General features: G+C 36.4%; 1 protein-coding gene and 1 long non-coding RNA gene across 2 annotated transcripts; both read left to right on the top strand.

Annotated features, from left to right (window-relative positions):
• The first annotated feature begins 24,435 nt into the window (after positions 1–24,435).
• On the top strand, positions 24,436–91,154 carry hs6st1b (heparan sulfate 6-O-sulfotransferase 1b). The gene is made up of 2 exons (XM_048174283.1): positions 24,436–25,305; positions 89,038–91,154. Exons 1-2 carry the CDS (start codon positions 24,785–24,787, stop codon positions 89,738–89,740), a joined length of 1,224 nt encoding a protein of 407 aa, XP_048030240.1. The 5' UTR covers positions 24,436–24,784; the 3' UTR covers positions 89,741–91,154.
• Positions 91,155–118,391: 27,237 nt separating this feature from the next.
• Positions 118,392–119,964, top strand: LOC125258241. Its single transcript, XR_007182557.1, has 3 exons — positions 118,392–118,690; positions 119,090–119,249; positions 119,554–119,964. It is a non-coding gene; the product is annotated as an uncharacterized LOC125258241 (long non-coding RNA).
• Positions 119,965–144,179: the final 24,215 nt, after the last annotated feature.

Below are 144,179 nucleotides of genomic sequence, written 5' to 3'. Positions count from 1 at the left end.
CATTTGTTTTGAATCAGTGGTTTAGAGCGCCAAAATCACATGATTTCAGTAAACAAGGCTTCGTTATGTCAGTGTTTTGAAACTTCAGTAGTTCACGTGACTTTGGCAGTTTGATACGTGCTCTGAACCACTGATTCGAAGCTAATTATTCGTAAAGCTTCGAAGCTTTATGAAGCAGTGTTTTGAAATCGCCCATCACTAGGTATTGTTGAATAAAGTTGTTATTTTGTTATTTTTGGTGCACAAAAAGTATTCAGTGTAGTCACATGAACTGTTTTAAATACGTTTTTAGTAGCTTTCTGGGCATTGAAAAAGCTCCCTAATTTGTTTTCCGAAGATGAACGAAGGTCTTATGGTCACCTATTCTGGCAGGCCTACTTAATTAATTTTTTATTAATTTTTTTTTTTTTTTTTTTTAAATTAATTTACACAATCTTGTGCAAAAACAGATAATTATTGTTAAAGGATTAGTCCACTTTTAAATACACTTTTCCTGATAAATTATAAATTTACTCACCCCCATGTCATCCAAGATGTTCATGTCTTTCACTCTAAAAAATGCTGGGTTAAAACAACCCAAGTTGGGTTAAATATGGACAAACCCAGCAGGTTGGGTTAAAGGGCACCTATTATACCCTCTTTCACAAGATGTAATATAAGTCTCTGGTCTGGTCAAGTTTCAGCTTAAAAATACCCCACAAATTTGCCCCTATTTGGGGGTGAGCAAAAACATGCCTTTTACTACATTACTATATTGCTGGCTAAAAAAATAAATCCAAAATTGGTGGAAAAAATGGCTGGGTGAAAACAACCCAATCCCTGGGTTTGTCCATATTTAACCCAACATTTTTAAGGTGTTCTTTCGTCAGTCGAAAAGAAATGAAGGTTTTTGAGGAAAATATTCCAGGATTATTCTCCTTACAGTCGATTTCAATGGCTACCAACAGGTTGAAGGTCAAAATTACAGTTTCAGTGCAACTTCAAGGGCTTTAAACGATACCAGATGAGTAATAAGGGTCTTATCTAGCGAATCGATCGGTCATTTTCGAAAAAAATACAACCGTTTATGCTTTATAAACAAAATATCGCCTTGAACGTACTTTCCGCTTTCTTCCGCATTCTTCATAACGCTTATGCTGAATGTCCGACGCCTTCCCTATTCAAGTTACGGAAAAAAACGAAACTGGTGCCGCGTTCGTTCCGTAAGTAGAATAGGGAAGGCGTAGAACATTCAGCGTAAGCGTTATGAAGAATGCGGAAGCGGAAAGTACGTTTTGTTTATAAAGCATAAACGGTTGTATTTTTTTTCGAAAATGACCGATTGATTCGCTAGATAAGACCCTTATTACTCATCTGGTATCGTTTAAAGCCTTTGAAGCTGCACTGAAACTGTAATTTTGACCTTCAATCTCTTGGTAGCCATTGAAATCCACTGTAAGGAGAAAAATCTATGTTTTCCTCAAAAACCTTAATTTCTTTTCGACTGACGAAAGAAAGACATGAACATCTTTGATGACATGGGGGTGAGTAAATTTATCAGGAAAAGTGTTTTTTTAAAGTGGACTAATCCTTTAACTAAAATGAAAAACATTTCAAATTAATCAGAGCAAAATCTGATGACACACACACACACACAAAAAAATGCTTTTCACGACTACATTTATTTTTGCAGTTATTTTTCACCTCTTTTTCTCTGAATATATTTTGCTCTATGGCTTCTGATGTTATAAATAAGCCCAGCTATATTTTCTGAAGCCCCCGAAGCTATTATAATTGCTTTCCACTCATATAATTCCCTTCATTTCTTAATCAGAATAATTGCATATTATCCAGCACAGCTTTTACATTTCTTTTGTTCCTTTACACACTCTCATTCTCCTTATATTCTCATTAGTGTCTCACACAGTTTCTTTCTACAATACCACAGAAATGTAGCTTTAGCCCTGGAGGTAAACTACTGGTGCAGGAGTTTTTGACATAATCAGCACAATAAAATCTGCCTTGTTAAAGATGATGAAATTGAGTTTTCAGCCCAGATGGAGAGAGAATAGCACTGATTTCTGTGAAAGCCATGGCACTGCAGCACAGTATGATGAACTGATCTCCAGTAATGTTGCATAACAGCATCCTACAGTACAGTATATCATTCTCCCCCATATAACAAATTCCCTTAGTGTTGCTTCGATCCACTCCTCTCTATTCTTCTTTATTGGATTTATGTGGGTTTAATGTATGTTCTCAATATGCTGTCTGCAGTGCTTAAATAGCACTAGTTTATTCGAACATCCCAACCAGCCCGGTGCAGCAATATTGGCTCAACCAATTAAGTTTGGGGTGGAAAAGCTTTCTGTTTGACTGACCAATGGCAGACTGGGAGAATGTTCTGAAATCACTATCACTATTTCTGCAGTTCCGTTGTCTCAGATATTTCTCCTAAAAATTCCTTTGCCGAACTAATATAGAAACAAATTAGACATTTGCTGACATACAGTACGGCAAGAGAATATTAACCCTCATATGTTGTTCATTTCCAGTTTAAGTCAATATGGCCCCAAACATTTAGAGAGTGATTGTACGAAAAATATACATTTTTAATAATAAAAATGATATATATTTTTTTGTTTACTTCTCATCTTTATGTTTATGCTGTGTTTTGGGGAATATTAAGTACTTTTGTTACATATTTACTGTAAAATTCCTCAAATACACCATTAGCGTGCATATGAAAATATTACATTTTTATGAGAAAAAAACTTTAATGATGATCAAAATTAAATATGAGTTGTTTTTGGATATTGGTCTAGGTGTTAGAGGCAGAATTCTGCCATCTGCTGGTTAAAGAAAAATATGTAGTAAATACAGTTTTAGAAAAAAAAAAAGAAAAAAAAAGTGTAATTACCATATACATCCAGCAGAGGTCCATAGAGATCCATTCATTTTTCTGGATGTGGCTAACTCTTTTTGTTGTTGTTGTTGTTAGAGGTCTTTTGAAGTGTTTTGTTTTTGCAGTAATGCCACATAAATTTACAATAATGCCATACAAGTTGCCACTAAAAAACAAGACTTTATTGTAAGCACATATTATATATTTCAATAATCCAAATAAAAAAAAAAAATAAGGAAAAGTCCCTTGGGTCATATTGACCCCAAACACCCAATTAGAGTTAATAAAGACTACATTGACCAGATAAATTTGTCCTAGAATAATTTGATAAGAAATTTGCATTCATAATGAAATCTCATTATACTTTTGAGTATTTGGTCTCTTGGTAAATCTGAGCACGGTTTGACACATTTTTGAGAGATTTTTTCTGAAGCTCTATAGGAGATACATGTTAATACATTAGTATGATGTTTTTTGCAGAATATTGAACATGTTAAAAATGTTTCAAAATATGTATACTAACTAAAATGTATACATTTTAAATTCTATATTAGCAATACATTTTAGCCCTTTTTATATATCGAAATATGTTTAAAAATGTATCTTAATATATTTTTACCCTATGAGTTTTATCTGATTGCTGTCAAGTAGAAACAAATGAGACATTTATTAGATCTCATTTGTGATTCTCATTTGTGTTATTTTCCTACAGGTAATATAAAGCAAAAATGATATTATGACATAGACAGAAACTTAAAAGTGCCATCGAACGTTTTTTCACAAGATGTAATATAAGTCTAAGGTGTCCCCTGATTGTGTCTGTGAAGTTTCAGCTCAAAATACCCCATAGATTTTTTTAAATTAATTTTTTTAACTGCCTATTTTGGGGCATCATTAACTATGCACCGATTCATGCTGCGGCCCCTTTAAATGCTCGCGCTCCCCGCCCACGGAGTTCACGCTTGCCTTAAACAGTGCATAAACAAAGTTCACACAGCTAATATAACCCTCAAAATGGATCTTTACAAAGTGTTCGTCATGCATACTGCATGCATGCGACGGATTATGTGAGTATTGTATTTATTTTTAAATTTACATTTGATTCTGAATGAATTTGAGGCTGTGATCCGTGGCTAACGGCTAATGCTACGCTGTTAGAGAGATTTATAAAGAATGAAGTTGTGTTTGTGCATTGTACAGACTGCAAGTGTTTAAAAATAAAAATAGCAACGGCTCTTGTCTCCGTGAATACAGTAAGAAACAATGGTAACTTTAACCACATTTAACAGTACATTAGCAACATGCTAACGAAACATTTAGAAAGGCAATTTACAAATATCACAAAATATCATGTAATCATGGATCATGTCAGTCATTATTGCTCCATCTGCCATTTTTCGCTGTTGTCCTTGCTTGCTTACCTAGTCTGACGATTCAGCTGTGCACAGATCCAGACGTTAATACTGGCTGCCCTTGTGTAATGCCTTGAACATGGGCTGGCATATGCAAATATTGGGGGCGTACATATTAATGATCCCGACTGTTACGTAACAGTCGGTGTTATGTTGAGATTCGCCTGTTCTTCGGAGGTCTTTTAAACAAATGAGATTTATATAAGAAGGAGGAAACAGTGGAGTTTGAGACTCACTGTATGTCATTTCCATGTACTGAACTCTTGTTATTTAACTATGCCAATATAAATTCAATTTTTAATTCTAGGGCACCTTTAAGCAAAGATAATTTTTGCGGTGGAGTCCATTTGGTGTGATTCTAATGGAAGAGAAATGAAACACTTTACCTTTAAGAAATAATGTATAAGACAAACTCATGGCAAGTTGCTAAAGATTCTAATTCATCCTTTTATGAGCTCTATTTCTCCACTAGAATGCTCGCAGTGACGATTACTGGAGAGGAATGGCGGACTAAGAGAACAGATGGGAAGGAGTGATGAGAGCGAACTGTAGAATCGTACCCATCAATCCTGTGTGAACGCTCTCCAAGGACTCACATGTGGTTGGCTTCCGTCTGCCGTGTTTCCAAGTATAGGCCCTGAGAACACACACACACACTCTTGCACATACCCTCACCCCTGACTCATGGGTGGGCTGCAGCGGGGCCAGACGTACAGATGTGCACCGCCAGATGAGCATCTCTGTCCCACTTAATGCCTCTTCCTCTTTCGTCTTTTATTTCACTCCATCCCCCTCTTTGTCCCTTCTATTACCTTTCTCTCTCTCTCCTTTTATTTCTCAGCAGCTCTGGTCTGTACTATTCTTACATCGTAATCAGGAAACACTTCACTGCGGCCCCTTGAATGTAACATTTAATTAACCCTGCAATTATTGCATCTGGAGCTTATTAACATATCAAATGAGCAACCGCTGGGACGCAAAAAGAAACTGGGGCTCTCGGGAGGCATTGATTACCTTTTCAATGCACAGCTTGCTTCAGTATGACTCATTGTGTTTAAAGCAGCCCGTTCATTTTCCCCTGTGCTCGTTTTGTAAAATGTAAATGTGTTTTAGCACATTTTCTCAGCTCATTAGTTTGAGGTTCACGTCAGCAGCATGCAGAGATGCTGCGGTTGATGGAGTTGGTGGAGGTGATGCAAATCTTTCTGCAGGTTTGCTGTGTAGGGTGAATATATGAATACTTTTTTGTTTGTTTGTTGATTACGTTGAGGCTGATCGGCTCTGAGAGATGGTTCTCGGCTCATTGTGACTCTGTGGGAGGGACGTTTCTGTCTCTAACCTGTCACGCATACTCTGTGATCTGTTTGATCTGAGCTGTCAGGTGCTTGTCATTTCAGAGACTTCCATACTGTATCGCATGTAAAGAAGGCCAGCTCTCCAAACAAAGGTTTGACATCTGAGAGGGAGCAGCTCTGTAATTATGCTGCATGTTGTGATTTCACTTATGCATTTGTGATGTTGTAAGGCAAGCATCACTTCTACTATTTCTCATACTTCGGGTTGGGGGATTGTTCGTATATAATTAACTAAATCAAGGTGTTACTGCATGTTGATGGAGCACAAAATAGACACAAAGTAGAAAGATCATGCACCAATTATCCCAAATGTGATTGAATTTTAATCTAACAACAGGTGTTTATTATTTTAGTGGAGTATCTGCATTAAATGAAGTTCAAACTAACTTGCTTTGTTTAACCCTCTGGGGTCTGAGGGTATTTTGGGGCCCTGGAGAAGTTTTGACATGCCCTGACATTTCTGCTTTTTTCAGTTGCTTATAAACATATATATGGCAAAGGTGTCATTACACTGTATTCACCACGAACTAGGCGTTTATGCGTGGTTATTGAAAAAACAAAAGAATCAAGTCACTGAAATAAGGCTACAAAACTCATACTAAATATGTATCCACAAGACTTCTGAGTGTACTGAATGTTATAAAGTCAGAATTGTGAGTTATAAAGTCAAAATTGCATGAAATAAAGTCAGAATTGCGAGTTATAAAGTCAGAATTGTATGAAGTAAAGTCAGAATTGCGAGTTATAAAGTCAAAATTGCGTGAAATAAAGTCAGAATTGCGAGTTATAAAGTCAGAATTGTATGAAGTAAAGTCAGAATTGCGAGATATAAAGTCAAAATTGCGTGAAATAAAGTCAGAATTGCGAGTTATGAAGTCAGAATTGCGAGTTATGAAGTCAAAATTGCGTGAAATAAAGTCAGAATTGTACGAAGTAAAGTCAGAATTGCGAGTTATGAAGTCAAAATTGCGTGAAATAAAGTCAGAATTGCGAGTTATAAAGTCAAAATTGCGTGAAATAAAGTCAGAATTGCGAGTTATAAAGTCAGAATTGTATGAAGTAAAGTCAGAATTGCGAGATATAAAGTCAAAATTGCGTGAAATAAAGTCAGAATTGCGAGTTATAAAGTCAAAATTGCGTGAAATAAAGTCAGAATTGCGAGTTATGAAGTCAGAATTGCGAGTTATGAAGTCAAAATTGCGTGAAATAAAGTCAGAATTGTACGAAGTAAAGTCAGAATTGCGAGATATAAAGTCAAAATTCCGTGAAATAAAGTCAGAATTGCGAGTTATAAAGTCAAAATTGCGTGAAATAAAGTCAGAATTGCGAGTTATAAAGTCAAAATTGCGTGAAATAAAGTCAGAATTGCGTGAAATAAAGTCAGAATTGCGAGTTATAAAGTCAGAATTGTATGAAGTAAAGTCAGAATTGCGAGATATAAAGTCAAAATTGTGTGAAATAAAGTCAGAATTGCGAGTTACAAAGTCAGAATTGTATGAAGTAAAGTCAGAATTGCAAGCTATAAAGTAAATTATGCACTCTAAAAACTAATTCAGGGGACCTTTAGTCATTACTTAAATATATATATTGTTGTGAAATAAAAAAAATCAAGTTCTGAAATGCTGTTAGACTTTTTACTTATAATTGTTATTTTATTGAGCTTGGATGATACACAAAGTTAAGTTTTCAGTTAATCGAAAATGTATTTAATTTTAAGTTCTGTTAATGTAAAATACAATCTGATTACGTGTAAACGTGTTTCATTGTTTTGAGTTTTATGAACACTTCTTTTAATTTAGACAAACTTAAGTTAAGTGAAACTGGGCTGGGATTTATATTTCCCATCATGCTTTGCCCATGGCACTTGAAAGGGAGAGTAAATGCTAAAATTAAGTGCTATATAATGTTTTTTTGCACAAGATTAATGGTGAGGGAGATTTAGCAGTAATTAGTGTTTTGTTATGCTAATTTAGAAGAGTTTCTGTTAATGTGGGTTTTTGGAGATTTACCATCATGGTGACAAGCGGTGCTTGGTAAGTTCATGTTACTTATATGCGTTTTATTGTGTCCAAAAAGCGTCTTCACCTTACTTAAAACATTATGTTGGATCAACTTAAATAGTTGCATTCATGTTGACAATTATTAGGTTCATGTTACTTAGAAATGTGTTTTTATTGTGGCAAAACAACATCTTCACCTTACTTAAAACATTATGTTGGATCAACTCAAAATATTGCTTTGAATTAATGTAATTCTCCCAGTTGGCTTAAGTTAAAAATTCCAGTTGAAATTTTTTTTTGTTGAACCAATGTTTTATTTTTTAGAGTGTGTGAAATAGTCAGAATTGCGAGTTGTAAAGTCAGAATTGTGTGATATAAAGTCAATTATGCACTCTAAAAACTAATTCAGGGGACCTTTAGTCATTACTTAAATATATATATTGTTGTGAAATAAAAAAAATCAAGTTCTGAAATGCTGTTAGACTTGAATTAATGTAACACTTTGATGTAACACTTTGAATTAATGTAATTCTCCCAGTTGGCTTAAGTTAAAAATTCTAGTGGAAAACGTTTTTTTTTTTTTTTTTTGTTGAACCAATGTTTTATTTTTTAGAGTGTGTGAAATAAAGTCAGAATTGCGAGTTATAAAGTTAAAGTTGCGAGACAAACTCGCAGTTGCGTGTTATAATGTCCAATTGTGAGGGGGGAAAAGACATTTTTTCTCAGAATTGCAAGTTTGTATCATGCAATTCTGACTTTATAACTCACAATTGTGTTTATATCTCGCAATTCTAAGGAAAAAAGTCAGAACTGTAAGTTATAATGTCAGAACTACGTGATTAAAAACTTGAAATTCTGACTTTATAACATGCAATTCTGACTTTTTATCATGCAATTCTGACTTTATAACTCGCAATTGCGAGTTTAAATCTTTTAATTCTGAGAAAAAAACACTTTTAAAGCAATTGCCTTTTTTATTTTTTTCAATTGCGGAAACAAGCTTCCATATAAGAGACTTCATTCAATATATCACAAAAATCTTACTGACCCCAAACTTTTAAATGGTAATTTGGCAGTTTTAACTTTAACTCAGTATTTCTGTGTATTTCTTTGTTGCAACAGGACACTGAATTTCAAATGATCTATTCTTTTGAGTAACAGCATGTTTGTCTTTGACCTCCAGTGCTGTTCTTTGGATCCATGACTTAGCACAGATGGCTTTAATTGTGATTTTGCAGGCATGATGAATTCTGCCCATAGAAAGACAATAAGCACTTTGGCACACAATACTTTGTGTTTGTGGGTAGAGGAGCATATGGAGAGACTTGTAGGAGTGAAGTGGGGTACCAGGTGCTGGTCTACTGTGATCAAGTCTTTTGTTAACCAATGGAGAATAGACAGCCATTGGAGTCAAAGGTGTACCTTGATGAGCAGTTTTATCACAAGATTGCCTTGTCCTTGAGACAAAAAGAGAGGGAGAGAGAGTGAGGGGTGAAGAATGCAATTATTTCTGAGAGAGGGCACCTTTGGAGCCTGGTGAACATATGTGAGATCTCACATATGGAGAGAGGTCTGATTGGCCATGAGCTGAGCTGATGAGAAAACCTGCACAGGTGTGTTTCTACCAATCTCACAACCCTCAGGGGGTCAGAGACGAACTACAGTCGGTCATGAGGCACTTCACCATCTTTCCGCATGTTACACCAATAACATCTGGCTAGGAGCAAAAAAAAAAAAAAAGTATCTATCTATCTATCTATCTATCTATCTATCTATCTATCTATCTATCTATCTATCTATCTATCTATCTATCTATCTATCTATCTATCTATCTATCTATCTATCTATCTATCTATCTATCTATCTATCTGTGTTCACATCTTTCTAACAAGTTAAAAATGACAATTATATGAATATCATTGAATTTCAGTTCATTTTAATTCTGCTTCGTAACATGTTACATTCAAAACCATAATGCCATTCTACATCCTGTTTGCTACTGTATCTCAATTTGGAATTTGAAAGGCTTTCTAATTCAATTCTGAAGGGTGCACAACCCTGGTGTGCAGTTTGCTTATATCCATCCACCCTTGTGTTTCATTGTTTGTACAAACCGATAATCCTGTCCCAAGATCACCCCATTGATTGAGCCATAAACTCATTGGGCCAGCAATGTTTGAAAGCATCACTGCACAAGTACTTGAGCTTTTAGAGAAGTCAGCCCACAAAGGGCTTAGTTATAGTTGTTTATGCACATTAAACTGGAATAAGAGAAAGTATTTTACTACCAAAATTACACACAAAAAACCTGATTTAATAAGAGCCCAGAAGAAAAAATTGAACACTTTAGTGCTCTGCTGTCCGAAGCTTTTTTGACATTTCTCCTTTTGTGTCAGTGTTTGTAGGTGCATGTTATTTCATTATCTCTGAATGTGTGCTGTTTGAAGTTGTGATGGAAAGTATGAATTTAACAAGCCACCTTGTCTCTGGAAGGTGTGATTTTGTCTAATCTAATTTTGCTTTGCAGCTGCCTTGGTCTCTGACGTCAGCCCTTTGTGCTTCAAAGGCGAACTCACAGAAACTGTGTGACAGGGAAATATGGAAAGAGTTATTCTGCTACAAAGAATCTGTGGCCCCAAGCAAATTCATAATTTTCACACTGATACGCTGGAGCCAGTGTCTTTGCACTTAGTGCCTTTTATAGCTTTTTGAAATGTTCCAGCGCCGAGTCAGAGGAGACATTCGTTCTCATTTGTCACATTAAATGACCAAACTAATCATGCTGGGGAACATCATGGAACATTTGTAACCCTGCAATGGACAATAAAAGTATAAAAAAAAGAGAGTCTCTCATATTGGTAAGGCCCCGATATACTCACAGCAAAGTTCTTTTATGTTTTTCATTTAGGGGTAAAAAGAAGTTCGAAATACTGTATGTAACAGCGATATACTGTTAGCGAACATCCAAACGCCGCCCACACTGCTGAGAGCGGTGTTTAGATGAATATGCTTTTCTCTCAATAAAAAAATTTACTAAAATAGCAGCAGTGAGAAAACAGCAGTTAAAGGTACAGTATGTAAGAATTCTGTCCGCTAGAGGTCGCTATAAAAAACAAAGGTGTAGCTTGATGACGGCAAGTTTGAGCACGGAATCTTGGGACATGTGGTCTTCACCTCAACGGACGGTGCAAAAGAATAGGGATATGACTCGGGAAGAAATCATGTTCATGGATGCGATTATTAACGCTACTGTAGTATGAGGCAGAGCAGGACCGAGTGTCGTGGGAGCTGAATGAGGCCTCTGGAGCGATTATGCAACACACGCCGCAAGCAGCGGAACTTTTATTATGACACAGTCGCCGGCGCTGCTTCCGCTTTTCCGGTCATGAGTATGAGGTAATACAGCTCTGTTTATCATATTAGATACATTTGAGAGTGTTGAAAATGATGTTATAACGTTACTCTGTGCGTTCGCTCAGCGGCTGCTGTGAGACACTTGTTTAAGACATAACATATGATGCTGGATGGCATGTGTTGATAAATGGCATGCAATTAATTTTATGATGGAGAAAATTCTGTATTACTGTTACTAAAAATAAAGCTGCATTTGATTATGCTATGTTAGCTACTTCACAAAATAGTGTTTTTCTCTGAGGCATGGTAAAGCATGGTACTCGCAAAAAATCGAATTAATCGAGAAAATTCGATTTAAACAACAAGACTGAACGTGTTGAGCTATATAACAACAATTCGTTTTCTGTATAAATATATCAAAACAGTTGTTCTCTTGTCTATTAAAACTATTAAATATATAGATATATATATATTAAAGCGTCTTTGGTGTTTCCATGGTTTCTACAAAATAAAACCGGGAACCGAGGGTAACGCGGGTATGACGCAATTGACAGGCGACTCCTCACACGTCCCGGAGCCTTGGTTAAAATTGCGATTTTCTCACGATTTACAAATAGTTGGAAACATTTGGGATATTTTAAGTACTCAAAATCTTACATATTGCACCTTTAAGAAAGCATCTGATTATAGCGATGTGGATATGCAATTTGGCACTCCAGTCATGTTTATGCATATACCACTGTATATAATGTATACTTTATATTTGTATGCTTTAAAGCAAGCAGCTTTGCAGTATTAAACGTGAAAAAAGAGTGTCAGTGTCTCTTTCAATTAGAATTACAACATTTTCTACTATAAACAAGCTTTCCAGTGTGTTCATGTTTTTACTTGCGGACATTCAACATCGATGGACTGAACAGAAGAAATGAACCAGAGTCAAAGAATGCGGAGCCTCAGAGCGTGTACGAAGTTCGAAGGTTCGAACTTTTCTGGAAAGTTCACGTTTGGCAAATCATTTCAAACTTCCGAAACAAACTCCAAACACACTTCGTTTTTGCCTGATTTTGTTCAAAATGACGTCACACCAGTTCATTCTTCGAAGTATATTGGGCCTATATTCAACATCACTGAATGAAGTTGAACTTCAATAGTCTCAACTTCAATAGTCATTCAGGTGCAGTAATGTCATAGGTAGTCTGGGTGATCTTTATCATGACATGAGCCCATGAAATTACATCACACTTTTATTTGAAATTTAAAAAAAAAAAAAAAATCTAAATATAGTGTAATTGACTTGCAGTACTGGTCACTTTGGCAATACATTAAAAAAGGAACAACTAAATGTATAACAGCACTGAAAAAGGTGGGCAACACTTTACATGGTCTTTTTGTGACTTCTCTAAAGTTAAACACATTTCTGAAGACATGCACAACATCACAAAATCAGTAAAGGGCGCTGAATGTAACGGTAAAGGAAGTGTTTCCTGTTCTAAGAATCAGTAGATGTTCAGACTTCAGCTGAACTCAAGAGTGACATGCACTTATCTGCTTCTGTTTAAAATGAGCTGTCTGATGTGCCCTAATATGATATGAATATGATCTTCCACTGTTTTAATAAACAATACTGACTAATGAAACAAAACTCTTCCGTATTGAATTTAGTTCATGAAATAAAAGCTGATACTAAGTATTTATTAGCATCTTGGCATTATTAAAAGTCATAATTCACATGAACATTAAACAATGTAAAAGCAATAGCATTAGTTTAAAATTAATTTGATCTAAAAAATGCAAACCATCTGCATTACAAAGGGGCGTATTGATTACAAAACAGTACAAAAGTGAAGCACGCCAGTTTTTTTCCTTTCAATATGCTGTTTGCCTAGATTTTCCATAATGATCATCTCTTTGGGTTGGACTCTAAGATAACTGGTCAATTAGGAGAATAATTAAAGGCAGTTTAACTTGGAGTTGGGTACAGTGTCCTTGCTCATTATAGGAACTTGAACCACTTTCTTGCTTCAATGCTTTCAACCCCTAAAGGCAAATAACTGCAGTTAAAGCCAGGGACACTCAGACAGTGTTCTGAGCAAGGCCAAGTCAGACGTGATGAATTACACCAACAACGGCAATTGTCAGTCTTCTTACAAAAACATTGAATTATCTAAACTTACCCATCACTGGGGTTTAAACAGAACGTTCAAAAATGTATGAATGAGATTGTACGAATTAGCCCCGAATTCAGCAAAACGTAAAATACTTACAAATTGCCGTGAGATTGTGTTGCAGATGCTCACTGGGTTTCAATGAATTAAAGGTCCCGTTTTTCGTGTTTTTTTGAAGCTTTTTATTGTGTTTTTTACACGCGAAACATGAACACGTTATATTGCACACTATAGTGCAATATAACGTGTTCATGTTTCGCGTGTAAAAAAACAGTATTTTTTCACATAATTTACTTATCTGTATACCGCTGTTTCCACTGTCATAAAAACGGGCTGATGACTTCCTTGTTCTATGAAGTCCCTCCTTCAGAAATACGTAACGAGTTCTGATTGTGCCAGCGGTTCCTGTGTTGTGATTCGACAGCAGTTTAGTGCATCTTGCCCGGAAAGGTCACGCCTCTTACCATAACGTGGAGATGCACGCGCTCAGTGTTATTGTAAACATGTCTTTAATTTTACCCTATCAATTTGAGCCGGAATCAGACCCGGTGATTGGACTGCGGGATGAAAATAACAGCGTTTCGACGACATGGCGACAAACACACTCTACAAACGCAACTCTTGTGTATTCCTGTGGGCGGAGGTTAGTCAAAAAACTGTTTTAGTGACGTCATTAAAGAAGGAAGTAGAGGGATGTAGTCCAAACTGGCCGTTCGATGTAGGCGACTTCTGTTAAATAAAATATCTCGCTTGGCATTGAACTTTGAGCTTTAAAATTTTACAGATTTTATTTATACTCTAACAACAACATTACACACTAACTAAAGTTTGAAACATGGGATCACGAAGAACGGGACCTTTAAAAAATTACCTGTAGAATAGACATCCCCTGAACTACACCTACAGTAATAACTTTTTCATGTAGTATTATGGAATTTCTGCATTGAAAATGGTAGGGAAAAAGGAAATATCTCACTTTGCAGGAGTCCATATGAGCTCAAGTCACTAGACATCATTGTCTACAATGGAAACTCAATTAACAGCTATATTCTGGCTGTAGATTGAAGATGTGTATAGTTTGATAGTCATCATCTTTCAGGATACAGGCTGTATTCACAAATCAGGTTACTGTGTGGAATGACTTCCTATCGGTCATATGATCAGGGATAGTGCTTTTCTATCCATCCATCCATCCATCCATCCTCTAATGCGCTTGTCTTTTGTAGAATTGTGGCTATGATGAAAAATGTATGTAAAAATGATGCTTTATCCCTGTCACAAATGATTAAAGGTATGCAAAAATGTGAAAATACTTTCATTTATCCCAACTTAATATGCAGTCAACTATACATGAGCCACTTTATAGGTTAATATTGTTGAAAACTATAAACTTTGTGTCTTTGTGACACTATGAAAATTCCTATTTTGAGCAACCTGCAAGTCCTATCCACCTTTTTTATAAGCAATCAGTGAAAGTTTCAATCTTTGAAATACAATAATAAGCATTTTCAAAAACAGGGTATAGTGAGATGACATTATTGTAATCACCCTTCAACCATTAAACATTAAAAGGAAATTTAAAAGTGTAAAAGCATTATCAAATTACAACAGGCAGAACCAGATTTTACCAAATGCAACAAGTTCCTGGATCAACATCTTTGTTGATCCTGGAACAACATTCTAATAAACCAATCAGATTTGAGGTTTACAGTATATGTCAAGTTTAGGCTTACAACCAGGGTTAGGTGCTTCTATGAGTGTTATTCACCTGTCATTTCCCTCTGATTTTAGGGATAATCAGAACGTGCACTTACAACAGACCATGGATAAACCCTAAAGATTACTTAAGCAGCTATTTTACGAATATGTTAAATATCATTGTAGTAATATGTCTATAGTGTACATTGCTTTAACCAAAAATGTTCATTAATTGAAACATTGAATGAAAATATTTCAAAGTGATTTCTGTCATTTTTTCCTGCTTTAGAAACATTCCATAAACACTGCTAATAGGGATTAGATGTGAAAAGGGGAGACAATTACCATATGAAAACAAACCTGGTAAGAGAGATGAGGAAAAGAGAAAAGGAAAGAGACCTGATTATGCATCCCAGTGAATTATTCATGGGATATATCATAAATTAAATCGGGAGAGCAAACCACAAATGCACAGTATACAATGTCTTTTTTTTTCATATACTTTTACAATGGAATACAAAGGAAAAAAAGAAAAAAATGATCAGGAGGAAAAGAATGTAGTGACTGAAAAGGGATCTTGCCGTAGATATTCTTGTTATACCATGTCACATTAAAATACCAAGTGTTACGTTACTCTCCGGATGTCTGAAAATAGAACATGATGGAAATTTTGTGAACACATGGAAGTCCAAAAATGATGTCATCTGAGAATGCAAAATTTTATGCTGTTGTTTTGACGAATTGGAAATGCTGATATTTTTAAATGATTGACGTTACAAAAGTTGTTATCATGATTATTGCCAGTCTGATATGTTCAACCGTTGCAAATATTTTAGAACTGATATTCTGACCAATTTGACCATGGCAGTAATTTATTTATAGATTGCCATTGTCATCAACCAGTGGTCAACATCATTTCAAGACTCACCCACACTAAAGGATTTAGTTCTGTTTAGTAAAGTGAGCTATATGTTCACAAATTCCCTGTGAATACCATCCCGACAGGTCTAAAATATAACAGGCACTTATAATAGGCTTAAAATTGTGAATCAGGGTAAGACGAAGAAGACACGTTTTGGAAGAAGGATTAATGATGCTTTGAGTGTACCTTTAACTAAAATAACTAAAACTGAAATATAAAAATATACTATATAAAAATAACCAAATTTAAAGCTAATTCAAAATATATGTATATATAAACATAATAGCATCTCAATGATACTAAAATATCATTGCTTTCCTTATCACTGGCTGATGAATAGTGTATTCAGAAAACAATTTTGCAATTGCAATCTTTGTTGTAAGATATGTTTATTTTATTTTTGCAGTTCTATTTGGTGGTAAAAAAAATGCTGTCGTTTAAACATTAATGGGATTACAGTATATGCCTGCTGGTAAAAAAAATGTCATATTCTTCATATTCTTATGCATGATTTAGCAACATAAAACGCTGTGGTGGCACCGCTGTATGATATAATTTAATTTATTTGCTAATGGACTCTCTCGCATAGAAAAACATTGCTGATTGCTTCATTGAAGTGACGATAGAGAGAGTTCACCTTTGTATTATCAACAAATATGCCCGGGATCAAGCGATCCATTTCAGCTGAGCTGACATAAATGCAGAATTTTCCATGGATATGTAGTCAGGTGAACTGTACTGTGAGGCTGACACTAAAGGTGCGCTTAAAGCTCATATAATCATTAGTGTTTGAGCTAAAAGGGGTTAAGGTCAGGCTTCCTACTGAAATTTTAGACTGACAAATGGAGTAAATGACTATGGGGAAAATTGAAGGCAAAGCAGATTTTAATGGAACATCACTCAAAAACTGTACAGGGTCTATGTGGGTTTGTTCTCAGTCACGACAGCCACATTTAACATAATATAGGCTTACTTCTAAGCCTTATTGTCTCCGATAGTGTGTTCTGAAATGGAACATTTAAGACCTAAATATATTGCTTTACTTGCACTTAGGCTTAAATTCGAAAAATAAAGGCTTAAAGCCTCAGAGGTTCAAAAGCCTTCCTGTGTCACAAATCAACCTTGACTATCAATCACCGTCTCTGCTTTTAGATGTACTTTTAAAATAAAGCTTAAATGCCAGAACTATAAGATATAAGAACACGTCAGAGGTTTTTAAAAAAGGATCTGTTGATCTGTCAAATAAATAAATAAATAAACAAACAAACCTCTGAGGGTGCGTTCACACTTGTCATGTTTGGTTCGATTAAAACGAACCCTGGTGCGAATGCTCGGTTTGTGCGGTTCATTTGAACATATGTGAACGCTGCCATCCGAACCCTGGTGCGCACCAAACAAGCGGACAGAGACCGCTGAAAAGATGGGTCTAGGTCCGCTTCCAAACGAACAAAGGTGCGGTTCGAATGATATATGAACGCAACACGGACCAAAGACATGTAACCGAACCAAAAACAGGAAGACGAGACCCTAAAAAGGACAGAATCCTCACGCATGTCGGTTTTTCTTGTCATAGTCGCGAGTTTACCCATCACAGGCATCAGACGCGCGTCTCCACGCAGCAGATCGTTTGTGTGTGACGGATGGATTCCCGCCGGTGTTTTGACTACTTTACACATTTTATAAGCTCTTCACGAGTTCCCAGCTGTCCAAAATACCATCACATGCAGGCTACGCACACACAACTAGTGCATTTACCTCAGCACACAGCACTGTTTTGGATGTTCGGTAAGTTCCGTCTCAAAATAGGCAATACGTCATAAGATCTGACCAATCACGTTGTGAATGTATCCTTATGCCTTAAGGCTCGGTATCTTTTGGTTCGGTGATAAAATTGCCAATGTGAACGCTAACTGGACCAGGACTAAATGGTTTTTTTTTTTCTTCTTTGGTCCGGACCAAATGAACCAAACGAACCGAACTACAAGTGTGAACGCACCCTGAAATATAGGTCTACCTCTGGTAAATAGCCTACATATATATCGGTTGTGGACTAATACTTAGAGCAGGGCCGTGCACAGACCTTTTAAAGGGGCATGTGCTGAAACTGAAAAAGGGCACCCCCCCCCCCCCCCCCCATATATATATATATATATATATATATATATATATATATATATATATATATATATATATATATATATATATATATATATATAAACATATATAGGGTTTCAGGGCTTCTTTAAAAATAATTACAACAGCAATCTTCTGTGAGCCATGTGTTTGAAGATGTTTAATTAATGATTAAATGTTAATGAATTAAGTGCAGATAGCCATCATAAATCAAAGAAGAAATTCCTTAGAAATATATTTTACCTAGCTGACGAGGATCACTCAGTCGCTTTTTTATCAAACTCAAATGCAGTTAAAGGGATAGTTCACCCAAAAATGAACATTTCTGATTCTGAAAAGTCTGATCGCACTCTGACAGCGGCAGTGATGTCTGACACTCATTGAAGTATATGCGCGAGACATCACTTCCGTTGTCAGAGCGCGATCAGACATCACTAAAGGAGTCATGAACGGAGTTGGACATAGTGGTGTTTTAGAGGTAAAAAATGATATAAATACTGTTCGGTTTCTCACACAAACCGATCGTTTCGTGTCTTAGGACATTAATGTGTCGTCACGAGCCGCAGGGTTTAATTTGGGTTTGTCTAAGCAAGCTTTATTTACTCTTATAGATGAAGTTCCCATCCACTGCAATTATTTGACTGACAGACGGCAGCGGTTGGAGTTAAAAATCATCATTTGTGTTCTACTGAAGAAAAAATGTCACCTACATCTTGGATGCGCTGGGGGTAAGCAGATAAACATCAAATTTTCATTTTTGGGTGAACTATCCCTTTAAGCCGGGTTTTTGACCAGCGAATGTGCAAAATAAAAACGTTAAAACGATGGCATCACATTAGGCTACGTGCTACGTCATCATCAATAGGTTATGAGTGCTCAGTTTTTGGCCAAAATCTCAATTTATAAAAGATGTAATACTACTGTACTGTATGCACAGGCTATTTAAGGCTATTGGCTATGACTAACTTAGAAGGCAAATGTTAGCCCCCTCCCTCTCTCTCTGCCGCCGGTCTCAGGATTCAAATGCATAAAATATGAAACTTTATAGACATACCAATGTTTCTTTCGTAAAGACAACGTTGTAGCCTACTTATTCAAACAACAAGATATTCATTTACCGTTGCAAGACGTTCAGCTGCTCTGCTGTGGAATTTCAGTTCGATGCACTCAGGGGGCGGAGTTAAGAGGTTTGACTGACAGTTTGTGCGGATCCAAAAAGATTGTGTCACAAGCTCTTTTTAATACCTTTATTAGGCTAAATATATTTGTAAATCAGACAGACAGACGTAAAGGGTGACCAATACCATTGATTTGTTCAAGAAAATAAATAAAATAAAACACCTCCCAAAAAAAGGGCACTTCGGAGTGTAAGGACAAAAAGGGCATGTGCTCTGCACAGGTTGAGCCCTACCTGTGCAGGTTGAGCCCTACCTGTGCACGTGCCTGACTTAGAGAATTGGACTTATATATATATATGAGTGTAGGATGGGGGGCAGATGCTTTTGGATTGGAGGATTGAAATAAATAGAAACGTTTGCTAATTTAGTTATTATAGCGCAAAATGTCAAATATTAAAAGAGGGGTAAGATGTCCCTACTGGGGTAAGAAGCCCCCCCTCGATAAACTTTTACATAATGTATTTCTTATTAATATTTAATATATATCACATAGAGACTGTGTCTGTACCTCGAACTAGTAAATACAAAAAACTTCCGAAACCTTTTAAGGGTAAAAATTTAATTGATGTTCAAAAAATGAAAATCACAGATAAATCAGATAAACAAATGATAAAGCTTGGGTTACTGAATATTAGATCTATTTCTTCAAAAGCACTTATTGTAAATGAAATTATCACAGACAATAAACTAGACTTGCTGTGTTTGACAGAAACCTGGCTAAAACCAGACGATTACATTACTTTAAATGAATCTAGTCCTCAAGGTTATGATTATCGACACAATCCTCGACAGAAAGGCAAAGGGGGAGGTGTTGCTGTAATTTATAGTAATATATTCAGAATCATTCAAAAGAATTTCAAATATAATTCCTTTGAAGTGATGGTGCTTTATGTAACATTATGTAAGTTGACATTTGTGCTGGCTACTGTATACAGGCCACCAGGGCACCATACTGACTTTATCAAAGAATTTGCTGATTTTCTATCAGAGTTAGTACTGGCTGCGGATAAAGTCCTTGTTGTTGGTGATTTTAATATCCATGTAGATAATAATAAAGACGCATTTGGATTGGCATTTGCAGACATTTTAAACTCTATTGGAGTTAGACAACACGTGTCAGGACCCACTCATTGTCGTAATCATACCTTAGATCTAATACTGTCGCATGGAATTGATATTGATGCTGTTGAAATCCTACCGCAGAGCGATGATATATCAGATCATTATTTAGTCTCGTGTATAATACAATTAGCCAAGGCTTCAAAACCACCACCCAGCCATAAATATTGTAGAACCATCACGTCTACCACTAAAGATTGCTTTATAAATAATCTCCCCGAGCAGTTTCATCGCCTTAGTATACCTGACAACTTAGAAGAACTCGATGCTGCAACAGAAACTATTGGCTCTCTCTTTTCCAGCACATTAGATGCAGTCGCTCCTTTACGTCTAAAGAAGATTAAGGAAACTAATCCAACGCCGTGGTATGATGAGCACACTCGGGCTCTAAAACGAGCTGTTAGAAAAGCTGAACGTAGTTGGAAGAAAACAAAACTAGAAGTTTTTCGCCTTTCGTGGAAAGAAAAAATGATTGAGTACAGAACGGCTATAAGAAATGCTAGATCTACTTATTTTTCAAATCTCTTAATAGAAAACAAACATAATCCTAGGTATTTATTTGACACAGTGGCTAAATTAACTAGAAACAGAGATTCAACTGCTGACGTTTCCATAGAGCACAGCAGTAATGACTTTATGAACTTCTTTACTTGCAAGATTGATAATATTAGAGAGAAAATTAAAAACATGCAATCGTCTACAGTTTCGCTTCAGACAGTGCACTGTAGTGTCCCTGAGGTAAAACTAGAATAATTCGCCGCTATAGGAGAGGAAGAATTATCTAAACTTATCAAATCATCAAAATCAACGACATGTATGTTAGACCCAATGCCGACTAAACTACTGAAAGAAATGCTTCCAGAGGTCGTAGGTCCACTTCTTGATATAATTAATTCATCGTTAACACTAGGATACGTGCCAAAAACCTTTAAGCAGGCTATTATTAAACCTCTTATTAAAAAACCTCAACTAGATCCGAGAGATTTAGTAAATTACAGGCCAATCTCGAATCTACCTTTTCTGTCAAAGATACTAGAAAAGGCAGTTTCATCACAACTGTGTTCCTTTTTAGAAAGAAATGGAATCTGTGTGAGGATTTAGACCGTACCATAGTACTGAGACTGCTCTCGTTAGAGTTACAAACGATCTACTCTTATCATCCGATCGTGGCTGTATTTCTCTATTAGTGTTATTAGATCTCAGTGCTGCTTTTGACACTATCGATCACAACATTCTTTTAAAAAGACTTGAAAACTATATTGGCATTAGTGGAATTGCTTTGGCATGGTTCAAATCGTACTTATCTGACCGTTATCAGTCTGTAATAATTAATGAAGAGATGTCGTATCGATCACAGGTTCAGTATGGAGTACCACAAGGCTCAGTACTAGGACAGTTGCTTTTCACTCTGTACATGCTGCCCTTAGGAGAGATAATTAGGAAGCATGGTGTTAGTTTTCACTGCTACGCTGACGATACTCAGCTCTATATTTCCTCGCGCCCTGACGAAACCTACAAATTCACAAAACTAACAGAATGCATAGCTGACATTAAAAACTGGATGACAAGAAATTTCTTATTATTAAATTCAGAAAAAACTGATATCCTAATCTTTGGACCAAAAACTTCCTCACGAAAAAACCTTGAATACTCTCTAACACTTGACGGGTGCTCCATTAAATCTTCGTCCTCAGTTAGGAACTTGGGTGTGCTCTTCGATACCAATCTTTCATTTGAAAGTCATGTTTCTAGTATCTGTAAAACCGCCTTCTTCCATCTAAAAAATATATCTAAATTACGACATATGCTCTCAATGACAAATGCGGAACAGTTGGTTCATGCATTCATGACCTCAAGACTAGATTATTGTAACGCTCTACTGGGTGGTTGTTCTGCTCGGCTTTTAAACAGACTACAGTTGGTCCAAAATGCGGCAGCTAGAGTTCTTACTAGAACCAGAAAGTATGACCATATTAGCCCAGTTCTGTCAACATTACATTGGCTCCCTATTAAACATCGTATAGATTTTAAAATCTTGCTACTTACTTATAAAGCACTAAATGGTTTAGCTCCCCAGTACCTAAGTGAGCTCTTAATGCATTATAGTCCTTCACGTTTATTGCGATCTCAGAATTCAGGCCAGTTGATAATACCCAGAATATCAAAATCAACTGAAGGCGGCAGATCCTTTTCCTATTTAGCAATCTTCCTAGCATTGTTCGGGAAGCAGACACACTCTGTCAGTTTAAATCTAGACTAAAAACACATCTCTTTGCTCTTGCATACACATAACACATTATCAATACATTAACATTTTTCAAATCCGTTAAAGGATTGTTACGCTGCAATAATTAGGTCGGCCGGAACCGAGAACATTTCCTATAACACTAGATATACCTGTACATCAGAATAAGAATGGCATCTACGCTAATATCTGTCTCTCTGCTTATCCCGAGGTTTTCCGGGTGCTGGATCCAGGCCGTATCCAGATCAGATGGAGAACCTGTGTCTGGACCTGACTACAACGCAGCCCAGGAGACAATGGGCCTACAGATCCAGTTCTGGCTGCATAGATTTTTAAATCCCCGTATCCGCTTACAAATATATATATATAATCTATTTTTAATCTCTATAATAAAAATGTATAATTCAGATTTTGATCTCCATATCCATTTACATATATTATATATATCTTCCAAGGGGTTTTTTCCCTCCTAGGACTTTTTTCCCACGCTGGGTTTTCTCCTAGGGGGTTTTTTCCACCCCTGGGAGTCAGCCGACATTGGCTTAATGTAGCACCATCTTGTATATGTTACATATTACCACGCTTGTTTGTACAGCTTATTTTTAACCACTTCCCTTTTTTTCTGTGCTTCTAATATGTAAAGCTGCTTTGAAACAATTACCAATTGTAAAAGCGCTATATAAATAAATTTGACTTGACTTGACTTGACTATTTATATATTTTTTTAAAATGTCATTAATGCAAAATACTAAATAAACTGTTCTATTTAAAATTTTATTTTGACAATTTAGTTGATAATAATTGAATAACCGATGACAGACAAAGCAGAATCCCAGTAAAAGAGATTCATCTGAAAAGTAACATTATTCTGACTTATACAGGCATATGAATATTTACATGTTTAATTGCCCATATTTTATTTGAAGATATGTAATAGCAACACTATGAATGCAAATGTGATGATTTCACTCAACTAACGATAACACTTTACATGACAATAATGTTTCATTGGTTAACATTCTACTACTTTAGTTAACATGAACAAAGAATTAATAATTCTTCCGCATTTATTAATCTTAGTTCATGTAAAGTTCAACATTTTCTAATACATTGTTAAAATTAAAAGTTGTATTTGTTAACATTAGTTAATGCACCGTGAACATGCACTGTATTTTTTATACATGCTAATGAATTAGACCCCCAAGGGTCTAATTTTGTCTTTTTACTTTTAACTTTTACTCCACAAAGGTATATTTTGGACAGTATCCATATGTATGGAGGGATTTCAAAATATGCCATTATCAGCCCTCGTACTCCCCTGTGTCGCCCCCTATCAGTTCTGTGTGGATTCGCGGCACTAACTAAATCTCCTCAATTACTACAGGATTGATGTTTTGGTTCTCGTACGAATTTTCTTTGTGCTCAGTGCACTGGCATGAAGCGAATGACTTATTTTCAGTTCATCTGTGCACCATATATCATCAAATCGTTTATTATTAGAGTCGAATTATTAAGGAAAAAATGCTTATTAAAAGTGTTTAAAAAAAAAAAAAAAACAAAAAAAAAAAAAAACAAGAGGCTGCTTAGGGGGCCTGTGGAATTTTACACAGAAAACGTTTTAAAAGTTTTAAAGATATATATTGAATTGTCTCACTTCCATTAATAGTATGTTTAAAAATAAACGTAAAGATTGTATTTTTGCCTTTCTTATTATTTAATTCAATTACAGTAGGCCTATATTTTCTTTACACAGTGTAAAGTGGTCTTTACATAATGTGGAATCTTTATATTTTGAGAAGAGGGTCCCTCAAAAAAGGTATCATTATATTTGGGGATCCTTGGCATCAAAAATGAAACTGAGAACAAACATTATACTCCACAACCAAACACTTCGCCAAAAAAAAAAAAAAATGCAAACGGGAACTCCAAACGAAGCATTTAAGTCCGTTTCCTCATAGTTACTAGTGCGAGCTTGATGTGTGTGTGTTGGGGGGGAAGTGGGTGTCGCTGTGTAGAATAATTATACGAGACAAGGGAGGCATTTTCTGACTGGTGTCTTCACAGAGGACTGAACAACTCAAGGTCTGAGGACTGCTGTGATTTCACCTGCAATAAGGGTCCCGTGAACGGATTTGATCTGGATTTTCGACAGGTAGGACCGGTCGAAATGTGGATATAATGTATCCAAACATAGGCTACATTGTCTCGAGATCCTGAACTCTTGAGTGGACCTATGATGTTCTGTCTACGAAGAGACGCGAAGGGTGCAAGCCACCACAGAAGCACCGCGGACTGTTGTTGTCTGAGAAATGATAACAAATGAACGACACGGAAAGGAACATGGTTGAAAGGACCAGTAAATTTCTGTTGATCGTCGTCGGATCGGTCTTCTTCATGCTGATTTTGTACCAGTACGTGGCGCCCGGGGTGATAAACTTCGGCTCCCCGCACGGGTACCTTCTCGGCGAAGAGGACATGACCATTTTCCCCACTCCGGATCCGCACTACGTGAAAAAGTACTACTTCCCTATTAAAGATCTCGAGCGCAACATAGATTTTGAAATCAAAGGGGAAGACGTGATTGTGTTTCTCCACATCCAAAAGACCGGCGGGACCACCTTCGGGAGACACCTGGTCCAAAATGTTCGACTGGAGCTTCCGTGTGATTGTAGACCGGGCCAGAAGAAGTGTACTTGCTACCGTCCGAACCGAAAGGAGACCTGGCTGTTTTCTCGGTTCTCCACCGGCTGGAGTTGCGGCTTACATGCGGACTGGACCGAGCTCACCAACTGCGTCCCGGGAGTTCTCAACAAAAAAGAGAGCAAGTCGAAAAAAATGAGGTGAGTTTGTTTGTTTGACCCTGCAAGTGCTGAAAATCTCAAGGTTTTCAAAACATTAAATGTCGCGAGGAGTTTCTAGAGGAAGTCATAATGGTGAAAGTCACTGCGGGGGTTATCGTTCCCTGTAGAGATAACATTAAGGTTTTAAACTATTTGTCTGAGTAAAATCGCCTCCAGTCGTGCGTAAACAACAGACTTTCTGTATTAGTTCTCGCTCATAACAGTTCAAGTCGCTGTTTACCCAGTCAAGCTTAGGAAAATATACGTGAATCCGTCACGTTGTTACCGAAGTATTGTGCAATATCGCTTAATTTGTTTCATTTACTGCTTCGGGGCGGGATGGGGATCCCCCTTTTGTTTTACTGAAGTTATGCTGTAAGAGTTGAAAGGGACATTCCACGGCGTTTCCCTTTTGAAAAAGTGATTTTCAAGTAATTTTAGCAGACAAACAATATGATTTAGATGGCTAACTTTCATCTGTAGTAGTTCCTGGGACCTATATAACCTATGTATAATAATATTTTTCCATATTGGGATGAATTGCTGTGTCTTTGAAAAGGTTGATGGGAAATAGTTGCCAGCTTTGTAGTTAATCTAGCCATTATTGGTCATGTCTTCAAGGTAGTGGCACTACAATTCGTTTGTTAGAGAGATTTAATGTTGATGTTTGTGTCAATTTTTACTGTATGCATCATGTTAATAGGACTCAACTGTGGTTCCAACTCATGCAGGGCTTGAACCTACAGCCTTTCAGTTTATAGCTTGGAGTTTTTACCACTAAGCCATGTCACATCTACTTCTATTTCTCTAAGCTGACCACAAAATGAAGTGTTGTGTTTATTGTCACAATCACCAAAGCAGTTTCAGTTTATACAGAAGGAAGCTCTCCAGCTGTGTAACCAGTTAACTAGTCAGACGCACAATGGGGTTTGTTTTAGCAGGCCTGCAGAGAGAGCTGAAATAACATGCTGATATCTTGCTATTCGGGACAACTTAAAGACGTCTTTCGTGACTTATCTGTGCATTTCAAAATCTCTGGCGCTAAATGTGATAATGGATACAGTGACTCATGTTTCAGAGTTACTAAGAGCAAGGAAAAGTCATCCTAGCCTTTCACTTTCCCAGGTGGTTTTCTAAGGATTTTTTTGACTCTGCAGGGGAACTTTGTGGAAGCATTCCAGTGTACTTTTAGCAAATGGCCAGTTAAAGGGTTAGTTCACCCAAAAATGAAAATTCTGTCATTTATTGCTTACCCTCATGCAGTTTCACACCCGTAACAGATTCATTAATCTTCGGAACACATTAAGATATTTTTTGTTGAAATCCGATGGCTCCGTGAGGCCTCCATAGGGAGCATTGACACTTCCTCTCTCAAGATCCATTAATGAACTAAAAACATATTTAAATCAGTTCATGTGAGTACAGTTGTTCAATATTAATATTATAAAGCAACAAGAATATTTTTGGTGCACCAAAAAAACAATAAAATAACGACTTATATAGTGATGGCCGATTTCAAAACACTGCTTCATGAAGCTTTATGAATCAGTGTGTCGAATCAGCGGTTCGGAGTGCCAAAGTCACGTGATTTCAGCAGTTTGGCGGTTTGACACGCGATCCGAATCATGAATCGACACAGAAGAATCATAACGCTCCGAAGCTTCCTGAAGCAGTGTTTCGGCCATCACTAAATAAGAAATCGGCCATCACTAAATAAGTCGCTATTTTTTTACATTTTTTTTTTGGCGCACCAAAAATATTCTCGTCGCTTTATGATTCTAATATTGAACCACTGTACTCACATGAACTGATTTAAATATATTTTTAGTGCATTAATGGATCTTGAGAGAGGAAATGTCTTTGCTGGCTATGCAGGCCTCACTGAACCATCGGATTTCAACATATATATCTTAATTTGCGTTCCGAAGTTGAACGAAGGTCCTACTGGTGTGGAACGGCATGAGGATGAGTAATAAATGACATAATTTTTGGGTGAACTAACCCTTTAACCTCTTAAACATCTAATTGACATGATGTTAGAAACTTGCACTTTTCAGCAAAGACCTTCTAGATCCACAGGTATTGCAACCGTTGAACGGCCACATTCTATCAGCTGTAGGCTAGGCTGATGAAAATTGGGAATTTCATGGATGGTTATGTCCAATAACTGAAAGACAGTGTTTAAAAGCTGCCCCAACTAGCCTAATGGGTATCCCGCTGGCTGAGTGCATGCTTCACGCATGCCTTGATGCACAGGCCTAAGTGACTCACACTACCAAGAGAGCCATCAGTTGTTACTGGCTGATCTCAACGGCCGCACACCATCAGCCGCAGCTACACTTAAACAAGTAGAGCGCCGTTCACACTCCCCTGCTGTTGACGTGTTTTCAAGATGGAATCGCCGTGTGTTCAGTGACTACAAAGTGCTTTATAGTACACAATTCACTGGGTTTTGATATAGAGATAATGTGACCCTGTAAGGTTAAAGAGATGAAAATTCTGTCATTAATTACTCACCCTTATGTCGAACTTTGGAACACAAATGAAGATCTTTTTGATAAAATATGGGAGCTTTCTTTTCCTCCATAGACTGCTATGCAACTGACACTTTGCTTCAAAAAGTTCATAAAGAGATCATAAAACTAATCCATATGTATTAAGCGTTTTAGTCTAACTTTTCTGAAGAGACTCGATCGCTTTATATGATGAACATATTGAATTTAGGCTTTCATTCACTTATATAATCATTCATCAACTCACACATCAGTTGTGGTAAACTGAAGCTCAAGCATGAGAACCAATAAGGTTCATTCTCTTGTATATAAAAGCCTAAATTCAATCTGTTCATCATATAAAGTCTCTTCAGAAAATTTGGACTAAACCACTCAATTCATATGAATTAGGTTTATGATCTCTTTATGAACTTTTTGAAGCGTCAAAGTAATAGTTGCATAGCTGTCAATGGAGGGACAGAAATTTCAGATTTCATCAAAAAGATCTTCATTTGTGTTCCAAAGATGAACGAAAGTCTTACGGGTTTGGAGCAACATGAGAGTATTTAATTACAGAATTTTTGGGTCAACTAACGCTCTAGAAAAGTTTTACTGGGTTTTGTTTCATTATATTTGCCATCATCTAAAGCTCAATTGAAGTTAATCTTTAATGAACTTTATTTTTATAAAAACACTGTTAAGTGTAAACTTTAGAAAATCTCAAAATGAATATCAATCTCGCTGCTCTAATAGCCTATCTATCTGGCTGACTATTGATTCTACTAGTAGTTGAACCTCCTTTTAATGAGTTTTATGGTGGGGGCAGGAGCTCGTTAAGATTATCATAAACTCCACAGTAAAGGCTCATTATCTGCTCTTCCCCTGGGTAATGTCTCAGTGACACACACTTGTGTGTGTGTGTGTGTGTGTGTGTGTGTGTGTGTGTGTGTGTGTGAGTGAGTGTGTTTGTGCACCAATGAGAGAAGGAGAGCAATTTGACTCTCAACCAGAAATAGAATAAGGTTAGTTGCACTTGAGGAAAATGTAACTGATAGTTAGGATGGGGTCTGTGCACTACTGAATTAACACTGTATGCAGTTGCATGGAGAGGTGTTGTCTAATGACAGATCAAGAGGTTTAGCTTCATACTGACTCATTTGAATGGCTTTTGTTAGTGTCGATGCATTCTTTGTATATCTTGTGTTAGTAATACAGGATATGCACGTACAAGTTAGTTTAAGCATTACGGCTCCAGCAAACTCAGCAGATTTCACAATGTGTCTGTAAAGAACAAAACTGTTCATTTTCTGAGGAAAATGTAAGGTGAATGAGTGGCCACCACAATGCAAGGTTGGTGACAGGTAGTTTTGGATGGTTTCTAGGTGGTTTCTTATTAGTCCAAGTCAAAAGAGCCCGTCTGCTGGTCTCTATAACATTCTGGTTTGTGCTTGAATTTGCTTTTTTCCCCCATTTATTGGTCTGAAGGAAATTTGTAAGTCTGATCAAAGATGAATAGTCAGATTTTTGGGGTATTAATCATGTCAATAGCACAAACTGTGGTCATTGCTAAAGTATAATACTTAGCGTGTTGAAGAAGACTCTGTATTCTGCCCTGTGGTTAACCCGTCACCCACACACCGTGTTAGTTTTCACCTTAGCAAACAATTATTGACAGCTTTAAGTCCAATCTGTCTGTAGCCCTTGGCAACAGACTGTTTACATCGTCTGCATGTCATGAGAGTTGCTTATCTTAACTATAATTGTAGGAAACTGCTGTTAAAATGCAGGGACAGCATCCATAAACTTTACCATTATTAGATTATGTTGCAGTAATGTTATTTATTAATCTATATGTTACTTCAGTAGCACCACCTCTCTACTCTCTGGGCTGATGTGCAGTTCAAAGTGGAGATGTGATGAAACGCTGGCTGTCATAGATCTGGATCAGGCGGGATGGTGACATAGATTTAGACAGAGCTGCTTTTGTGCTAAATTTGGGTCTCGGGCTCCACTGGGAACTGTTCAGGGATATTATGTCTAGGTAAGGTCTCTTTGTAGCTTGAATGATTATAAGAGGATTTGTTCTGGACATAAATGCTGATAATCAGTACAGCAGATCTTCAGCCTGATTTTCCACCACAGCTATTATGAAACTAATGCGCAGCATGGGTTGATTATGAATTGCTTTGGAGTATTCATGGTGCATGGTGATGTTTCGGGATAAATATTTAGCCCACTAGAGTCAAATGGCTATTTCTGCCAGACTTTCACTGACTAATAGCTTTCAGTCAAGGATGCTATATAGTTACTAAACTGTTATAGTTTAGTAACTATTCAATATTAATAACTATTCTATGAACCTAAAATGAATAGTTTATATTTATTTATTAGCTTTTTTGGGGGTTATTTATTTATTGAAGTAAGTTTGGAGTAAGAGTTATATATATATACACACACACACACACTGTTTGGTTTTTATACTATTTTATGCTCACCAAGGCTTCATATATTTGATCTAAGATACAGTAAAAAATTACAAATTAAAATGACTGTTAGATTAAATTATGGATATTATGGAAATTATATCCGTTTTATTTTTTCCCAAATTCCGTTTTTTTCCGTTTAAATTTTTCTGGATTCCGTTTTTTTCTGTTTTATTTATTTTTTGACTCCATTTTAATGGTTAAATTAAATTTTACTAATCAAACTAATTTACCAACAATTTAATAAAAGTTTAACAAAAAAATTAAACAATTTTTAGGGCCCTATGATGAACGTTTTATTCTTTCTCCTCAAATTTTATTTTTACCAAATTCTGTTTTCTGGATTCCATTTTAATGGTTTAATTCCATTTTAATAATCAAAAAGCATGTCCAATTAATTGAATTCTTAAAAACAACAATATTTATTAATTTTTTTTTTTTTTCAGAAGTTCTGTTGTGTATTTAAATTTTTCTGGCAATCAAATGAACGCATACCATTTAATTTATCTTTTAATCATGAAATTAATTTTTTTTTTTGTCAAACAATGTGCTGCACAACAGAGCTTTACTGTTAAAATTAAAACATGGAAGAAACACTGAGATTATTGTTTAGAAATATATTTTAATAATTTATCGTTAAATTAATTTATCTAAATTCTACTGTACAACAGTAATATGTTTCTGTCAAGTTAAATCGAACTTTTATTTTGACGGTTTGCCGAGAGCTTTGAGTTTCTCTGTGTTTATGACGGTAGTTTTCTCAAACGAAGCGGTTAAATGCTGATGAAGTGACTTTCAGAGCAGCTCTGGAGATGAATTCGTCGTTCATATAGTGAGGCGACAGAGGATGAAAACACCGCGAGCGTCGCATGTGCTTCAGCATGCGTGCGCCCCCGTGTGAGTGTGTGTGAGGCGGCGTGAGGTAAATGAAACTGCGCTTCTGCATCATTCATTTCAGAATCACACAGGCATGCAGGATTCATGTTTAAAGGTCTTTTTACGGTTTAATATTCACAGACACTAGTCTATATCCAGATTTAATTTAAGTATACTGACCTGCTTTTAATTCATTCATCAAAAATTTGACAAATTCCGTGACATTCCGCGTTATATAGTAAATTCCGTTTTTATGAATGGATTCCACGATTCCGTCCGCGATTCCGTGATCGCGGAAATTATAGGGCCCTACTCGGCAATAAAGTCAGTTGATGTCTTGTAGAACAGAGTAGAAGTCTGGTACCAGGGGCAAAAGAATGACTCGAACACAGGATGTGCTGTTCAATCAAAAGTCAAAGTTTATTGAGCTTGCGGTAACTTGTATAGTAAGATATAGGTCGTTAAGCAAACTTAAAACAAAGGAAAACTAAATCCATGTATGGTCTCATCATCCATATCAAAGAAGCATTAAGGAGTGAATAACTAGGCATGAATTGAACAGTGTGGCTCTTATAGATGCAAACTCCTCACCTTTCGGTGAGAATTCACCTTTTTGACATGGTCATTTTCACCTATGAGATTCGCATAGATCCAGTGAGAAAGTGTGTTTTTTTGGTTTTTTTTGAGGACAGTCTTTGGACAGGGTCACGGTGAACGAAATCATGAGAATCATGCCTTCTCAGTTGTCCAAAAACAAAAAACAACCCCAGACCTCCTGGCTTAGCACCACGTGCAATGCTCCTGGGAAGAGTGCACGACGGATGAGTCATCTCTGTTATGTCTGCCCGCATGCCTTAACGTAAGAATCTCATAAAGTAGCGTTATGATAACCTTCATTTAATTGGCATAAGTATCAATATGTAAAACTTGGGACTGTTAATAAGCTTGACATGGCTGACTTGTTTTGATTTTAACGTTGTTAGTGTTTCTTCCACTGAATCGAACATACTTTTTATTCCAAATACAACTTGTATAAAGCTACTAACATTACCAACGAATACAACTTTAGTTGAGCTCTACTATACTATATTGTCATAACGTAATTGAACAGTTTGCTTTTACACTCACAAGACGTTCTGTGCAATTTCATAATGACAGGATTTGAAATGAATACCTGAAAATTGCTGGTAACAATCAGGTTATGTTTCACAAATTATGTACACTCATCTGGCTAAATTTATGTAATCTGTGCAGATTTAGCGTACATACTCAACTCATAAGTAAGTATGAATATTAAATATAGTCGAATTGAGCAGCACCTGCGCATTTCTGGCTTACTTCAACACTACCATCACTACGCAACAAATAAAGATGAGCTGGTTTGTTTGCTTTGAAGGGAATAGCGCAGACCCAAAAAACACAATAATGTGGGGTAAATAACCCCAGCGTAAAAAGAGAAGAACCACCTCGCTACAACGATCTACCATATTTTAGCAGACCTAGGTCAGATATAAACACTGATGTTGCAGCAGCAATTAAAATGAGTTAATGACCTTTTGAAACTAATGTTATGCTTCAAATTTAGTTTTTATTACATTATGCCAGTAGGTGGCGACCAGTGACTTTTAAAATGTACTTGATAGAGATTCGTTCAAAACAAGTCTGGACGAAACAAGTCTTGATTCATTCATTTCAATGATCAACGCTTCAAAAACATGTTGTAAATAGACATCTTTGATGCTCTTCCCTGAGCGCTTTCACAGATACACACAACTTGGTACCAAAGTCGGTACTTTTGACAACCTTAATACAAAGAGATATTTATGATATAATATAAAAGATTATTCCAAAAAATTGGGTACTGGTAAAACATAATATAATGAATTGTTTTGCAGTTTATATGCAAAAAATGTTGTAATGATGCTACCAGTTGGGCCAGACTGCTGATCATAACCAGCCAAGATTTAAAACGATGAGCAATTAGACCGAGGGGGTCAAGAAACCATAGGATCAAAGGTTATAAATAGACTCACAATGGGTGAATCCTCTTTGCCGCACTGGTGTAATCTTGAAGAAAGTGTGCGGACTGGTAATAATAGTGGTGCTGGCTGCAGGATGTGATTTACTGTGAGCCAGAGAGACAGGACAGCAGCCTGTGAGGGAACAGGCCAGCGGTAAGCCACTAACTACCTGTCCGCAGAGACAAATGAGGGCCAAATTCTCTCAGACTTTCCCCTACTCTTGTTTTTTTGTTGTGCTCATTGCTGTATCTACTCCTCTTTCTTTCCACTGCATAGCTTTCTCTCCCTGTTCTTCTCTGCGAACATGACTGAAATGTCTTCTTTAATGTAATACTGCACAATTATGACCATCTTCTTTTGTGTTGCTTGCGTAGTAAAATGATGCCTGCACTCTAGGGAAAAGTATATAAATTGTGGTTACCTGGCATGTGATTTTAATGCAGAAGTCTGGACCACTTTAAGGCATGGATTTCCTGTAGTAGGCATGAAACTGGATGAGCTCTGGATGAGCAGTGGTCTGTAGCGCGATGAGAAGCAGGAGGTTCATCTCTAAATTGAATCAGATGTTGTCAGGCTGTGATGGCTCACGGTTCAGTGAGAGCCACTCAGACACACTTTTGAGGTAATTGGAGGACTTTTCTGTTCAACCTCACTTGTTCTTTCGTTGATTTTTATCTTAAGATATACCGTACAGGTGTAGAGCTGATATTTTTCTGATGTTACACAGATATCACACTTTCAGACCCGCTTTTGGGCCTTATGGTCTTGAAGTTTCATGTTGAATTTTGAAGTCCACATTGGAGCTTATTCATTCCAACAACCAAACGGCTGACCCTCGAAAGCTGAGACTTTTGAAAATGCTGCAGAGCCCGTTTTAGTTTTGAAAAACATAATCGATGGCGCTCCATCAATTGCACATTGAATTGGCTGTGGTGCTTGCAAAGTTCAAAGACTTAGATGCTTGTAGGTTGCTCAGCATGGTCATTTGGTCAGGGGATGCACCTGAACTTTGGGACGTTAGCTGTGTCAGTAGCTGCACATTGTATGATAGCATAGCACACAGCCATGTCCCTATGAGCTGGGACAGCCTTAGTGTGTTAATCCAATCAGATCAGCGGGGGATTAGAGGCCGTTGTCTCTAAAGAAGACCATGGAGTTATGCTAATCTCTTTAGCGATGTGTACTGGGGCCAGAGCGTCTCTCATGAGATGGAGACAGACAAGTTGGTTTGTGTGTTGACATGGGGTAGTTTCAAACAAAAGAGAACATCCATAATGATGTAGCATGTTTTTTCACATTGAACAGAACTGTTGGTGTTGGTCAGCACTTGTTTTTTTTTTTTTATGCAAGTTGATTTTCTGATCATATTTTTCCCAAGCACATTTTACCAATTCCAAACCAATCAATCTTAATAACTACTATTAATTTTGTATTTAGTCATGAAGTTTAGTCAAGAATTAAGTGTGAAACCATCAGAAACCCTTTAGTCTTCAGCACCACCATTTTCCAGAACTTCAACCTACCTGGATTCTCCAGGAGTGCGAGGTGTCAGGATCTCAGAGACTTAGGTTAGGTAAAGAATCCTAAAAAATGCCCCCATTTAAGAATCATACTGAATTATAGTAAAATACAAGAAGACAGATTTTTTTTTTGTGAGATATAAACTTGTAATTGCGAGGAAAAAGTCAGAATTGCGTGATAGAAACGTACAATTCTGACTTTTTCTCGCAATTGCAAGTTTATATCTCAGAATTTATATCTTGCAATTGTGAATATCAAATCACAATTATGTAAACTTGCAATTGCGAGCAAAAAAAAGTCAGAATAGCGAGATAAAAAGTAAAAGTAAGTCGCAATTACCTTTCTTCCATTCTTCCATAGTCATAATGTATGATTAAGAGCTCATATTAAGAACTTATAGTTAAGTCATGGCAATAAACCTTTTAAAGACTTAGAGAGCAAGTATATTACTTTAAGGCGTAATCCCAGTCTTTTATTGCCATTGTTGTAAAATTGAAAATGTCCTGGAAAATTCCTGGAAAATGATTGCTGAAAAAGAGTGGGAACCCTGTCAAACACTAAATACCTCTTTGTGGGTCTTTAATGTGTCATAACAGACCACTGTAGCGTCAGTCAAGTGGGGACGTGAACCAATCATCTCTTCCTACTAGTAATATGCATGAATTAACATTAGAAGGTATGTTGTTTCAATCGCAGAAAGACATCAATACACACCATTTTTTTAAGTTTAAGTCCACCGATGTTAATTTATTAACCCTCCTGTCTGGTTGGTTTGTTGGACAAAATGGCTGATTCAGCATCATGATTCAATCAAACTCCCACCAAAGGGTAAATTGAACATGTTGAATCGGTGTGTTTTTTTTTTAGGACGTGGAATGTCTGAGAAGTGATGTACTGTAATCTGGTGGTTGTCTGCATTGGTCGACATTTATAGAAGTTGGTTCCTTTTTTAAAAAAAAAATATATACCGGAACCAAATTATTTTCTATTCAGATTCTTTTTAATGAATCAGAAACATACAGCACAACCAGTGTAGTTTGATTCCCAAACCAATGAACATAATGAGTCGGTTCTTTTCAGTGAATCAGAAACATACTGTGCAGCGAGTGTAATCTGATTTCTGAATGTATGAATCTTATGAGTCGGCTCATTTACAGTGCAACCAGTGTGGCCCAATTCTCAAACAAATGATTCATTTGTCATTCCTTTTGTTTATGTTTTGTTTTTTGTTTTTAAATGATCATTTGGCATTTTTTCCCCAATGTTTATTTCCGACAATCACTACGAAACCAAGAATTCCAAGAATCATTCCTGCAAGTGTTAAAAAACAGAATCAAATTGGAACCAGAGCCATTAAATTCTTTACAATTTCGATGCCTGCAGTGTTACTGAAAAGGCTTAATCAGGCCTCGGTTTGACTTGAAACTTGAAAGTCTTTTCTTAAATGTGAAACTCTTGTCTGTACCAAACCGAGCAACACTTTTATTTCTTATTCAGCATGAAAGTTGAAATTGATGCTTACAAATGCGTCACACTTTTAATGGCAAAAAGTCCTGCTCGAATACGCCTTGCGCTGCCTCAGTGACTAGATGACTGATGTTCACATCATATGCCGGGACTCAGTGCTGTATGAAATTGAATTCAGGGAAAGCGAAGACCGCAAGATGGGGATTTAGTAGCTGATCATTGTGTTCTTCTAGGGAGAGAAATGTTATCAGTTACTCCCTTTGGGAAAAGCAGGCTTAAACCGAAGCAAACATATACGGACTTAACCACACAGGAAGTACATGAAAACTCACCGGTCGACCTGTCAAATAAAAGTGATTAGAAGAGTTTCTCATGATCGTTGTTCCTGTCGTCCTCATTTAGCATCAAGGACATGAGGGGGATGAGGAATTGTTGTGTTGGAGCTTAATAACAGTTGTGCTTTTTCATTTTTGATTCAATCATTTTGCCATGAACTTTGATTTCCTAGGCCTCCTTTGTCTCGTTGTGTGAGATGTCTGCAGTTGAATGACATCTCACTTAGCACGTCTTCAGATCTATACCGGTGCGCTCAGGAAATGGGCCGTCCTGTCGTCTTGCACTAGATTGATGCTCTACAAGGGCAAATTACAAGGTAATGAGTGGTTTGCTGGAGACACTCTTTAATTATAGCCTGATGGTCGCGAGAGAGTCTGAAGGACAGCTATGGATTATTGTGTGCCTGTTTGTGTGTGTCTGGATGTCTCAAGTAGCAACTGGTCACCGTCTCGCACTTTCTCCTGTATTTTTAGTCGATTCCAAATCTGGAGGCCCATTTCAAGGCAGACTAATAATAGCCCAGAGGCCTATTATGACAATGACGTGCAATCTGTCTATTTCTACTGAACGGACGGCAGGGCGCAAGCAGACTGCAGAGATTCAGCTCATGCTAGCTGAGATACCCTCATTAAAACATGCTCTTAATAAAACATGTGAAAACGGGTGATGAAGGAGAGCAGTTTGTGCGGGAACGATGACAGAATCAAAGCTGTGACCAAATGGTGGTTCCCAGTGGGATTTCATTATCGAATTGTCAAGCACATGTCAACATATTTGCACATGCACACTTAGTGGTTTGTGTAGGAGTTTTTTTTTTCTTTCTTTCTTTTTTTGGCTACATTTAGACGTCATTGGTGACACTGGGCAGCACAAGCTGTGTTACTCATAATTGTGCTTGCACAGAATCTGTACACTTTTCCCCCCACATTTTGCTTCTTCAGTGAGAAGACGTAATATTGAGAGGAAACTGGGTTGTGCAAAGGATGTGTGCCTCAGTCAAACAAGTATCACTTATGAGCACCACTAGATTTCCTGATTCAATTTGATTCTGATTCACATTGTATTGCTATCCAATTCTGATTAATTTGGGTATATTTGAGTTATATATTTGGGTATAAGGAAGCTTGTTTCCGCCACTAAAAAAAAAAAAATAAAAAAGTTAATTGCGACTTTTTATCTCACAATTCTGACCTTTTTTTCCCCTCGCAATTGTGAGTTATAAAGTCAGAATTGTGAGAGATACAGTCAGAATTGCGTGATATAAAGTCGGAATTCTGATTTTTTTTTTTCTCAGAATTGCGTGACATAAACTCGCAGTTGTGTCTTATAAAGTCTCAGAATTTTTTTCCCAGACTTGTGAGTTTATAACATGCAATTAGGGGTAATGGAGTCAGAATTGTTAGATATAAACTGGCAATTCTGAGAAAAATATTCCCCCCCTCCTCACAATTGGACATTATAACACGCAATTGTGAGTTTATATCTTGCAATTCTGACTTTATAACTCACAATTCTGACTGATCACGCAATTCTGATTTTATAACTCGCAATTCTGACTTTATAACTCACAATTCTAACTTTATAACTCACAATTCTGACTTCATGTCATGCAATTCTGACTTTATAACTTGCAACTGTAAGTTTATATCTCGCAATTCTTAGAAAAAAGTAAGAATTATGAGATATAAACTCACAATTGTGAAGGGGAAAAAAGTCAGTTGACTGTTTTTATCTTAAAGGTGCCATCGAATGTTTTTTTACAAGATGTAATATAAGTCTAAGGTGTCCCCTGAATGTGTCTGTGAAGTTTCAGCTCAAAATTCCCCATAGATTTTTTTTAATTAATTTTTTTAACTGCCTATTTTGGGGCATCATTATGCACCGATTCATGCTGCGGCCCCTTTAAATCTTGTGCTCCCCGCCCACGGAGCTCGCGCTTGCCTTAAACAGCATAAACAGCATAAAGTTCACACAGCTAATATAACCCTCAAAATGGATCTTTACAAAGTGTTCGTCATGCAACATGTCTAATCGCGTAAGTATGCTTTTTATTTGGATGTTTACATTTGATTCTGAATGAGTTTGTTAGTATGCTCCGTGGCTAAAGCTAACATTACACACTGTTGGAGAGATTTATAAAGAATGAAGATGTGTTTATGAATTATACAGACTGCAAGTGTTTCAAAATGAAAATAGCGACGGCTCTCTTGTCTCCGTGAATACAGTAAGAAACGATGGTAACTTTAACCACATTTAACAGTACATTAGCATCATGCTAACGAAACGAAAGACAATTCACAAATATCACTAAAAATATCATGATATCATGGATCATGTCAGTTATTATTGCTCCATCTGCCATTTTTCGCTATTGTTCTTGCTTGCTTACCTAGTCTGATGATTCAGCTGTGCACATCCAGACGTTAATACTGGCTGCCCTTGTCTAATGCCTTGAACATGGGCTGGCATATGCAAATATTGGGGGCGTACACCCCGACTGTTACGTAACAGTCGGTGTTATGTTGAGATTCGCCTGTTCTTCGGAGGTCTTTTAAACAAATGAGATTTACACAAGAAGGAGGAAACAATGGAGTTTGAGACTCACTGTATGTCATTTCCATGTACTGAACTCTTGTTATTTAACTATGCCAGGATAAATTCAATTTTTAATTCTAGGGCACCTTTAACTACACCTATTAATTTTTTTTTTTGTCAGTTGAAATAAAAATAAGAAATAAGATAAAAATATAAATATGAGATGGAAAAACTTAGCAACATTTCTAATTTTCTTTTAAGTTGTTTAACTGTCTGAAATAAAATGTTTAAATACTAAAATTACAAAAACTAAATCTGAAATAAAAATGAACTAAAGTTAAATATAAATAAATAAATAAATAAAATCAAAACAACAAAAGCACATAACAAAATGACTAAAACTTAAAATGAGAACTGAAAAATAATTCAAAGAGTTTAATAAATACTATAACAGTATATAAATAGTACTGAAATAATTGACCAGTATATGTGTCACTAGTTCTGATTCACTAGTTCATTCAGGCCGACCAACTGAAGGAAGAGAGTGTTGTAAAGGTGGCGAGAAGAAGCAAGGGACCCCTTATGTTCAAGGTGTGGTGTCTCCAGTGGGGAAGAGCCAGGATAATGTGCTATGTAGGAGAAGAACAAGGTTGTCGCAGAGTTCCCGTATAGTTGTTATAGAGCAGCACGGTTGGCTCTGATTCATTGGATTCACTCTTTTGCAGACATTCACCTCCCACTGCCTCTAATACGCTCAGCCCGTCAACAACACGCATAGTAATATCAGGCTCCCTCCGGCTGCTTTCTGGCTTTACTGCAAGTCCTGGACACAGATCCCGCAACACTGCACCAGATTGATTCCTTTTGCATGCCGTAAATCTTCCCACACCTCTGATAATGCCCTGAGAACTGAGCCGGGAGAGATGCCTCTTCATTACCCCAACAGCGGGGCATCCGAACCAACCTGTGACACAACCGATTCTCAGCACAAACCGCATCTGTTATCCCCAAAGACGTTAAATAAAGAAAAAGAAAGGCCGAGCTTGTGGAAAACCAATCTTTTGGCTTGAATTTAAAGGGTTTGGGTATTTTTCCCCCCTTTGTTGTTGCTGAGCAGATGTCTTCAGCCAGTGAGAATTGGATTCTGTGAAATTTGGGCTGGCATTGTGTTATTAGACATCTGGATGCTGTTGCCTGATATTTGGCTGTGCAGCAGTTGAGGGCTTTAAACCAGCAAATATTTCGATCTTGAGCCTCTTGCTCCCACCGTTGAGAAAGCAGAAATGTCTAAACGCTAGAAGGAACTTGAGAGATTGATGGAGATGGAGCATATGCTGGAAAAACAAAAGCTTAAACTCGTATTTTGAAGGTTCCCACCTAGCGGGATTGGAAGGGAGGAAAAACCAACGCACACATCACTGGAGATATTATTACCCATTTGTGGTACTATTTATACCTCCGCTGGGTCTGCAGAGCACTGAGGGGAAGTGAGGTCATATATGTTGAGATTGCTGGAGGCTGGTTTACATTCTCCTGAACATGTTTTATTTATTAATACTATGATGGAGGTCAGTAACAGCCGCTTTTCTGCGCATATCCAGCATGGTGGAGGAGGCAGTGAGAGCACCGGAGTTGAGGGATGTGGGTGGGTTTTGGTTTATGTGCTTACCTGGACATGGATCAGAAAGGCAACAGGCCATACAGGCTTTCAGTGGTTTGGACCAGGGGTTAGGTTTGAGCTGTGAGAGCGTGCCCAGGGGTTGTTGTTGGTGTTGAAATTGAAGCGGGAAAAAGAGAGAGAGGAGGGAGAAAGAGATAAATCTAGCCATGTTGATGAAAAGATTTACATTGACCTCCAAAACTGTCTGTGAAGAGTAATTGTGGGAAAAGATTAATGGTCTGCTGCCTCCCTTCAAAATCACAAAAAGGGATTGGGTGCAAGACTGTCTGACTGTCTGTCTGTCTGTCTATCTGTCTATCAGTCATGGCAGAAACGTCAACGGGAAATCTTATATGCTATATGTGGTCGTGCTATATATATTTCATGTTTCAAATATAAACTTGGCAGGGGTTGAAAAAAGTCATTCATTGGAGAGTCATTCTATGGAGTTTTGCTTCGTGTCACAAACATAAATAAATTTAAAAGAACATCTGAAAGACCGGTAAATTACAAGACTGCGCACTGTACATCATACTCGAGGGATGATGGAATACCATGTCTTCTACTTCATCTTCTCCTCTGTTCTGCATTATTCAGCCGTTTTCAATTAGTAACTAAACATAGCATTGGGCCGCTGGTCTCCAAAGCAGCTAAAGGATTCAGTTTTTGCTTTATAATCTGTTCTTTTTAGAATAACAATCTCCAAATGATCATAGAGGAGATTATGAGCAAGTTTTACCTTAGGATGTAGATGTTAAAGGGATTGGGACCAAGAAATAAAAATCTGGGTCCCACTTTAAATTAGCTGGCCTTAACTACTATGTACATTTAAATTAATCATTTGATACAATGCAGTTATTGTGTACATACATGATGTTTTGTGTGATGATCATGTCATCATGTCATGATGATACATTGTACTTTATTTTTTTTGGTAACACTTTATTTTAGTGTCATTTTTACATATATTACATGTACTTACTATAGTAACAACAGTAAATTATGCATAATTACATGCAACTAACTCTCGTCCAAACCGATTTTCCAGGCTGATATGGCTAGGAACTATACTCTCATTCTGGCGTAATAATCAAGGAACTTTGCTGCCGTACCATGGGTGCAGCAGGCACAATGATATTACGCAGCGCTATGTAATATCATTGCACCTGCTGCACCCATGGGTATGGCAGCAAAGTTCCTTGATTATTACGAGTATAGTTCCTAGCCATATTGGCCTAGAAAAGCGCAACTTTTCATTTTCCGTCGGTCTTAGTACATGATGATACTACAGAAGAGTCAAGTTTTAAATAGGAAAAATATCAAAACTCTTTGGTCATTTTTGAGCGAGATGCTAACGGTCTAATAAGATTCAATGAACTATGCTAAGCTATGCTAAAAGTGGTACTGCCAGAGCCGGAGATCTCTGAATGGATTGAAAACGGAGTTGGAAAATTAGCCTATTTTCAAAAAAAAAGTGGAGTGTTCCTTTAAAATAAAGTGTAACCCTTTTTTTTTTTTAAATACCTGCATGCAATTACATCTTAAATTAATTTCTGTAATTACATTTATAATTACACCCTTAAACCTACCCATACCACCAAACTTGTCCCTAACCTTAACCGTATCCCACCTCAATAGCAGCAAATGTGTTTTGCAATACAATATGAACAAAGTAAATACATTGTACTTATTTTTTTGATGGAAGTACATAGTAGTTAAAGGTGCCCTCGAATGAAAAATTGAATTTATCTTGGCATAGTTAAATAACAAGAGTTCAGTACATGGAAATGACATGCAGTGAGTCTCAAACTCCATTGTTACCTCCTTCTTATATAAATCTCATTTGTTTAAAAGACCTCAGAAGAACAGGCGAATCTCAACATAACACCGACTGTTGTAACAGTCGGGGTGTACGCCCCCAATATTTGCATATGCCAGCCCACGTTTCCAACATTATAAAAGGCATTAGACAAGGGCAGCCAGTATTAACGTCTGGATGTGCACAACCAAATCATCAGACTAGGTAAGCAAGCAAGAACAATAGCGAAAAATGGCAGATGGAGCGATAATAACTGACATGATCCATGATATCATGATTATTTTTAATGATATTTGTAAACTGTCTTTCTAAATGTTTCATTAGCATGTTGCTAATGTACTGTTAAATGTGGTTAAAGTTACCATCGTTTCTTACTGTATTCACGGAGACAAGAGCCGTCGCTATTTTCATTTTTAAACACTTGCAGTCTGTATAATGCATAAACACAACTTCATTCTTTATAAATCTCTCCAACAGTGTAGCATTAGCTGTTAGCCACGGAGCACAATCAAACTCATGCAGAATCAGAAGTAAACAATATAACAGTATACAATACTCACATAATCCGACGCATGCATGCCGCATGCATGACGAACACTTTGTAAAGATCCATTTTGAGGGTTATATTAGCTGTGTAAACTTGGTTTATGCACTGTTCAACGCAAGCGCGAGCTCTGTGGGTGGATAGCAAGGGATTTAAAGGGGCCGCAGCATAAAATCGGCGCGTTTAGAATGATGCCCCAAAATAGGCAGTTAAAAAAATTAATTAAAAAAAATCTATGGGGTATTTTGAGCTGAAACTTCACAGACACATTCAGGGGACACCTTAGACTTATATTACATCTTTTAAAAACATAATCTAGGGCACCTTTAAGGCCACCTAATATAAAGTGGAAACAAAATCTGTCATTATTTACTCACCCTCACGTCATTCCAAAGCTGTATGACTGACTTTTCTCTTTAGAACACATTTTCTGGAGAATATTTTGGGCTCTTTTCTGTGTAATGAAAGTGAATCGGGACTGTCAAGCTCCAAAATGACCAAAAATGCACAAGAGTAGCTCATATGTCTTATGCACTATATTCCAAGATAGCTTTGTGTGAGAAACAGACTGAAATATAAATTATTGACTTCTTATTAACCCATGTGATTGGATCTCAAGAATCAGATCAGTCCGATTTGTTTACGAATCTTTCAAATTCTTGTTTTTTGTGCTCTGGATCAATTGTTTTTGCTGTCGATGTCTGAAAAGAATGCTCACAATGTCAAGGTTTTTCCTGTGAATAACGACTTAAATTTCAAAGCTATGACTCCAAAACACTTGTAATGTAGTGCTCAAGTTGTATTGTATTTTACTTGAGTTATTTATGTATTGTAAATAACTTTATAGTGTTTTTTGTCATTTTTGGGCTTGTCAGTCCCATTACCTTAAAGTGTGGCCAGGCTTTTTGTATAAAAAGGAAGTCATACACATTTGGAATGACATGAAGTTGAGTAAATGATGATGTAAGGCTCATTTTTGATGAACTATCCCTTTAAGCTTGAGGAAGAGTTGTTGTTTAGTGGTGTGTGTTTGTTTAAATTTCTTGGTGTGGCCCTGAGTGTGGGTTTTTAATATGTCTGGATTTTTATTGCCATTGGGAAGGATGGAGCTTTTGTGAACTACAGTCTAAATTGACAAGTAGATTAAATTTTTGGAATAGATGATGAAATGCCATTGCAATATTCATTTTTTCCTTTGTGCTGCCGATGGGTCAGGGCGCCCACCCACATATCCCGGTACTGCTTTACTTGAGAAAAAACTGTCACAGATTCGTCACCTCACAGCTGTTCCTCAGAGGAAGAGAGTTCCCATAAAATGACACATTTCTCTTCATGATCAAACCGCTATTGAAGTTGTTCCTCGGAACAAAATGAAAAGAAACTGAGGGAACAAACATTCCCAATACAATAATATCCAGTCTTCTTTTATTAAATGTTCTGAGCTGTTGTCCTGCGTTGCTATAATGAGTTTAAACTTGGGAACTTAATATATTTAGGCTGTGCAGGAATCTTGCAGTATGGAGGCTTGTGAAGTACGCTGGCCTGTTCGACGAGCATGATAATTGAATTGTTGGAAATGCAAATCCATTTCAATGGTATTCTGCAGACAATAACCACTGCAAGAAAAAGAAGACCCACCTGTGGAAGCTGTGAGCATGTGTGGGGAATTGTGGGTAATCATTGCTATATGCAAGCAGACAAAGACCCTTTGAATCTTTGCAAACTTTTCAGTCTTTTCTCTCTGAACTAAGAGAAGTTAAGACCTATCATGTCTGTCAATCTTTTCTCTCTTTTCTCTCATTCGCTCTTTCTTTTTCAATAGTTTTTTTTAGTAGGAATACATTGATATTGAAATTGAAAAGTCGACTTGGTGTTTTCATGTTATGACTGAGAACCCTTAAATGGCCGGTATTAAAATTCTAAGCAATTTTGTCTAAATAAATTAACAATAAAATACCACATGCCAAAATAAACTCTTTTAAGTGCTGCAAGTGAATTTAGGTTTCACAACAATATAATGTACAGTATGAAAATTAGGGCTGCAACGATTAATCGCAATTAATTGTTTGCAAAATAAAAGTCTGTGTTTACGTAATATATGTGTGTGTTCTCTGTGTAATAATTATGTATATATAAATACACACACATACAGGTATAAAGTTTAGAAATATGCATGTATTATAAATATATATGTTATATTAAATATAAACATAAATATTTTATATATAAATATAACATTTTTCTTAAATATATACAGTACAGTCCAAAAGTTTGGAACCACTAAGATTTTTAATGTTTTTAAAAGAAGTTTCGTCTGCTCACCAAGGCTACATTTATTTAATTAAAAATACAGTAAAAAACAGTAATATTGTGAAATATTATTACAATTTAAAATAACTGTGTACTATTTAAATATATTTGACAAAGTAATTTACTCCTGTGATGCAAAGCTGAATTTTCAGCATCGTTACTCCAGTCTTCAGTGTCACATGATCCTTCAGAAATCATTCTAATATGCTGATTTGCTGCTCAATAAACATTATGATTATTTTCAATGTTGAAAACTGTACTTTTTTTTTTTTCAGGATTACTTGATGAATAGAAAGATCAAAAGAACAGCATTTATCTGAAATACAAAGCTTCTGTAGCATTATACACTACCGTTCAAAAGTTTGGGGTCAGTAAGAATTTTTATTTTATTTTTTTTTGAAAAGAAATTAAAGAAATGAATACTTTTATTCAGCAAGGATGCATTAAATCAATCAAAAGTGGCAGTAAAGACATTTATAATGTTACAAAAGATTAGATTTCAGATAAACACTGTTCTTTTGAACTTTCTATTCATCAAATAATCCTGAAAAAAAATATTGTACACAAATATTTTGTACAATTGTACACATTAAATGTTTCTTGAGCAGCAGATAGAATGATTTCTGAAGGATCATGTGACACTGAAGACTGGAGTAATGATGCTGAAAATTCAGCTTTGCCATCACAGGAATAAATTACTTTGTGAAATATATTCAAATAGAAAACAGTTATTTTAAATTGTAATAATATTTCACAATATTACTGTTTTTTACTGTATTTTTAATTAAATAAATGTAGCCTTGGTGAGCAGACGAAACTTCTTTTAAAAACATTAAAAATCTTAGTGGTTCCAAACTTTTGGACTGTACTGTACATGAATGTGTGTGTATTTATATATACATAATTATTATACATAGAACACACACATATATATTACGTAAACACAGACCTTTGTTTTGCAAACGATTAATTAGGGCTGGACGATTATGGCCTAAAATCAAAACCTCGATTAATTGAACATTTTACCTCGATTACGATTAATGAACGATTATTTTATTTCTGATTTTTTTTTTTTTTTCTTTTTTTTTTTTTTGCCCTCATAGTTCACTGACAAGGTTTGTACTGTAAATAGCCTATGATTGACTATTAAGGTGGGATATTTTTTTTCCTGTTGAAAGAGTGATCTGACATCATAGCTTACTATCAGCAGTTATTTTATCTATGGTTTGTAACATTTCTTACAGGTTTCTGCTCGTTGTAAATCAGATAAAGATAAATTAGCACAGTACCAGTAGTGATTGCGTGTGTGAATTAGTCATACCGTCTCTCTATTTATTGTGAAGCTGTGGGTTGTAAATAGTTCCTTCAAAAGTAGAAAAAATAGATGCTATAACTTTTAAGTTTCTAAGCTATTTTAGTGATAAATCACAGGACAGCGCTGACAACAAGTTTCTGCGTTCCTCTGTGTGTGCGCGATCTTCACGTTTTGCGCAGCTGTTTGTATGAATGTTCGTGCCACATGCAGCTGCGCGGCATAGATGTATATATCTATGCGAGCGCGGTAGCTCGATATAATAATACACATCCGATCGTCTAATCGCTTGAATGTCCAAACCATAAAACAAATACAACTGACAAAGTTTAGTCAAGACGCAAGGCTCACCGCTCGCGCGCCATCACTATGTGTTGAACCAGCGTTCACCTCCGTGTTTTGCTTTTATGCACTTGGGTAAAGTTGGTTTTATATTCGCACATTCTGACATCCGTATTCAATAGCCTTGTTAATCACACTACATTGGACATTCAGTGGACATTCACAAGTAAATATGCCATTAAAACAATACTTGCCTATTTTGATCGACTGTGAAAAATGTTGTAAGTTGACAATCGTTGGTTGTCAATATCATGTCGCTGCTTAAAATTCGCAAACATTAATTTATTGCACATTTATTGGAAAGTCTGAATTCATCAGAAGTCTGAATGTGCGAATATAAAACCAACTTTACCGAAGTCTTTTATGCCACTGACTGGACTGGGCGGAGTCACGTGGCTACACACGCAGTTATGTTTTTAAGGGGGAAGTATTAACAGGATTAAAAAAACGAAATAACCGACATGGGACAATTACGTCGGTTAGAGGTTCTGAATTTCGGTTTCGATTAGTTTTCGATTAATCGTCCAGCCCTACGATTAATCGTGATTAATTGTTGCAGCCCTAATGAAAATGGATATTCATTTTGAGATTTGCAAGACACTGTAAAAAAAAAAAAAAATTCATGATTTGTTATTATAGATATCTTGGATAATTAATGTGGTATAGATAACAATAATAATATTTTGAGTTTCTGTTGATTAAATCAATCGCCTTCATTGTATTAACTCAAATTTTCAATGAGTTCAACTTTTCAATTTCAACTCAAAAATTCAATGAACTTAAAATGTTAAGGCAACCAGGTAACTTAATTTTTAAGTTAAACCAACAATTCTTTTTTACAGTGTAGCTTTAAAGTGGATAAATCTCACTATCCCTTTAAGTTAGCTCTTTGAATGTTTCACTTATAAGACTTGTTTGTATTTGTTCGAGCGAGGTTCTAGTCGGGCGAACACGAGTAAATCCAACCATCCATCATTCTCATCAGCCGAGCATGTCTTCACCTCACCAAGCCACCCGTTCCCCCTAAAACTCCTGAGTAGGTGCTTTGGAAAGTTTGTTCATTGAAAAAAGTGCTGAAGGTGATTTTCCTTTTGAAGCGCAGCAAACGTGGCTACGTACAGGCCTTTGCTGTATGATGACATGATTGAAAGCTGTAAACATGCAGGCTTTATAGAAGATCAAATGATACAAGTTGCTTATCCCTCCAGTGCACAGTGTTTTCCTTGGCTCAGCACTGGGGTTTGAATATGTTAGTAGGTGAAGTACATGTTGCAGGCCTCACACTTCAAAGACATTGGTTTATATCTCACACACTATTTCAGACTGTTTTAATGGCCACCGATGGAGGAAACTGGATGTGATTTATAGGATGTGAGTGAAAGAACTTGATTTACTCTGCTGCCTCTTACGTCATTTCGAAGGAACTCTGCTCCATCATCACTTTTTTTTTTTTTTTTTTCGCCAGTGTTGCATAGAGTTTGGCAGCCTTGTTGAAGCACGGTGACTGTGACCAGGGGATTTTTTTGTCATAGAGTGTTTGGATTTTTCCAAAGAATTATAATTGATGACGCAGCTCACCAGTAATAAAAAGTGCTGATCTCTGCCAGTGAAACAGGATTGCGACAGTGAGAATCATGTCTTTCTTGAGTAGCTGGGTTGACTTCATTTTTTTATGATACTACTGTGTGATATGTGAAGCTCGGTCTGTTTTTTTCTTTTACAAGTGCATTTAAAGCATCCATACATCCCCAACATGGCACAGTACTTTCCTTTTTAGTTATATGCTTGTCTCAAAGTGTTTACTCAACTGCTTAAAAATGTAATTGCCTTCAGTAACAAAATATTAAACCTAGGGATGCACAGTATATTGGTACCATAACAGTTATCAAACTTTAAAACATTAATTTAAAAACACTGTTAAATGTAATCTTTAGCAAATCTCAAAAATAATGTATATTTTTCATACTGTACATTTATAATTTTGTGATTGCTAAATTCATTTAAAAGGATTGATTTTAGCCTGAGGAAGGTCGATTGAATGAAATGATGCTCATTCAAATATATTTGTGATGATGCAAATGTGCACTCTAAAAATAGGAGGGTTTAAAACAACCCAATTGGCAACCCAGCGCTAGGTTAAATTTGGACAGTTGCACACTTTAACCTAACTTCTGCTCATATTGACTAAAAGCTGGGCTAATTTTGGTTATTGTGACACACTTAACGGGACACATGGGAGCATTTGAAAGCAAGCGTCTATCAGGATATATTAGGGATTCGCTGATAGACGCCTGCTTTCAAATGCTCCCGTGTGTATCTGTGTAAGCGCTCCATGTAGAGCATCAAAGATGTCTATTTACAACATGTTTTTGAAGCGTTGATCATTGTACCAGTCACATACATATCTATTGAGTGCATGAACACATTTGCCTATCAGAAGCGTTTAAGAATCCGCTCCAGTGTTGCCAGATGTACGATAATTATCGTATTTGTATGATAATTTTGACCTCTGTAAGATGCACGATCAATAATGGAAAAAAATCCCATAATGTATGATAATTTTAGAATTTTGTGACACTTCAAATGATGGTCGTTGTAATCATAGGACTTCTATACTAATTGATCTAGCTGTGGATCCTCTACACCATGATTATAAGTAGAACATGAACGTTGTGTTATTAGGCATGCCTTCAATATAATCTCACCTTAAGTCTTCTCAGCCAATCATGATGGAGAATGACTCTCTCTCTCTCACGAGCACAAGTTAACATTCCTGCCACGGCGCTTAGGCCAGTTGTTGTTTCCCACTAAGGTACTAGTACTAGTTATTGATATATTGTGGTAATTTGCAGGTTATGTCAAAAAGTTGTTGGTCTAGTTAAATACCTGTATTCTGTACATTTGGCTCATCAAGTCACCTTTTTTTGAGCTTCTGGTACGATACTTGGACATTTCCAATCTGGCAACACTGATCCGCTCAAAATGCTAGGGGGAAATGCTGGTATCACATTTTTTAAATTTTTAACTTGTTACCGAAGTCGGTACTTTTGACACTATTATTTTTAATTATTATTATACACTTTTTTGTTAATTATTTTCATGATTTATCACAACATTTTTTTGTTTTTTTTTGTTTTGTCAAATCAACTTAGATAATTAATGTGGTTCAGATAACATAATATTTTGAGTTTCTGTTGATTAAACCAATCGCCTTCATTGTATTAACTCAATTTTTTTTTTTTTTTTTTAATTGAAGGCTCTTACTTTTTAGAGTTAAACCAACAATTGTTTTTTACAGTGTACAAAGGATTTTTGTCTGTACAGTAATTATTTGATACAAGTGTATACAAAACTTCAGGCAGTTTTCCCCTCAGGCCAGGAGAGAATACAGTGTAAACCGGTTTGACAAACCAGCCATTGGTTTCTTTTCATTTTTAACCATTTCTACTGTTAGTGACACTTAACCCACCAGTGGGTTACACCCAGAACTACCCAACATGATCCAACAGGCAAAACCCAGCAGTCTGGGTAAAAACAAAAAAAAAATAACCAGGGAATTTTAGTGTGGTTATTCTGCTAGGACAAACACCTGTGCAAACTTTCAGAACTGACTTCATGGATCCACTAAAAATGACGTGTGTGTGTGTGTGTGTGTGTGTGTGTGTGTGTGTGTGTGTGTGTGTGTGTGTGCATTGTCTGTGTGTGTGTGTGTGTGTGTGTGTGTGTGTGTGTGTGTGTGTGTGTGTGTGTGTGTGTGTGTGTGTGTGTGCGTGTGCGTGTGTGTGCGTGGAGTTCATTACAGGATGCAGTGGTCTGGGTCCCTCTGTGCTAGTGAAACACGAGGTGATCTGTGATTTATTGTGTCAGTTATCACCTTCTGTATCCCAAGTAGCTGTTGCCCAGATGGTCTTGTCGTTAAGAGGTGTAAATTACACATTTAAAGGGAGTCATTTCAGAAATCTATATGCGCATACATGCCTTTTAAAATGAGATGTTCATCATGCTATTGCACACATCATGAATGAAATGTTCATAAAACTCTGACAAATAATATTTGGAGATGGTTGCAAAGCTTTTATTTGGCATTTTGTGCCATGTCACCAGGCATTTTGCTTATATTGGTCCTCTTAGTGAGTTTTGTTGTGTACATGCGCACAAAAGAGTTTGCACACACATATATGTGTGTGCTGATCCTAATGCTGGCAGCTGCATCCTGTCATCATTTACTAGGGTCAGCAAACCCTGTGAGTCTTTGAATGATGGCTTTAGCCTCCTTTAGCAGGTGTTTAATGGAAGAATGAGCCAAAGCCTCTTTTCCTTTTACCTTCAGTTTCATTAAACCCTCTGACCAGAGCTTTTAAAAGCAGCTGAGAATGGACTGAATAGAGCCAGAATCATATTTAAGCATCTTTTAGGGAAGAAATAGCCTTTCAAAGCATTGAGAGAGGGAAAACGGCTCATCTGGGATTCTTCCTAAAGGTTTTGGGTCAAATAGGATTTACAGAGGGTCCTTCTCAGGAAGAACATAAGACGTTTCTATTTGCCTGTTTTTGGCAAACTTGCTATGAAATGATTGTATAATATCATTTTAAAGGTGCCCTAGATTCAAAATTTGAATTTACCTTGGCATAGTTGAATAACAAGAGTTCAGTACATGGAAAAGACATCCATTGAGTTTCAAACTCCATTGCTTTCTCTTTCTTATGTAAATCTCATTTGTTTAAAAGACTTCCGGAAAACACGCGGATCTCAACATAACACCGACTGTTACGTAACAGTCGGGGTGTACGCCCCAATATTTGCACATGCCAGCCCATGTTCCCAACATTATGAAAGGCATTACACAAGGGCAGCCAGTAACGTCTGGATCTGCACAGGTGAATCAACAGACTAGGTAAGCAAGAACAACAGCGAAAATGGCAGATGGAGCAATAATAACTGACATGATCCATGATATCATGATATTTTAGTGATATTTGTAAATTGTCTTTCTAAATGTTTCGTTAGCATGTTGCTAATGTACTGTTAAATGAGGTTAAAGTTACCATCGTTTCTTACTGAATTCACGGAGACAAGAGCCGTCGCTATTTTCATTTTTAAACACTTGCAGTCTGTATAATTCATAAACACATCTTCATTCTTTATAAATCTCTCCAACAGTGTAGCATTAGTCGTTAGCCACGGAGCACAGCCTCAAACTCATTCAGAATCAAATATAAACATCAAAATAAATACTTTACTCACATAATTCGAAGCGTGCATACAGCATGCGTGACGAACATCTTGTAAAGATTCATTTGAGGGTTATATTAGCTGTGTGAACTTTGTAAATGTGCTGTAATATAATCGAGAGCTCATGTGGCAGGGAGCACGTGAATTAAAGGGGCGGCGCGCTGAAAAAATCAGTGCATAGTTAATGATGCCCCAAAATAGGCAGTTAAAAAAATTAATTTAAAAAAATCTATGGGGTATTTTGAGCTGAAACTTCACAGACACATTCAGGGGACACCTTAGACTTATATTACATCTTGTGAAAAAGCATTCTTGGGCACCTTTAATATAATATTATTGCAGCAATGTTGTTGTTTTGTGAAATTTGATTGTCCTCTATCCAGACTGTTTGGCTCTGAGAGAAGAGGTCAGAACAAACCAATGTCACCATTCACATGCTAACTACTATTCAGTTTCACCCAGTATTCCATACTAATGGATAGGATATCAATTATAGCTGTCATGTTAAGAAACATTAAGGGACAGGGTTATTTTGTAAACAATTAAAATTCAATGATGGCTGCAGGGTCTTCCACTGTTTGGAAATGGGCCTGTGAAAGACAGAAAGTCAATGGAAAGCACTTTACCATCATGTGGTCAATTAGTAGATACATGCTGAGTGATTTTTCCATTGGTCAAGGAATGCTAGTCACCTTTAATGGTTTGTTTACATTTGCCCCTTTAAGTTTTATAGGATTAAAAGCATGAAACAGCATTTACAATGCATTTGATACAAGTGATAAATTTACATTTTGGCAGATGCTTTTCATCCAAAGTAACTTAAAATGAAATCCGTTCATGGTGTGTATTTTTGTGCTTTCCTGTAATCAAACCCATGAGCCTGGCTTATGCTATTGTTTTCCAGGAAAAATATTGAAATATCCTTTAAAGCAATATACATTTATTTTAGGTTCAGAACTGTTTTTGTAGTCTATTCAGCTTGAAATATTGTAGGACTGGATTTGATTGGCTCATTTACTATAATATGTTTGATTGATAGTATATTTCTTTTAAGTGGTGGAGAAAATGACATTTAAAAAAACAAACTTTGTTCTTTAGAATAATGTGCATTGATGAATCATGCGCAACAAGACCAGGAACATTTATTTAGAAAGTCAATATCAGTTTGTTTTCTTGTTGTCCTGAAAAGCGTTTCTCTTTCTTCTTTGTTTTTGTTGCAGGGCCTGGCTTGGTTTAGCTGTGTCTTATTCTTGGTTTCTCTTAATTACATGCTCGTCATACGCCCCTAACTGTAAGGATGTAATTAACTAGAAAGCGTTTCAACGAGCAGCTGTTTGTGGTCTGTGGTGTGGGTTGGGTACGAAGCATGACAGCCGAGACTCTGGATTTAACAAATCACTGTGTCATGATCTGTAGCTGAACATTATGATAACGGTGGTTATGATGACATGATGTATGACATGGTGTTTTTTAAAGTCAGGCAGGGCTGACAGTGGCAGGTGGCACCATGGCCCAGAGAGACTCTTTTGTCCATTATTACGTTATTCCACTGGTTCTCTCTGTGAGTTCCTACATTAGTTGTTTTAGGGCCATCTGGATCCACTCACTCTTGTCTTCTATCTCTTTTTCTTCCGTTTAAAGGTCAGTGGTCAGCAGGAATCTGAACCTGCACGTGAGCTAGAGTGGTTACCGCCATTAACATTAGGCATAGAGGTCAAAGGTCAGACATGGGGTTAGTCCCTGTAGGGGGATAAAAGCAAAGATCTTATTTTATGGCATGCCACCCTCCTGTCAGAATTATCCCATTGCTTTTTTTCCAGACTGGACATCAAGCCTGATTGGCCGGAAGCAGAAGTATCTAGTTCACCATGGGTAGGGGTGGGAATCTTTAGGTACAAAATAATTTATTTGATTTTGGTTCAGTGACACAATTCCAAAGTGATTCTTGATGCATCTCAATTTTTCAGCAACACTGTATTTAAATCTTTGTCGAATTAAGACAAGTTCTTAATTCAAAAACAAAATTATTGTTATATAATATAATATATATTTGACGAATAAGGTTTTTAAAAGTGTAAAAAATTATTTTGAAGTTTCATTAAGTGTTAACAATGAGATTATGCAGTTTTTATAATCAATTAACACTGCTTTTGTCTTTTTTTTTTTCTTTTTTTTTTTTTTACAAGATGGACCAAATTTGTCACCAAAAAAGTAATTTGGTTTAACCAAAATTTCAGTTTTACCAAATGACACTTTTGGTTATACCGAATGATGATAGCTAGCTAGCAAAAGGACAATCAAACATTTTATATTGAGTACAAGTTTCATAAGGGTTATAAAAGTTTTATAGCGGTTGTACCGAATGACCTGATGTTTCGGGACTTGCGTATGAGCAAGTGAAAACATGAATTTTTCAAATAGTTAAGAGAGAGTTAGTTACTTTGCTTCACGACCATGTGGTCCTTTGCAGGTGTCTGAATGATGTCACATGATACTAATCACATGACTTGATCCAAAATGGTCCCTTTATATTGGTCACTCCGAATGACATCAATGAAATCCATTTTTCCGGATATTCTTTCTCATTACAAAACAACGACTTCACATAATTTTAACACTATTTTGCATATATTGTTGATATATGATGTTATAAAATCATGCCAGAATAAAATATCTTAAAATGTAATAAATGTAGATATTTTTTAATCACAAATGAAATGGCTGTATTGACCTTTAGACGGTTAAACGGTTAAAATCTTTAAAATACCTTTATATGTAGCAAAATATAATTTAAAAGCTTTTGGATTCAGTAAAAAAAATAAACTTTGTAAATCACTGGAGGGTTAAAAAATGGATTGACTCCTAAAGCTGTGATCTTTGTGTCCTTATGTGTGACTGTTAAAAAAACAGATTTTGGTTTCTACAAAGCAGAAATGTTTAGTTAGTTTGCTGGAGTTATTTGTAGAGATGCTTTTTTTTTTTTTTTTTTTTTTTTTTTTGTATTCAGCTTTTCTGAGATGAGCTTTGCCATTTAAAGCCCATTAGGTTGATTGATAGTGTCTGTGTTATGGTAAATGGCAGTGTTAGGTTGGTGCCCCTTTTCATAAACTCCGTTTTTAATCTAGCAGAAAGGTTCACGCATCTGTTCATTTTTCATCCTGGCTGCTGGCTGAGGTTCATCGTGGCTGGGAGCACCATATGGTTGAATTACCCAAAAGCCACTGGTTCATCACCTGTTTTTCTTTTTCTTAATATAAAAAAACAACACCGGTTGAGAGAGCTTGAGTGGGCAGAGAGGAAAAGGGCAGACTCACAGTCTTGTGAAAAACAACAGATACTGAGAATTCCTTCTCCGTCTGGCTGAATGTCATGCGGTTCACGAGGAATTCTAGGTGTGTTTGACTAACCCCAAAATGTGTCTGTCGCTTTTTTCCTGCTAATAACGGTGAACCCTGTCTATGTTGACATGTTACATATAGAATGCAAGTCTCAACTTCAGATGGCATCCTTACTGACTGTTAGCAAACCATTTGATGGGTTATATTCATATTGCACTGATATTAAAATTATGGTTCATATCATAGTCATAAAACAGTAATTATTTCCATGTTATGGCTGATTACTGATGAATGGCAGGTATTAAAATTCTTTATTATTTTATCTAAATAAATGAACAACTAAAATCTAACTAGTGTATTTTATGATTTTCCTTTATTTTTTTCCTTTATATCTTGTGTTTTTTCTTCGTTCTTTGTAGTTATTATTCTTATTATTCAATTTATGTAAGGCACACTAATTAACATATCAAAAAGAGCAAGATTTGAAATGGAATGGACTCAATTTAACAGATGTAAATATTTAAGAAATATTAGAGAGAATGCAAATTGTAATAAAAAATAAGTAAAATAATAATTATTATTTAATAATTGATAATAATATTAAAAATAATTATTTTATTTTATTTTAGCACCTTTAACGGTAGCATTAATAAGGCACTATTTTTATTATTATTGTTATATTATTTATTATATTATAATTTTATGACAAGCAGCAGGTAAACCTCTTTTTCACAATATGTCAAAGCATTACTACAGAAAATGCAATTTTCAATAAAATATTATTATTATTATTATTATTATTATTATTATTAATACATACATACATACATACATACATACATACATACATACATACATACATACATTAGTAATAATAATATATTAATAATAATAAAAATTAAAATAATAATCTTTATTTTAGCACCTTTAAAGGTAGCTTTCATAAAGTGCTATTTAAAATTATGATGATTATTGTTGTCATTTTATGGCAAGTAAAGGGGAAGGTAAACCTCTGATCAGATCTTCCTGTCTAAGTGGTTGTTTCTTGGACAGAATAACCTGCATTGTGAACTATGTAGGTGAAGTATGTCGATGCGAGACTAATAGGACTTTGATGAACTGGTGACGATGACAGTTAGACTCCATACTGCTGGTAATCCGAAGTTCATAGGTCTGTGCGTTTGATGTCCCTCAGTTCTCAGATTATCCCTGTGGATCCTGTTAGTGTGATGTTCACACTGCTAATCTGAGCCAGAAACATGCAGCACACATCTCATATTCAAATCCACACGGCCACCTGCTCATGAGATCACAGCTGCGATAGAGTGGAGGAAAAAAAGATTTCATTTGACCTCATCAGATGTTATTATTTTTCTGCAGCGCGCGTTAATCTTTCGCGTTTTCTCCTTTTGTCTGCGTCTCGCTGTTTATCTCCCAGATTCAAGAAGAAAAGATCTGAAATGAACCTGTCACTGTTTTGCAGCGTTTGCTTGTAAAAGGCACAGACTAGCTGATTTCACAAATTAGAAAGTGTACGGATCTTGCTCTACTTTTGTCTCTTTTTATCTCTGTAGAAAAGACCATCTTTCATTCCATTTACGTGCTGGTTTAGTGCTTGGTTTTATTCAAATCTTTTACCTTAAGATTGAGCAACAGTAAAAGTGCCTGTTTAAGACTAACTTCTCTCTATTTCTCTCTCTTTTTGTTTCCCATGCTGACCATCTCTGCATCTCTACTCAAGGTAAGGACATTTTGTTTTTCTTAGCTTCATTCTCTTTCATAGTGTGATATCTCTGTGCGAGGTATTTCAGGTATCTCTGATCGTGTTGCCAATAATGCCGCCTCATGGGATCCAGGGTCCTTCTGTGTCAGTGGTCCTGCCTTGAGACCATCTGGGTCTCTCGTTTACTGCCTGTGCATTTGTCTGTCATCAAAGACTAAGATTACCCAGCGCTCTTTGATATGGACGACTGCGGATGAACACGCACAGGGTTATACAAGCTCTGTTTTTTAGGCATTTCCTTTGTTTTTTCTTTAGATTTTTTTTTCCAAATCATTTTTATTTACTGTACCATTCAAAAGTTCAAAATATATTTTGAAATCTATAAAAACCTTTTAAGTAATCTTTTCAGTAAAGACAGAAAAAATTACATTGTAAACTTGCAAAAAAATTAAGGTAACCAGTTAAATCGAATTTTTTAAGTTAAGAAATTCAAGATTTATGTAAGCAGAACTGACAGATTTCAATTATGTATTCATACATTTTAACTGCTTAAGTTTTTTAGTAAATTAGTTCATAAATTTAACTTAAAATTTATCATCTTATCTCAACAAATATTTTTCCACTTGTCACCATGATGGTAACCCCCACCCCCCCACCCCCCAAAAAAACCCACACAACTGAAACTCTTCAAAATTTAGCTAGTTATAACTAGCTAATCCAGCAAATGCTAATTGGTAACACAATGCTTTAATAAAATTAGCATTGCATAGCAATTGCTGAAAGTGTACAGCAATATAAATTAGCATAACAAAGCATTAAATAATACTAAATCTCCCACTTAACATTAATCGTTCACAAAAAAACATTATATAACACTTAGTTCTCTTTCAAGTGCCAAGTCAATGTGGGAAATAGAAATCCCAGCCCAGTTTCAGGTCAATTTAAGTCAGATTACTTAAAATGTGTCAGTTTCGTGAACTCAAAAGAAAAAGAAATGTATAAATACTCATAAAATTTGATTTGATTGAACTAATTTGTTTAATTTGAGTTTGCCCTACTCAAACCAATTAATTATTGAGTATTAGGGTTTACAGTGTCGCTGTGGTGTTTCTGCATAGCCCCATTCACACAGTGAAATATAATTTGTCAAAAATTGTACGAATGCATAACTGTATATCACTGCCTGTGATTTTTGAACTAAAACATTTTTTGGGAAGGCTAGAAACTTTTTATATTTTAGTCATGGCAGCACTGGTGGTGAATTTAAGCTGTTGAAAGACTGCTTAGTTCAGAATATTTACTATTTTTTACAGTTTACTATTATTAGAGCAGATGATTTCATTGCATATCACGGTTGATCCAAGGGTACATCTGTCATTTGGATGGATATCTCCACCCAGCGCTTTAAACTCTTCTGTTGCATTCCAGCTTGCCCTTCCCTTTACAGTCCGCAAATGGTGGAGGATCGTGGAAGGGTTTGACTTACAGCAAAGGTTTCTGTTGCTATGCAAATGCGTATTTGGTTCATGCAAAACAAGCCATAAATAAACCAAAAAACAGTGGCCTGAAAGTTTGAGTTGCATCCAGTGAAGCTTGTAGGCTCCTGCTCTCCTCATTGGACAGTGCAGTTGTCTATCATTTTGGACGAGTGAAATAAGGTCTATTTGCTGTTTTCTGATTTCTTAAAACTTTCTTATGCAAGTAAAAGTTCTGCAAGCGAGGAGGTGCTCCTCTTAGAAGTGGACTTTATTCTTTTACACTCTCTTTCCTTTTCCTGAAATCAGTAAAGTTACACCAGAGTTACAACACCGTATCTCTACCAAGAGACAGTCTTTTCACTGAGGGATCAAAGCACCGGCACTTTTGTCTCAGGATCACAGAGGCTAAAGATGAGACTGAAAGATCGAAAGCGAGCGTTTGAGGAAAGAATTCAGGGGTTCCTCTTTACTTTTTGCTCAATTTTCAGCTATTCGTCCTTGTATCCGACTCGCCATCCGTGTGTCTCTCACACTCTCACTTTTGTTGTTTTGTTGCCTTTTTCTCTGCATGGAGATATGAAATCTGGTAATTGCAAAGTGTGAGGCTCTGTACCAGCTGTAACTTTTCACAAAATGAAAATTCTGTCATTATTTACTCACCCTCATGTTGTTCCAAACCCGTATTAGTTTCTTTCTACTGAAGAACACAAAATAATGACAAAATTCTGTCATTATTTACTCACCCTCATGTTCTTCCAAACCCATATTAGTTTCTTCTACAGAAAAACACAAAATAAGACAACTTGAAGTTACTGTTTTCATTATTTTTCCATGAAATTACAACGAACTGAAGCTTTAATGCTTCTAAAAGGATTCAAATGAATCATTCCGAATCATTTAAAAAAAAAAAAATCACGAATCTAACATTTCTTCTTCTCTCATGTACACTAAGGAGAGTTAGAGCAAATGTAAAGATTTTCAATGTGTAATGCTCAAGTTTTACTCACACAAAACACATATTGTTTCAGAAAAATTGGATTTTTTTTCTTTTATGATACTTTCACAGTGATTTTGGAGCTTGACAGCCCCAGTCCTTATTCACTTTCATTATATCAAAAAGAAAGACCAGGATATTTTCTTTTGTGAGAACGTCTTTTGTGTTCTACATAAGAAAGTCTAACGGATTTGGAGCAAAATAAGTGTGAGTAAATGATGAGAGAACTTTTATTTTTTAAGATATTTATTTGGGTGAACTATCCTTTTAAGGTTTGTGGGAATCAAACAAGGAATCTTACAAATCGGGCTTTTAATTTTTGTTATCTGACCATCTTTTGTCTCTTTTTGTTGTGCTATTTGAGTGGATATATTTGACTTATTTACTACATTACTATTTTTACACGACTGATTCAGAGAAATGATGTCTCCTGTGTTCTCAGAGAAGAATCAGGCTGCAGTAATGACATTTAGAGTACTGAGACTGATCCATGTATAGTGAGAGGGCTGCAGTGTCTATCATTTCTAAGCATTGAAGATGTACTTGTTTCTTACATTTCAGTCAGTTGACTCAATCCCAGGAAGGTGTTTACTCAGAGTGTTTTCTACTGGTGAAATAGCGTCTCTTTGATCAGATCATTGGCTTTCATAAGTACCATGTCCTTCTCGGAGGACTTGCTCTGTTTGTGTGGATACTTTTTTTCCCTCTGGTGACTTACCTTTTACTGTCAAGTTTTTTGAGTAGCCTGAAGAGAGCTGTCAGTCAAGATGATTGACACTGAGACTGCATTCGCACCATGCCTTTGTGTAGGGAGTTTTCCTTCTGTCCATTCATGTGTGCCATTATCCGTCCCTGCAGCCCATGGCACTAATAAGTCTGTCACGGCGGCCTGTGAAAAGTCACGTTCAGCTGTGTGTATGTGTGTATGACCCGAGGGAATGTGGCACCTCATTCCTCAAACGAGACAACAGAAGCACCGATCTTTGAAGCCTGCGGTGCTGCCGGAATTGAACCCTGTGTGACTCTGTGACCCCAGTATGGGAGGAAGCTCGTACACTTCGATCCTCCCACACAACTCAAGCAGAGGAACCTCCAATTCCCTCATGTGCTAACTGCTCATAAATGTTTAACATGCAGCATATGCCAAACACACACAATGCTGTCGTCCTGCCAAGTAGTAGTGAATGTATGAGAATGGTTAGGTTATTCGGTTATAAATAAACTTTTATAACTAAAAAATGAAACTTTCTATTCATCAAAGAGTTCTGACAAAAATTATCACAATTTCCACAAAAATATTAAAGGGTTAGTTCACCCAAAAAGGAAAATTCTGTCATTAATTACTCACCCTCATGTTGTTCCAAACCCATAAGAGTTTCATTCATCTTCGGAACACAAATTAAGATATTTTTTATGAAATCTGAGAGCTTTCTGTCCCTCCATTGACAGCTATGCAACTGACACTTTGACGCTTCAAAAAGTTCATAAAGAAATTGTAAAACTAATCCATAAGAATTGAGCGGTTTAGTCCAAATTTTCTGAAGAGACACAATCGCTTTATATGATGAACAGATTGAATTTAGGCTTTTATTCACCTATAAACATTGATCAGTTAACATAAACAGAAGCTCAACCGAACCTGCTTGATGCGCGAGAACAAACCTCTTCCGGAAGCGTGCTGTGTAACACACGAGAATGAACCTCGTTGGTTCTCGCACGTCAAGCAATCATGCTTGAGCTTCTGTTTACCACAACTGATGTGTGCGTTGATGAATGATTATGTGAATAAAAGTCTAAATTAAATCTGTTCATCATATAAAGTGATTGAGCCTCTTTAGAAAATTTGGACAAAACCACTCGATTCATACGAATTAGTTTTACGATCTCTTTATGAACTTTTTGAAGCTTCAGAGTTATTCAAATTAATTACAGAATTTTCATTTTTGGGTGAACTAACCCTTTAAGGCAGTACAACTGTTTTCAATATTGACAAATCAGCATATTATTATCATTTCTGAAAGATCATGTGACCCTGAAGACTTTCCAGATTTTCTATCACAGGAATAAATGGCCAAACGAGTGTCCAAACTTTACAGAACAGGACCTGTGCAGGACTCTAATATGTGTAAATGTGAATGAAAATTGAAAGCTGAACACAAAAATTCTTTTAAAACCACCTGTTATGTTTAATTGAAGAAAGTGACAGAAATGACAGTTTTAATTTGTGAGTGAACTATTTCTTTAATTAGTTTTGGCAACAATAAGCTCTTCTGTTTGGCGACAATCACTTGTTTTGCACGCAGCAGTGCAGAGCCTATTAGCTCAGGAGCATGACTGCGTCTGCACATCTGTCTCTGTTATTGTATCTCTGTTTTTGTCTCTCTGACTGTCATCTTTGCGTTTTATCATTCTCTCTCTCTCTCTCTCTCTCTCTCAAGGCCTGTTCACACCAATAAACTTACACAATATAACAAAAGTAAAGTGATCTTCCTCACCAAAACTAGTCCTGTGTAAATTCTCTGCCTTCTCTGAAAGTATTTGCATGTAGTTTAGCTTGTTTTGTTTTGCTCTATAGCTTTTAAAATCCCTTAAAACTGTAAAGTGGTTCACAGGGATGCACAGTTTAATTTTAAAATCCTGTGCTGAAGTTTCAAGCTTGGTGTGAACAGACCTCAGCGCTTTATCTCGCTTGCAAAAGTGTATGTTTGATGAGGAGGGTGTTCCCGCCAGCACAATAATTTGTTGACGTGCCTCGTGGGACTTGAAGAAAGTCGAGTTATGTGTGTGTGTGAGCATGATTGAAGGTGTTAATGCACCAGGGGCCTGTATATCAGCTCCAGGCCTGATTGGTGAGCTCTGTTAGTGGAGGTGATGGGCTGACATGAGGTGAGGGGTCTGACTGTGGCAGGATCTCCACCCCAGAGCTGCTCTGTGGCCCCAGCAAATGTTTTTCATTCTCAGCTGTCATCCGCTCCTCACAGACAGACTGGCACGCAGGGATCTAACCCGCCCAGAGCCCCGGAGCACGACATGCCGTAGTGCTCCAGCCCTGTTCACCCCGCCCTTCCGGGTCTTTAGAGACGGAAACAGAGCACAAGCTCCTGAGAAATTCACAAAGTATGCTTGTGAGCCGCCTCATAGACGCTGTACTCTTTTTAAACCGAATAAAGGAGTAAGACCACCCCTTTTTTTCTCTAATGGAGTTGCCGGGGTGGTGTGGTTCAGTCCCAGAATACAGCTCAAGAGGATTTAGGGATGAGTGCTGCATAATGACCTGTTCATTCTTTAATCATCTGATAAAGGAGAACGGCTCTCCCGATGTAAACACTGAATGCTTCCTGATACTCTCATTGAGACCAAATGACACACATGTGCTTATTCATATGGGTATCTAAACAGGGACTTCTATTGTTTTTAAATGAACTATTTCCTTGCCAGCTTTTTTGCAAAAAAGTTGCCACCATTTTTATTTTATTATTATTATTTTTTTAAGGCCTCTGCTTTAATTAAACAAAACCCATTTTATTCTAGCTTCATGCATTCTTTTTTTTTAATCAACACTTGAATGTGGGTAAGTTTGATGGGGGGAAAAAAGCAACATTTTAAACAAAAAGCTACAGAAGAGGATTAGGGCCAAGCAATAATAAAAAATAAAACCACCTCGAGATTAAAGTTGTTAAATTTCAAGAAAAAACTCGTAAAATTTCGAGAAAAAAGTCGAAATAAAATGTTGAGAATAAACTCATTAAATTATGAGAAAAAACTTGTTAAATTTCAAGAAAAAAGTTGAGATAAAATGTTGAGAATAAACTCATTAAATTACGAGAAAAAAGTTGTTAAATTGTGAGAACAAATTCGTAATTTAACGAATTTATTCTAGTAATTTAACGACTTTTTTCTCGTAATTTAACGAGTTTATTCTCAACATTTTATCTTGACTTTTCTCGAAATTTAACGACATTTTTCTCGTAATTTAACTAATTTATTCTCGTAATTTAACGACTTTTTTCTCATAATTTAACGAGTTTATTCTCAACATTTTATCTCGACTTTTTTCTCGAAATTTAACAACTTTTTTTCTTGTAATTTAACGAGTTTATTCTCAACATTTTATCTCAACTTTTTTCTTGAAATTTAATGTTTTTTTTCTCGTAATTTAATGTTTATTCTTAACATTTTATCTCAACCTTTTTTCTTGAAATGTAACGAGTTTTTTCTCGTAATTTAATGTTTATTCTCAACATTTTATCTCGACCTTTTTTCTCGAAATTCTAACAACTTTAATCTCAAGATGGTTTTATTTTTTTATTATTGCTTGGCCCTAATCCTCTTCCGTAAAAAGCTGATAAAATCAGAGACTTATTCAGAGACTATATACAGATCAGATTTAGGATGATGATCAAAACATAGATGGAGTAGATAACATCCATCAACACCCTCAAAGCTTGCACAGTCCTATAACTCGTCCTGGGTCAACATTTCATTTGATATCGTTAGGCAGTTTTGATTTTATATGCTGTTCAATTTGATGATCGCATTATTCTACATGTGCATAAGCAATACTTTTATCACTTGTTTCTGCTTCTTTTTCCTTCTGTGTTTTGATCCGGAGATTCTGTGCTCTTTCAGAAGATGCGTAATAGCACCCCCTACTGTATAACAGTGAAAACATGGATTGCTGGAAATTTCCGTCGATGGCGGGGAAGCGTTGTCATAAATGATGGAAAATTCTGTCAATGTCGGGAAATAGTTAAGCTAATTAGTTAAAATAATTACAACAGACTAAAGCTACTTCAAAAAATAAGCTTGATTGATTTGCTTGCTAAATTCATTTATTTTTTTATTATTATTTTTTAATTAGATTTATAAGAAAAAAAAACACTTATTCTTTTGAGGTCATTACCAAGAGAGGTTTTGTCAGATCTAGCTATAGCTCTGGGGATATCAGTGAGTATAAATAAATGTAAAAAATTACAAGATAATGTTTAATAATTAAAAAAAAAAAAAAATATTTAATATCCATCACTATTAGATATTTTGTTGTTTTTATTTATTTATGATACATTTTGTTTGTATTTTTCCTGCCTATTTTTATTTATATTTGAACAGATTTGTCAGATGTTTTCAGGTGTTATAATACTGTTCCCTGTGAGATTCAGCCACTATTCGTTTTTTTCTCATCTCATGGAGAGAAATTCAAGAGATTCGAGTTATTGTGCGATCACTGTGCGAGACTTTTCCAGATGTGCTTTACTTGGTCCACTATTGTGATCCCCCCCCACCCCTTCACATTTTCCTTCCTCTTCCTACACATACCTATAAATCAAAAAACATACAGTCTGAGAATAATTGGGTTGTTAAAGGCCAAGGCTATCTTTTAGAGGATTTCTATTGAATCATTTTCTGAAAGTAGTCCTACAAATGAACACAGGCGACTGTCAGATCAATAGAAATCATGTGGTTAATTGGACTATCTCTCACGTGTGCCAGATGGAGAATTTGTTTCTTCTATATGAACTTTCAGACGCATTTATTTAGCTGTCGAAATGTAAAAAAAGCAACATTTTACATACTAATATATATATATATATATATATATATATATATATATATATATATATATATATATATATATATATATATATATATATATATATATATATTAGGGCTGTCAAGCGATTTAAAATTTTTAATCTAATTAATTACACGATGTAGCGATTAATTAATCACACGTCAAATTTGGCTGAGAAATTAGCCCTGAAAGATAATTTAAAGTCATTATTGTGTTAAATGAATGTAGCATCAAATAAACATTACAAAAAGTAGCTTTAGAAAAAAATTTTTTATTTGATTCAACAGAAAGTATTACACATGAACTTTAAAGCTGCAATGACCATAAGGCCATGATGGTGAGTAAATGATGACAGAATTTTCATTTTTTGGGTGAACTATACCTTTAATGGGTTTTTTATTAATATGAAAATGTTTTTTTTTATTTTTATTTTTTATTTTTTTAATGAAATTATACTCTAAATAAGAAACTAAAACTGCCAGTAGGTGGCATTAAATGTCTTAATGAGTAAGTCCTCTTGAGTCAGTCATTCATTTGATTCGTTCAAACCTCCGATTCATTCAGGAATTAAGTAAATGGGTCTTTTTATGAATGGTTCATTGATTCATTGGATCACCCGATTGATTCTTTCAAAACACAAACCAACGTGAACAACGATTCAGTGGCCTATTCATAAAGAGAACCATTTACTTAATTCCTGAATGAATCAGATGTTTGAACGAATCGAATGAATGAATGAATGACTCAAGAGGATTGATTCATTGTTACTTTAACTGTTGTATAAAATCCATATCGCATTTGCCTGTTCATAATTTATGCGTTCATAATTTTAACACCTTACATTTGTCCATATCTAATTAATTAAATTAACTTGTTAAATCGACAACCCTAATATATATCCATTACATGAACTTTTGCCACAAATAAAATACCCCCAAAAAAAAAAAGTTAAAAACACTCTCAATGTAAAAAAAAAAAAAAATTATATACAATTATTTTGACCAGTTTGTTCTTTTTACATTCCCCTCTTTCCCCCATTGTTTCTTGTCATGTGTGTACTTCCACTATGAATAAATAAGCTGGAAAACTATGCTTTTTTTTAAATCATAAAGTGACACCGTTTTTTAAAACGCAGAAACCACGATCTTTATTAATATCCTCCATTCGCACCGTCTTTCTCACACACACAGGCGAGTCTAACATTAGCGAAGGGAGGTAATTGTGTCAGAGCCTTAGAGGGAGGTAAAATGGAATAATGAGACTCATTATCATACTAAAGAAGGAGAGAGATGGAAGACGGGAAGAAGATGAGAGAATGAAAGAGAGCCAGGGAAGGACGAGGAGGTGCTCCCATCAGTTTGTGAGCGAGAGCTTCTGTGCTCTTGTTAACGGAGTTTAGCTGAGGAGCAGTGTCAGTCTGGCTTTGCTGAATATTCTTTCTAACGCCGGCGAAATAAAACCACTTTTCCCTCTGCTCCGTCGCTTTGATCAGCCCGCTCCAGTCTTTTTCCACAATGGATGAATGGCAGGGAAATAAGACTAGTGGAGCGCGTTACTGCCGTGAAAATGATAGGTGAAGGGCAGTTTCCTCTCGCTCACTGGCAGGGCTGATCCGGTGACAGACTTTGAAGTTTAGAGCAGTCTCCTCTTCATGTTGACTCGGGGTGTATAGAAGCACTTCAGACTCGGATGTTTTTGTCTCTGCTCTGAAGTGGGCGAGATTACAGCGTTTGGACTTTTTTAATCCTCACCGAGCGTGAGATTAGAAACACCAGCACAATGGAGCAGGAAGTAGAGGAGGAGAGTTGTTCAAGGACAGGAGATGTTTGTGTCTTTGAGGCAAGTGCGACAGGCTTACTGAGATTTGACAGAGACTATGTTTTGCTGCATGATTCTTCAAAATCAGAAGCCTAGCTGTAATATCTCTCACGTTAAGAGAGGGTGAAGGGGAGAGAGAGATGAAAGAAAGCGAGTGGTATCGTTTGATATGATGCACAATGGTGCAATATTTTGTAAAGAAAGGAGTCTCCTTTTTTCTTTCTGTAGTCTCTTGTAAACCAGACTTTTGATTATTTGAATTATAAAAATAACCATTTTTAATAATTATACATCAATAATAATTAATAGGAATTGAGCACCAAATCAGCTGCTGAAAATTCAGCTTTGCCGTCACAGGAATAAATTACTTTTTAATATATATTTAAATATAAAATAGGCCTTTTAAATTGTAATAATATTTTACAGTATTATTGTTTTTACTGCATTTTTTGATCAAAATAAATGCACTTCTTTCAAAAACAATAAAAAAATGAAAAATAAAAATACTATTCAAATTTTTTCTCATGTTGTGTTGCTGGCCGTAAATGTAGTGAATCCATGATAAATCCTAAGTGCGCAAACTAAACTCACACTTATAAGTAAATGCAGTGAGTGGCGCTGTGGCGTGTGTAAACAAGATTGTATTTGATCACAGAATGCCTCTCTTACTAAATGATTTTACAAAATAAATCGGCATGTAAATATTGTCAGATGATTTATCATAATATCACCACCACAATGAGAAATCACATGAAATCCAAACATTGAACCATCATTATTGACCGTAATTATTTGTACCCCCGAGCGAGCCGAGAAGATAACTTGTCTGATAGCAAAATGATTTCGAGACATATGCTTCATCGAGGGAGGCTGGTTTAAGAACAGGAACTTCGCTGTAAAAAGAATTGTTGGTTTAACGTAAAAAAGTAAGTTACCTGGTTGCCTTAAAATTTTGAGTTCATTGAAATTAAAAATTTGAGTTAATACAATGAACACGATTGGTTTAATCAACAGAAACTCAAAATATTATGTTATCTGAACCACATTATGATATTATTGAAGTTGATTTGACAAAAGAAAAAATGTTGTGATAACGAATCATAAAAATTTGTGCAGTGTTCGCTTAACACACTCGGTTATCTTTGTTTCCCAGCAACATATGTGACGGCAGAGGTCATTTTCTCTGCACCCGGCCTTATTGTTATCAGGCCAATGTTCACCCGAGCATGTGAATATTCTTGTTTTTCTCAACATGAACGTGTGAAACAATATAAGCACGATAACCATATGCTCGAGAGTGTTTACGTACGATAATTGGCACAGTCTGCTTTATTAGCATTTTTTTTTTTTTTTCCATTTGCTCTGAGCTTAAATGCTTTTTTACTGTATATTTTTTGTTTACACACATTGTTTAATGTTTTCAACTAAAAGAAAACCTCAAGATATAATATAAATCGTTAAACTTCATATAAATAAACAAATAATCGAATATAAATTTTTTATGAGCACAAATATTTTTGACATTTTTAACATTAAGTTGTATTACATACTACGAATCAACATGAATGAACAATATTTTCAACAATATTTCTTAACAATAATTTTAAATTAACATTAAGCTAAATTAAAAAAATGCTGTGTTGACTCTAGAAAGTTGTGTTAGGCCTGCCAGTGACAATGGCTCTTCAGTTTTTCAGCCAGCACTTGCCATTTTTGTGTGCAGTGTGTGAAGAGAGTCATTGAACGGGTTGTGGATGCTCTGTGGGTGTGCTGTCTTAGGCTAAGATTATTTTTTTATGTTGGTGAGGGGGAAATTGCGTTATGATTTCAAGCAAGGCTCAGATTCACAGATGTTCGCACTCAAACCTGTGATCACCATGAATCATCACTGTATAAATTTGTATGTATGAGTGTCTAGCACTAGATTTCCTGTGACCTTTGTCAAAAGCAGAAATAGATAAAACTCAAAAAGCAGATGAACTTTTTAGCCATCTGATCGCTATTTAGTAGATTTGCTGGTAACTTTTTACTTTAGTGTTTTAGAAAGAAGTCTCTTAAGCTCACCAAAATACTGTAAAAAATATTGTGAGATATTATTAGAATTTGTGATGGCGAATTTTCAGCTGTCCTTTTTTTAAATATTCATTATTGCTATGTGACGTATATCGAATCGTGACATGAAGGGGTATCGTTACACCTTTGGTAACAAATAAAACCTTATTGTAAAGTCTATTATCAAACTTTTTTATTATTATTCTAGAAACTTATGGTTCTGACACTAGGGCTTGTTTAATTGTCAGAAAGGGTGATAAACACTAACACATTTGTTTATTATCATTTAAAGGGATGCTATTCGTGCTCTTGCGGTGTGCTCTTCTCTACCGCAGAGCCAATGAGAATATAATTTGATTACCTTTTATTGTGTGATGCCAAGAGCTCTTGCTGAAATCATGACTCAGTTTTAATAGTATCATTACTCTTTTATTTCATGGGAATGAGTCATTAGCTGTGCGATATATCTAGTGTCTTTGGCTTCATTATGTTTTGGCTTTTGTTGTTTATCTGTAATCGTTCATATGAAATCAGCAGAGCAGGTTTACTCTTTGTGTATAGCAGTAAATTTGGTTTACTTAGTATTTTCCACCAAACCTTTGATTACAGGGTGGGTGGCATGACCTAAATCTTCTTTCACGCTATGATGTTTTATATGTTGCATAACCGCAAAGCTGTCTATGTGAGAAATGACTATATTGTTTCTTTTTTAAATCATGCCATGAATGTATAAACAGAATAGCCATATTATTCAACCCTGTTTTTCAGCTCTAAATAATAGATTGAATGTATGCATTAAAAAGACAGTTACCTTCTCCTGTTTGACACTTTTATTGTATCGACGCTGTAACCAACAAAGAGCTGTGTGTCGTGATTTCGGATTCACTTTAAAACCCAGTGGCTGTTTTGATGGATCACAAGGAGGACCAAACACACTCCACATGTCATTTGCTTCTCCAAGGTGTTGTGATTTGAAGAAAACGCTGAGCAGGCCACGTGTCACCTGTCAGTTCACCTGAAAACCCGACAGGCTATCAAACCGGCTGAGGCAGAGACGGCGTGCACGGTGCCTACCCATACTGTGTGTTTGTGTATCGGTGCATGTCCGTGATGTTTCTTGAGTGCTTTGACGATATATCTTATCTCCGCTGAGTGGCTGCGGTCGTGTCTCGCCTGCGGGCCGCTAAGAGTGCCGAATTTCTGTTCTCCACTTCCAAGACATTTATGTGTGTTTGACCGCTGTCCTTGGTGCTGAACAACTGTCTGAACTGGAGTGCTTGAATGGTGCACTTGTACTCACACAGGTGGAAGTGAGGAACCTAACTAGTGTGTATGGTGATGTGATGCAGACGAAACTTGATCACATTGTTAATTGAGTCCACTTCCTCTCTTGGCCCCAAAACCTGCTGCTCTTCAATCACAAATTGCTAACATAATAGATATGGAGTGTGTCTCAATGTCCTCACCTCACCAAGTTTCCAAACTCATAGATTTATTTGTAGTGTTGTCAAAAGTACCGACATTGGTACCAAGTCGGTACTGAAATTTTAAAGGTGCCCTAGAACCAGTTTTTACAAGATGTAATATAAGTCCCCTGAATGCGTCTGTGAAGTTTCAGCTCAAAATACCCCATAGATTTTTTTTTAATTTATTTTTTTAACTACCTATTTTGGGGCATCATTAACTATGCACCGATTCAGGCTGCGGCCCCTTTAAATCGTGCGCTCCCTCCCGAGCTGTCGACTATAATACAGTGCATTTACAAAGTTCACACAGCTAATATAACCCTCAAATGGATCTTTACAAGATGTTCGTCATGCATACTGCATGCTTGCATTGGATCATGTGAGTATTGTATTTATTTGGATGTTTACATTTGATTCTGAACGAGTTTGATAGTGCTCTGTGGCTAAAGCTAACATTACACACTGTTGGAGAGATTTATAAAGAATGAAGTTGTGTTTATGAATTATACAGACTGCAAGTGTTTAAAAATGAAAATAGCGACGGCTCTTGTCTCCGCGAATACAGTAAGAAACGATAGTAACTTTAACCACATTAAACAGTACATTAGCAACATGCTAACGAAACATTTATAAAGACAATTTACAAATATCACTAAAAATATCATGTAATCATGGATCATGTCAGTTATTATTGCTCCATCTGCCATTTTTCACTATTGTCCTTGCTTGCTTACCTAGTCTGACGATTCAGCTGTGTACATCCGGACGTTAATACTGGCTGCCCTTGTCTAATGTCTTGAACATGGGCTGGCATATGCAAATTTTGAGGTCATACATATTAATGATCCCGACTGTTACGTAACAGTCGGTGTTATGTTGAGATTTGCCTGTTCTTCAGAGGTCTTTTAAACAAATGAGATTTACATAAGAAGGAGGAAACAATGGAGTTTGAGACTCACTGTATGTCATTTCCAATGTACTGAACTCTTGTTATTCAACTATGCCAAGGTAAATTCAATCTTTGATTCTAGGGCACCTTTAAAAATGTGATGCTTTGAGCGCTGTTGAGTGGATTTGTGAACACCTCTGATTGGCCATTGTGTTCACACGCTCATCAGATATATCTGTGATTGGCATCAATGATCAACGCTTTAAAAAACATGTTGTAAACAGACATCAATGACGCTCTTCACCAAGCGTGAACACAGTGGCCAATCACAGGCATTTACGAATCCGCTCAACAGCGCTCAAAGCGTCACATTTTTTTAAATTTCAGTACTGAAGTTGGTACTTTTGACAACTATAAAAAAAAAAAAAAAATAAAAATTCTTACTGACCCCAAACTTTTGAACGGTAGTGTATAATGCTACAGAAGCTTTGTATTTCAGATAAATGCTGTTCTTTTGAACTTTCTATTCATCAAGGAATCCTGAAAAAAAAAAGTACACAACTGTTTTCAACATTGAAAATAATCATAAATGTTTATTGAGCAGCAAATCAGCATATTAGAATGATTTCTGAAGGATCATGTGACACTGAAGACTGGAGTAACGATGCTGAAAATTCAGCTTTGCATCACAGGAATAAATTACTTTGTCACATATATTTAAATAGTACACAGTTATTTTAAATTGTAATAATATTTCACAATATTACAGTTTTTTACTGTATTTTTAATTAAATAAATGTAGCCTTGGTGAGCAGACGAAACGTCTTTTAAAAATATTAAAAATCTTAGTGGTTCCAAACTTTTGGACTGTATGTATATGTATATATATATATATATATATATATATATATATATATATATATATATATATATATATATATATATATATATATATATATATATATATATATATATATATATATGTATATATGTATGTATATGTATATATGTATATATGTGTATATATATATATATATATGTGTACTTGTACATAATAAATGTGTGTATTTTTATTATGTAAACACAAACTTTTATTTTGGATTAATTGCTTGACAGCCCTAAAATTGATGACGCTGAATGAATTGCTTTACGCGTCTTGAAAATATATTAGCATCCAAAGAATGTGATGTGCTTTTTCTGTGAGCAGGTACATAGTCATTTTGAGGGACTGAGGTGATGGTGTCATCTGGCCGCTGATGACTCTGCTCTTATTTCACTCCAGACACACACACACACACACACACTCTCTCTCTCTCTCTCTTACTCGCGCACTCCAGGATCTGGTATCTCAGGTGTTAGATTATGCTCATATTACACAGACTGATTTCTTGGAAAGGTTTAAAACGATTAACTCAGAAACGATTAACTCAGATGAAAAGCAGAACCGAGAGCTTCTCTGATATCTTCATTAAAGACGGACTCACTCCTTTATCTGAAGAAAATCTGAAAAAGTGTTGTATATAATAGCCAGTAATCATACTTGAGCCTAAAACATAGATGAATGGTGGGAGGTGGAGCGCTACAGTTTGTTAGGGTACAACTGAGTTGTTCAATTAAGAGCAGTTCCAGTGAGTGAGAGAGTTTGTTGAATAAGATAAAACACTTCATTTTGATTGTCTTTTTAGCAAATGAATCATTCAGATTAATCTGTGAATAAAATAATTGTGGTCTGATAGATTCAGTTGACTCAAAAGAACTCGTTTTGTGAATCACATAACCTTCAACGCAGTTGTTTTGCTTTTTACAGTTTGTCGTAGGAAAAGTTTTATTAGAAAGTTTTGAGTATTAATTTACAGAAATTTTTCTGTTTCACTTCTGATGTAAATTTTTCTCTTAAACACACTAAACCCATTTATGTACCAAGAACAATGTGACCTCATCATAAGAGTAAATATGTATTCTGGATTAGCTCAATATCTGTGACAAATAATAAGCTGTATAAAGCACTCTGAACAGCTAACAAAATGTGTGAGTTCCTCATTTGTCAGATAAAATTGGTTGGCACTCTTTTATTGGTTGTTGTTGGAGAAAAGCATTATTGCATTTTTGACGAGCAGGTGTGGCATAGAAAAGTGTTTAAATATTAATGAGATGTGAAGGTGTTGCCATTCCCATTACAAGCACCATGTATGCTCCCGTCACGTACTGTCTGATCCCTGCAGACAGATCCATATTGATCAATGAGGACCGTATGTCTAGATCGGTCCCTTTGCAGATCAACCGCGGATCGGTCAGCATGGCGGATCATTGGGCTGATTAAACTGCCTTAATAGGCATTTGTTCTGCTAGAGTTGTGCAGAAATCAAGTTCATTTACTGATCAACAGTCTGAACACCACAGCGACTCTCTCCATGTGTGATAACCTGGTTTGTGGTTGTAGTAAAAAGGATGAAATAATTATTCCCTTTTCTTGCTGTCTTTGCATTTTTATTTTTTATTAGGGGCCAAGCACCGAAGGTGTAGAGGCACCTATTGTATCTATTGGTGTTCTTTTTATTTTTATTTTCTATTCTTCTTCTTCTTCTTCTTCCGCTCTTGAAGTCTATGGCAGCCCATAGAACCGCTTGTGGGAAAGATGTGAAATTTGGCACACAGTTAGAGGACAGTCTGACCTTTGTCCATAGCAAATTTGGAGTCTCTAACTCAATCCCTCTAGCGCCACCAACTGTCCAAAGTTGCACTTATGTTTATGCTAATAACTTTTGAACCGTAAGGGCTAGAAACAACATTTTTTCCTCTGATTCCTTGGGTCAAGCCGATTCGAATGCACCCTATGACGTCATTTTCCGTCATGAAAAATTTTCCGCCATTTTGAATTGAAAATTGAACCAGATCATCTTCAGACTATGCCGACAAAAAGTTATGGAATTCAAGTCGATTCTTCAAACTGTTTTCGTAAAACGCGCGAACGAATTGTACGTAGTGCTTGCGAAAATAGACATAACGCTATATCTCCGCAGCGCTTTATCGTATTTAGACCAAACTTCGTATATATATTACAAGCATGACCTGAGGCATCATGCAGCGTTTTGGCGCAGCGCCACCTACTGGTCTGGAAATATGAAAAATGGTTGTTTTTGCTTATAACTTCTGATGGGTTTGTCCATCATAAACAAATCTAACCTTGTTAGATTCGGGGCATCATGCCGAGTTGAATGATATTCAGTTTTCCCATATCGGACATTTTGACTGTCGGCCATTTTGAATTTTGTGCTAAAATGCTGTATTTTACGAACGCATTAACGTATCGTTACGAAACTCGGTATGGGTCTTTGGCACCATGCCCTTACAATACTCAAAAAGTTATAACAAAATTTACAAAAATGCTAATAACTTTTGACTATATTAACCAATTGTAATGAAACTGGTCTCAGTAGATTCCTTGGGTCATGCTGAGAACATAGATATCAAATTTGCCATAGTCGGCCGAACTTCCTGTCCGCCGTATTGTTTTTCTTTAAAAACCTACTTTTTCGAACTCCTCCTAGACCGTTGCTCCGATTTTCACCAAAATCGAACCGTATCATCTTCAGACCATGCCGACAAAAAGTTATGGATTTCGGAAGTTATGGATTATGGAAGTCGACACGTCAAACCGTTTTCGTATACCGGAGCAAAGAATTTGAGGCAGGATGCAAAAACAACTCTTGAAGTTGTATCTCTGCAATGCTTTGACATATTGACACAAAACTTTGCAAGTGTCATTGTCACCTCACTCTGACCATACCACATTAATTTGGTCACAGCGCCACCTATTGGTCGAAAGTGATGAACCAGTAAATCCTCTTTTTTGATCATTTTTCAGCTCTTTTGCCTAAAATGATCTTAATAGGTCTTTTAATTGCTCACTGTTGCAGTTGGTCTGATGCTCACGGCCGTGTTGGCTGGCTTCTTGTGCTGCTTTTGTGCTTGGCCCCGTAATTGCTGCTTGCAGCTATATTTCATTTGTGGATTTTTGTTTCTTTTCAGTCTTTCTTTCCTTGCAATTCAGATCAGTGAAAGAACAGACCAGACCAAATCGTTAACTTGGACGAATTCGTTCTTTCTTTCCTCCTTTCTTCCTTTGACAACATTATACATTGAGAGTTAATATATTCTTCATTAATTAATATAATACACAACTTGTAATCTTGTCAGGAGTTATGTATGTATGTGTGTGTGTGGGGGGGAGATCAACAACTGCCCTGAAGGGTCTCTAAGGCCCGTCTGCTTTTATCAACCTACAGGCATATGAAGGTCTCTGTCTGACCTCCTACCAAGGACCCTCAATGCATTATAGCAAGGCCAATGTTTCAGTTGAGCCTTCACTTTTTTTTATTTATTTTTTTATCTTTCTGCTGGTTTCTCTCAGCGTCACCATGATAAAAATCCTCTCTATGCTAAAATGACAGAAGTGTTGAAAGAATTCACAAATGTCTCCATTAGCAGGATCTTCATTGAATAGAGAGAAAATAGATTCTGCAATTATCAAGGAGTATCTGATGTGTGACAGGCATCCTGGGGAGGTCAAAAACACTTATTAACATCAAACTGTGTGAGTGTGTATCATGTCTTCCTTGTGTGTTTGTTGTCTTTGTTCAATGGCAGCTAGGAATACTAAATAAGACATTCTTTGTTTATTTGCACAGGATAATGTGTACACATGTTAAACGCTTGCTTTTCTACTATGTGAACTATTGGTAGTTGAAATATAAAACGGATAACAAGCTACTCAGTCTAACTGGTTATTTCACCAGCATACAGTATGTTCTGACTAGCATAAACCAACCCTAACTATAGGGCATGGCAGTAAAATGAATGCATAAATTCTAGTATAAATGAATAAATGGTAGTACATGGTACAATAAAGTAAAGCACAATAAATAGACAATTTAGCCTTAAAGGATGGATGTTCAACACCAGCAGTGATGTGCATTAGCCAGGAGAAAAGGGGAAAAGCCCCTGGCCTCCTTCCAAACAGCCTGAAAAAGAGGAGCCGGAGAGAGAGGGAGGATGAGGAGGGAGCAGAGAGAGGAACAGCATCTGCTTCGCGCCTCAGTAGTTTTAAAAAAACAAGCAGAGGGAAAAAATTCTGGATGCCAGTGACTGTGAGTACACCTGTCTGTGTGTCGCCATAGCAACCTAATTAGAAGGCCAATAGGATGTAGGCAGGGGTTGGTTAGAGACGCCAAAGACAGGAGCTCAAAAACAGTTCAGCTGGGAAGATTAGAATGAGACTGCAGAAAGAACGCTTCAGCTGGGTGATTTGAGAAGAGAGAGAGGGTCTGTCTTTACCTGTCAACATCAGAACACAGCCTGGCCTTTAACCATATTTAGAAATGCTTTCTTATTATTTCATAGTATTATAAAATAATGTTTTTGTCTCTTGAAACTTTTTTGTATTTTTTCCTTTTATTTATAATTTTTACTTATTAACCCATACTTATTTTAGTATATGATATTTGTCTTTATATTTTACTTTTTTCATTTTTTAATTGTTTTATCAATATAATATTTGTCTTTAAAGGATTAGTTCAATTAAAAATTCCTGATAATTTACTCACCCCCCATGTCATCCAAGATGTTTGTCTTTCTTTCTTCTCTTGAAAAGAAATTAAGGTTTTTGAGGAAAACATTCCAGGATTTTTCTCCTTATAGTGGACTTCAGCAGGGACCAATGGGTTGAAGGTTCAAATTGCAGTTTCAATGCAGCTTCAAAGGACTCTACATGAGGAATAAGGGTCTTATGTAGTGAAACAATTGATCATTTTCTTTAAAAAATTATACACTCTTTTTTTAACCACAAATGCTCATCTTGCACTAGCTCTGCGATGCGCCATGCATTACGTAATCGTGTTGGAAAGGTCACGCGTGACGTAGGCGGAAGTACCGATGTGTTTACAAAGCGAACATGCAAAGACTAAGTCAAATGGCCTTTACAAAAAAAGGTAAAACAACGATGTTGGATGATTTTGTAGTTGGAGGAGAAAATGAGTTTTTCGCCCTACTGCGGTACCTCCGCCTACGTCACTTTCCAACGTGATTACTTTATGCATGGCGCATCGCAGAGCTATAGCAAGACGAGCATTTGTAGTTATAAAGTATACAATTTTTATTTAATTTTTTTTTTAGAAAAATGACCGATCGTTTCACTAGACAAGACCCTTATTCCTCGACTGGGATCCTTTAGAGCCCTTTGAAGCTGCACTGAAACTGCAATTTAGACCATTGAACCCTGTTGAAGTCCACTATATGGAGAAAAATCCTAGAATGTTTTCCTCAAAAAATCATAATTTTTATGAAATACATAAACATCTTGGATGACATGGGGGTGAGTAAATTATCAGGGAATACATTTTTGTTATTATTTATATTTTATATATTTTATGTCACATTTTTAAAGACATTTTGTCTGCACAAATTGAACTTGATGTATCATGCAATAAAAGCACGTTCAAGCTGAAAGTGAGAGGGATTATTTCAGAGAAATGGTCTAGAACAAAGGTCTTGTGTCTTTCACTTCCAAGCCTCTCTGTCTCTCACTCTCTCTTTCTGTAAGATCTCTTTGTCTGTCTGGTAAGACTAGTGGTCTAAACATGCCTGGGGTTAAACACATTCCGTTCTCATCTTCCAGAGATACTCACTGTTTAAACTGTAACCTTGTTAACCCAGGAATCCAACACTAAAACAGACACCTTTGTTCTAAAAAAAAATTAATGACAAAAAGAAATAAGATTAGTTTGTTAAACAAAACATGAAAATAATTAAATTTTAGTCTGGACCGTATATATTAAATACCCAGGATCGAAGACATTGTGTTTCCATCTTATTCCAAGCAGTTCTATAGGAATCGTGGGTTCTGTTGGAATTGCAACAGAATTGGAATTGTGTGTCCGTGAGAAGTCAGTGAAGGTGAAACGGAGGGATCTCTCCCTCAGGCTGTTAGGGGGTCTCTTCGCTATAAACATTGCTCACATTCCTGCTTCTAATTGGATCAGAACCATAGAGTTCCTGGTGGAGAGTTATTTTATTGTGCTTTTAGAGTCTTACGTGGGTGCTGGTCTCTCTCACACGCTACTATTTGGTCTGTTTTTTTTTTTTTCAAGGGCATATCTGATTTTGGTCTCAGAAATTATTTGTTGTAATTCTGTTGTTTTAAATGAAACCTAATAAAATGTTAATTATTATATATCATCCTTAGTAATAGTAATAGTGGTAGGAGTAGTAATCATCGTTGTATTAGTATGTTGCAGATAAAAAATGTAACATTTATATATTTTTTTTAAATGGCCACCTGCTTTCTTAAAGGGGTCCTTGATTATGATTTCACTTTTTTAACTTTAGTTAGTGTGTAATGTTGCTGTTTACGCATAAACAACATCTGCAAAGTTACAACGCTCAAGGGAGATATTTTCTTATACAGAAATCACTTTTTAAGAACTACAACAAATGGCTGGTTGGGACTACAACAAGCTTCTTCCTGGGTTGGTGACATCACAAACCACAAAATTTACATAAACCCCGCCCCTGAGAACACGCAACAAATCGGGTGCGGCCATGTTGGGCTGCTTTAGAGAAGAGGAAGAGTTGTTGTAGTAGAGTGTTGTTGCCATGCCATCATTTTTACACCGGACTGCTTCACAAACGAGGGTCAATTCAACGCTGGATTTGCACAAAAGATTAACATGATGGCACATGCTAGTCAATGAGTTGAATCAACTCCACAGCAACTACATACATTTATCCACTAACCATTCAGAAACGTCTAAAGGCCCCGATATACTTCAAACAAAGTTCTTTTTCGTTCTTCGTTTAGGGGTAAAACGAAGTTCGAAATGCGTGAGCTGCGATATATACGAACATCTGATGCCGCCCACACTGCTGAGAGCCACGGTTAGATGAATATGTAAATATGTGCTGTACACATTCCCAGTAATGAAATAAACAACAAAAATGAGAAAACAGCAAGCATTTTTATAGAAAGCATAAGAAAAGCGTCTGATCATAACAACATGGGTATGTTAGCACGAGCTCTGCAAATTAGCACTCCAGTCACGTTTATTTATATAGCACTTTATTCAATAGATTGACTTAAAATCAAGCAGCTTTACAGTATCAAACATGAAAAACAGTGTCATTTTATCAGACGCACAACTTAATTTTGTACTATAAAGCAGCTATTCAGTGTGTTCACCCGTGGAGATCTTACCTCAACAAACTCAAACACATGAAATGAGTTGAACAGAAGGCAGAAGGCGGAGCCTCGGCGAACTCCTCCTATTATGTTATCATCATTGACCAATGATAGTAAAAAGGTGTTTTGCCGCTGGAGCAAACTTTTCCTGAAAGTTCCCTTTGGCAAGCCATTTCAAACTTCCAAAACTAACTTCATTTGGCCTGATTTTGGCCTGGCTGCGTGAGATTTTCCAGCTTTGTTGTTGTTGAGCAACCAAAGTGTGAACTGTTAAAGCTCCGCCCTCTTCTGGAAAGGGGGCGTGGAGCAGCAGCTCATTTGCATTTAAAGGGACACACAAAAACAGCATGTTTTTGCTCACACCCAAATAGGGGCAAATTTGACAAGCTATAATAAATGATCTATGGGGTATTTTGAGCTGAAACTTCACAGACACATTCTGGGGACACCAGAGACATCTTGTAAAAGAGGCATTATAGGTCCCTTTTAAAGACTGGCAGGCTTTTTTATTGTATTGTTTTGTTTTCCTTTGCTTTTTGGTTCTAGTTTTGTTTTTGTTATCACTCAAAAAATGTCATTGAAAACTTGAAAAAAAAAGCATTTCTTTACCATCCCCATAGCACATCAGTGAGGAGTAAATATTCAGGGTCGGAGGTTAAAGGCCAGGTCATCCTAGATTCTCTCAGGACGGCATCATATTATGAGAAGGATTTATGAAATCCTGCATTATTCCCTCTCTAGTCTCCCATCTTGCCTTAGTCCCTCCTGAATCTTCAGTCATACATAAACATGAAGAACTGCATGCAACAATAAACTCTAGCTTTATTAAAGCCTCTGCTCCATCTTTATCAGCTGTGTCGCTGCTGTCTGTCTCTCCACCCAGAACTCTCTCTTTTATCTAGAGTTCAACTGCAATCTTCAGTATGTTTTCCTTAATACATGGCTTTTTAAATTACTCTGCATATGTTTGGTCAGAAATGAGCATGTGATGCTCAATTTGGAGTGTGAGAAAACAGATGTTCCGACTTTAAAAAAGCTGCTCCTTGTTCCAGATGAAATTATAGCTCTGCTTCCACACTGCTCAAATAATCTTCAGACCACTGATGCCCCATGATACCCGTCACAATTCACATCATGACAGCTTTTTAATGACACCCAAGAGGTCAGGCAGGGTTCCTTCAGTGTGTTGGTTTAGTGCTTGATCTGTCCTTGCACATTTGGCAGATCTTAAACCTGCCAGGAGTCTTTCCGCCTGCTAGCATCTTAACATGTAATTTATCACCTGCTCTGAAGAGGAACACCTGTGCGGGTGCTTTACGAGAGCCCAGGTAGAACCTGCAGGGGGTCGACACATCCTTACTGACTTATTTACCACATTTCCAAGACGTTCTCCATTTTATGTGTGGTTCCTCTTGCAGTTCTTCATTTATTTGTGGCACTAACATTTTTTTCATAACAATCTTTATACCTTTTTCCTCATCCTTTTTCTCCTTTCTTCCTCTCTCATGCACACACCACCATCTTTATCTGTGTCTCTTCCTCCCACATCCCAAGACGAAAGAATCGCCGCTCTCTTGTTAGTCACGCTCCCTCAGCTGTTACAGCTAGTGTGCGACAGCGAGTGCCAGGAATAAGGTGGAATTTACATTCATCCTGGTAAAAGCAGTTGTGGTGCCTTTGATGGTCAGAGAAATCTAGCTGAAATCCACCACCCTACCCGTAATTTAACAGTTTTGATGCTGTTAAGGGTGAAATTTCCACCTACTGCTCACCTCAGAGCTCCAGGCAGATTTGCTTGCATTCAAAACTTAGGGAGACCTTCTTTCCTTCTCTGGTTATATCTTACTTATGGTTCCCATCTTGTTTGTGTATATTCACAGATCAGAGTGAAAATAGCTTGTTTTCTTGTTTCAAAGGATTGTGTAAAGCATCATTTATCAGATGTCTGGCTTTTCATGGAATTTGACTTTTAAATGTGTAAAATGTAGTGTTATGTGAAATGAATGTGAAATTCTACCGACTTCATTGCATATTTTAGCCTGCTAAATGTTAGCATGAGCGTTACATTATGTGCACTACTGTTCAGAAGTCTGGTGTTTTGTTTTTTTTTGTTTTGTTTTTTTTTAAGAAATGAATACTTTCTTTTTTAAACTAGATAGATTGATCAAAAGTGACTGAAGTTTTTTATATTGTTACAAAAAATTCTAAATGACCTTCTTTTGAACTTTCTATTCATCAAAGAATCCTGAAATCCTGGTTTCCACAAAAATATTAAGCAGCATAACTGTTTTGAACATTGATCATTGAATGATTTTAGAAGCCAGAATGGAATAATGGCTGAAAATTCTCACTCCCATAAACTATGGTATAATTGATGTGTATTAGTAAAATAAATACTCTATGTAGTAACCCAGAATTCACTTTTTATGTATCAAGCTTTTTTTTTTATTTTTTATATGAATTACTTTGCTATTTAAAAAAAGTACCATTTTATGGTTATAGCCTAGTTAAAGGTTTCGTTCAACATTCGGAACACAAATTAAGATATTGTGCATGAAATCCGATGGCTCAGTGAGGCCTTTATTGAGAGCAAAGCCATTGAAACTCTCAAGATCCATAAAGGTACTAAAAACATATTTGAAATTTGGTTCTATCTTAATATTATAAAGCGACAAGAATACTTTTTGTGTACCAAAAAAACAAAATAATGACTTTTCAACAATATCTATATGGGCTGATTTCAAAACACTGCTTCATTAAGCTTCTGAGCTTTATGAATCTTTTGTTTCGAATTAGTGATTCGGATCTCCTATCAAACGGCTAAAGCCGGGGACACACCTGACGATTAGCTGAGACATTCTAAGACTGAACTGAACACACATACCGATTGTTTCATTTGACGGGAGCCGATTTATATACTCACGCATGGAATTTGAACACCGACTGTAATCGCAGACTGAACGCAACTGGCTCTGACTGGATGCGTTTGAGCGCGATCAGTCATAAGTATCAATTTACATTCATAATCGGCCTTACAATAGTTAAGTGTGCGCGCAGCTTAAACTGCTGAAATCACGTGACCGATCCACTGATCCGATTCGTAAAGCTCTGAAGCAGTGTTTTGAAATCGGCCCATCACTATTGTTGAAAACTCGTTATTTTGTTTTTTTGCCGCACAAAAAGTATTCTTGTCGCTTTATAATATTAAGATAGAACCACTGAACTCACATGAACTGTTTCAAATATGTTTTTAGTACCTTTATGGATCTTGAGAGTTTCAGTGGCTTTGCTCTCAATAAAGGCCTCACTGAGCCATCGGATTTCATCAACAATATCTTAATTTGTGTTCAGAAGATGAACGAAGGTCTTAAGGGTGTAGAACGACATGAGGGTGAGTAATAAATGACATTATTTTCATTTTTGGGTGAACTAACCCTTTAAGTTGTTGTCCTTAACTGTTTCTTAACAGTTGTGATGGTCTCAGCAGATCATGTGGAGGTTTCCCACAGAGGAACAGAGAGGATGATGGTTCTGGAAAGCAATTTTGTTTCTCAATGTGAAAGAAACAACCAGGCCCACCAACCCCTGAAGAGCATGTCAGTAGAATTGCATCATCTGTGAAAGGTGTAATCATATAACTACTCATACGGTGGGCCAGTTCAAAACGACCTGTGTTGTGGAGCCTCGCATCAAAATTTGAAGGATCAAATGCTTGTAATCTTAAAAATAACCATCCTGGTGTCATTGATATGTCAGTGTGTAATCTTCCTTGTGTGGTCAGAAAGAGGTAATGTTCAGTTGTGTGTGAGACAGAGTTTTGTGTGAACACAAATGTCCACACTGAATTGTCATTGCTTTTCTTTGTCCAAGTCTTTCTCAGCTCTTACAGAGAAATGGATTTTCAAGTGGACCATCTCCAGGATGACAGACTAGAGTCATTTTGCACAGTCTGGTGCTTTTTGCTGACAAAAAAATAAGAAACTTCCATTTCCCAGTCTGCACTCAGAAGCAGCGAACAAAGAGCTGAAACACCCAGGACCGCACACCCACAGATGAAATTAAACCAGTTTAAAATGCATCGTGTCATCTTGAGATGGTTTTCAGAAGTACTAGCATGTTAAATCGGTAGAGGTTGGAGGCTCTGTCGAGGTGAGGGAACCCTGTGGCAAGAGTCAGCGTAGGTACTGCATCAATAATGCAGCAATGCTTCACTTCTCTAGTTTAAATGCACCATTGGGAGGGAGCACTGGGAGTGAAACATCCTAAGAAGCCAACACATAGAGATGAATGGCTTTCTGGGTGTGTATGTGGAAGAACAAAAACCTCTTGGCCCCAACAAACATCATCAGGGTTAACACACTGATCCAAACCAACCACTAGAAGTCTCTATTTTTTGCCACTTCCGCTCTGTGTGTGTGTCTGAAAGAGGAAAAAGTGCCCCCACAGCTGTTTTGTGTCGGGTCTGTCAGAATGGGTGACTGGTCTTTGTGCAGTCATCATATATTTGAGAGGCTGATTTGCATGTGGAGTCGTGTCAGACGGAGGGTTGTGACGGCTCCACTGTGAGCTGTCAGCCTGAGGAGGAGTCTTCCAGCATGCTCTGTCTTCAGCTTTAACCTTGGACTCCAGACTCTCCAGCGGGCTGTTCATTCCGTCTCTCTCAAGAGCCACATTTCCTTTCCCATGTCTCAGTGGGAGAGAGCAGGGTTGTAACCTCAATAATGGGATTTTTAATGAAGGCTTGGATTGTTTTAATGTTTTTTGTTAAGTGTGTTTGATTGAACAATGATTTTTGGAATGAACCACCTCAGACTTCAGATTAGTAAATCACTGATCTTCAACTATTACACTTAGGGAGTGGTTTCATTCTCGGTACTGGGTTTTTGTTACTGTAGTTGACAAGTTGACTCTAATTTAGGTGTGGGTCACAATAGTCTTATTGTAGTTTGCTTCATATTCATGAAAATGTATTCAAGTTTTTCAAAGGTCATGTTTTGTATTTCATTTAAAGAATTTTTGATTTAATTTTTGTTTATAACACTCCATTCCCAAACAGTGTTTTTCTGAGCTGCCATGTCACGTTGCAAGAAACATTGTTTGAAAGAAAAAATCGATCTTAGGATCTTAGGATTAGTCAACTAGTCATTTAGGCAACCCACCAGTCAGTTTTACACATTCATACTCTTGCTGACATTGAGGTTTTTGTAGTACAAGAGGATTAAACAAATACTTAAAACAACAGCCACCAGATTACTACACTTCCTGTTGACTTTGCCAGAGCAGCCTTGCGCACAAGCACACACATGCCGAAATCCACCCGAGCTGGCCTCAGCTTGGTCTTAATTCAATTATGAAACACTTTTATAAAAGAGACTTGTGTTCAATAGCTTAATTTATGAGTCTGCACACTGCAACAGTCCAAGCTTCATAGTATGACCCTCAGTTACTTTGTGAGGTGCCCCAAGTCTCAGTACTGGGTCCATTCTCATTAATAATGTGGCTGTTTCACTGTGTGTTATTAGTATTGACTGGCCTTGCACAGAGCAGGCAGCCAGTTATTGGCTGGGATTTGGATCTGCCGTGTGTGTTGATGGGGCCCAGAGTTTAATCGCTGTGGAAACATGAGAGTTATTAAAACAGGAAGCCTTGGCACTGCAGCGGGATCTCGGATGTCTCTCAGGCTCACTAATGATTATAAGCATGCTGCTTTGTCACCAAATAGTGAGAAAGAAAGGGAATGAGCAAAAAGAGATTTGAAGATCCTGAAAATACATAGTCAAACAAATGATTCTATTGATTTAGGAGAAAAGAGAAAAAGATCAACAAAAGTCTGAAGAAGTCAGACAGTCCTTTTTAACAAGGATCTTGCATGTCTGTCTACTTGCTTTGACAGGGAAGGTATTGAAATGTTCAAAACCATCCTATGCTTTATGTTAGGGCCTGGTTAATACATGCACACTGCCACCATGTGGTCAGTAAGGGCACTGCATGAAAAGTCTAAGAGCATTTGAGTGCACAGTGTTGGCTGGATTGCTGCCTCTTGGCCAGAGGCAAGATGATTGCTCAGTATATCTCAGCACCCAGTGATACCTTTAAGTGCCATGTGGGTCACCAGCAATGAATTTCAGCATTGCCCTCTGTTCTTGCCTAATCAGAGATTTCATGCTGTTTTCGAATGTGTAACCAGCTCTCGGGCACTTCGGGCGGAATCCGTTACCTTGGCACATTTGGTCACAGGGGTGTGAAGAGGTAATGTAGGGTGAAGCACAGCTGGAGTGGGTGGTGACAGGGGGGTGTTGAATCAGTAACTGAGAGCTAAATCTCTCTGTCGTCAGTTTGGTTGAGATTAATCTGTTGAAAACCACCTGCTAGGTTGTTGGCAGTGCTTGGTCTTCCACCCACTCCACAAATCCTTTGCATGGTTCCGCCGAAACTTGTTTTTCCCTGTGGCCTGTGTCCCTGTAGCATTCTTAGAGTGGCAGAACGCTCTGGTAAAATATTTTTGGATGTTTTTCAGGAAAGGTCCCTATAGTAAGCAGTGTAAGAACTACGGTCTTTTCTTGAGGTGGTTTCATCACCATCGTTATCTGACTGTTCTAACTTCAAAACGGCCTTTCACTAAAAGACTCTACGCCATGCCTGTTTTTCCACTTAGTTCAGCTCCATATAATGATGGTTAAAGATGTTTGCAGATGTATGGGTATAAGGATTTTTTCGTCTCTTGTTAAATAGGGAGTGTGCATGGGCATACATGATTTTGTAGTGTGTATGGAGAAAGTTTCAGTGATAACATAAAACAATCAATGAATATGTGTTTTGAATCAATTCATTAACACCAATTCACTGAAATGAACTGAAACTTACCAACTCTGCCATTTTGCTACTTACATTTATTACATTTATTCATTTAGTAGGCACAAAATAGTCATTTCATTTATCTGTAAAGCTTGTATTATAATATTATGATAATTTATATAATTATATTGATGTTTAAATTATATAATTGTTTTAATACATAATGCCACACCACATATATTGTAAATATGCCATATATCGTCATCCACAGGTTTCCTTGATAACGTTCAGACCAGTAATGTTCCTAGTCCTTTTTTTTTTTTTTTTTTTTACATCTACAATGATGATTCAAGGTCCATCAATCACAAGAGAATCTAAGCAGGCAGGATGTAAAGTGGTGGGAAAGGATTTAGACATTGGTGCTCCAGGGCATGCTGGGAAGACTCTGAGCAAAGGCATTTATTTAGTCATGGTTTACACCTGTTACATCCTGTCTTACAAAACAAAGTATTAATTGTAGGATAAATATAATACGGCAGAATACAGGTTGCATTGTGTGATTATTTTCTTTTGTACTTCTGTGCATGTTTTGTTTATATTATTAGCATATTCTTGTAGCTCAAACAGTAAAGCATGGCACTAGCAATGTCAAGGTCATTCAGTTCCAAGGGAATGCATATACTTTATACCTTCAATGCAATTTTAAAAAAGTCGCCCTGTGGTGAAAATCAAGTTTTTAATGTTGTTTATATGTCTTTCTGGTGGTTTCAATATGCTTTAAGACAAACCATGTGCAAATTCATAAGTCAACACCATTGCTAAGTATTTTCTGTTTAAAACTGAAGTGATCTAAAGACATTTAAAAAAAAAAAAAAAAAAACACGGTTTAAAATTGCTGGTGTTTGTGACGTCACAAACTACTACTGATATTTAGAAGGCAGACACAGATGGCAAACGGAAACATGGTTTGTGTAACATTAGCAACACATTATTAGCAGCTGTTTGATAGCAAAAATCTAATCATATTAATTACCGTCATGTGTCCGACGTTGTCAAAAGCGACACCATTGTGCAGCGTTTACATCAGTAAGTTGACCGAGTGGATCTCTGAGCTGGCTTGAGTGACTGGAGGCGGGGCTAATTAGCATATTCATAGATCCACGTATACCAAATGAAGAAAGGGTTTAGAGTTACATTTCAAGCTATTTTAAGGCATAAAGAAATATTTTTCACAGGAAATTTTTTTTTTAAAGGTGCCCTAGAACTTTTTTTAAAAGATGTAATATAAGTCTAAGGTGTCCCCTGAATGTGTCTGTGAAGTTTCAGCTCAAAATACCCCATAGATTTTTTTTAAATTCATTTTTTTAACTGCCTATTTTGGGGCATAATTAGAAATGAGCCGATTCAGGGTGTGTGGCCCTTTAAATCTGGTGCTCCACGTCCCCGGAGCTCGCGCTTGCCTTAAACAACATAAAAAAAGTTCAAACAGCTAATATAACCCTCAAAATGGATCTTTACAAAGTGTTCGTCATGCAGCATGTCTAATCGCGTAAGTACAGTGTTTATTTTGATGATTACATTGATTCTGAATGAGTTTGAGGCTATGCTCCGTGGCTAACGGCTAATGCTACTCTGTTGGAGAGATTTATAAAGAATGAAGTTGTTTATGAATTATACAGACTGCAAGTGTTTCAAAATGAAAATAGCAACGGCTCTTATCTCCGTGAATACAGTAAGAAATGATGGTTACTTTAACCACATTTAACAGTACATTAGCAACACGCTAACGAAACATTTAGAAAGACAATTTACAAATATCACTAAAAATATCATGTCATCATGAATCATGTCAGTTATTATTGCTCCATCTGCCATTTTTTGCTATTGTCCTTGCTTGCTTACCTAGTCTGATGATTCAGCTCTGCACAGATCCAGACGTTCTTCCCTTGTCTAATGCCTTTCATAATGTTAGGAACATGGGCTGGCATATGCAAATATTGGGGGCGTACACCCCAACTGTTACGTAGGAGTCAGTGTTATGTTGAGATTCGCCTGTTCTTCGGAGGTCATTTAAACAAATGAGATTTATATAAGAAGGAGGAAACAATGGAGTTTGAGACTCACTGTATGCCATTTCCATGTACCCTCTCCCCCGACTCCGTCCTCTCGGAACGGGCTGTGGAAAGACGCCTGTTATTTATAAAGACGCCTGAAAGACGCTCTTGTTATTTAACTATGCCGAGGTAAATTCAAATTTTGAATCTAGGGCACCTTTAAATATGCCATTTTACTGATCAAAGATTAGTTTTAAGGGATGAAATTATTGACTACAGGGGGGGACTTTAAATATAAATATAATCATAAACTTGTATATTATTGGTTTGATTTGTGACTAATGGAGTTCTCTTGTCCTGTTTTCTGCAGAAAGTTCTACTACATCACTCTACTGAGGGACCCTGTTTCCCGCTATCTTAGCGAATGGAGGCACGTCCAGCGCGGGGCCACGTGGAAGACGTCCCTGCACATGTGCGACGGACGGACCCCTACACCCGAAGAGTTGCCGCCCTGCTACGAGGGCACGGACTGGTCAGGGTGCACTTTGCAGCAGTTCATGGACTGCCCCTACAACCTAGCCAATAACCGCCAAGTGCGCATGCTGGCCGACCTTAGCCTGGTGGGCTGCTACAACCTCTCAACGGTCCCTGAGAAGAGGCGCTCACAGCTCCTACTCGAATCGGCCAAGAAAAACCTTCGAGACATGGCTTTCTTTGGCCTGACGGAGTTCCAGCGGAAGACGCAGTACTTGTTCGAGCGCACCTTCCACCTCAAGTTCATCCGGCCGTTCATGCAGTACAACAGCACGCGGGCGGCTGGCGTTGACCTGGATAACGGCACGATACAGCGCATCGAGGAGCTCAACGATCTGGATATGAAGCTGTACGACTACGCCAAAGACCTGTTTCAGCAGCGCTACCAGTTCAAGCACATGTTGGACCGGCGGGAGCAGAGACTACTGAGAGGACAGGCGTCTTTCCACAGCCCGTTCCGAGAGGACGGAGTCGGGGGAGAGGGTATGGCACGCCTGCCAACCGAGGACTACATGAACCACATCATTAATGGATGGTAACCGCCCACCCCTCTCCAGAGAGACCGAAAAAGAGACACAGTAACGAGGAGAGGGGGAATAAACGGACCCAAGTGGAATACCCGTTCCCAGGCTGGAGAGTTCAATGTTCCATTCTTTGGTCAGGAATACAGGACCAGAAAACGTTCTAGAAGCATTTCGCTTAGTGCAGCATCTCAAAGGCCTTTTTTTAAACAAAAGTTCTGGCATAACATTAATATTAAATTATCGATTTTTTTCGTTTGTGCCACAAACCATTTTTTCTCGACCTCAGTGCTGCAGTGTTTCAGAGAAAGAGTGACTGAAATGAACACACAGGTATTTCAATACCTGGTTCACATGAATATCTAAAAATCTATTGATTGTTAAAAGATTGTTTGTTTTTTATATACATAAATATAAAATATGTGTAAATCTTAGATTGCCTTTTTTTAAACCTTGTGTGAAATGGATGGAGCCAGTCAGGTGGTGGAGAATTACTAACAGGTGTTGTGAGTGAGTATGATTTTATAGATCTTAATATATATAACACAGAAGAGTCCCTTTTTCCATGAGTGTTTTTATCATTTTTTCCCCCTTTTGAGTGTTGAACAGATTCCCATAAGCCCTTGAGATTGTGTTGAAAAGCCATTCCTGACAGTCAGATGTATCCAACTGCAGTTCAGTCATTTCTGATACCTAAAAAAACAAAAAAAAAAACAATTACGCCATCATGCACTGTTTTGTTTTTTTTTGTTTAAGCATGTGCTAATTTATACAGTATGCACTGTATGCGTGTTTTTTTTTACATTTGCTGTGATCCTTTTACCCATAATCCAGTTTAAAACCAAATGAACCTTTTCCAATCAGGATTCACATCATCACTTGCCCTTGTTAATTGTTGAGTTCGCACGCATGTAAAACATGTTAATTGAACTTGCACTGAGCGTGTTGAGGCTTGATATCCCTCACAGATAGTTCTCGTTTGGCTCTGTGTCTTCGGAGACTCCTTAACTCCCATCTTCGCACTTCCCTCCAGCTGAAACTCAAAATAAATAGACTCCTGTTGAAGCCTATTGAAGATCCATGTAAAAATGCTAATGGGAAAAGAGTGAAGAAATGGATCTTATGTTCTGTTTGTATGTATCAATCAGGATATGGAGAACAATCCTGATTGGTGAAACCAAGAGATTGGTGAGGAAAATGTGACCATTGCTTTGAGTGTGTGTATGCAGTGTATACAAGTGTGTGTGTGTGTGTGTGTGTGTGTGTATATATTGTGTGTGTGTGTGAGAGAGAGAGAGAGCAAGCTAATTTGAGGTGTCTTGAGTTTGCGAGTTTGTTTTCCAATATGATCATTACTGTGAGTATTTCTGTTATTCATGACACCTGGATCTTTAAAGGTACCAATAAAAAAGATATTTCCCATTTTTAATGACACGGTCGTGTTGAGTCCTTTTATACTTCAGTGTATTGTTCCTTTTTTATTTTCTCTAAAGAGCACAGTAGCTTTAAAGGACAGAAATAATTCTAATATGCCGATTTGCTGCACAAGAAACATTTTTCAACATTGAAAACAGTTGTGCTTTTTAAATAGTTTTTATTCTTTAGTATAGCTTTTTTTTTTTTTTTTTTTTTTACTTTTTTATATTTAAAATAAATAGACCGTATACTATTTTTTTTCATACACAAATCACCTTATAATCAATGCAAAGTCAGAGGTTCCTGTGTGACCTATTAATCATATATAAATTTTATTTATTTATTTATTTATTTATTTTTTTAATGAACACTGTTATTCGGTTAGGGTTTTTCAGTTAATTTCACTCTAAAAAATGCTGGGTTAAAAACAACCCAAGTTGGGTTGAAAATGGACAAACTCAGCGATTGGGTTGTTTTAACCCAGCGGTTGGGTTAAATGTTTGCCCAACCTGCTGGGTAGTTTTATTTAAACCAACTATTGTTTAAAAATTGCTATATGGCTAGCTTAAAATGAACCCAAAATAGTTGGGAAATTAAAAACCAGATGCAATTAGAGGCAACAATAATAGACAAAAGGTGAATGTTTATTAATAAGCTTTAATATTTTATTAATATAAGTTTAATAGTTTATTAATATAAATGTATTAATAAGCAATTTAATAAATGTTTATTGTTTAATAATTATTCATTGAACATTAATAAATGTTAATTTCCAACATACTTTGGGTTAATTTTAATTAAGCAATACAGTAATTTTTAAACAAGAGTTAAACTACCCAGCAGGTTGGGCAAACATTTAACCCTACCGCTGGGTTAAAACAACCCAATTGCTGGGTTTGTCCATTTTCAACCCAACTTTTTTTTTAACCCAGCATTTTTTATTGATTTATTTTTACCGTATTCTGTAGGTGTTTTGTCTTTGTGTGGATAACAGTGTGCTCTTTTATGTACAGTAGCAAAACATTTTAATTCTGAAATATTACTAATTCTGGAATATCAACATTATATCATTTTATATTCAGTTAGGAATCTGTTTACAACCTGAACGCTCTTCAATGCTTCCCTTAAAACACTTTATCTCAGGAAACCCAACAACTCTGAGCGGAAACCTGTGACTGTTCCAACACTTTCACACAGTGTCTTAAAAACAAACGTGTTTCTGTTTGAGTTAATCAGCAGCTCTCCCAAGTGTTAATTATCTTTTGAAGGGTGTGTGTGTCTGTGTGAACCATGTTATGACTTGCACATTTCCTGTGGAAGACAATTTTGTCACTTTTTGCCTGACTCAACAGATTTCAGAGACGCCCTCAAGAGAATTTCAAGCAAGAATCATGAAAAATTAATATTCATTAAAGGGTTAGTTCACCCAAAAATGAGAATTCTGTCATTAATTACTCACTCTCATGTCGTTTCACACCCATAAGACCTTCATCTTCCATACAAAAAATAAGATATTTTTTGATAAAATCTGATGGCTCAGTGAGGCCTGCATTGACAGCAAGATAACACTTTCAGATGCCCAGAAAGCTACTAAACTGTATTTAAAACAGTTCATGTGACTACAGTGGTTCAACCATAATGTTATGAAGCGACGAGAATACTTTTTGTGTGCCGAAAAAACAAAATAATGACTTTATTCAACAATATCTAGTGATGGGCGATTTCAAAACACTGCTTCATGAAACTTTACGAATCTTTTGTTTAGAATCAGTGGTTCGGAACGTGTATCGAACTGCCAAAGTCACGTGAACCATTGAAATTTCGAAACTCTTATGATGTAACGAAGCCTTGTTTACTGAAATCACGCTCCAAAACCACTGATTCGAAACAAAAGATTCGTAAAGCTTCATGAAGCAGTGTTTTGAAATCGCCCATCACTAGATATTGTTGAATAAAGTCGTTATTTTGTTTTTCAGGCGCACAAAAAGTATTCTCGTCGCTTCATAACATTAAGGTTGAACCACTGTAGTCACATGAACTGTTTTAAATATGACTTTAGTAGCTTTCTGGGCATTGAAAGTGTTAATTATCTTGCTGTCAATGGAGCCATCGGATTTTATCAAAAATATCTTAATTTGTGTTCGGAAGATGAATGAAGGTCTTACGGGTGTGGAACGACATCAGGGTGAGTAATTAATAACAGAATTGTCAGTCATGTTACAATATCTATTTGATTTTAAGTTTGAGAATATGAATATCACTCATTTCTTTATGTCTCTCCAAGCCAAATTTCTTATTAGATCTAACCAGGACAAAATCACTTCAATGAACAAAACAACATGTATTTCAGATGTGTGCTTTTAACAACATCAACAACAACAAAAGACAAAACAACAAGAAAGAAATGAATAAACCATTGCAAAGCTCTTTTTTTTCCTCTGGGGCCGAACCAGTCACAGTTTCTCTTCCCCTGAGAGTGGAGCTGAAATCCTCATCAGGTCCTCTGAGAGCTTCTTCTCTCACCTCTGCACTGAGACGCTGATGACACTGCACTGCTGTTACCACAGTGATCCAGCCCAGCAGATGCTCAGGGACGGCCACTTACCTCACTGTTGTTTATATTGTTCTTTGTGTGACCGGTGGGATTGGCTTTTGTGCCGTGTGGGAAACAAAAGACCAACATGGACAACTTGTTCTGATTGCAAAGGACACAATGTTGCTGTCACAGTTTCATCACTTCTTCTAAAGGGCAGGCAGTAGTGGACTAAGTGAAAGGCAAAATCTTAATACAATATAAGAAATAAAATAATTAAGAATTTAGAATAGTAGTATACAATCTTAACTTTTAAAAAGATATATCACTATATTATTGCAGGTTTGGTACTGTGTTGGGTCTCCACTTGATGCCCAATGTAAAATTCTCTAAATGACTAAAATGACAGTGACAGTGGTAGTGCATATGTTAGTATGTCCCATTCCTATCAGGTAAAGGAGTTATTTGCGTATTTGAGTATACGTAGGTAAATATCTTTTGTGTCATGTTTGATGTCTCTAATAAAGCACCTCCTTCATTATACAGTTTGAAGAAGTTTTTGTATTGACTAACAATAGAGTATGCAATATATTTGTCTTCACATACTTCTAGTTTCATTTTTTTATATATATTTTTTAAACTTAAAATGGTTTAAAATGTAATGTTATACAGTGGCATGAAAAAGTATGTGAACCCCTTGCAGAATCTTATTGTTACAATGATTACATGTTATTTTTTGTTTAGTACTGTCCTGAGTAAGATATTTTACATAAAAGATGTTTGCATTTAGTTCACAAGACAAAACAATAGCTGAATTTATTAAAATAACCCCATTCATAAGTATGTGAACCATTGATTCTCAATACTGTGTGTGGTTACCTGATGATCTACGACTGTTTTTGTGTTTTGTGATGGTTGTTCATGAGTCTCTTGTTTGTCTGAGCAGTTAAACTGAGCTCTGTTCTTCAGAAAATCCTCCAGCTCCTGCAGATTCATCAGTTTTCAAGCATTTTTGCATATTTGAACCCTTTCCAGCAGTGACTGTATGATTTTGAGATTCATCTTTTCACACTGAGGACAATTGAGGGACTCAAACTCAACTATTAAAAAAGGTTCAAACATTCACTGATGCTCCAGAAGGAAACACGATGCATTAAGAGTCGGGGTGTGAAAACTTTTGAACAGGATGAAGATGTCACAATTTTTCTTATTTTGTTTAAATATCATTGTTTTTCATTTAGTATTGCCCTTCGGAAACAACAGAAGATACTTGCATGTTTCCCGGCAGAAAAATTAATGAATTCAAAAGTTTTCACCCCTCGGCTCTTAATGCATCGTTTCCTTCTGGAGCATCAGTGAATGTTTCAACCTTTTTTAATAGTTGTTTTTGAGTCCCTCAATTGTCCTCAGTGTGAAAAGATGAATCTCAAAATCATACAGTCACTGCTGTAAAGGGTTCAAATATGCAAAAATGCTTGAAAACTGATGAATCTGCAGGACCAGGAGGAATTTGAGCTCAGTTTAACTGCTCAGAACAAACAAGAGACTCATGAACAACCATCACAAAACACAAAAACAGTCATGGATCATCAGGTAACCACACACAGTATTAAGAATCAGTGGTTCACATACTTATGAATGGGGTTATTTTAATAAATTCAGCTATTGTTTTGTCTTGTGAACTAAATGCAAACATCTTTTATGTAAAATATCTTACTCAGGACAGTACTAAACAAAAAATAACATACATTTTTTATTATCCCTCTAATTTTATTAAAATAATTCTAATTTTCACAGATTCTGCAAGGGGTTCACATACTTTTTCATGCCACTGTACATTTAACATGTCAGGTAATGACAATGCTGAGGATACGATATTCAAAAGTTTAGGGTCAGTAAGATTTTTTTTATTGAAATTAGGCCTACTTTTATTCAGCAAGGCTGCATTAAATTGATCAAAAGTGACAGTAAAGACTTACAATTTTATAATATAATATACACTATTTCAAATAAATGCTGTTCTTTTGAACTTCATCATAAGAATCCTTAAGAAAAGTCTCCACAAAAATAAGCAGCACAACTCTTTTCAGTGATAAGAAATGTTTTTTGAGCCACAAATCAGCATATTAGATTGATTTCTGAAGGATCATGTGACACTGAAGACTGGAGTAATGAAAATAAATGAAAATAGCTTTACCAACTTACATTTAAATAAGAAAGTTATTTTAAATTGTAAAAATATTTTACAATCTTACTGTTTAAAGGGTTAGTTCACCCAAAAATGAAAATAATTCATTTATTACTCACCCTCATGTCGTTCTACACCCCTAAGACCTTCGTTCATCTTCGGAACACAAATTAAGATATTGTTGATGAAATCTGATGAGGCCACTATTGAGAGCAATGCCATTGTAAATCTCAAGATCCATAAAGGTAATAAAAACATATTTAAAACAGTTCATGTGAGTTCAGTGGTTCTATTTTAATATTATAAAGCGATGAGAATACTTTTTGTGCGCCAAAAAAAAAACTAAATAACGACTGTTTAACAACATCTCGTGATGGCTGATTACAAAACATGCTTCGGAGCTTTACGAATCGAATCAGCGGCTCGGAGTGCCAAAGTCACATGATTTCAGCAGTTTAGCTGTTTGATAGGAGATCCTAATCATAAATTCAATTCGTAAAGCTCTGAAGCAGTGTTTTAAAATCGGCCATCACGAGATATTGTTGAAAAGTCTTTATTTTGTTTTGTTTTTTGGCGCACAAAAAGTATTCTCGTCACTTCATAATATTAAGACAGAACCACTGAACTCACATGAACTGTTTTAAGTATGTTTTTAGTACCTTTATGGATCTTGAGATTTACAGTGGCATTGCTCTCAATAGAGGCCTCACTGAGCCATCGGATTTCATCAACAATATCTTAATTTGTGTTCCGAAGATGAATGAAGGTCTTACGGGTGTAGAACGACATGAGGGTGAGTAATTAATGACATTATTTTCATTTTTGGGTGAACTAACCCTTTAAATGTCATTTTTAATTTTTATTATTATTATTATTATTTTTTTTTTTTTATCACTTAATGCAGCCTTGGTGAGCATAAGAGACTTCTTACTGACACCAAACTTTTAAACGCAAAATGTGCTTTATTTTTTATTATTAAGCACTTTTTTTATATATATAAAAGAGCAAAAGACGAAAACACATTTACAGTGGAAGGAATATAGCAGCAGTGTGTATATTTAGCCCCTTAAATCATATTTGCCTTGTTTTCCTCGTCAGAAGTGTGCCAGTGGTGCCCCACAAAAGATTGAGTTTCCTTCTTTTATTTTGTTTTAGCTTCAAAACTCCTTAAGAACAAAAGAACTTATTACTTCTCCATTCAACACAACCAACCAAAATGGGCTATCTGCTTCAAGCCATTAGTTTAACTGAATCATATATTTAGGCTGGAGTGGTTCTGCATGTTCGCACACCTACCGATGTAATCAAGTCAGGGGAAACTTAGGCCTGCTAAAGCTGTTCGTTCAGAATCACGTGCCCGCACTGTTACATACCTTCGGACCCACCAAGAGTTATGAATTTAATTTCAACCTAAGACGAAAAAAAGCTGTGCTCTTTATGGACACTAGAGAGCACTAGAGGACAAATAATGGCATTGATTCTCATGATTCTCAATTTTTTCTTTTATCTGAATGTTTGTGAAGGTACACCTCTGTATTTGTCAGGAGTCTGTGTATATATTTGTGTTGTGTAAGACATGGGCAGCATCTTAATTCCAGAGTATTCGACAAAGAACTTACTTAATAAAATGTTTTTATGTCTGCAGGTGTGTAGAATGAATACTTTCCATTTGTTTCCATACTACATCCACCATCTTGGCATTGTTCATTGATCCGGATATTCTTTGATCTATAACAACAACCACCAAAAACAAGTACACTTAAACTATGAGCAACAACTTTCTTGGTAGGCTACCTCATGATCAACTGATTTTTATTTTATTTTTTTCTCGATTCTGATGCCTTCTAGCTTCCATAGTCACATGGCAGAATATCGCTGGAAGCAGTAGGTCATATCAAAACTGCAACTCCTAATTATCTGATATTCTTTTTGCATAGGCCTACTGTGACTGTGTGTTAAGTTAAGTACGCTTATGCGTATGCAGGAAGTCTGTATGGGTTTGTGTGGTGTAAAAATGAAGACTTTCACTTTCTGGTATTGAAGTAAATTTAGCCTTCTTAGCCACAAAACTAATTTACATCACATGAGTTGAATACGCTAACTTCCTGCTCATGTAAAGACAATGAACTATGATTGTTTGTGTTGAACGTCCATAAGATGGCGCTGTATGTTCAGTGTTGCCACATGCCAGTACATAAACATGGGAAACGGGTTAAGGGCTACCAAAACAGACAAAATAAAATTACTTTTCACAATTTAAATTTTTATTTTCTTTTAACAAGTTCTTCACTGACACTGTCTCCTTGGTTACCAAGTACACATAAGCTACTTTTGATAAAACCTGAGTTTAGTGTCCAAAGTTGAAAAGAAAAACATGAATTTGAGTTTAGTGTCAAATGGCACTTTCAACCTTGAATGAGGAAAATACTTTTTATTTGCTTTTAGGTTTCATGTGCCAAAAAACTTCTGCTATTTAAAATCAAAAGGCATTTAGTGAGGTATGATGAAATTAAATTAGTCATTTATTACTCACCCTTATGTCGTTCCAAACTCGTAAGACCTTCTTTCATCTTTGGAACACAAATTAAGATATTTTTGATATTGTTTGGCCTTCGATAGACCAACACAATTAAAACTTTCAAGACCCAGAAAGTAGTAAAGACATTGTTAAAATAGTCCATGTGACTACAGTGGTTCAGCCCTAATATTATGATGCCACAAGAATACTTTTTGTGCGCAAAAAACATAGTAAACACAGTGCAGCGCTTCCGGGTTCGAGAAATTGTTAGATAAAGTTGTTATTCTTTTCTTTAATACCTTTCTGGGCCTTGGAAGTGGTAATTGTGTTGCAGTCTATCTGAGGCCAGAAATCTCATCGATTTCATCAAAAATATCTTAATTTGTGTTCTGAAGATTAACAAAGGTCTTACGGTTTTGGACACCATGAGGGTGAGTAATTAATGACTTTAATGAATTTTCATTTTTGGGTGAACTAACCCTTTAAGAATGAATGGAGAGTAACATTTGCAATGAAACGATTCACTAATCAGACATGCCACATAATGAAGCCTTTTAGCACGAACAGACTCACTACAATCAGACTTTCCAACGCAACCTTAGCTAGAGTAGCTTTGGGGATGAAACGCACTAAAATGAATGGTTCCAACACTACTGTATATCAAAAATCAGTGAATTTTTATTTCAAACACATGAATGTAAACATTTATTCAAACAGCTTTTAGTTCTGATTAAGAGAACAATCTTGGTAATAAACAGATTAACAATCAGAATTCTTCAGTGTGCAGTGTGAATATCATATTTCAGTGTCTAAACCTCTTCACACTTGTACACGCAGATTGATTTCACTGACCTCATCTCCAAGCAGGAGATGGAGTCTTCCAGCCAGAATGACTGGGTTACTTCCAAGCCTTGTAACACGCATTTCTGGAATCTTTCCTGTGCTTTATGACAGGGACATGTTTTCCTCGCTACACAGAAGGCTTTTGTTCATTCAACCACTTGAGGGCTTTTTTCCCCCTGCACCTCTTCTGGCAGGTTCTAGATGGTTTCTTTGTCTGTATGGATATATACAAAAACATAATTTGAGTTTTTGAATCACCTTATTGGGTGTTTTACATCAGCAGGATGCAGTATTTGGAGTAACTAATGAAAAGCAGCGACAACTAACTTAAAGGGTTAGTTCGACCAAAAATTCATTTTCTGTCATTTATTACTCACCCTCATGTCGTTCCACATCCGTAAGACCTTCGCTCATCTTCGGAACACAAGTTAAGATATTTTTGATGAAATCTGAGAGGTTTTTAATCTCCCATAGAAAGCAATGTAATTACAATGTAATGAGCTGTTTACGTCCAGCGCTTCCAGGTTCTACATCAGAACGCCGACTTCATTTGTGTTTTCCGAAGATGAACAAAGGTTTTACGGGTTTGGAAGGATATGAGGGTTAGTAATTAATGACAGAAATTTCATTTTTGGCTGAAGCATGTATCAAACTGCCAAAGTCACGCCCCCCATTGGTGAACCATTGAAATTTCGAAACACTTATGACATAACGAAGCCTTGTTTACTGAAATCATGTGACTTTGGCAGTTTGATACATGCTCCAAACCGCTGATTCGAAACAAAAGATTAGTAAAGCTTTGAAGCAGTGTTTTGAAATCACCCATCACTATTGTTGAATAAAGAATAAAGTTTTTTTGGCACACAAAAATATTCTCATCGCTTCATAACATTATGGTTGAACCACTGTAGTCACATGAACTGTTTTAGATGTTTTTAATAGCTTTCGTGTTAATTATCTTGCTGGTAATGGAGGCCTCACTGAGCCATCGGATTTCATCAAAAATATCTTAATTTGTGTTCCAAAGATGAACGAAGGAATTTATCTGTTCAATAAAATACCTCACCTGTTGAGTAATAAAAATGCCGTCTCCGCGTTGCTTTACAACATTTAAAATCCCTCAGTTCTCGCCATCATCGATAAGCCAAGCCAATGTTGATTCTTGTTTTATTACGAGCTCTAGAAGACTCTCTTCTGTTCTGTGTTAAAAAAAAGCCCTTTAACTACATTTAAAATTAGTAGCGTCACCCTCATTGTTAATTTGGCATTTATAATCATTAAATTATATAATTGGATAGTTATATTTTTATTTATTAAAAAACATTGCCCCTTAAATAACTTGTTATTAGCTACTGTAATGTAGCAAAGCTGAAGATTTAATGGATAATCAGCAAACACCTGCTACTGTGCATTTTCCCATAGGTGAATAAATACCTGATCCATCTGCAAAAATCAAGGACACTGCTGCTACAACAAATGAATGCCATTACTGTACACCTGCAATTGCATGGTAATCTCAAAGCTAATTCACAAATGAGCCTGCAGGACTCCAAATTTCAGCTTGAGAGCTGGTGAAAGAGAACGGACATGTATCTGATACATGTATCATCCCTCAATGGCTCCACTATCTGTGGTGTTTCTGTTTGTAAACCTGCTGGGCTAATGACTCCTGCCGAAGCTAATGAAGAGTAAATCACAGGAAGATTCATCAGCGCTGATTGTGCTTATCAAACACTATTGGATTAATGTGGTCCATTCAGCTGCCCATGTCTGCAATCTGCAGTCCCACTTATTCAAGAGGAATTTTAAGCTTAAAGCCATATATAATAGAAACTGTGATAATGCATTCATTTTCATAAACATTGGATAGTGATTTAAATGTAATCTGGCCACATCAGGTAACTGATAAATGACTGGGCTTTTATGTAACTGTTAACAAGCATTAAATGTGAGTCAGTGTAAGTGCAATTAGAGTATTCAGTAAAAACGGTAGTGAATAACTTGATTCTCACATTTAATAAAGAAAACATGAGTGACATTTACATGCAAAAATCCATTACCATGATGCTAGGATGTTGTGTGTGGTTTCCTGGGCGTTAGTTCATGGTTACTAATGTGTTTGAGTGTTATTTAGCATGTTGATTTGAGGTTGCTATGGTGTTACTTACTGGAAAAAGTCTGAAGTGCATCATTGTGGCCCTTAGGCCCCATTTATACACAAGACAAGAATTTATGATCAGGCCAGAGCCTACGTTAACAATTTTAAGCTCTTAACTGTAGTAGTAGTTCACTTCTTTTCTCCATTCTGTTATGGAATACTGGCATAAACATGTAGCAGGATAATAATGGCAAAACATTGGTAAAATCTTTCTAGACTGGCAGTAGCTGATATATTCTGGTCAAACGTGTAATAGTGCTGTAAGAGCTCGCCTCAGCACTTACCTCTGAATTCAGACCTGCATTACTCACATTTCAATTACAGATCACATTACTCCCATCATACCTTGCTAGAATACCAATTCATGGGATGATTACCTTTCTTCCTCCCTATCATCTGGAAAAAAAATGAGACTTTCAGACCGAACATCTACTCGTGGAGTTTCTTGTCTCCTGAGTGTTGAATGGTTTAGCATTTAGATAGCAGCCATGAACGAAATTAAAGATGAGGGACAGAATGAGAGAGAGAGTATGTGCTGTTAGGGATTTTATTCCTAATGCTTCATTCTGACTGAGACTGAATCTCCTCAGAGAACAAGAACTGAATTACAATGAAACCCACAGAATAAAATTAATGTAGATTTGTGTAATATTACAGTATCAAGAACAGGATTTCTTGGGCAAAGATAAACACATACCTCATGTTGAATCGAAATGGATCTACTGGACCTATAAAAACATTCCAACAAAACTGTATCATAAAGTTTCAATTATATATATATTTTTTATAATGTTTGAATTTAAAGAAAACAATTCAAAAGCACTGTTCCAGACCATATTGTGGTGCCAAATGTATAAAATGTGGTGCATGTCCAGTCAAATACCTAAATGCTCATCAAAGAATCCAGAAAAAAAGAATCATGGTTTCCACAAAAAAATATTACGCTTGTGCTGCTTAATATTTTTGTGGAAGCTGTGATGGGTTTATTTTCAACATTGATTTAAGAAATGTTTCTTGAACAGCAAATCAGCATATTAGAATGATTTCTGAAGGATCATGTGACACTGAAGACTGGAGTAATGATACTGAAAATTCAGCTTTGCCATCACAGGAATAAATTACATTTTAAAATATACAGTTATTTATTTCACAATATTACAGTTTTTCTGTATTTTGATCAAATAAATGCAATGGTGAGCATAACCCAGATAGCAAGCAATGATTGAAATAACGTTAACCTCATTGAATCAATATCACTTTTGCACCCTCAATTAATGTTGAAAAAATGTTTACATTTCAAAAAAAAAAAAAAAAAAAAAATCAATGATAATGGCATTGAATCAGTGTTACAGTTCAACATCATGTTTGCACTCTCAGAAAATGAAACACAACTACAACTGACTTAAAGCCACAGCCTGAAATCAACTGAAAATAAAAGACAATAAATCTCTCAAGAGATTTTACATCATGGGAAAGAAAAAATACTTTGACACACACAGACATCAAAATGAACCTCAACAATGGTGACATCTTTTATGCTGCAATGGGAGCCACCATAGTATACAACCAAAGTCCCTTTAAGACAAGTCATTTCACTCGGCGGCCATCTTTGAAACGCCTCGCGGGCATCCTGGGCATCATTCAAGCTTTGACTGGGGAAACATCAAATTCTCCAAAACTGTTTGCCAACCTTACGATTTAATTTCATATTTGAAATCACCAATGAAATCTAACAACAACCGGCTCATAAATTTAGTTTCTAAACACTCGAATCATGACAAAAAAAAAAAAAACTGTATTTTTCAGGCTGGATCAAGCTAATGCGCATGCGCAGACCTAAATGTGCGTCTCTTCGGAGGCGCGCGTCTGACTGTTTCTATAGAAACCGGTGATTCTAACGGCCTCTGAAGTGACGCGATGACTTTACCAGTCTTTAGAAGGCGGGACATAGGGGCCGTTCACACAGAACGCGTTTTTCTATTCCAATGCGCTACTTTCCCATTGTTTTTCTATGTAAACACGCGCTTGACGGACGTGCATGACCGTTACGCTCGCGTCTCGCGTCTTTTGCAGCGCCTCGCACATGAGCGCCGCGTTTTTAAGACGCCGTGTCAAGTTAAAAGAATTTCAACTTTTACATGCAGCGCCGCTCATCAATGTCAGTTCCAAAACAGTGGACCAATCAGAAGAACTCGGAGGCGGGGCAAGCGTTGCGAGCTTCTGTTTACAATAGCAAGTTGGCATGACAACTGTTTTGACTGCAACATGGCTCATTATTATCTTATTTTCTTTTTTTCCATGTCAAAACTTGTATCTGTCAATTCTGCTGTTTGCCTATTTCTATTATTTCCGTTATTGTCGTTATTGCATCACGTCTCAAAAGCGCGTCTCGAGACTCTTGCGTTCTATGCTGCGCTTTTTTTAAAACCACTCCTGAGCGCTGCGTCTCGCGTTTTGAGACGCAAAGACGCGTTCTGTGTGAACGGCCCCTTATTCTGCCATATTGCGCATTACACTTTCTCCCATTCAAAACAATACGAGTGACACGTCTTGTGTTATTCTATTCGGTTGTTAAGTCTGACGTCACGCGGCAGCGCTTCCGGGTCCTAAACGCTCTATCTCATACCACAAGAAAACAACAAATGGTGCTAATATACACACACGATGTGGTGTAATAGTACAAAAAATATATAATTCTAACCTTTATCTCCATACCAAAATCCCAGATGGCCAGACAATGATTCATCTTTTATAAATCGTTGACTGTTGTGTAGACTGTAAGTATTTAAAATGTTTAACTTTTTCAAATGTTTGATGTTTATTGTGAATAAATAGCACTCATAAACGGCCGTCGCTGGCATTCTCACGTGAAACGAGTCAAGGCTTGGACCCGGAAACGGCGTTCCTTACGTCATGACTTAACAAGCGGATAGTCTTTGATACAACTCATGGCGCCCAGCATGCATTGCGGCATGAAGCATGTCACCATTGTTGAGATTCATTTGCTGATTCTTGATATCTGTGTGTCTAAAATTTAAAAAACATAACTTTTGCACTTTAAAAGTCAAGATTCATAATGTCTGATCTGTAGCAAGGAAATATTGTTGGTGAATGTAACCTATTAAAAACAAATATACACCTTGGGTCAGGAGTACGATTAGTAAATGATTTTGCTTTATGATGATGAAAACTATATCCCTCAATCATCATCATCATTTCTGGTTTCTTTGCAACAAATTATGTTTTGTTAAACACTGTTACTACAAACTCTCACAAAAAGTCAAGAGTCAAACTGACCAACTAAAGGAAACACTGACCACCAAAATGGTTACCAAACATCTTCAATAAAACATCAACATCTAAACCTCTGTTCATTCTCAAAAAGAACTTCTGCTGAGATCTTGAGAGATTTATTGTCTTATTTTCAGTTGATTTCAGGCTGTATGGCTTTAAGTCAGTTGTAGTTGTGTTTCATTTTCTGAGAGTGAAAACATTGATTCAATGCCATTACTGTTGATTTTTTGTTGAAATTTCAACATTTTTTCAACATTAATTGAGGGTGCAAAAGTGATATTGATTCAATGAGGTTAACGTTGACACATTAACATTGATTTAACATTATTTCGATCATTGCTTGCCATCTGGAAAGAGACTTTAAAATATTAAAAATCAAACCTGGGGCCTCATTTATAAAATGTCACGCAGAAACCAATTCTGATAAATTTGATCTTAGAATGGCGAGCTGCAAGAATAGCTTAGATTTCCAAAAACCTACAGTAATCTGACAAGGAAAAGCACGTACGTCTGCTCAGACCCCGACACGGCTCTAAGCACTTTTCCATGTCAAAGACAGCTTTTATAAATATGAGCGTTGGCGTGGATTTAAGCGTACGCACACTCTAAGATCAAATCTGTGCGTATGCACGCTTTATAAATGAGGCCCCTTGACTCTAAATGTTTGTGTAAAGTAAGCTTGCATGAAATAAAAAGTTTGCTTCTGAGGCATTCCTCTGCACCAAAAACTCAAAATATTTAAGGCAATATTAGAGGAATTAGTGAGTGACAGCAAGACATTTCAAAGAGATTCTCCTTGAAATTAAGGCACAAAAGAAGACATTCTTGAAGACGACTGTTGTTGAACAAAGAGTAAGGGAGGATGTGCAGGGTGTCAAGAGTGTCACCTAATACACTGCATGCTCATGTTGATGGTGGTGACAGGTCAGAAAATGAACGTTCAGTGTGTGTGTGTGTGTGTGTGTGTGTGTGTGTGTGTGTGAACAGCAGGTGGGTTCATGTTGAGGTCAGGGTCAGCTCACTGTCTCTCAATGGAGAGCTTAAGTTTGCCTTTGGGGACAGCACAAATCTCTCCAGAACCCCACTTACATTTTACATAACTCATTCATTCTGACATGAAATGCCCTTCTGGAAGACACTGCAAACATCTGACACTGCTGCAGGTGTGGGTTTTGTCTATTTGTGACGTGCGTGATTATTTTCAGTTAGAATTACAAAAACTCAGTTGCTTATATGATAAATAATATATGAAATGGATGGAGGAATTTCATTGCCAAAAAAAAAACAGATCTATAGACAACCAAACAAACAAACTACGTTTGTTTGGTTTCCTCAAAGTCAATGAAGTCTTGCTGATTCTGTGTTTGCCATGTTTTCTTTCAGGTTTTAAATTTGGTCCACTGGGGAATATTTGACCGTCATATCACCTCTGTGGTGAATTATTTACTTAATCTGACTTCACACCAAATTCTGCACCGCTTGCAGATTGAGAAAGAGCTTGTGTTCTCTCTCTCTCTCTCTCTCTCGTTTGCAGAATGTTGCTGCATGTGTTTCTCTCTTTTTGACATTGATATGCTCAATAATTTGGTGCCGTCTTTTTTTTTTTTAGTTTTTAGTACACAGTATATATGATGTGCACAGATTGGTATATGAATATTATTAATCTTAGTTCACATATCCAGTTTTCTATTTCTTTTATTCTCCCTTCAGAATTTGTTTCAAACTTCAACTTGGTTGCTCACTTCAAAAAAACAAAAGAACATAAAAAATTTGTAAATAACGCAGTGTAATTGAAATTAAAAGAATTAAAGGAAAAACAAAAAAAAAACCTTAAAATAACACATACTTGATTGTGAGAGAGCCAAGCAAGATCAAGCTGAAAACCAAATAATAGAACTATAATAAAGAACAAAAGTCAAGTTTCCTTTAGGATTACTAATAATGTTAATAAATAATGAACATGAAATATTAGTGGAGAAAACTAACTGAACTGAATTCAAAACTTCAACATTTTAAGTCAGAAAGTCAATATTTTTTGAGACAGGCACTAACATAAGAGGCCATGCAGTATTTGATTCAGAATGAAGTGATGCATGTCTTTTCAATGGATGAATCTAGCAAATGCTCATATGAGAAATTAAAGCTCTGCACCCTGCAAAGCAGTAGATGTTCACTTTGTTCACATTTATGTTCACTTTCAAATGGAAATCGCCTAAAATCTCAAAACTACTCATTAGACACCCACTTCCTCTCAAAAGTCATCTAACCCCCACGTAGAGCAAATTATAAAACAAAAACCCAAACATTTTCTCACACTACATCCCTCTCTAACCCTTTTCTTGTTGCTGTTGCCAAACTGCCCTTGCCTTTCACATGGTGAATGTCAAAATTGTATTCCTGCAATGGCAAATTCCATCTTATCAGTATTCCACATTCTGTATAAGAAAACTACAGGACTGGTCTGTAAATACTATAATCCGTATAGGATGAAACATACACCTTGAAATGCTGAAGGCCAAGAATAAGGTCAAAGCCCCATTTTCCAAGGTGGAGTATCACTGTTGTTTAGAATTACACTTTCACACTATGAATATAATAAATAACCACCTTTCTATACCAACAGAATCTGTCTGCAACACAGCAGCACCTACACCGAAACAACAAACTGAGGGGTGATGATGTGACATAATGAATAAACGCACGTCCAGAAGGTTGAAAAAAAGTTGCTGGTTCAGACATAAGGGGTTGCTTCAGGATTGTCGACTTAATACCCAGCTAACAATTTTTAGTTGCCAGAATGTTCCCAAAACGTTAGTTTTTGGTTCTCAGACCGTTTTTTTAAGGTTTGTTTTTGGATAGCCAAGAAAGTTTTCATAACGGAAATAGAACGTTAGTCTATTAGTTATTTTAACGTTCCTATAACGTTATTCTAGCGTTCTCCTAATGTTATCCTAACGTTCTCATAACATTATTCTAATGTATAAAAATAATCATTAGACTACGCAGTCACAAAAGGGATTCAATAAACAACTGATACAAGTTGCAAAACTCAAGACACTGAACACACACACTACACTGCATTCCAAAGAGGCACGCTGGAAGGCTTTTAAACTCACGGGATGGCAGCGGATTGGACACAGAAGAGCCGCCCTAATGATGATTGACAGCTGACGTAGCCTCTCACAGAAAGGAACCAAGCGAGTGGAAAAACATGAGGGGGGTGAAACAAAAGCACACACACAAAAACACGCATAGAACGTAACATTTAGTTTTTAGTATGCAGTACATATATGATGTGCACAGATTGGTATATGAATATTATTAATCTTAGTTCACATATCCAGTTTTCTATTTCTTTTTCTTCTTTTTTTAGTATTTGTTTCAAACTTCAGCTTGGTTGCTCCATTCAAAAAAGCAAAAGAATATAAAAATTGGTAAATAACGCAGTGTAACTGAAATTAAAAGAATAATAAGAAGAACTAGAATAATGTTAGAATAACGTAAGGGGAACATTAGCGGAATGTTTGTAGAACGATAGAAAAACGTTAGAATAACGTTAAAATAATATTAGAATTACGTTAGAATAAGGTTAAAATAACATTAGGAGAATGTTATAATAATGTTATTGGAACGTTAAAATAACATTGGGGGAATGTTAGAATAATGTTAGAAGAACATTAGAAAAATGTTTAAATAGCGTTATAGGAATGTTATAATAACATTAAAATAACATTAGAATAAGGTTAAAATAACGTTATTCTAACGTTGTCCTAATGTTATAGGAAAAATACACACATTAAAATAACACTAAAATAACATTAGAATAATGTTAGAATAACGGTAAAATAACATTAGAATAACATTATAGGAACGTTAGAATAACGGTAAAATAACATTAGAATAACGTTAGAATAAGGTGAAAATAATGTTAGAATAATGTTAGAATAACGTTAGGGGAACATTAGGGGAACGTTTGGAGAACGATAGAAAAATGTTAGAATAATGTTAAAATAATATTAGAATAATGTTAGGATAAGGTTAGAATAACGTTATAGGAATGTTAGAATAACGTTAAAATAACATTAGAATAACGTTAGAAGAAGGTTAAAATAATGTTAGGAGAACGTTAGAATAACATTAAAATAAGGTTAAAATAACATTATTCTAACGTTGTCCTAACGTTATAGGAACATTAAAATAACGCTAAAATAACATTAGAATAACGTTATAGGAATGTTAGAATAATGCTAAAATAAAATTAGAATATGTCCTAACGTTATAGGAACGTTAAAATAACATTCAAATAACATTAGGAGAATGTTAGAATAAGGTTAAAATAACGTTAGGAGAATGTTAGAATAACATTATAGGAATGTTTAAATAATGTTAGGGGAATGCTAGAATAACGTTAGGAGAACGTTAGAAAATCGTTAGGGGAATGTTTGGAGAACGATAGAAAAAACTTTAGAATAACGTTAAAATAATATTAGAATAACGTTAGGAGAATGTTAGAATAAAGTTATAGGAATGTTAAAATAATGTTAGGAGAACGTTAGAATAACGTAAGAATAATGTTAATATAACATTAGAATAATGTAAGAACAAGGTTAAAATAAAGTTAAGAGAACGTTATAGGAACATTAGAATAATGTTACCGGAATGTTAGAAAAATGTTAGAATAACATTAGAAGAAAGATATTCTAATGTTATTCTAACGTTATTTTAAGGTTAAAATAAAGTTAGGAGAACATTAGAATAACATTAGTATGAGGTTAAAATAACGTTATTCTAAAGTTGTCCTAACGTTATAGGAACGTTAAAATAACACTAAAATAACATTAGAATAACGTTATAGGAACGTTAGAATAACGCTAAAATAACATTAGAATAAAGTTAGAATAAGGTTAAAATGAATAATGTTAGAATAACTTTAAAATAACATTAGGAGAACGTTGGAATAATGTTAAGGGAACGTTAGGGAACGTTTGGAGAACGATAGAAAAACGTTAGAATAGCGTTAAAATAATATTAGAATAACATTAGAAAGAATGTTAAAATAACATTAGGAGAATGTTAGAATAATGTTATAGGAACGTTAAAATAATGTTAGGAGAACGTTAGAATAATGTAAGAATAACGTTAATATAACATTAGAATAAGGTAAGAACAAGGTTAAAATAAAGTTAGGAGAACATTATAGGAACATTAGAATAATGTTACCGGAACGTTAGAAAAATGTTAGAAGAAAGTTAAAATAACGTTAGAATAATGTTACAGGAAATTCAGGAAACCAAGCATTACATGATGATTATTATAACCAAAAACATAACTAACACCACCTAAGTACAACTTTAGTTTTTTCGGCCACATCAAATGTGTTTTAAATACACACTAATAACTAAATAAAAACTAATGTCAAAATGTCAAGGCTGACGAGCCCAACTAAAGCAAACACTGACCTCCATCATGGTAATGTCAAATGAAACAAAACATCTGAAGCTCTGTTAATTCTCAGTAAGAACTTCTATAGACATCTGACAGAAATAAAGTCAATCTGGTTAGTAACAAGTGAAGCTATTTTATTGTTTAACCCTCCTCTGCTGAGATCTTGAGAGATTTAATGTCTTTTGATCACTTGATTTTTAGCTAAGGCTGTGGCTAGAAGTCAGTTGTAGTAACTGCGTTTCTGCTCGTCTTTTTTCTGTTTGTGTTGTTTCTTTTCCTTCAGTGATTCTGCTTGTTAACAGCAGGTGTTTATCACTAATTCTCAATTATCACTTAATTAATCACTTAATTATCATTAACTTCAACACTGCTTCTGTGTTACTCTACAGTGTGGACAAATGTGTAAGATTAAAAAAAAAAACAGAGTGAAACATAATATAACAGTAATCAACTGTAAATTAATTTACGGCAACATACTGTAAAAAAACGCAATTTACTTGCAACCACAGCTGCCAGTAGATTACCGTAAAATGAAGGGGAAAAAACAGTAATATTCTGTAAAAAAAATAAGTCAGATTTTCTAAACAAAACAAGTTAATTTCACTGAAATATTAGTGAAAGTTAATAGAAAAAGTTATGAAGTAAATAACTGATAAGGAGAGTAAATATTGAACTGTAGTTTTTTATGTTTTTGTACAAGATGATATAGGAGAGATCTTTTAGTTTAATTGATTCATTTTGTGGGTTACCATTATGCTGGAGAGTAGAGCCTGTTACATGGAGCATTGTAATCGGTTTAAAAGTCCAAACCGAATGAAAATGCTCCATATAAACACTTCATTTGGAATAAAAATGCCCAAACCGAATGAAATTGTAATTGGTTTGTATTAAAAAGCCTGCCATGTAAATGCGTTAAACCGATTACATTGCGTCTACGTCATCACGTCATCACGTCAAGCAATCAGGGGTCGTCGGAATGCACAATTGTGGCGGCAAAATCAAACTGGAGTAAAACTGAAACAACACTTTTATTAAATAAACTGAAGGAACGAACTGAAAAACACTGATGTTATACTGCATGTTGCTTTATTTAAAGACAGTAACTGTGTAGTTGCTGATTCAGTGATAAGTTGTTTGCTAAGTACTTTAACACATATATGTGTGCTATTGTTAGCTTAGACAAACTACAAAGATTTGAGTTGAAGTCATGTTTTTAATTATTTCACTATTATAAATTAAGTGTTTGCAGTTAAGAAATATTCCTTTTTTAGTTGACGCAAATGAAATAAGTTCACAGTACTAAAGCTGTATAAAGTTTTTAAACTCAACTGTTTGAAGCAATCGGTTTCCCAAATGAAATGAGTTAATTTCCACGGTAGTATTACGATAACATACTGTAAAAAAAGAGGGCTGTAAAATAACAGTACATTTCTGTCAACCACAGCTGCCAGTAGATTACCGTTATTTTACAGCACAATTTTTTACAGTGAAAAATAACCATTAGGGAGCATTCTATAAGTCATTTCTAGGTTGTTTAAAAATAACCTCCCTGCAACATTCTGGAAATGTTATTGTATGGTTGCAAAAAATAAATCCTAAAAAGAACATTCCCAGGACATTGTTATTTGGTTCTCAAAAAAAACAAAAACAAAAAACAAAAACACAAACGGCAACCAAATACTAATGTTAGGGGAACGTTCTGTATTTGCTTGGTAAGTAGACTTAGATAAAAGCAAACTGACATAATAGCATTTATACAAATACATAATTTGAAAACTGAACTCATCCCTTTTATAAAACATTCATATAACTCTAGATCATGTTAATGGCATGAATTATCAACATTATATTGAAAAGTTGCTTGAAAGAATCTGTAAGTAAATAAAGAATTAAAAAAAAAAACACATTAAGGAAATAGTAATCAGACTCTCTAATTTTAGAAAACTGTATGACATGGGCGCCTGCCAACTTTCCAACAAGATGGAATTTCAGCAGCAAGTGGCAATTGTCTTTGTTCAGTCATGATCTGACAAGCCCCACGAAAATGGTTTTAAATTACAACATACATGAACAACCTGTGAAAAAGAGGTGAGCTGGATGACAGCAATTTTATCAGCATGGTTCCTTCTCCGCGGTTCCAAGCAAAGACCTTATTGCAGTGAGGAGCATGTGGCAGAGAGAGTGGACTCGGCAGGCGGCCCCATCTGAGAGGAGGACGGGTGGCAGGGATGCCCATCCATTGAGATGAAAGCCACTGCTTTTCTGATTAAACTTCGCAGGTTCCAGTTCAGTCTCAGTGACGCCATGTCAATTACCCACAACTCTTTCCACCACCTGCCGTCTTCTATCCTCAAATTGCTTGTAATTAATGCAATTTTCCTCATCTGGCACAATAAGGGTTGAGCTGAGGAAGCCTCACGTCATTAGCTCACGCTCAGAGAATCGGGCAGTGGATTTAGGTAACGTGCCCTTTGTGACTAGATTTGCTATTCAGTTCTGCTGTGTTGCCTATATGCCGAACAAAAGTAATTTAATCAGTCGAACACATCATTGTTTGGTCGTTTTTTACACTCTTTGTTGTTAGAAGCTGACCTAAAGCCTGTATTGATTTGGAAGCTGATGACTGTTTATTATGCCACATTGTCTAATGGGCATCACAGCTGTTTGGCGTCTTGCGTTTTAGAATGACATGTTAAACACATTGATCACAAGCTTATTGATCTTGTTTGATTAGTTTGCCCAACAAAGCAAAGCAAAAAGTAGCACATGCTGTTATATTTAAATGAGCAGTATTGGAATTACAACACCAGGAGAACAGCTTGGGTTTTTCTGTGCCTACAGGATGACCTATGACCCTGGCCTTGCATTGCTGTGTTTCAATGCACTAGCATTTGCATAAGTTGCATATGTCCTTTACAGGCCAGTGATCCCAATACTCATCTAACTTGGGTCAGTCAAACAATAAATCAGGAGCAAGATTATTAAACTGTTATTAAACTGTAACAAACTGTTTCTATAGCTAGAAATTTTGAGAATGGCACCAGCAATGCCAAGGTCATGAGTTTGATTCCAAGAGAATGCATGAACTGATGAAATGCATTGAATGCAATGCAGTAAGTCACTTTGGACAAAAGTGTTTGTCAAATACAATACCGTTAAAAAATGTAGGCTCAGTAAGATTATATTTTTTAAAAGAAATTAATACTTTTATTAAGCAAGTATGCATTCATTTAATAAAAAGTGACAGTGAACAGTAGCATACATAAAATGTAAACAAATAAATAATTAAATAATGAATCAGAACAGCAACAAGCATGGGAGTTCCTCAAGGCTCTGTGTTTGGGTCTTTAAAATTGCTGGTTAGCAATTTTTATTTTCTTATTCACAATTGATTTATGGAGCCCTGCACATAACATGCAAAAAAAAAAAAAAAAAAATTTAGATTGTGCGCACAATTTACTAATTTGTTCCCCTGATTTACTAAATTTGTTCCGCACAATTTACTAATTCGTTCCCTCAATTTACTAATTCGTTCCCTCGATTTACTAAAACGTGAGCACGATTTAATATCTCGTTCCCTCGATTTACTAAATCGTTCCTTCAATTTACTAAATCGTTCCCTCGATTTACTACTTCGTTCCCTCGATATACTAAATCGTGCGCACAATTTACTAATTCGTTCCCTCAATTTACTAATTCATTCCCTCGATTTACTAATTCGTTCCCTCGATTTACTAAAACGTGCGCACAATTTACTAATTCGTTCCCTCAATTTACTAATTCGTTCCCTCAATTTACTAATTCGTTTCCTCGATTTACTAATTCGTTCCCTCGATTTACTAAATTGTGCGCACAATTTACTAATTCGTTCCCTCAATTTACTAATTCGTTTCCTCGATTTACTAATTCGTTCCCTCGATTTACTAAATCGTGTGCACGATTTACTAATTCGTTCCCTCGATTTACTAAAACGTAAGCACGGTTTAATATCTCGTTCCCTCGATTTACTAAAACGTAAGCACGGTTTAATATCTCGTTCCCTCGATTTACTAAATCATTCCCTCGATTTACTAATTCGTTCCCTCGATTTACTAAATCGTTCCCTCGATTTACTAAATCGTGCGCACAATTTACTAATTTGTTCCCTCGATTTACTAAAACGTGAGCACGATTTAATATCTCGTTCCCTCGATTTACTAAATCATTCCCTCGATTTACTAATTCGTTCCCTCGATTTACTAAATCATTCCCTCGATTTACTAATTCGTTCCCTCGATTTACTAATTCGTTCCCTCGATTTACTAAATCGTGCGCACAATTTACTAATTAATTCCCTCAATTTAATAAAACATGAGCACGATTTAATATTTCGTTCCCTCGATTTACTAAATTGTTCCCGCGATTTACTAATTTGTTCCCTCGATTTACTAAATCGTGCGCACAATTTACTAATTAATTCCCTCAATTTACTAAATCGTTCCCTCGATTTACTAAATCGTTCCCTCGATTTACTAAATCGTGTGCACGATTTACTAAATCGTGTGCACGATTTACTAATTCGTTCCCTCGATTTACTAATTCGTTCCCTCGATTTACTAAATCGTGTGCACGATTTACTAATTCGTTCCCTCGATTTACTAAAACGTAAGCACGGTTTAATATCTCGTTCCCTCAATTTACTAAATCATTCCCTCGATTTACTAAATCGTGCGCACAATTTACTAATTTGTTCCCTCGATTTACAAAAACGTGAGCACGATTTAATCTCGTTCCCTCGATTTACTAAATCATTCCCTCGATTTACTAATTCGTTCCCTCGATTTACTAATTTGTTTCCGCGATTTACTAATTTGTTCCCTCGATTTACTAAATCGTGCGCACAATTTACTAATTAATTCCCTCAATTTACTAATTCATTTCCTCGATTTACTAAATCGTTCCCTCGATGTACTAATTCGTTCCCTCGATTTACTAAATCGTGCGCACAATTTACTAATTCGTTCCCTCAATTTACTAATTCGTTCACTCGATTTACTAATTCGTTCCCTCGATTTACTAAATCGTGCGCACAATTTACTAATTCGTTCCCTCAATTTACTAATTCGTTCCCTCGATTTACTAAATCGTGCGCACAATTTACTAATTCGTTCCCTCAATTTACTAATTCATTCACTCGATTTACTAATTCGTTCCCTCGATTTACTAAATCGTGCGCACAATTTACTAATTCGTTCCCTCAATTTACTAATTCGTTCCCTCGATTTACTACTACGTTCCCTCGATTTACTAAATCATGAGCACGATTTAATATCTCGTTCCCTTGATTTACTAAATCGTTCCCTCGATTTACTAATTCGTTCCCTCGATTTACTAAATCGTGTGCACGATTTACTAAATCGTGTGCACGATTAACTAATTCGTTCCCCCGATTTACTAAAACGTGAGCATAATTTAATATCTTGTTCCCTCAATGTACTAATTTGTTCCCCAGATTTACTAAAACGTGAGCACGATTTAATATCTTGTTCCCTCGATTTACTAATTCGTTCCCCGATTTACTAAAACATGAGCACGATTTAATATCTCATTCCCTTGATTTCCTAATTCGTTCCCCTGATTTACTAAAACATGAGCACGAATATCTCGTTCCCTCGATTTACTAAATCGTTCCCCAGATTTACTAAAACGTGAGAATGATTTAATATCTCATTCCTTTGATTTAATATCTCGTTCCCTTGATTTACTAATTCGTTCCCACGATTTACTAAAACGTGAGAACGATTTAATATCTCATTCCTTCGATTTAATATCTCGTTCCCTCGATTTACTAATTTGTTCCCTCAATTTACTAATTTGTTAATTTAACGAGATATTAAATCGTGCTCATGTTTTAGTAAATCGAGGGAACGAATTAGTAAATCGTGTGCACGATTTAGCATACTATTTTTTTCTTGCATGTCATGTCAAGGGCTCTGTACTTAAGAGGCCGTATGAACTGAGACTTAATCAGTGGAGGGTATTTTCACAAACCGCCTCTCTTAGATCTGCAGAGACAATGGGCGCATTTACCAGACTGAGATGAAGGATTCCCTCTGAGCTGTCTCAGATGACAAATCAGGTTTAGACATACTCCATGGGGCCAGACATGAAGCACTTCATCATGCCAAGAATTACAGAAGATAACAAAACGAAGAGAAAAAAAAAACAGAGTGAAAGGACAATAGCATATTCAAAACCAAATATAAAGTGAGCTGTTAAGACACTTTAGTGTTGGCTGCACTATCCATAAAACGATGTCACACAAAGCGACATTCTTTTTTAGGTGTGTAAGCTCTCATTTTTAACATCAAAAAGAACAAATAGAGAAACTAATTGCTTCCCCTTCCTAAAATGTTGGATTAATAGTGCATATAACCCTTTTCATCTTTCACTTCATAAGTATTTTACAGCAGCAAAAATGTAGGGATCATTCTGAGATGATTATGTTGATTTGGGCTCCCATTGAAGACTGTCTTTCATCAGTGTAAAGAAATGAGGTTTCATTGACACATAATGTGATTCTGCATTCAAATACATACGGAACATAACCGAATAGACACATTTTTAAAAGAAAAAAGAAAAATCACATTACAATGACCAAAGGTTTCTAATTAACAATCGATTCAGTACAGAAAAACAAAACCATTAGCAATATAAAAAAATGGCCTAAATGAACACTGCAACAATATTACAGTAATATCCGAGTCCTCCGAGGTCATTTTCATAACAATCGATGACGCATAATGACGCCAGCAGCGTTTGTATAAAACGAGAGAGTGAGTCAACGGAGTGATAGTAGAGACATTACATTATTTATATATAGTGATAATGACGGCGATTATTATGAAATGCCAGACTACTGAATGGCTACTGGGTATTCCAGAGAGCTATGTAAATAAATACATACTGTACATATGTCCATCCTTATTTATTTATCTTGTTTTCCCTTGTTACTCCAAACATGCACACATTTCTTCATCTTAAACATATCCTCATTCACATTCATGATGTTAGAGCGACTGATAACCATCTGTAATCATGTCAGAAGGAAATGTATTGCATTTTACCGCTTGATAAATGCAGCCCTGCATTACATTTCTATGCTTATATCTCAAAGACAGAAAACTATTACACATCAGCACAAGGTATCAAGGGATGAGAATGTAATTTCAGAAGGGGTAAATGTCTGGCATTATCCAAGCTTATCCAAAAGGGTTCATCTACAGAGGGAATAGAAGCCCTTCTAAAACAGAAAGCAAATATTGATATTTTCAAGGGAAAACACTGATGATGGTTGTCCAGGTGTTTGATTTATGCTTGACTTGCCTCTGATCAATGTGAGATGTCCCCTGTGTCTCTGTGCTTTGATTCCAGATATATGCCATGGTGACTTCCAGCACCAGTCACAAATTTATTGTGTTTTCAGAACCAGCTAGATTACTTTTAGAGAGGACCTATTTTTTATAAATTTTTATCTTTCTTAAGAGTGTAATGTTGAGCATGAAAAAGGTCTGCAAAGTTACAAAGTGCACTCCAGAGGTGTTCTCTACATCAGTAAGCACCGTTTCTGAAATCCCTGAAACATCTCAGTTGTAGTCTTGAGTTTTCTTCCAGGGACGAACATGTCACAATATTCCTCATTTAAATAATTTCCGCCCCGTATATAAAATAAAGAAGGCAAAGCCTGGTTGAGTTGTGTTAATAGTATGTTGTCGCTATGTTCAAGAGATGCTGCTTTATCACCACAGATCTAATGTAGTTCTGGTAAGGGGCATGATGTTTCCAAAACATGCTCAAAGCAGTTGACCAATCACAACACACTGATCCAGCCATCCAATCAGAGCACATTGCGCTTTTCTGAAGTAGGGGCTGCACTGAGACAGAAACTAAACAGAGTGTTACTGACAGACTGGGAAGAGAGGTGCTGCAACAATGTAAAATATGTGAAAAATCAAGCTGTGTAAGTCCTGAAAAGTGAAGCCAAAGCATCTCGATTGCCCCCAGGTGGTTGGTCCCAGTATAGGTCATAAACCCCGCCCTCTCCATCTAATTTAATGGGAAGTGACACAAATTAAACAAATAAATTACATTTCAAATAATTTTTTTTCCAAAGATGGTTTCTGTCATTTTATGTAGTTTTTATCATGCTGATGAAAGTTCAAGTGTTTTTTTTTTTTTTTTTAAATAAGTTAAATTTAGTTAGATATTTGATGCTATAAAAATGGGGGTGTGACATCATGATTGACAGTTGTGATTGACAGCAAAGTAGTCACTGAGGCACCAACTGACTTTTTTTCAGGAGGAGATTGGAGCTTTAACTTCTACATTTCCATAACTGTTTATTTCGCACCGACATAACGAGTTGTTCTGCAGTAAACCATAGGATTCTGCGGGAATGTGGGCGGGGCCTTGATAGCGCGCGGCTTCACTTCATGCTCACTACTGCGCAGAATCAGGTCCTAAATCAGCACAAGATGTCAGCGCCATATTAGGACATTGGCGGCTTCACTTTTCTACAGTGGAAGAGAGTGGAGGTGTGTCGTCCTTTATTTTTTATCGTCTGACAGAGAAGGCTTTAGAGATGTATTTCTGATGAACAATATAAAAATTACATGTTACAAATGAAAACACTCGCATCAGGGAATAGATGTCTGAGCAACATAATATTTTTCTGTCAGGGTTTTAAGATTACCTGTCAGTGAACTGTGCATGCTACTACAACTTGGCAAAACTATGATGTAAGGCTAGTTTGGACTGCAACTGCTTTCATGTTGCTTTTAATGCCTGGAAATGCCTTTTGGAGCAAAAACATTTTATTTTGATTAATGTGAGCATGAGATTTCCCATGCAAATATGGGTTCAGTTTAAAGCAAATCCACAGCTTCCAAACATGGCTTGAACATATTGTGGACAATATTATGTCCTGTCTTCAGAGAAAGCATGATGAAAAAGCCGATCCAGGACAACAGACTGATGAGGTTCCTCCCACAGGTTCCCATCAGCTCCCTGGAAACGCTTTTATCAGACAGTGCACCGGCGGTCTGACAGCGACAGACAGCACTTCGGCAGTCAGCCTGGGAGGCTGATGAAAAGGTTTGTGAGATGACAAAGGCAGCGGAATAATATTTGATGTGCTAGTGACAGCCCACAGTGTGTCCTGGTGAGATTTCAAGGTGATTTCTGCAAATGAGGATTGACCGAGAATTTCTCCATCTTGAAATAGACCAGCGACCAAGCCCATGGCTGTTGGTTAGCCAGTTATCCGAACACCTGACACTCACTTGATATATATATGAATAGAAATTGACCAGCTTTGTTGTTTTATTGCATCATGTATACAAATAGCATTTGCATGCACATGACAAACTTGCTGACTCTCTGTCTCGTGTATCTACAGGTGGTGATATATCAGTCTGTCTGCGATAATGTGGTTCATCCATTGAGGCCAGATACACCAGTCTGAGACAGAAGATGTAATCAGATACCTTCCATGTGCACTGATGGACTGAATAAGCAGAATGGATCAGCTCCAAATGGAAAGCACAGGGATGGAATAAACCTGTCAGCCCTGCACCCATCAGATCTGGAGCCAGGACATTATGATAAGGCTTGGACATAAACACATACAGACAGAATGGCAAGGCCTACAAAATGTGTCCTTCGGTGATGAACCCAAGAGATAATAACAGAACATTTCCTGCATATTTATCTATACCTCTCTGTGCATGTAGATGTAGCATTGTCCAAACTCCATATTAAATACATTTAGACTTTTCTGTCATAAAAATTTCAAGAAACGCTATATATATATATATATATATATATATATATATATATATATATATATATAAGGCATTTTCCAAAATCTTACAGTTTATTAAGGAATATGAAATGGTTTCTTTATATTGTTTTGCACATATTTAATGTTTGAAATTGAATTTGCTATTGATTTTTAAATTATTTTGTTTTTCTATGGTTTAGCATTAGTGCAAAATCTAACAAGTGTGAAAAAAGCAAAACAAATTAAGACATTAATAATATAAATAATTTAAAAAAAAAGGTGTTATCACGGTTAAAAAACTCATGAAAATAAATGTTAAATGTTCATGTAAAAATTTCCTTTGGAAAAATTATAATTTATTGAATTTATTGAATTTAATCTGAACAGTACGGAGCCCCTAAAGTGACATGATGGAAAAAATATATTTCAAAACTTTTGCATTCTCTCACAAAAACTATTGCATTCCCCTGAGAAGCTTTGCGTTCGGTTGCAAACAACTCAAAAGATTTGCGAGCGAACGCAAAGTTTTTCAGGGGAACGCAAAACTTTTGTGAGAGAATGCAAAAGCATTGAATTACAATTTATTTTATTTTTTTTGTTGTCCAACACCATGTCCCTTTAGGGGCTCCGTAGAACAGTGGTATGTGTTTTGTTCAAATAAAATAATAAAGACCAAAAATTTAGGATTGGTAATGTCAACTGTTAAATAGTATTAAATAATTACAATTTAAAATAAGATTTAAAAATTAAAGAAAAAAAAAAAAGAAAGTTGAATCCAAAACTTCTACATTGGCACTTTTTGAGGATGACCCTTATATTAGTAGTCAGAGTTTGGACACCAATCATTGTTTATTTTTACTATTTTTCACATTTTGAAACAGAGCAGCCAACATAAACCCTTTTCATTAGATACAGACAGAAGTGATAAATATCACATTCGGATTAAGATTCCATCTCTAGCTAACGAGTTTAATATAAACCCCGGCAGAGGAAAGATCTGTGTGTGAAAGCCCTGATCTCTGCACTGGACCGGGCCGAAGGCCTCCCATCTCGCCCCTCTAATTGCCGTCAGTTTTTTATAATCACGTTTAATGGGCTGTAGAGAGAGTCCTGTCACTGACCCTTCTCAGACCTCCCTTTTCTCATTAAAGCAGACAGAGGAAGAATAGCCAAGTCTCTCCTCTTCTCCAACACACTCTGCCAACAGCTAAATTTAGCAGAATGTTATTAAATCCTGTCATTCAAGTTCTCTGTTTGTTTTTAGAACTGCATTCCCATTAATACTGCTGACATGATGATATTATATTATCACTGAGGTAACAAAATTGTTGTAGACTTTATCATGTTTATAATCCAAGCAAGAGGACGTATGTCTTGAGGATCACGCTAATTGTGAATAGCAGCTGCTGAAACAGTGATTTATTGCCAACCGTGGAAGACCACATAACAATAACCGCCATAACCATGGCTCCTGCCGATTTTATGGAAGACACAAAACATGTTCTCTACATTTATAGGGATCTTGTAAAAACACATTCACCTTTAGAACACTTATTATTCACACAGAAGCAATATTCTGATTTTATATGCTCACATTCACCAGTTATGTAAGCAAAACCAGGGCCTAGTTGTCAAATTTTTAATCCACTGAATTAAATAATACAAAATAAAACACTATTTTTATTAAATGTATATATTTGGCATAATATTATATTATATATTCACTCTTTGTTATATTGCAGCCATTTGCTAAAATCATTTAAGTTCATTTTTTTTCCCTCAATGTACACACAGCACCCCATATTGACAGAAAAACACAGAATTGTTGACATTTTTGCAGATTTATTAAAAAAGAAAAACTGAAATATCACATGGTCCTAAGTATTCAGACCCTTTGCTGTGACACTCATATATTTAACTCAGGTGTTGTCCATTTCTTCTGATCATCCTTGAGATGGTTCTACACCTTCATTTGAGTCCAGCTGTGTTTGATTATACTGATTGGACTTGATTAGGAAAGCCACACACCTGTCTATATAAGACCTTACAGCTCACAGTGCATGTCAGAGCAAATGAGAATCATGAGGTCAAAGGAACTGCCTGAAGAGCTCAGAGACAGAATTGTGGCAAGGCACAGATCAAAAAAAATCTGCTGCACTTAAGGTTCCTAAGAGCACAGTGGCCTCCATAATCCTTAAATGGAAGACGTTTGGGACGACCAGAACCCTTCCTAGAGCTGGCCGTCCGGCCAAACTGAGCTATCGGGGGAGAAGAGCCTTGGTGAGAAAGGTAAAGAAGAACCCAAAGATCACTGTGGCTGAGCTCCAGAGATGCAGTCAGGAGATGGGAGAAAGTTGTAGAAAGTCAACGATCACTGCAGCCCTCCACCAGTCGGGGCTTTATGGAAGAGTGGCCCGACGGAAGCCTTTCCTCAGTGCAAGACACATGAAAGCCCACATGGAGTTTGCCAAGATGGTGAGAAATAAGATTCTCTGGTCTGATGAGACCAAGATAGAACTTTTTGGCCTTAATTCTAAGCGGTATGTGTGGAGAAAACCAGGCACTGCTCATCACCTGTCCAATACAGTCCCAACAGTGAAGCATGGTGGTGGCAGCTTCATGCTGTGGGGGTGTTTTTCAGCTGCAGGGACAGGATGACTGGTTGCAATCGAGGGAAAGATGAATGCGACCAAGTACAGGGATATCCTGGACGAAAACCTTCTCCAGAGTGCTCAGGACCTCAGACTGGGCCCACTGTATATACAGTCAAACAAAAAATTATTGAGACATTTTTGATATTTTTGATATATTTTTACTAGTGGTTGCAGGACACTATAGTTCATTTATGTAAGTGAGGATAGCTAAATAAAGTAAACTGTGACAAATTATACACAGTAAAATCCACAGAGTTAAATCAACTCTGCTCAGATAACATTTGGTCCCTCTCTGAATAGTGTTAAAATAACACTGAAGCAGAGTTAAAGTTAATGAGATAATTAAGCTATTAATTCAGGGATGATTGAACATTAATGATGAACACCTGCTGTTAACAAGCAGAATAACTGAAGAAAAGAGAAACACAAGAACTACAAGTGACTTCAGCCAAAACCATTTAATTGAAATTAACTGAAAGTAAAAGACATTAAATCTCTCAAGATCTGATTAAAAGATCTGATTTACTTATTACTAACCATATTGACTTTATTTCTGTCACATGTCTAAATAATTTCTTATTGAGAATTAACATAGGTTTAGATGTTGATGTTTTATTGGTCAATAAATTATGCCACCATCGTGGTGGTTCTGAGCAGAGTTGATTTAACTCTGGGGATTTTTACTGTGTACCCAACAATTTGTCATACAGTGGACTACCAGTACAATTGATAAAAATTTGGAACCAAAAATTATTCAGATGACCTGACCATATATATATATATATGTATCTCAAATATTTGAATTAATAAATATAAAAATTAAACTAATAATGTAATTAATAAGTAAAATTAAAAGTAATTAAAATTAAAAGTGCGTTCAAGTTTTTTTTTTTTTTTTTTTAATCAGTTAATGCATTCCCTGGGATTTGAACCCATTACCTCACTGTTTTTAGTGCCATGCTCTACTATTTGAGCTACAGGAATGAAATAAAATAAAACATTTTAAACATGACAGAGTGCACCTATGACAATATAAAAATACATGCAATTGCATGATTAGACATTTGGCTCAAAACGACCTATACTTACTAAAATATAGCCCTTCCCAATGTAACAACTAGCCCCAGTCTTCAACTGGTAGAGCATAGCACAAGGGTAAGGTCATGGGTTTATAATATGATTAATCAAACTTATTTCACCCTGTGCAACTAATTGAGGGTTGTCTGCCAACTTGCTTGGGTGTCTAACTAATACTCAGAGCATCATGTTAGTTTCTGAAGACACATTAGCTCAAATGGGCCTTTTTTTTTTTATGGGTAATTGCTTTCTGGCAAGCTCAGCAGGCCGATCCACTAAATACCTGCACACGTTCATCCATCACATATCACAGTCAAGATCCCAGTTTATTATTCCACTTTTCTAATTTTCCCTACACCTGAGGGGTTAATCTCTTTCCGTAGTCATAATGGAATCCTTACAATTACACACTCTGCCCCCTACCAACAGCCACCTCTGTGTTTAACACTTCATGGCTTCAAGGTGACTGTTGATTATTTTCTGTATTTTCCCCCCTTCCAGCCTTTTCTTTTATGTGTGCGTCAGGGCGAGGAGAGAAAAGTGTCTATCATATGAAATCAGTTTTCCTCCTCCAAGCTTGCGGGTCAGCAGTCCCACCGGAGCGGGCATATTACATAAATTAAGTTTAGGCTCAATTTTCTTTGCCCTACAAAGAATAGGTCACCTTGAACAAATTCAGCTCAAACTAGCATGCAAGCTAATAATCGGCGTGTCTTCCCAAGAAAAATGGAACGCCAGTAAACTCGACTTTATCCATTTCACCGCCGGTCATAATTCCTCAGCCAGGGTTTACCACCCGAGGTCCTGTCTGACATTATCTTCCTTTTATGATGACTGAGTATTCAGGTTGTGAGCTACACCGACGTAGGAAGGATGAGATTTCCAGATGTGTCATATATTTGTGCTGTTTTCTCATGGGTCTTGGAAACCTGAGACCTTCTCATTAATTTTGGAAATACCAAATAAATCAGCTGGGCAGCCCGGAAGTTGCAGTAGGGGACAGAGAAATCCGACTGACCTTTATAGTCACCATGCTTCACTGCAGTGAATGACTTGTGACATTAATCTGCCGAAAGTCTGCTAGGGAAAAATTGGATGAGGTAAATCATTAAAAGCTTAAGGTGATGGATTTCTGAAGGGGCTTAACTCTGATTCGTCACACTACTAGAGCCTCCTTGCCTTGGTAAACACGTTAAAAAGTGACCGAGATAAAGAGAGCGATGGTCAACAGGAAGAGATGAAAGCTTGTGTACACGCCTCTCTTTTTTACTCAAATGTCTTTACGGATCAATTTTTAGGCAAGGAGGATGTAAGATTACCCTCTTTTTCCTTTAATAAAGTGAACATCCCTACTTTATTACATTCATCCTCAAAAGGCAAATGGTCTGCCTTACACCTGGAGCGAGTCAGAAAATGTATGAAAAATATATTATTTATTTGTTTTTAAAGATAACTGTAATTTCAGAACAGATACAATAAAACTGATATGGGCAAAAACAAATCCAAGACAATAATATTACAAAGCAGTGACAAAATCCCCTCTGCTGTAAACAAGACCCGGACAATGAATTTTAGTGCCTTCAGTGGATTATGAAGAACAGATATTGCATTTTACAGTGGTTACAAGAGGACAGTGCTGTTTATGATTTCCATAAATATATCTCAAAGAGGTCAGTGTCGTATTGAATGAGGCGAAATATTCCTCTCGTGCCTTAGAATGTACAACTGCCTCTGGCCAGCACATGTAACTTCACTACAAGTTTCGATCAACAAGTAATACTTAGAATGAAAATGCTGCAGGGCGCATCACAGTCGCAGCCAATCAGAACATATCTGATGAATTAATTTGGGCCAATGAGATTATTGTGGGCAGGGAAACAGAAACCAAACTGAACTTTGTTGTGTGAATGTGGCTGTAAAAAATGTTTGTACACAATGAGTTCCTATATGTTGAGTTCAAATGATAATCGTAGCCAGCTATAGATTCATTAAAGGGTTAGTTCACCCAAAAATGTAAATTCTGTCATTAATTACTCTCCCTCATGTCATTCCACACTGTAAGACTTTCATTCATCTTCAGAACACAAATTAAGCTTTCTGTCCCTCCATAGACACAACTGACACTTTGACGCTTCAAAAAGTTCATAAAGAGATCGGAAGACTAATCCATATGAATTGAGTGGTTTAGTCCACATTTTCTGAAGAGACTCGATTGCTTTATATGATGAACAGATTTAATTTAGTCTTATATTTACATATATAAACATTCATCAACTCAGTTGTGGTAAGCTCAAGCATGTTTGCTTGACATGCGAGAACCAATGAGGTTCATTCTTGTATGTTAAGCAGAAGGTTTGACTTTTGAAAGAACCAATGAGGTTTGTTCTCATGCATCAAGGCACGTCCTGATTTTGTAGAGTTAAACACGTTCCTGGGTCAATATATTTTGCTGATCCTGGAACAATATTCTAGTGTAGTCAATGTAGTCTGTCATTGCACACTGAGTCCGAAATTCGCATGCGAAACTTTCGCACGTTAAAAAATAAATTCGACCTCACGTTATGTCAATCGCGTTTGCACACTGCCTCCGAAACTTTCATCCGCCAAAAAAATATTCGGATCATGTTCGATTTTCTGTGTTTTTCGCATCCGTGGCATGCATTTTGAGAGACGTTTTGACAATTCAGAGCCACAGTACGCGAACGCAAAAATCCAGAATGCCATCTGACAAGTGTTTGAACGTTTGCCGGTTCCCGCCTCCTTCTTCCCGTATATATGAACTGTGTCACAATGGGGTTGTGTTTGCAAATAAATCAATATATTTGAATGAATCTTAATTCATTTTTTTAGTTCACTTGTATGCACCGAGTCATATTATTCGTTCACTGAACCAAACCGAACCAATGGCAACATCTCATTTGTCAAAAAACTGGGAAATATTGGGTCTCATTCACTAATAATTGAGTGGATTATTCCGTATTCTGGAGATCTTCTCATAAAAAATGTCCGGCTGGAATTTGTTCTCAACCTCATTCTAATGTTAATGAATTTGGAGTATTCTACATAAATGAGCGACTGTGTGGCTGACATTAGGCGTTTACATAAAACTTACCCAAATAATCTCCACCTTTCCTAAATTTAGAATAAACTTTGGTACGAAAGTACACAGTATGCATACTTAGTGAATAACACCCATTGAAAGTGAATGAACGGGATGAACCGTGGGATCTCGTTTATGAAGGAATCAAATCAATCAGGCATCTGTTATGGTTGAATATCTACATAAAACTTATTTCCTCAGCCTCAGTGCATTCACACAGAAAAACACCAGTTCTAGTGCACCAAACAGCCGTGGTACATCTATATCGAACTGTGAGAACTGATATTTGACGGACAGGTAAAGATGTAAACAGGCTTGATATTTGCTCATGATTCATTCTTCAACGCCGATACCAACAGCTTGTGATTTTTAGCAAGCCACCAGTCGTCTTGGACACAATCGCTGCCTTGCACATATACAGACCCCAGATCATGAAAGCGCTGTGCCATGTCATATCCGAAGCAAAGGCAGCCACACAGACGCAGCCGCATGCCTCAGTGGCGTATGAGAAGGGTGTTTAAAATGCAAACTTTAAAAAGGGCAGCACAGTAAATATCCTCTGCGGAGCGCTGATAAGGTCAACTGTCAGTCTTCAGGCACCATGAGGCAGAGAATGTGAAAATGGGACAATTCATATCCCCTCTTTAAGCTGTCATAGCAGGGCTTGTCATGCATGCCATTACATGGGGCCGGACTGTAACAAGCTCCCTGGGATGTAAAAAGATATGCACATAATAAAAGCGCCCTCGCCAGTCTGCCAGTGATTGACTGTGAGTGCAGCCGTGGGCGACACAGGGCCGTGCCCACCTATGGCTTGTGAATAGTTTTTCTATTTATAAAGATATGGAGCCTGCTGTTTTATGGCTGTGTAGAGATGAGATTTAGGGCAGGATAGCACACAAACACTCTCAAGAACGTCTTGCAGGAGCCGTGAGAGAGATTTTGATCCACAGAGGGAGAAGGGGCAAGTTCTCACTTGAAAACTTTTACTTCTTTTGCCCTTTTAAATACACACTCTCAATGTGTGCTGTTAACATGCATTGTTAGAGAGTGTTCAAGCAAAAGTGAAGATGATTTAGCTGCTAGATTCCCTCAAACCATGCCTGAAGCCAGTTTGTTCAGCTGTGGTTATGAGGGCCAGAGATCTGTGTTTTCTAACAGTGCAAAGCTGTTTGAGGCATCGCTGATTCCTTCTTTACTCCTGCCCTCTCACATTGTCCAGCTGAGGCCCCAGCATGGCATTTTCTTTGAAAACAGCACAATAGCATTGTAAAAAAAAAAAAAAAAAAAAAGTAAGTTTCATGGTTGCCTTAAAATTTTGAGTTCATTGAAATAAAAAAAAAACAAGTTAATACAATGAAGGCGATTGACTTAATCAACAGAAACTTAAAATATTATGTTATCTGAACCACATTAATTATCTAAGTTGATCTGACAAAAAAAAAATGTGATAAATCATGAAAATATTTTTTTACAGTATATATTTTACAAGAAAATACTATTTTTACTCAATTCAATGTCGCTTGCTGTTTCTTTGTAATTTTTTGTGAAATTTACTGGAAAATCTGAGTGAAAACTGTTTCAAAGTACTTCCTACACCATTTTGTCAATGAACATTACCTCGAACTCATTGCTTCTTTCGTGAACTTGTCCTCTGCATCTGCTAATTTTAAAAACAACATGAAATGGCATTCAAAATGCATTTAGCTTGTATGAATAATTACAAATATTAATTTATTACTAATAGACCATTGTGGAGTGAAAAAAAACTAATTCAAATGTGTCAGCAACAGGACTGGTTAAAAAAATGTGTGTACTGATGCCCAGGAAGTCTAAACAGACATGAAGCCAGCCAATCACAGTAGAGATTGAGAAAGTTCTTGGCTGCATCCAAATATGCATGTTTTATGTTCCCAGAACATTCTCAGAATGTCCCCACTGGTGTTAAGGACATTGCCTAGTAACGTTCCCAGAACGTTCAGAGACGGTCACGATGTGGTTCTTTTAAGAGTTGGGGGATGTTATTTGGTGGACCTTCAGGGAACATTCAGAACGTTCTGGGAATGTTTAGGGGACTATAGGACGTTCTGATAACTTCCCCTTTGTAACGTTCTCACGTGACCATAAAATAACCAAAATAGAACGTCCCCCTAAACTCATATCGGGAACATTATTAAATGACCAACAGAGGACCATCTGGGAACGTTCTGTTAATGTCCCAAATATCCTCTTTGTAACGCTCTTATGTGACCATAAAATAACCAAAATGGAACGTACCTCTAAAGTCATATAAGGAACCTTGAACTGCAGCACTTGCATTACCAAAAGAGGACGTTTTAGGAACATCCCTAATGTTCTGTAAAGGTTCGGAATTTTCGTCACCTTTAGAGAACTTTCAGGGAATGTCACGCAAGGTTGTGAGCACGTCGCCTTATACGTGGGTACTTCCCTACTATATAGTAACAAAACAGTATGTGAAACGAGTAGTATGTCCGAGTTCATAAAACTATAGGCGAAAAGTACCCAGACTTTTGGCAAGATTCTGAAGTTCGCATATAGAATATTCTTTTTAATAGTCGCAAAGTAAGAACTTTTACAAAAGAATTACCTACTCATGCGACTTCGGATGCAGCTCTTGCTAGTTTTCAATGCAGTATCCATTGGAAGATCAGCAAATGGACTGTGGGGTCAAGAAGTTAAAGTTTAAATGGTTAGAATGGTTTTGTTAGCACACCCTAATGGTAAAAGCTGCTGAAACTATATCATCAGGTTTTAAAGGTGCCATCAAACGTTTTTTTTTACAAGATGTAATATAAGTCTAAGGTGTCCCCTGAATGTGTCTGTGAAGTTTCAGCTCAAAATACCCCATAGATTTTTTTAAATTAATTTTTTAACTGCCTATTTTGGGGCATCATTAAATATGAGCCGATTTATGCTGTGCGGCCCCTTTAAATCTCGTGCTCTCCGCCCACGGAGCTCGCGCTTGCCTTAAACAGTGCCTAAACAAAGTTTACACAGCTAATATAACCCTCAAATGGATCTTTACGAAGTGTTCGTCATGCATGCGGCAAGCATGCCTCGGATTATGTGAGTATTGTATACTGTTATATTGTTTACATTTGATGCTGAAAGAATTTGAGGCTGTGCTCCGTGGCTAAAACTAACATTACACACTGCTGGAGAGATTTATAAAGAATGAAGTTGTGTTTATGAATTATACAGACTGCAATTGTTTAAAAATGAAAATCGCGACGGCTCTTGTCTCCGTGAATACAGTAAGAAACAATGGTAACTTTAACCACATTTAACAGTACATTAGCAACATGCTAACGAAACATTTAGAAAGACAGTTTACAAATATCACTAAAAATATCATGATATCATGGATCATGTCAGTTATTATTGCTCCATCTGCCATTTTTCGCTATTGTTCTTGCTTGCTTACCTAGTCTGATGATTCGGCTGTGCATATCCAGACGTTAATACTGCCTGCCCTCGTCTAATGCCTTGAACATGGGCTGGCATATGCAAATATTGGGGTCATACATATTAATGATCCTGACTGTTACATAACAGTCGATGTTATGTTGAGATTCGCCTGTTCTTCAGAGGTCTTTTAAACAAATGAGATTTATATAAGAAGGAGGAAACAATGGAGTTTGAGACTCACTGTATGTCATTTCCATGTACTGAACTCTTGTTATTTAACTATGCTAAGATAAATTAAATTTTTAATTCGAGGGCACCTCTAAAAAGTATTTTTGTCTATTGACAACCATTTAAAATTAGCCATTCACATTTACATTTGGCAGACTTTTTATCCAAAGTGACTTATATTGAATTCAAAGTAGAGCGCTGAAGACTTGGCCGACTAATAGTGGAATTATCGTTTACATTTCCGGTCTCTGGTTTCTAGTCAAATTTGCGTATTTTCAGAGCTGATAATGTAATGTTAAACTTATGAAAACCTTTCATGGAGAGTATTGTAATTTAAGTGCTGCAAGCCATGATTATGTTCTAGTCAGTCTTTGGCATAAAATTCAAGGCATATGGCGCTATATATAAACATGCTTTTCAGATTTGCTGGTGCTCAAAACACATACTTTCCAGGAATTATTTCAGTTTATTGATGTTCAAAAAGTTTCTGTTTAATTCATTCAGTCGCTCTTTTTACCCCGTTTTAACAATAAGCTCCTATGGAGACCAGAACAGAATAGCATACTAATGGAAGTTAGAATCCATCATGGCGGTGCTCATTGTTTGCTTAGGAAAAAGGAGGATACCTAGAAATCAATCAATGTGAAAAACTGTTTGTTTTCTCATTGAATAATTGCATCACTATTGCTAACATTTCATTATATTATAGTAGATGTTTTACCAGTGCCTGATTCTTTTTTAAGGCTCTTAAATGAAGCATAGTTTTTACATCATGATGGTTATGAAAATAGCATATTTTGAATATGCTTAATTGTTTAGAATAGCATGCCCTAATAAACTGTGCACAACAACATAAGGGACATATATTAAAGTAAATAGGGTCAATTTTGATTTCACAATGTCTTTAAATTTGAACTTTTGACTAACGGTACAGTGTCAGATTTGCACGTTCAGGCTCAATTGTTATGCAGAGGCACAATCTGTTAATTCCTCTGTAATGTGAAAACAGCTCCTGTGTGGCATCAGACCCCATACATTTCATTAAACTGTCATCAGGCTTGAAACACAAGCCTGAATCGCAAGGCGCCACAGTCTAATTCTGCCCCCCTCCTACTGTCTACACTCACTGTCACTGATATTAAACAAATATTTTCACTCTGGTGGGGGGAAATCTAGCAGCAGCAGGCAGAATTCAATGTGGCTTTGTCTTGGAAGAACAAAAGCCAAAAGAGGGGAAATTAGTTTTTAGGTGTAAAAACAAGACAGAGTGAATTGGCTTCCAAGGATAACTGTTTTAGTTTGTGCAATGGTAGATTTATATGATAAAATGGTCCTTGGATTGGTAGTAACAAAAAAGGTGTTTGCTCTTTTTTTATTAGAGCTGCCAATCAATATAAATCGAATTAATTACATGGCTGATATATATATATATATATATATATATATATATATATATATATATATATATATATATATATATATATATATATATATATATATATATGATTCTAAGACATTTCATTACTGGAATGGACAATGTGATTTTACAGTATTATTTTTTATAATAAATGCTATAATTAATACTTCTATATCTTAAATTGGCACGTCCTAAATGATATATCTCCATCTTTATTGATGCCAAACGGCGTAACTTAATCCAGCATCCGTCTTGAGACGCCCTCCAGCAGTCTTCCTCACGCTGTGCATCACAAGCAGACGATTGTGGCCCTATCTTTGTTATTTGTTTAAGCCTCATAATGAATTCTCGGATGGAAGAGACACAAATGATGATAAATTCCTGTCTCTGACTTTGTGGTAATGCCGTATTTACTAGAAGTCAATCAATTTGCCATAGCAGCGCATCTCGGAGGGAATGCATTGTGGGAGAAGGAGCAGAAATGGAGATTGATTCTTTAAGGGTGACGCTCTCTCAATCACCCAGCTGTTGCAGATACAGACTAAAGGATGATGGATGACGCTGCGTCGTTGGCTGGCCGGTATGTCCAGTTAGGGCTAAAGAAGCACACCTGTTCTAGTTTCAATCCTTCCTGTTCAAGGAAATTGATTGTGAGGTTTTCTGTTTATCCTAGTAGACCATGAGCACATATGACCTCGAAATGGTGGTCAGCCTCCATCCTCAGTATGTCTAACTAGGATTTCTGACCTTTTTGTTTCATATAAATAAACTAAAAGGCATTTATATGGCAGGTTTAGTTATTAGTTATTAGGAAAATATCATTTTCTTTTACAGTCTCTGCAAAATGTTTGATAAACAGATTTTTTTTATATCATCATGCAACAGTGGTGTCCAAAAGTGATGTCTGGAGGAGGGGATATTTGTTTTAATGACCCTACAAGTTTGATTAAACCATGAAAATATGAGGAAAATATAACCAATCCCATATATTTCACTTCAAGCCCATATAACTCACTGCAGAATTAAATGCATACCTTGACTTTCGTTTCCACCAAAACTCAGAGTCACTCACGCCAACTTTTGGTCACTCACGCCAATGCCAAATGTCGGTTTCAGTGGTGCTAAATTAGTGGAAATCTTGGGCTGAAGACAATGTGAAACATGTATTGTTCTCTGATGAGTGTGAAGAAGCCCCAAAAATGCTTAACATCCGGACTGTTGCGTGCCCAGAGTGAAGCATGGGGGTGGATCAGTGATGATTTGGACTGCAATATGGCATTTCCTACTGTGCTTGATGGGCGCGTCACTGCCAAGGAATACCGAACCATTCTGGAGGACCATGTGCACTTAATGGGGGTGCCGATATCAGCATGATAATGCACCAATACACATGGTAAGGCTTGTGACAGAATAGTTTGATGAACATGAGAGTAAAGTTGAACATCTCCTATGGCCTGCACAGTCACCAGATCTAATTATTTTTGAGCCACTTTGGGGCATTTTGGAGGAGCAAGTCAGAAAACGTTTTCCTCCACCAGCATCACATAGTGATGGCCACTTTTTCAAAATATGCTCTTTTGTGTTCCACAGAAGAAAGAAAGTTGGTTACACTTTATTGTGATGGTCCACTTTAGACACATCTACTAACTATAAGCAAAGACTGTAGAATAACACAAGACATGTCACTCGTATTGTTTTGAATGGGAGAAAGTGTTATGCGCAATATGGCGGGATAAGTCCCGCCTTCAAAATAAGAGCCAATCGCCGACTGGTAAAGTCATCGCGTCACTGCGGCGGCCGTTAGAAGCACTGGTTTCTATAGAAACAGTCAGACGCGCGCCTCAGAAATGAGGCACAAGAGATGCGCATTTAGGTCTGCGCATGCGCATTAGCTTGATCCAGCCTGAAAAATACCGTTTTTTTGTCATGATTCGAGCGCTTGAAAAAAAAAAAAAATTATGAGACAGTTGTTGTCAAAATTCATTCAAAGAGATAGGAGCTGCATGGATGCCCAGGATGCCCGAGAGGCGTTTCAAAGATGGCCGCCGAGTGAAATGACTTGTCTTAAAGCGGAACTCAGTAAGAATTGCGAAACTCCCCCTTCAGTTTCCTTCAGTGAATCACACTGTCAAAAATACTCCAAGCGCAGCTCTGGACTACAACGACTACAACGCTCACCAGCGCAGTAGTTTTGCAAATACAGTACAAGAAAGAGGAGGTGGGTAATTTGCAAATACAGTACACTCGATGGAGGTAGGTAATTTTCGAAATTGTCTTATAAAGTCATAATATATACATTGTTTTTGAATTACCGTAAAGCATTTTGTCACTCTAGCGTGAACGTGAACATGAGGCGAGATTGTGTCGGGTCGATGCAGCTCAACTTGCAAGTGCTGTATTCTGGCGTAGACGTGCCAGAGGGGGTTAGTTTTCGCCTCAAACACACCACTACAAGTCAATTAACCATCGTAAGGACTTAGAAAACTATTTATGAAGGTAAAAAAAGTTACTTCTGCTTTAAAGGGACTTTGCTATAAGTAACTTTGCAACTACATGTCAACTAACTGTCATTAGAGGATTAGTAGTAGACTGTTAGATTAGGTTTAGGTGATTACTAGAATTAGTATAATTTTCAATGTAGTTGAAAAGTTACTTATAGCCAGTAGAATGTCAGTTGGGGACCATTAAAATAAAGTGTTAGCAGATATTAAGCAGACAGTCTACTAATACTCTAATGAGAGTTTGTTGGCATGTAGTTGCAAAGTTAGTAAAATGTCTAAAGACCATTGAAATAAAGTGTTACCAGAAAGTCAGGTTTTGGTGAGTAAAATATGAGGGAACTATCCCTTTAAGTCAAAAGGAGCAGAAAATATCACATGGCAGAGAAAGACAGACTCTAATGAGGGAAAATATGATCAATATTTCCGACCTCGCGTCAATTCGGAAAGGTCAGAGATCAAGTAGGCTTAAGTTCTCTCGTTAAGACGTCATTAGCACTTTAAGTGGAGCATCATTGTCTTGTGTCTCTCTATTTCTTTAAGGTTAATTGAGTGAGGGCATGTCCTGTCACTGAGCTCAACATTAATATATTCTTTTCTTAAAACCGCAAATCTCTCGAGGCAGAGGGTTGGCCCCCCAGCACACATTTTAATTATATTAGAATAACTGTGATTGATGCTTTTTTTTTTCTTTATTTGAGACCCACGTCGAGACTTAATGTCAACATTCATTAAGCAGCCTTGCATTTCAATGACCAAATATTTAACCTGGGCTACGCTTTCATTATTAACTGATTCTGCCAGATCTTATGAGACCTTCTTTTTTCTTTCTCCTCCTTTGTAAATTTTTTATGTTTTCAGGACACTGAAGCATCTACCTCTCCAAGTTCTTCAGTTGTACACCCTGGATTTGTGGTCTAGTCCTGCCTTTAATGGCAGCAGTAACAGAGGTAGCCTAAGGGATCACAGATGCGTTATAAGCAGCTCCAGATAGTCAGACTACTGTCAGAACCCACCCAGCCCGCAGGTGCACATCCACATCCACAGACATACAGCTGCCAGAGAGAACTGTCATTATGAGAGAAAAGGGAAAGCAAGAGAGACACAGACAAAGAGAGAGAGAAGAAAACTGTCTATGTTCACAATGGAATAGCATACTTTTTACAATGGTATGCTTTGGAATACCATTGAACATTAAGAAATAAATGAAAAAAGTGAAATAACTATTTCTTACTAAAATGTACAGTTATTCTAATATATTTAAAATATGTTAATATTGTATATATAAAATGTTTTATTTGTAAAATGTTCTATTTTCACATTTTCTGCTTCCATATGCTTATTTTTATATGCACCCACTTTGTACATTTTAAAGCAGTTAAAAAGTAGTGCACTACTGAAATAGGGAGCTGATATACCCAAAGAAAATAATAAACATGGTTATTTAGGGCCTGAGCACAGATGGTGTGAGGACCCTATTGGAATTTATTTGCATTCTAAATTGACGTTTGTGTAAAAAGTGCCTACACTTTGGGCAATTTAATCCAATGAAAACTTTTGGCAATTTAATCAAATGCAGATAACATTGAGGTATTCTTAGCAGTGTGTTTTGTAGTATACAGAGTATACACAGTATATACATACTGCAGAAATGGTTCTAGTTTGTTATTTTGAGTATAGCCAAAATATAGAAGATTTAGTATTCTATGAACAGACTTTATTTACTCCAGTTCTAAATTAAACATAGGAAATTGTGTTTTCCCTCAGACTAGACAAATGAAATACAAATCGTTACCAGGCATTTCAGTCTGATGCAATTTTATGCAATGTGTGTATGTGTGTACTCAGCAGTCATGGAGAGCTTTTTGTGTCACCTGTGAGGACAAAGAGTAGACTGCTTAGCTCACGCTTCGAAGAAAAATGATATCGGTTTTAATCCCCACGACTTGACGGACGCTGCGAGATGAAGGCAGCTCTCACATACACAAGAACACCACTGGATACAAAACACACTATCATAAATCAAGAGGTCTCAGGGTGCTTTTTTCAGCTAATCCTAACCTATTCTCACATTTGTATTCCCTTGCAGGAACACAAACTGAATTTATTCAATTGGTTCTTGCCATACAAGGAGTTGCTACGGATTGAAAAATGAGCGACTTGTCTGGTGTGGGTGTCTTTGTTGTAACCATGGTAACATGTACATGTCCATGCTGTTAACATGTGTTCTTCTTGTGCTTGTTATAGTTCAGGCAACCATGTCTTCTTTTCAAAGTAACACTCTTAAATTTCCACTCACAAAATGCTTTTTGCAAATTTTACCCAAAAGGTTAAAATATTTCTTATCATGACTGCTACTTTAACTGAAATACCTGAATACAAAAACATTTAACCCAAAATCATGCATTTTCAGGCTGAATTTACATTAATAGGCCACAAAGTATGTAAAAAAGTACATTTATGGGCCTCAACATGATAAATAGCAGTACTCACCGTTCTAAAATCAATGATCTGGCTGACAAGACATCATTTTAAGGCATCATATAGGCATACTTTGAATTCAAAGCCTGTTCCAAGCACTTCTTTTGAACTGAATGGCAGCACCACATGTATGCTTTGAGGTTAAAACAATCCCAGAATGCACTGCAACAAGCTCATTAAAAAAGTGAATTTTCAATTATGAATATATCACTGTTTAATTCAGTACAGCAAAGTATGAGTAAATTATCTGTATCTAATCACAAAGTGGTCTATTTCACTCATAATGTGTACTTTGTGGGTTTTTTTTGTGCTAACTAGAGTGTGTTGTTGTTGTTAGCTTAGCCACATGCTAACATTAGCCACTACAACTGTTCTGTTTGTAATCCTAAAATTAGGAAGACAATCAGCATTTTCAAGTCTGGATACTCTGGGTTTTCAGTTGTTTATATTTTATCTAATGTTAGCATGCTACACACCTTAACCATGAATTTTGAAGCTGCTGTATTAAAAAAAAATGCTAACAAGTGGCTATAAAAAGGACTAGCCTACAATTACCACATGTTTACATGCTGGGTGAATCAAGCATTGTAGTCAGCATTTATAGCAGCAACCTACGCATACATTTCAGTTTTAAGTGATTAGGATGCTGCCTTACAAGGTTGCTGAATATAGGTTTTGGAACAGATATTGACTCTAGCTGTTGGTTTTATTCTGCAGGATTAATTAAACACTGTGCTGTAATAAAATGAAAGGTGGAAATCATTGGCTGCAGTACAGCGTGACACTGTTGGCTTGCCTCCATGACTGTCTGTCCTTGAAGCAGCTTCAAAGAGGATAAATAATAGCAAAATATGTTCATTAAGTTCAACTAAAGTAGGTTGGAAGCAGATGCTTGGATTACTAAAGACTGGTCATGAGGAAAAATCATGCTATTTTCTCCAAGAATAAAACTTTGTTCTCATTTGACTCTTTTGCAAAAGTTTCTGCTTTTCTTCTTATGTCATCACACCGTTGATTAAGATCAAATGCTTGCCGTTTTTTTCAGTACACACACCCACACATATTATTTTTATTCCATTCATACATGCAACAAAACCTGAATCAATCTTTGCTTGAATTTAATGATAAAGAACCTAACCAAGGTAGCTGAATTTAGAGAACAAGCTCTAATGAAACAGCTGCGGAGGAGCTTAAACTGGGAGCTGTATTTAAGGAGGCGAAACCCTCACTGCCATTCAACGAAGCCCCTCCAGATGGTAGCCCACTGTTTGAGCAGAGCATGATGGGAATAGCAAAGACCTCTGCTGTGTTTGTTTTCAGTTAGCATGGATCTCACGAGCATCTACTGGAAGAGGTAGAAGGGAAGGGAGAGAGACGAGCGTCTGACAGTCTGTTTACCTGCGTGTTGATTCACTGTCGCTCTGGGGAGTCTAGGTTTAGGAACCATTTTCTGGTGACAGATGTTCAATGTTTTCCTTGGAACTGACCTTTCGTTCCTGATATTTCTGGATTGGTGATGCTTCAAATAAAACTTAAAGGATTAGTCCACTTTAAAATGAAAATTACCCCAAGCTTTACTCACCCTCAAGCCACACAATCAGAGTTATATTAATAAATATCCTGACTCATCCAAGCTTTATAATTGAACTGCGAGAGGTGTTACACTTTCTTCTTAAGTTGAATATGGAAGGCGGTCTAGTGGAAACTAGATATTTTACTTTATAACTTGTTAAATATGGATATTTTTCATACACAAACGCATCACTTCAGAAGGACTTTATTAACCCCCAGGAGCCGTGTGGAGTACGTTTATAATGGATGGATGGATGCACTTTCTTGAGCTTCATACTTGTTGGTCCCATTCATTCCCATTATAAAGCTTGGATGCGTCAGGATATTTATTAATATAACTCAGATTGTGTTCATCAGAAAGAAGAAAGTAAAATACACCTAAGATGGCTTGAGGGTGAACTAATCCTTTAAAGCAATTTATTGTATAAAATAGTAATGCTATATATATATAGTTTAATATTTTATAATATTATATTATATATTATAATACGGAAGAGGATTAGGGCCAAGCAATAATAAAAAAAAATAAAACCATCTCGAGATTAAAGTTGTTAAATTTCGAGAAAAAAACTCGTTAAATTTCGAGAAAAAAGTCGAAATAAAATGTTGAGAATAAACTCATTAAAATACGAGAAAAAAGTCGAGATAAAATGTTCAGAATAAAGTCATGAAATTACGAGAAAAAAGTCGTTAAATTATGAGAAAAATTTTGTTAAATTTCGAGAAAAAAGTCGAGATAAAATGTTGAGAATAAAGTCATTAAATTAATGAATTTATTCTCGTAATTTAATGACTTTTTTCTTGTAATTTAATGAGTTTATTCTCGTAATTTACTGACTTTATTCTCGTAATTTACTGACTTTATTCTTTACGAGTTTTTTCTCGTAATTTAAGGAGTTTATTCTCAACATTTTATCTCGCCTTTTTTCTCGTAATTTAACGAGTTTTTTCTCGTAATTTAACTAGTTTATTCTCACCATTTTATTTCGACTTTTTTCTCGTAATTTAGCAACTTTAATCTCGAGATGGTTTTATTTTTTATTATTGCTTGGTCCTAATCCTCTTCCGTATTATAATATATAGTATTTTGAATTATGATTTTTTCAAGTTAATGTAAAAAAACACATTTTAAAAAGTGCTTGTGTAGTATTTCTTTTAAAATAAATTGTATATATATATATATATATATATATATATATATATATATATATATTATAACAAAATTAATGTGAATGTATTTATTAGTTATTTATTAAAAAAAATTCTATATATATATATAAAATTTTATAAATAACTAATACATACACAACTAATACACATTAATTTTGTTATAGACACAGACGAGAACAAAAGGCTAAAAATATTAACATATTTATTGGACACAATGTTCAAAATGCATACAATTCAACAAGAGCTTTATGAAATAATAACCAAACCAGTACACTAATCATCACAATGTTGAAAACTCAAAACAAAAGATACACAGAAATTTAGAGGTAACATCTTCAGGTACTGACCGAGGACCTGGTTTGCTAAAGTCAATGACTCCGTGACCCTTCATCGAGTTATCTAATCATGTATCCATTATTGACCTTGTACAAGCCAAAGAAGCTTTTTACACTCAGGGCTGAAGTACTTCAGTTTAGAAGTGGGTGGCAAAGTGCCTCAACATAAGTATACCAGATATGATTTAATTATGTAATGCACAGTGCGGTTACCCGTACAACAAAACAACAGTCCTGACTGGCTAAGTACAGACTGAGTTAGAGAGGCCGACTGCAAAACCATCCAACAATTTTGTAATACTGATGCTTTCGGCCACAAGAGAGTGGCTTCCTACAGTTTAATTGATGATTTCCAGATTCATCATTAATATTTTCCATACAACACTACTCGTCTCGTCCGCCAAGTGACATATATGTATTCTCAGTGCTAATCCTGGCTGATATTCAAACCTGGCAATCAAAGTTTAAGAAGTTGTGTGTTCACTCACGGTGATGTATCCTGGCTAAAAATGTCTAGCCAAGGTCCTGATGCAATGTGCAGTAACTCAGTAACAGGTAGTGTGGACTTTGTAAACTGCCAGACCAAAGTTTGCATGATAATAACAGTACTTCACAAAATGGAACACAAACAAATTGCATTTATTATTTTTGAAAAAATCAAAAGGAATGTCAAAAATGCTTCAAGATAATGTTTACTGCATCCAACTGTGAGTGTTTGTGTTGTGTAGAGAGCTAGAAACTAAAAACAAGAAAAATGAGAACTCACAAGAAACCCGGGATTCAAAGTGAATCATTTTGGGGTGGAAGATGCTTTTTGCAGTGCTTCATTAAATTATTCGCTGTTATTGTTGCCGCATGGGAAATTACAAATCTGAATAGGCACATATGTTTCAGTAATCTGACAATTAGGAATAGCTCCTAATTAAGAATTACTAAAAGCACGGAGCAGATGTGCCCATTATTACAATTATAACCTTGACTTTCATCAATAAATATTCGGAAGAAATAAACATTCTTCGTTATGATTTCAATTAAATTTAACTCAATGAACTGAAGGAACACTTTCCCAGAGAGGTCACAGAATGAGAGAACAACACTGTTTTTGTTGCTTCTGCATCATTTAGAATGTGTCTGCCAACATTATAATACTGTATATGAAAAAAAAAATCACGTTTGATCATTTTTATTTAGCATTTTACTTACAATAATGCTAAAGTTGTGCTTATTAAATCACCTAAATAGTTTGCAACTGCCAAAAAAACAAACACACACACAAAAAAGGGGGTTGGGGGGGGGCAGTATTGTCTTGTTTTCCAATTATGTTTTTATTATTTTTTTATTAACATCCTTAAAACAAGATATATTCATAAATATAAAATTAGATACACTAGCATTCAAAGGTTTGGGGTCAGTAACATTTTTTATATTTTTGAAAGAAGTCTTATACTCAACAGGGCTGCATTTATTTGATCAACAATACAGTAAAAACAGTAATATTGTAAAATTAATACAATTTAAAATCTGTTTTCTGTTTTAATATATGTTCAAATGTAGTTTTGATCAATTTAACACAACCTTGTTGAATATGAGTATTTCTTTCAAAAAAATCTTATTGACTGGTAGTGTAGTGTAAAGTAGTGTAGTAGATTGTAGAAAACATTACTTGTTTGAAGGAATATATCACGAACATTTTTTACACCCTTCGCCGGGAGTTTAATAGAGTGCCTCAGGGATGACGCATTTTTGTAGGCAAAACCCGGAAGCGAGTTAGCATTTTAGGACTTCCGGTTCCAACGCCGTAAAGTCTATGGGTTTTTTGAATGGGTTTTTGCTAAATCGCCTGAAATAAGGTCTGTGGTTAACAAAGCCTCTAAATACTTTAACGTTTTGATCTATAACATAAAACACACCAGTTATAACCCACTTGTGATTTTTTAAACTTTTACTGTGTCTTAAAATCGGCGGTTGCTAACAAATTGCTAAAAGGGACTACTTCCTTTGGCAGGGACTTTAGACGTCATCATTAAAAACGGGACATTTGGACAGCATTTCTCATGAAAAAGTGGATAAATATTCATATACAGCGCAGATCATAATCAGCGAGCATGTTTATAAATAAAGTTGTTTTCTAAATAAATTTTGAGGAAGCTTGGTGGTGATGACGTTGATCCGCAACCATGGTGTGCTGTAGTCCGTTTATAGCCTACCATTAGCTTTTTATATCTGACGACTTTATTTAGGCTCCAAAATGTATAAATGTTGTGTTAACTTGTAAAGATTATCTTGATAGACAAAACGTGTAAGTGTCATAACCCTTTGTTAAACACAGAGCTTATTTTCTGCGATTTTCCAAAAGTCTATGGGAAAAATGCATAGGCTTTCAATCGAGGTAACCCGCGCGCCGCTAAATTCCGGGTTGGCCTACAAAAACACGTCATCCCTGGGGTACTCTATAGACCTCTTTGGAGCAGACGTCACAATTACGTCACTTGCAGCTGCGCGCCCATAGTGGTTGCAGAAAAATAGCGGTAGCAATTGGAGGAAAATGTGCAAAATCCACAGAATAAGAGAAAAACGTTTTGTTGTGCCTCTGGATGTTGGAATCGGAATGCAAAAAAATATAGTCTTCATTTTTAAAGAAAACCATCGTTGAAAACGTCCTTTGAAGCTAAACGGAGACGTTTCACAGACTGGACTGATGACACCTGCAAGGATTAGTCTACTATTAAAGCAGGAATTTGATGTAAACAGTAAGTCTACATAATATTCACATATACAGTTCAGAGGACATACATACATAGCAGTTACAGCATGAAATAATATTTAAACCTATAACATTTTACATAGATAACTTTTAAACATAGTCTATAAAATTTTTATTTCACAATTCTGACATTTTTTCTTGCATTTGCGTGTTTATGACTCCCAGTTCGGCCATTATAAATCGCAATTGTGAGTTTATTTCACAATTCTGAGGGGAAAAAAGTCAGAGTTGCGGGATAAATTGCAATTCAGAAAACGAGTATAACGAGTTACAGGATAACGAGCATATCTCACAATTCTGTTTTTCTTTGTAAGAAATGTGAGATATAAACTCAGGTTTGCGAGAAATAAAAGTCAGAATTGTGAGATAAAAAATTCAAAATTAACTTTTTTAAATTCTTTTATTTCGTGGGTTCCATAGACTGCTACTGCTCAACTGTCATTTTCTGCAACCAGGTAGGCTCCGCCCATAAAAAAACGTCATCGCTGTTTGCAAACACCAAATTGGTCTATTGACAAGCGATCTCAACAATCATAACGCCGAATCCGCCATTTTGTCCGACAAAGCAGTCAGGAGTTAGAAGATTAACCTAGGTGGACTTAAACTTGAAAAATGGTGTGTATTTACATCTTTCCGTGTTTTAAACATCATCATTTCTCATGTTCATTCATGTTTATTTGATGCTATATATTAACTAGTAGGAAGAGATGATCAGTTCACGAGCTGCTAGAGCTGAAGCAATCTGTTACGACGCATTAAAGAGCCACAGATCGTTTTTTTTTATTGCTCGAATTTCTTAAAAGAAAATTACACAATTTGGAAGCTGGGACTTTGTTTAATATCATAAGTAACCTGCTCTATCTTGTCTGTCGACATGTTGTCAGTGTCCTCTTTGCTCCGCAATGTATTTTTCACTCTGTGTGGCCTGACAGCGCCATGGTTTGTCGGACAAAGCAACAGTAACTAAGGGGGGCGGGTCTTTGCGAAGGGTCTTATGCCGCATTCCAGGCAACCCGTAACGCGTGTTTTTCCAACCTTCTACCCGTGAAAGTGCACTGGAATGGCAGTCAAGCCCGTGACTTCCCACCCGTGAACTCGTACTAGATCGTTACGGGCTCTGACGTCACATAGCCCGCGAAACAACAATGGCAGCCCCTACGGATGCGGTGTTTATGCAAGTGCATGGTAAAATAAAAAGGTATAACAGCTTCTCTTGCCTTATGTGCCGTTTTCCTCCTCTGTTTCCATCAAATAAGCAAGGAGTAAGCACCTTTGGCGATAGAAATAATTGTTAATGAGCATAAGCCCCGTACGCTCCGCCATGTTGGTTTGTTTACACTTTTACGCAGTTTGGCGTGACTTTCCTGGAACGCTACAAAGCCATGAGTCATGATTTGAAGTCGTGACTCACGGCTCAAAAACCTGCCTGGAACGCAGCAAAATTGACAAACTTTACGCATAGACCCCATTAAAGTTTCTTAGAATCCTGCCAGGAAAATAAAAGTATTATGTCATAT

This window comes from Megalobrama amblycephala, linkage group LG22 (genome assembly GCF_018812025.1).
Source record: "Megalobrama amblycephala isolate DHTTF-2021 linkage group LG22, ASM1881202v1, whole genome shotgun sequence".
Lineage (NCBI taxonomy): Eukaryota > Metazoa > Chordata > Actinopteri > Cypriniformes > Xenocyprididae > Megalobrama > Megalobrama amblycephala.
Note: the sequence above shows the minus strand (reverse complement) of the source record. Positions and strands in the feature narration are given on the sequence as shown.

Excerpts from the sequence above, each read along its gene's own strand:
- hs6st1b (XM_048174283.1), top strand. The coding sequence starts at position 24,785 with ATGAACGACACGGAAAGGAACATGGTTGAAAGGACCAGTAAATTTCTG. Across the intron at positions 25,306-89,037 it reads AGCAAGTCGAAAAAAATGAG|AAAGTTCTACTACATCACTC; the intron begins GTGAGTTTGTTT and ends TGTTTTCTGCAG.